This window comes from Amblyomma mixtum, chromosome 6 (assembly GCF_055824585.1).
Source record: "Amblyomma mixtum isolate Tamu chromosome 6, ASM5582458v1, whole genome shotgun sequence".
Lineage (NCBI taxonomy): Eukaryota > Metazoa > Arthropoda > Arachnida > Ixodida > Ixodidae > Amblyomma > Amblyomma mixtum.
This window is the reverse complement of record NC_143017.1, coordinates 71,032,909-71,154,804: the sequence shown is the minus strand read 5'-3', so window position 1 is coordinate 71,154,804 and position 121,896 is coordinate 71,032,909. Positions and strand designations below refer to the sequence as shown.

The 121,896-nt window shown below is 49.5% G+C and overlaps 2 protein-coding genes, 1 non-coding gene and 1 pseudogene across 6 annotated transcripts; all 4 read right to left on the bottom strand.

Moving 5' to 3' along the window:
• Nucleotides 1-5,475: 5,475 nt before the first annotated feature.
• LOC149339341 (uncharacterized) lies at nt 5,476-16,407 on the bottom strand. 2 transcript variants are annotated; one of them, XM_089548093.1, is made up of 4 exons: nt 15,971-16,406; nt 10,686-11,006; nt 7,517-7,697; nt 6,397-6,612 (listed from the first exon to the last, which is right to left on the bottom strand). In XM_089548093.1, the coding sequence occupies exons 1-4, from the start codon at nt 16,243-16,245 to the stop codon at nt 6,535-6,537; spliced, it is 855 nt and encodes a 284-aa protein (XP_089404219.1). In that variant the 5' UTR covers nt 16,246-16,406; the 3' UTR covers nt 6,397-6,534. The 2 variants fall into 2 exon arrangements, with proteins under 2 accessions (XP_089404220.1, XP_089404219.1); XM_089548094.1 differs by lacking the exon at nt 7,517-7,697 and having other exon boundaries at nt 5,476-6,612; nt 15,971-16,407.
• A 326-nt stretch (nt 16,408-16,733) lies between these two features.
• Nucleotides 16,734-17,924, bottom strand: LOC149339340 (uncharacterized; annotated as a pseudogene).
• Nucleotides 17,925-24,135: 6,211 nt separating this feature from the next.
• LOC149339339 (uncharacterized) lies at nt 24,136-75,915 on the bottom strand. Of its 3 annotated transcripts, XM_089548079.1 has the most exons (8): nt 75,464-75,915; nt 65,067-65,429; nt 63,360-63,711; nt 41,154-41,443; nt 34,834-35,202; nt 33,149-33,500; nt 24,753-24,996; nt 24,136-24,484 (listed from the first exon to the last, which is right to left on the bottom strand). In XM_089548079.1, exons 1-8 carry the CDS (start codon nt 75,799-75,801, stop codon nt 24,381-24,383), a joined length of 2,412 nt encoding a protein of 803 aa, XP_089404205.1. In that variant the 5' UTR covers nt 75,802-75,915; the 3' UTR covers nt 24,136-24,380. The 3 variants fall into 3 exon arrangements, with proteins under 3 accessions (XP_089404205.1, XP_089404206.1, XP_089404207.1); XM_089548080.1 differs by lacking the exon at nt 33,149-33,500; XM_089548081.1 differs by lacking the exon at nt 34,834-35,202.
• Nucleotides 75,916-93,179: 17,264 nt separating this feature from the next.
• On the bottom strand, nt 93,180-93,251 carry TRNAA-CGC (transfer RNA alanine (anticodon CGC)). Its single transcript has one exon. It is a non-coding gene; the product is annotated as a tRNA-Ala (tRNA).
• Between the last annotated feature and the right edge of the window lie 28,645 nt (nt 93,252-121,896).

The following is a 121,896-nucleotide window of genomic DNA, read 5'->3' as shown; positions in this document are numbered from 1 at the left end:
CTCATTTCGGCCTGCGCTGCAAAGCGCCCACCTTAACTCCATACATTAGGTGTCTTAATCATCTACACCCGCACAGCCAGACACCTGCAAATAGTTCAAAGCTAAATGCTTTCTCAGAAATTGCAGAACACTTGGTACCTGACCGGGCCTCGAACGCTGAAATATTGTCTTTGGGAAACAGGTGCACAAACTGCTTTGGTTGGTTTGGTTTATGGGGTTTAACCTCCCAAAGCGACTAAGGCTATGAAAGACGCCGTAGTGGAGGGCTCCGGAAATTTCGACCACCTGGGGTTCTTTAACATGCACTGACATCGCACAGTACACGGACCTCTATAATTTCTCCTCCAAAGAAATTCAACCGCTGCGGCAGGGATCGAACCCGCGTCTTTCGGGTCAGCAGCCGAGCACCATAACCACTGAGCCACCGCGGCGGCAACAGCTGCACAAACTAAATGGAAATACGCTACTTCAACTGAATAATGAGGTACAATGCTTGACTGTTATCCGTCGTTTCATTTGAGAGTTACCTTTTATTCTCATCTACTTAAAAGTGCGAAGCGCTGTATTTGCAGAGAACTTGTTGAAATATGCTTTTTCCACACCGGTTCCAGCCATACTACAAAAGATATGTTTTGAGAGGCACAAGTGGTATTAGCCTCGAGTGAAGCTGCCTGCTGGGGTTTATCATCCAACTGGTCCACCGAGTGCTAATTCATTCCGGCATGGACCTATCATCTGATATGTACGTTTAGTTTGTACAGCTGCACAAACTAAATGGAAATTTGAGATGATAGGTCCATGACGGAATGAATTAGCACTCGGAGGACCAGTTGGATGATAAACGCAGCAGGCAGCTTCACGCGATCTGTAACCGAAAACAAATATTTTGGCACCAGGCACTCGGTGCATCGCAAGTTACAATTCCGTTTGTAGACGCCAAAAGCAGCGCCATCGCAACGCGTTCAAGAGCTTTAGACAGTCAAAGTGCCCCTGAATTTTTCGCTGCCCTTTTCGCCAAAGGCAGCTTCATATTCGCTACTGAGAGCATAACTAGAATTCGACTCGAAGAATTGTTTCTACTGCTAATAGCAACGAAAAATTTAGCGGCAACAAGCACGGCGCATAAGACAGCGCGAAGGCCGAAAGAACATCTGGCGAGCGCGGCGCCTTAGCTTTCATGCTCATTTATGGCAAAATCACTGAGGTACTTATCTGTGGGAAAGAATGAACACCGTGCTGACGTACTTCCATCTCTTGGGGACACAGCTGGAGCACCCTTGTTACTCTACTGTTGACTCCGTAAATGCATCCTTCAGTCAGACCGCTATCTCATATGCGCATCTGTCACGCAAATAATGTCAACTTCGGCTTGAGTGCCCATGGGGATTCTAGAGCACGTCAGAATTAAGTGCTCACCGTCAAAAACGTGACCGCTTTCCACAAACCAGCGCGAATTTCACCGCAAGCCAGGGACAGCAATACATTTTCAAAGCTGCCAGTTATATGCATGGACACATCCACAGACCACATACGGACCTTCGCAAATACGTCATCTTGGCCAGTGTAGTAATATATTTATGATGATGATGATCACGTCCACGTTCACACCCCTTTTCAACGGGCTGTCACGTTGTTGTGAGCCGCCAGACATCACAGTGCCCCATGACGCTGAGTTTGTTCGCGAATAGAGGGCAGCGCGAGAGGAGCGAAGAGGACAGCAGTTCCTAGAGTTTTCCTGCCCTCGGTGTGGTCGCGCTCGGCACATCACTCACGTGACCTCTTCGTCCGTGCTCCGGTCCGTCGTGTGGACAGTGACGTTCTAGAAAACCGTGTTTACCGCTCCAAACAGTACACACCTCGGAGATACGGTCACGTGATGGGTAGACCAATAATGGCAAGGTTGCACCGCTCTTAGGCGTTTTTCAATCCCAAATTAAAATTATACGAGGGTCATCCCAAAACTAAGGTCTCCAGTTCGTTTATAAATCGAAAGAAATGTTTATTTTAAGCAATTTACAAATCACTTAAAAGGCAGACCATTCTTCTACTTTTCCACATCATCGCCGTTGCGGTATATGCATTTTTGCAGACGCTGGGGCAGTTTTTTTGTGCCCATGTCGGGCTCTGCAAGGGTTCCAAGGTACGACGGCGCAACTTGCGGACACTCTGTGCGACAGATATCTCTGTCGTATGGAGGACCCGCCTGGGCCAGAGTACATGTACTCTGGCAGGCCTAATGAAACACTCGATGCCCCTTTTGAGTTGCACGACCTTAAGGCGGCCTTAGCAAAAATGCGCCGGGGTACGGCTCCGGGACGGGACCACATAACAGTGAACCTGTTGGCGAACCTACCGGACTCAGCCTACCTTCATTTATTAGAATACATCAACCAGATCTGGGACGGGCGTCCACTCCCTCCCGAGTGGAAAACGTCACTTGTGACGTTTATCCCTAAAACAGGTAAGGCCGTGAATACGGACAACCTGAGGCCCATATCACTGACCTCATGTGCGGGCAAGCTTATGGAGACGATGGTACGGGATCGCCTCTCTCCATACCTGGAGAGTAAGGGCTTCTTTGCAGTCACCATGTTCGGGTTTCGCCCTCACATGTCTGCACAGGATGTCCTTCTCCAGCTGCACAGGGATGTAATACGACCCACAACTATGCAACACAATGACAAAGCCATCCTCGCCCTTGATCTGAAAGGGGCTTACGACAATGTGAAACACGGAAGCATCCCGGCCAACTTGAGTTCTACCGATTGTGGGGCTAGGACCTACGCGTATGTAAGAGATTTCTTGTCTAATCGCCAGGCCTTTCTTCGGATTGAGGGCGAGGAATACGGCCCTTACATGATGGGAGCACGGGGTACCCCTCAGGGAGCAGTGTTATCACCGCTCCTGTTCAACATTGCTATGATGCGCCTCCCAAGCCAATTGGCCCGGGTGGAAGGCATTCAACCCGCGTTATATGCAGATGAGATTACAATTTGGACCACTCAGGGGAGCCTTGGGGACATGGAGGACCGCCTTCAGCAGGCTGCTTCCATAGTCGATGCGTATGCTAATGACTGTGGGCTCCAATGTGCTCCAGCGAAATCAGAGCTTCTGCATGTCAGAGCGAACCCAAAGGATAGGACAGCAATACACATCTCTCTGTCAGGAGGTCCTATTAGAGAGGTGGAGGAGCTCCGTATTCTGGGCCTTTTCATTCACCAGAGACTCAGACCGGACTCCACTATTGCGAAACTCAAGAGAGTAGGCGAACAGGTAGGGCGCATGATCCGCCGCGTTTCCAACAAGCGGGGTGGTCTGCGGGGCAGGGACGCGCTTCGGCTCGTCTATGCCTTCGTGACTAGCCGGATCCTCTACGCCGTGCCATATCTCCGCACTACTAAGCAAGACGAGGCGCGAATAGACGCCATCATCCGCAAGGCAACTAAGCGAGCCCTGGATCTCCCGGTGGCTACCTCTAATGCCAAACTCAAGGCATTGGGGGTGCTAAACTCCTACCAGGAGCTGCGGGAGGCCCACCTCGTGAACCAATACACGCGGCTCACGCAGACTACCGCCCACGCCAATTCGAGAATAATCATCACGGACTCCCGAAAAGCATGTGAACATTACTTGGCAGGGGAGATCTCCCCCTTAGCTGCTTGTATTCTACGACGGACTGCCACTGATCCAACACCCAAACGAATCATTTGGGCTCCTGGCCACCAGGGCTTACGAGGTAATGAGGCCGCTGACGCGGCTGCCCGAGCGCTTACTCACCGGGCTCCTCATCCCAGCTCTTCTGGCTCGGAGACTAACCAGCCGCTGCTGCGATTCAGGGAAATATTAACACATTATAGCGACAACCACCGCCTTTTCCCGGCCCCTGCAAAAGGGCTGAGTAAGACGGAGGAGCGAACTTTAAGGCGCCTGCAGACAGGTACTCTACTCTGTCCTGCAATAATAAAACATTACGATCCTAACACGGATGGGCGATGCCCACACTGTGGGGAGACCTGTGATATCTTCCACATGGTGTGGGCATGTACTCAAAATCCCCACCTTCCCCCTTCCCCTACCCCTTCCAGAGAGGCATGGGAGACTGCCCTCCTCAACTGCTCCTCGCTTGAGTCCCAAAGGGCTCTGGTGAAACGGGCGAGAGACGGGGCCTCGTCGTGCGGTGTCCCGGACTAGGGACGCCGACCATGTAGCGGGGCCACTCTGTGGCTCACAAACTCTTTTTCCCAAAATAAAAGTTTTCACCACCACCATACCAGCTCGCCGCCTTGCCATTGAGGAAGCGTTTGACCGCCAGACTGTGTTCGCTTGAATTTTCGCGGCTTGGGCGAAGAAGAGTGCCGCTACTGACGTGATTCTTGTTTGGTCTCAGCTGTGAAGTAGAATGCCCTGGTTTCGTCACCCGCAACAATGGAGTCCAAAAAGGCTTCCTTTTCATCTCCATAACGCCGAAGAAATTCGCCGGAGGAGTCAACGCGTTGCTGTTGATGGTCGTCTGTGAGCATTCGCGGAACGCATCTTGCACACGCCTTCCGATATTTCAAATTTGTTGTCAGAATCCTATGAATAGTGCTTCTGGAAACAGCAGGAACCAAAATGCAGTGTTCGTCGAGTGTGATTCTCCGATCTTGCCACATCATTTTTTTGATTTCCGCGACTGTCTCTTCAGAAATTGACGTTCTCCCGCTTCTTTCATCCTCGCGAATTTCAGTACGACCAGCTGCGAACTCCCTACACCACGTGTGGACGTTTTTAACATGCATGCACGACTCTCCATACACTTCCATCAGCTGGCGATTAATTTCGATTGGTGTAACGCCTTTTGTGTTCAAAAATCTAATAACTGCGTGAACTTCGCACCTGGCGGTAGCGACCAACGGGAGCTCCATTTCAAATAGCTGCCGTGTCAAGACTGGCAATGCCTTTCGCGCTGAGTCATAGCCTGTTTGGAAGACGGGGAACAATGAAGACAGCAGTATGGCGAGCAGCCACGCAGATAGTTTCCCTGCGGCCGCAGCCCATTGGAGACCTTACTTTTGGGATGACCCTCGTATTTTGTTTCCTCCGATATCGCACATTCTTACATTATGGTACTTTCTTTTTGAATATAATCTCATGAAACGTGTTTCAGTCAGTAATTAATATACTGTCCCTTTAATGAACACAGACCTCGATTTTTCATAAAAGCTGCCCTTACTTCCCAGTATCCAGCGTTCTAGTACCACGCACCCATTGCCAGTAACCCTGCGTTCATCCCAACACTGCTTCGTTATCGGGTGGTGACTCAGTTCCAGTTGCTCTGAGAATGGGTATACTAGCTAATATCGACGAGCAGTGCCAGGAAGAAGGCAAATGCAAAACAAACCTGTTCATTTTGGCGAAAATGAAGGAGCAAGTCTTGACACGCTGCAAGAGGCACATTCAGTCAAGGCGCAACAATGACACAGTGCAAATGGTGAGGAGGAGGAGGAAGAACATTTATTTCTGCCGAATATGGCGCGGCAGCCACCTCCGAGTCCGCACGCAGGCATCCGGGGAGGCAGTCTGTCGCACCGCGGCCCGAGGACATCCGATCCCGTCTAGGAGAAGAGGTATTCAGCCTCAGCCGCCAGGCGGACAGCGAAGCTCGAGTTTTTTCGTCGGAGCTTCTCAACGTGGTCTCCCATTCATCGCTAGTTTTAATCGCGTTGTGCCCTGGGGCACGAACGCATCTCCAAATTATGTGATCTAATGTTGCCACGTGGCCGCAAAATTTGCAAATTTCAGTTTCTGCACCGTCCCAAATCCGCCCTCTGGCACCCGTCCAACTCCTCCACAGGGGCGAGAAGAAATTTCGAGCTTGGAGTCTTCTCCAAGTCGTACGACTGGACTCCTACGAGTCCTTTTTACTCGTCGTACGACTCCTTTTTACTCAGGGATCTGGCCGGTGGCGGATATATCCGCCGGTCTTTCTTCAGATTTTCGGTTACATCCCTAAACGTACCAATACTTTGCTTTTAGATGATGTTGTGGAGGCGTCCGCAGCACCCCTAGGTAGCGAGGAGCGGGCGAGCATGTGGGCAGCCTCGTTGCCGGCGAGACCGGCGTGTGCTGGGGTCCAGATTATAGTCAAGCTTTCGACGAGAGACGACTCGTTCAGAATTTTGTGGTGCTCACACATGAAGTATTGCTGATGTCCTGCTCCATATGGTAGGTGGTCTTGTGTTGATACAGATGATGTTAAACTAGTCGCGAAACCTATGCCGGGTTTTCTATCAGTGATCTCACCACGTTGCATAACTTGAGAGCCATTCCTAAGCTCATGCCCATGACATTTATCAGGTAGCCCTCAGTAAGCATAAATAAACCTTCCCTGTCAGTTAGTTGTGCAGTGAATTCTTCGACACATCCTGTGCAGATTGGAATTTCCGAGATGTAGGCAATAGCCTCCGGAACCGTCCAGTCACGAGGGCTCTCAGCAGCCAGCAAAGCCAGATGCTCCAGGAGGTTCTGCACTTTCTCGTCATCAACCATGTTCCACTAAGGATCATAGTCAACTCTCGTGTTGTCCGGGATCCAGGCAGCAGGCGGGGTAGGGGTCCTGAAGCCAGTGTACTCCTGCGTAGAGTAAATATGCCGACTCTAGATCGAGAGCTCCACACTCTTGGAACAGGTGTGGCAGCCTTTATGGCAACACATCTTAGTAGCCAATTTATAGTGGCAATGTATTCTAGACACAATGGCCAAATATTACTATGAAGACCAAATACAGGGCGTACTCAATATTTTTCTCCGAATTATAGTACCAGTATAATGTAAGCACTATGAATAAATTTTACTGCACACAAAATGCTGAGCGTACTCAGCAGCGTCCTGCCCCGCCGCGATGGCTCAGTGGTTATGGCGCTCGGCTGCTGGCCCGAAGGAAGCGGGTTCGATCCCGGGCGCGGCGGCTGAATTTCGATGGAGGAGGAGTTCTAGAGGACCGTGTACTGTGTGATGTCAGTGGACGTTAAACAACCCCAGGTGGTCGAAATTTCCGAAGCCCTTCCCTACGGAATCCCTCATAGCCTGAGTCGCTTAGGGACGTTAAACCCCCATAAACCAAATCATAAACCAATCAGCAGCGTTCTGCTCTGTTGACGTAATCACGTTATCTAACTATTTCCGTGATAGCAGGTCTGCGACGCTTTTAAGTCCTCAGATGGGTCAAAAATATTCTCTTTTAATAATACTTAACTGGGAACGAGGCAGAAAATTTTTTACTGGGGAGGCGCGGAGAATTGCCTGCGTGACTATTTTTGCCCCTGCCCGTCGCGTACCCTTGACGCCGTCACTGATTTTCAAAGCGTGTTGAGCCTCGTTTTGAGCAAGCATCGCTGGAGTTAACACAACTTCCCCTCAGTGCTTTGCCACCCTTCTTCCTGAAGCTCACTGGAAGCGACCGTAACACTCTCCCCCTCCCCTCCCCCCCACCCCTCCCACCGCCGCTCAAATGTGCCGACTCCAGTGTAGAGCTCACCGGCCCGGTCTGCACCCATGGAGCAGTGGCTTCAGAATTTGGAGGATGGGAAACATAGTCATGGTCTTGAACCGCATAAGAAGTGTCCGAAAATTCCACGGTATCCAGGCTCTCCACTCCTAGGCGAGGATCCCCTAGGAAGCTTGAGGAATGCGCTTCTGAGCCTTCTGGGGTTGTGTGCCTGTCGAGAAGAGACACCGCAACTCGAGATGTGACCAGCTGATCGGATAGTTCAACAAACAATGCGTACAAATCATTCATCTATTGTTGCTGCTGATCATCCTGCGCAGTGTACTCGATAGTTCGATCAGCGTCCATGACAGGGTGATCTACCGTTCTGTCGCTAGTCGCCAGCGCTGCCCTAGAAAACGACGTTTTTTATCATTGGTAGGATAGCGTGATGTATGACTCGCAACCGCTCACGATCGGCCCTTAAAGCAGAATGAATTAAACCGTGACCAGGGTACGTGTCTACTGCATGGCACGCGCATTGCGTGCAGTTTTCGTCTTCCTCTTTGTAGCCAGGGCCAAAGGTTCTGTTAACATACAATGACACACATATGACCTCTCAGCGCAATAAATCCGATGATGAGCCTGTCATCGTTTTCTCAGTAGGTACGGCGAATCGAAGCAATCGGACCAAATCACAACTGGGTCAGAAGTGTCCTTTTAGCTTCTATGATTGTCAAGCGATTGGTTCAGGTGCTTAGCGGTAGTCTTTCCACGCTACTGGTGAACGAAGCGGCGTTAAAAACAGATGTTCTTGCCCACTCTTCAACGTGTTGCCGAGTTCGTCTGCAGTTAGAATTGCGTTAGCGTCGTGTAGCTGGTGCATCAAAAGACAAAAATTTATACTTTTTTTTTGTTTGCACAACAAGTGGTGACTGTGTTGAGAAAATGCGTCTGCTTGCGAAACGGTAATCAAAACGCCGTGGTGGTATTGCCGGCGATGCGATCGAATACGCTAGAGAGCGGGTCGTTACTGGTTACGCCGCTAGGGGCACATCATTAGGCGAACGAAGCGCCGACGCTCCTGTCGTCTGCTCTTGAACGCGTTGCGATGGCGCTGCTTTTGGCGTCTACAAACGGAATTGGTAACTTGCGATGCACCGAGTGCCTGGTGCCAAAATATTTGTTTTCGGTTACAGATCGCGTGAAGCTGCCTGCTGCGTTTATCATCCAACTGGTCCTCCGAGTGCTAATTCATTCCGTCATGGACCTATCATCTCAAATTTCCATTTAGTTTGTGCAGCTGTACAAACTAAACGTACATATCAGATGATAGGTCCATGCCGGAATGAATTAGCACTCGGAGGACCAGTTGGATGATAAACCCCAGCAGGCAGCTTCACTCGAGGCTAATATCACTTGTGCCTCTCAAAACATATCTTTTGTAGTATGGCTGGAACCGGTGTGGAAAAAGCATATTTCAACAAGTTCTCTACAAATACAGCGCTTCGCACTTTTAAGTAGATGAGAATAAAAGGTAACTCTCAAATAAAACGACGGATAACAGTCAAGCATTGTACCTCATTATTCAGTTGAAGTAGCGTATTTCCATTTAGTTTGTGCAGCTGTTGCCGCCGCGGTGGCTCAGTGGTTATGGTGCTCGGCTGCTGACCCGAAAGACGCGGGTTCGATCCCTGCCGCGGCGGTTGAATTTCTTTGGAGGAGAAATTATAGAGGTCCGTGTACAGTGCGATGTCAGTGCATGTTAAAGAACCCCAGGTGGTCGAAATTTCCGGAGCCCTCCACTACGGCGTCTCTAATAGCCTTAGTCGCTTTGGGAGGTTAAACCCCATAAACCAAACCAACCAAAGCAGTTTGTGCACCTGTTTCCAAAGACAATATTTCATGAAAGAATGTCGTACGCCAAAAAAAGGACGAAACAGGAAGGAAAAACACACAACAGGAAAGAGGCGCAACTTCCAACTTTCTTTCAAGACAATGTACCAACTAACCCGTCAAAAAGTTCTACTACAATATTTCAGCGTTCGAGGCCCGGTCAGGTACCAAGTGTTCTGCAATTTCTGAGAAAGCATTTAGCTTTGAACTATTTGCAGGTGTCTGGCTGTGCGGGTGTAGACGATTAAGACACCTAATGTATGGAGTTAAGGTGGGCGCTTTGCAGCGCAGGCCGAAATGAGGTACATAATGTACGTACATTTTCGTTCAAAAGTATACTGCTAAAGGGGTTTGCTTGCGAGGAGTTCTGCATGCCTTCTTATGCATCCTCAGAGGCTAATTACTTGAAAGAGGAATGGCTTCGCCTATTCAATCCTCCCAAGCTTTGTTGTGCTAGATGTGCTGAACAGCTGAGAAGAAAACTCCTTCGGCACTATAGTTTTGACGGGGGTTGTACCTGATGCAGATTTTTTTAGATATATTTGATGCATATAAGACATTTCTAGCAGTGATGATAGCCAGGAGACATTACTGCGCGGTGTGACGAATACCCTTTGAGACACGGCTCCGCCCTGCTGCTGTTACGGAAACCTAGTCTTTATGCATTTTCTTTCTTCAGCGCAACCCTGAACCATTGTCGTCTCTTGTGAATGGGGGCTCCCACGCGAAGCAGCAGTATGCCCAAGTAAGAAACTCAATAAGAAACTCAGAAGCTCAGTAAGAACTGAGTAAGAAACTCAGTCGAGGCTGAGCACTCGCTCTCTTACTCAGCAGCGATAAAAACCGGCAAGCGGAGACGCTTCTAAATGATTAAGAATACAGTTTTCAAGATGGCAGAAGGGTCTCTTTCTGGCCGCTGTTTGGGTGATGATGGAGGTGAAAAAAACACCTGAACCAGGCTAATTAATGACCTCATGTCAATACGATATACTTACACTCTTTGGCTGTTAGAGCGACTTTTTGGCGTCTAACAGCCAATGTTCACCTGGCCGTTGGCGATAACCATGCCAGTTTTTAGACACTCAGATGTCCTATTCTCCTCAAATCATCATTAGCTAGAGAGGTTTTCTGCAGGAAATAAGCATGTACCAGAGATGTACAATTAGCCCTGGCCTGCATTGACCTTCGTGGGTTCTACACAGTAAATGCCTTCGTGTTCGATGAGGTATACTGGGTACAGTAATACTTATCTTTTGCGTACCCGTAAACATTTGTTTGCATGGCATCGTTTATGAGTATTCGTAATCGATTAAACAGTGCCTACCTCTTGGCTCCGTGCACGAGGCCGACGTAGACGCTGGTCCTCATGGCCACGAAGAAGAGGGCGAACAAAGCGAGGACCCGAATGAGTGTGGTGAGCGCGCATTCGGGCCCGTCATCGTCGAGAGGCGACTTGTCGCTGTCGATGGAGTGGAGCGCTAAGGTGGCCGCAGTATCGCAGATGGCACCTGCACCTGAACCGTCGTCGTCGTCGTGGTTGTCCCGGTCACTGACGAAGTGGCTTGACCCCTCGGGCATCCAGGACGACGCCGGGGTGGTCTTTTCCCGGTGCAGTAACGACGGTGGACGCAACCGTTTACGGCCCCTGGAAATCCAGGGTACACGAGGGTCATGCGTACCGATCGTTCCCAGTCAACCGTTACACTAGCGCAACACCCTATAAAACCGGGTGATACGAATACATGTCCCTGGCTGCATGGCTTAACCGTAGAGCTTAGGCTTTCTAGAAAGGTGATATACGAAACCATGTTTGCTCAAGGCAGAAGCCCGAATCATTTCGTGAAAAAGCAAACCCTGGAGGAGCTTGTCGCATAATCTTGCATGATTTGGGACACTCCCTCTGTACAACTAAGAAACCACAAAGTCTTTTCCCGTCCTGTTTCCAAAGCTAGCCCTGGTAATGTGCCGTGCTTTGAGTTGCACGGAAATTTTTATTTATATTCTTTGAGAGGAGAGAATAGAATGTTTCTGTAACATTCATCGCAAAATATATTGGAAGAAAAAGCTTTTCCTGTCGCCTTACATTCCGAATGTTTAATGCTTGGCTGAAAGTCTATAGCACTCGCAGACTTGACCGCAGCTCAGAGTAACTTATAAACTTATTAAGGCGGAAACTTGGACTAGTTGGAAAGCGTTTGGAATCATATTTGCTAGCGCTTAGTGAACACACGGGACAAGAACACAAAGACACAGGACAGACGCTAGCGTCTGTCCTGTGCATTTGTGTTTTTGTCCCGTGTGTTCACTAAGCGCTAGCAAATATGATTCCAAACTTATAAACATTCCAGCGGCATTTCAGGTGTCAAAGTAATCAGGCGGAATCGCCAAAATTAGAAGAACTGCTATAGTTGTTTTGGCTGGAACTATGAAACTGCTTCAATATGTGGTCAACGAATATAGAATTTATTCTTTTCGTTACTCAGCCGTTACTCAGCCATCGCGGTGGCTGAGTGGTTATGGTGCTCGGCTGCTGACCCGAAAGACGCGCTTTCGAAACCGGCCGCAGCGGCCGAATTTCGATGGAGGCGAAATGCCAGAGACGCGTGTGCTGTGCGATTTCAGTGCACGTTAAAGAACCCCAGGTGGTGGAAATTTCTGCAGCCCTTCACTACGGCGTCCCTCATAGTCTGAGTCACTTTGGGATGTTAAACCCCCCTAAAAGAAAACTTTTCGTCACTCAAGTGGACTACATTTTTTTTTGACATTGTAGTTTTTAAGACAATTTCATGCGGCATGCCCGCATTGGCTGCGCAATGCACCGATAGGAGTAGTAGAGACAGCATATTTAAATAGCGACTTTCTTTTATTCACGCCAACAGTTATCCTCTTATTCGCACCAACTGTTATTCATAATATCATATTAGCGTAAAAGTACTACCAAGAAGTTTTCACTTTGTTTAACGGCTTGCTCATATTTCACATCCCGAGTTATTTTTCATGTACGTCGGGAAGTATCGAATTGCAGAGAACAAATGTATTTTATTCTGACTGCAACAGACACGTATGATATTTTCAAGTTTCCTTTTCGCTTCATTAGACGTTAGATGTACGTTGGCTTTTTTTTGGCTATGTTTACTGTTCTTGTAATATTATTGTGCAAAATTTACACATTCAGTTAGAGGTTGTCTCGTTAGAGCATTGAGCTCTGGGACCACCTCCTGTATTGTTGATGTAATACCTGCCTTTGATGAATTAACCATTTATTCATTCTCCCATTACGACGATAGTGGGAAGCTATAAAATGATTGTAGAGGGAAGTGGGAATTCCTATTAGTGTTTGTCGGCAGCGTCTGTGAATCTCAGGTGAGCTCACTTTCATAACTGCTATAGAAGCCCTTCGGACCGGATTTAGTATTTTCGGAAAACTCCGTTAGGAGCACATGTAAATACCTGGTGCGATATCTTCCTCGTAAGCGCATCAGAATTTCCGCAGAGAGTTCTTTAGGGCGGATGAATGAATGAATGAATGAATGAATGAATGAATGAATGAATGAATGAATGAATGAATGAATGAATGAATGAATGAATGAATGAATGAATGAATGGGGGCGACTTTGATGCCTGCCGTCGAAATCTCCATCCTAACTGCATTGGTATCTTCGTGGGACTGATGTCCCTTAAAAAATTAGTACTTCCTTTTTGCTTAGAATTGCGTATAGTAAGGCTAAAAATTTCTGAATTCTTGAAGGTTAACTGCTTGTCGATTTCAATACCAGTTTTGTTGATCGCGCTTAAAAGTAAAAAATTAATCTACGCTTGGCTATTAACCAGGAAGGTACATTGCTCATGCAATTTGGGGGTACATTAAGCTTAGACATCTGGAAGTGTAGTCAACAAGCGTTCACACTTCACTGTTGCAACCTGGCGTTAACTTGGCGCTGACAGGAACTATACTGATATACAGGGCGTCCTAGCTAATTTTTGCCAGAGTTGAAAAATATGCCGAGGCACTCGAAAAAGGCGCGAGAAAACGCTCCTGGCATTCACACCATTTTTTGTATTGTGCTTAATTGGAAGATTAGTCGATATTAATTAATTATCCAACTTCGCCAGCAACGAAGTTAGGCAAAAAATACCGATCACAAATTTGAACAGCCCAGACAACATCCGATTAAGTTTTTGAACTTTACATCTATTACGTATTAGTTTCTTCCGCTCATACAAATTGAACGCCAGATACAAAAAAAAAATTGCCAACGATTACATTACTTCCTAATGCAAAATTTGACCGCAGATCATCAGCTTTCAGCTTTTTAATAAATTGAGGCAAAGAATTCGAGCACGACATGTATGTACAATTACAGACAACCTATTTCTCACATATATTCCTTCTTCAAGAAGCTCCTCTAACAGTTCTTGATTGTCATGAAGGAAGCTTTGTCGTCGGAGAAATAGATGGACTTATGCTCGACTACCTGCACCAATGCCTGGCTCTCAAAGACGAGCCCTGTGCAAGTATTTCGGAGGTTGTCATAGCCGTGGGTGGCAATTAATGGTTGATCCTGAGAGTTCGCTCACCGTTGTCAGCGCAAACCCATACAGCCCGCATCTCTCTCTCTCTCTCTCTCATCACCCCCCGTATCTTTAAGCGTTATTAAGGCGTCCACTGACCCAGGGAGCCAGTTATGCGCTCTTCCTTTCCTTAAAATGATCGGAGTGTAAAACGTCAACGAAAATGCCAATGAACACGAACGCCGACGGCCTATGGCTTCAGCGCCACGCTTCTGGCACAACGTTGTCAATGCCTGCAGCCCACATCTCTCTCTCTCTCTCATCACCCCACGAACCTATAAGCGCGATTCAGGCGTCCACTAACCCAGGGATCCAGTTATGCGCCCATCCTTTCCTGAAAATAATCGGAGTGTAAAATATTGTCAACGCCGAAGGCCTATGGCTTCAGCGCCGGGTTTCTGGCACAACGTTTTTAATGCCTGTAGCCCACATCTCTCTCTCTCTCATCACCCCAGCCTCGACCCAGCCTCGACGCAGTTTCTTTTCGTGTAGTGATGCTGAAAGGCGGACAATTTTGCCGACGCTGCTGCCGACACGGCTGGTAAAGGCAGAATGAAGCATTCAAATCTGTCGCCTTAATAGCACAGCGTTGTCGCTGGCGACGCATGCAGCGTACATCTCCCTCAACCGCCTCGTAACTTACAGCACGATTGAGGTGTTCACTATTCCAAGAAGGCAGTTCTACGCTTTTCCTTTTCTTTCCAAGCGCCGGCACCATTGGCTTCGCAGCTTAAAGCGCGACTAAGGATGACACTGCTGGTTACAACGGACAACGGCGACGACGACGCCGCGAAACGGAGATACGGGCGCCAGGGCGCCAAAGAGCTGCGCTCTAAAAGCTTTCGGCGTCGTAGTAGTACTGGTTTTAGTCGGCGCCGCTCGTCGGAAAAAATCGTTTCATGCCAATCGTTTGCCGTAGAACGTTCCAGATGGTGTCATACGATTCAGCGTTTCGTTCAGAATAAAAATAGGTCGTAAGTTAGAGCCTGGCTTCCGGGGAAAATTCGAACCGATGACCTATAATCTTCGGCTGCAGGTGCCCCCAGAGATATGCGAGATAGTATTTCCTTTCCTGAAATCCAATTTTCTCTTGTGGCACATTTTTTCTCTATTGTTTCACTCCCAATCTTCCTCCCTTCCCTTACGGTGCGGTTCGGATATCCACCGAGATATGAGAATTACTGCGCCATTTTCTATCCTACAGAATGCGTTCAGTTCAGAGCTGTGTCCAACGGGCAAGGTGTCGCGCCGAACGCATGCCGAACGGGCGATGGCGTTCATTGGACTCCCTGGCAGCGCTGCAACACGCTGTCGCGTTCCACTCCCGAAGGCGAAGCTTAAGCGTCCTGCAATTATTTTTTGGTATTTCGGCGACATTTCCAGTGAATTTCGCCTCCATGGAAATTCGATGAAGGCGAAACTCTAGAGGCCCCTGTTCTGTGCGACGTTAGTGCACGTTAAAGAACCCCAGGTGGTCGAAATTTCCGGAGCTCTTCACTACGGCGTCCCTCGTAGCCTGAGTTGCTGCGGGACACAAACCCCAATAAACCAAACCAACTTTCGAGTTGCAGCGCTTTTTCTCAACGCGACAAACAGCGTTGGGTAGCGTTCCCGAATCATCTCGGTTTCACGGTAGGCGTATTTTGCTGCTACAGCTTTCTCTCTCTCACCCATAAACCACAAGGCGCTTCACTTGGGTCACTCCACGAAACACGGAGAGAAGGGCAGCCAGAGGTTGAACTAGCGCAAGAAAAGCAGCGCGTCCCAAGGGCGTTGGCCAAAAGCTATCATGGGATCAATTAATATCTATAGGATACCAGGCTTAAAATTAAATTTCACCAGTTCGTCACTGCAGTTTAGCGTCTATGAGAGAAACAACGAAACAACGCCGCTCGCACAATGTTCAGTCCCTTGTTCGCTCCCCGTGAATCGAGAGCATGAAAAAATTCTGCGTTCTGTCAACCCGACATTTTTACAATATGCATTGCTGATTACAAGGCGTTAAAAATAGGATTTTTCCTGCGTGCTTATGCGTACCTTGTCAAAGACTTGTCGCTGGAGTTCTCCTCGTTCGATGTTGGCGACGAAGAGCAGCCTCCTTCTGCGTTGGGTCCATCCGGGGCCTCGGCAGTGAGAAATCCAGCGGCCATCACCGGGTCCTGCCTCGTCTCTTCCTGCGCGCACTCCTCGGCCATGATTTCCGGAGGCGGCGATGGTGGCTTGTCCATCTGGAACTGCAGTACCTCCGAGAAAGGCCAGTTAGGCAGGCCTACGAGAACCGATGGAGCCTTGAGGATGTCAGGTGGAACCATCCGTCACGGTCGCTGCTGTGCGAAGAATGGTTTCACCGATGTCTAGGAAAGCTGCGTCCGGTATGCTAGCCGCTGCGAAAAGAACGCCGTTAGGAACTGAAGCGCTGCGTTTGAGGAATCGTGCCTCGTGCTTCACGCGCACTGCCGCGAGCATTTATTGGCCGGTTGTTTGCTTACGCCACCGCATTCTGTGGCTCCACCTTGCGGCGATTTCATTTTCATTACTCATGACTGCGATAAATATTTGCCAAATATTCCAGCAGCAATAATTCTTAAACTTTTTTTTAAATGCATTGACGGTTCGTAGATTCCTGCTGTACATCGAGGCAACAGTTTTACACGGCAAGGTATAGTAGGCACTGCCTGAAGCCATAGTGGTCGCCATTTTGGCTTCCATGCAGCACGGCACAAAAATTCTAGTTCACTGTAGCGAAAATGTACGGTACGCGTGGAATCAAGCCCCCCCCCCCCCCCCGTTTTTCCGGAGTACGCCGCTGAAACTGGGCGTTGAACACCAAAATGGCGCCCGCGACATCATGTGGATACCTCCTACACATCGCTCGGTCGAAAAGCCGTCGGTGTTGTAGTTGGCGCCGCCGATCGGAAAAAACCATGCCAGCCACTTACCGCAGAATGTTCCGGATGGTGTCATACGATCCAGCGTTTCGTGCAGCATAAACTTACTAGTTAAAGCCTAGCTCGCGGCAGGGACTAAGACTGGCGAGTTATAGGATAGCATAGGAAAACTTAATGTCCAACAGAGAGAGGGTAGCCACAGGGCTATCCGCCTAAACGACGGCCGAAAGGTCTTGACTCTGGGCGGCGGCGTCGGCCGGTCGGACGAGGTGTAGCTGAGTCACCGGGTCGGAGCTTAGCAGTAAGGTCTCCCATTCGTCTTTCGTGTTCATACCTCGTCCCTCCCGGGGGGCATGAGGACATTCCCATAGTATGTGGTCCAAGGTGGCCCTAAGTTCGCAGTTTCCGCATTTGTCTGAGAATTGCCCTGGGTACAGAAGACTCCAGATGGACGGGTTTGAAAAGGTGTAAGTTTGTAACCGGCGCCAGTTGATGGCTTGGTATCTGGAGAAGGATCTATCCGCTGGAGGAAGTCTAGCTCGTTGCAAACGATAGTCCTGTGTAATTTCTCTGTATGTCACCATGCGATCCCTGCCTGTAAAGACCACCTCGCTCGGGTCCGCCCGGAAGGAAAAGCCTCGGGCGAACTCGTGGGCCGTCTCATTACCAGGCAGGGATGCATGTGCTGGCGTCCAGACTAGTGTAATTTTCCGGTCTATGACATGACGGCTTAGAATTGTATTCGTTAGAGAGGAGACCCGGCCCCTGCTGAAATTTAGTATGGCAACATTAGAGTCACTGATGATGTACCTCGCTTTTGGGCCTACACAAGCCAGTGCTATGGCAGTTTCCTCTGCAGCCTCTGGGTTACGCGAGACTATGGAGGCACATATTTTGAGGAGTTATTATTGACGACCGCGAGGGCCATCGTGTTCTTACCATACTCAGCGGCATCCACGTAAACCACGTCCTCGTCTTTGTAGGAGCGGTGGCGCTTCTCTAGCGCCTCTGCCCGTTTGGCCCAGCGCAGTTGAGTGATGAATAGGATACATATTCCTGGACAATGGGGGTACAATTATATTGTCCTGAATTTCTCCGAGCATGTCAACTTTGGTGGTTGTTTTGTTATCTCGACTCAGATGTAGTTTTTCTAGAATGGCCCTGCCGATTGTGGTCCCGGCTAAGCATTCGATTTGGAACGTTCTTATTGCTTCCGTAATTTCTTCCAGGGTATGCATGCCTAGCTCTAGGAGAAGGTGAGTGGATGTACGGATGGACAATCCTAGAGCTTGTTTCGTGCACCGCCTGATAATTCCATCTATCTTTTCCTTTTCTGAAACTTTAAGATCAAGGAAGGGGGCAGCATACGAGATACGGCTAACTACGAACGCCTGGGCCAGCCGCAGAAGATACTGCTCTTTCATGCCCTGTCTCTTGCTCGCAATCCAGTGTATGAGTCGCATCGTTTGTTGCGCATAGTTCTCCGTCTTAGTTATTGCATCTATAATCGGGGGCCGAGTATCATGCGCGTATCGGGTGTCCACCAAGACAAGTGAGACTGTTGCTGCGTCAATTCGTTTCCTCAAAAAAAAAAAAAAAAATGCAGAGGAATAATTTAGTTCTTAATGCAGAATTTGAGCGCAGCTCATCAGCTGTTCCAGCTTTTCGATTGATTGAGGCAAAGAATTCGAGCAAGACATGCATGCACAATTAAAGACAACTTGTTATTTTTCTCACATTTTCATGAAGGAAGCTTTGTGGTCGGAGAAATGGGTATATTCTTGACTTGTTGCACCAATGCCTGGTTCCTAATGACGAAGTCAATGCAAGTATTTCGCGAGGTTGTCAAAGCCGTGGAGGGCGTTACGAACGAATGTTATCCTGCATAAGTGGTAAGAAATTCCTGTTTGTCTTTATATTGTCACGTAGTGGTGACTGCAGTCCTACGAACAGGAACACAGCGAGAATGTCTTCGAAACGAAACTCTTTATTCGGGCTGACTTGCACCCGCAAAGAACTGAATCACTCGGCGGCGGCGTAGCAACAAGCGTGCTCGGCGGTCGTCGAACAGAATGTCCGTCGCTGTAGGTCGTACTCTTTTTAAAGGTGATAGTGAACCTTTGAGATAAAGCGTGGAAGGTTCTAGAACTTTCTGGCACAAAGTAGAATCGGCTCCGCCTGGATGCGATCAATCGAGATAATTCTAGGCGCGTCTTGCGTCACAAACAAAGCGATAAAGCGGCGTGCCGGCAGTCTTGAAGCATGAACAAATAAACACAACAAACAAACGCCACAAAGATTCGCGGCAATATGTACATTAAAGTCGCCATCCACCCAGGCAGGTGGCCGTTAATGGTCGATCGCAAGAGTTCGCTCACTGTCTTCAGTGCTAACGCATGCAGCCCACATCTCTCTCTCATAACCCCACGTTCTTCTAAGCCAGATTCAGGCGTCCACTGATTCAGAGAGCCAGTTGTGCGCACTTTCCTTTGGATTGGAAAACGTTTATTGTCAGCACTGAGCCCTAGTGGGCATTATACTAGGTGGCTTCTAGCCCATGGCTCTTGGCGACCTTGTGAGCCCACTCAGTGGCCCGGACTTGCGTCAACGGGTCTGAGCTGGCCAGTATATTCCTTAAAACGATCGGAGTGTGAAAAACGTTGTCAATGCCAGTGCCAATGAACACAATGAACGCCGACGACCTATGGCTGCAGCGCCGTGTTTCTGGCACCACGTTGTCAATGCCTGCAGCCAGCATCTCAATCTCTCTCTTCATCTCACGTACCTATAAGCGCGATCCAGGCGTCCACTGACCCAGGGAGCACGTTATGCGCTCTTCCTTTCCTTAAAATGGCGAAACTTTGTCAACGCCATCGCGTGCTGCAGCACACATCTGTCACTACCGCCACGTAGCTTAAAGCACGATTGAGGTGTCCACTGTTCTAAGAGGGCAGTTATGCGCATTTTCTTTGCTTTCCAAGCTCCCGCTCCATTGGTTTCGCAGCTTGATGATGAAAACGTTTATTAAAGCCACAATGCCTTATTAGTTGAAGGGAAGGCTGATCGGGTCCCTAGTCCGGGACGCCGTTGGTGAAAGCCGCTGCCCGTGCTCTGGCGACGAGGGCTCGTTGTTCCTCGAGGTCCGAGCTGGACAGGGCCGCCTCCCAGCCCTCCCGCGTTGGCTGATTTATGATCTGAATGCTGTCATTTTTCTGACAAGCCCATACTATGTGGTACAAGTTTGCCTTCTGGCCACAAAATTTGCACTGTGCCGAAAAGGACTCGGGCTCAATGGCGTGAAGCGTAGCTGGGTTATTTAAAGACAAAGTTTGTAGCCTGCGAAGGTGACATTCCTCTGATTTACTGAGACCCTTAGCGGGCCTCGGGAGTGTCTGCCTTTCAAGGCGCAAATGTTGCAATATTTCTGAATATGTCGTTAGCGGAGAGGGGGAGCCAGAATCAGGAACGGAGGACGTAGAAGGATGCCGGGGAAGAAAAGCTCGGGCCGAAGCGTGTGCGCGCTCGTTTCCTTCAACTCCCTGGTGACCTGGTACCCATATTAATTCCTTCCGTTCAGATGAAGTCCTACATTGACTAAGAATTTTGCAGGCTAGCGGCGTGATTCTGCCACGCATATAGTTTCTATAAGCCGCCTGGGAATCTGTAACTATGTATTTAGATTCGGAGTGCGTTGCAGCTAGGGCTATCGCTACTTCCTCCATAGCCTGTGTATCCCCGTTACGAACTGAAAGCTCGTCCATGACTTGCATTTGGTGCACCACTGAGATTGTTGATATTCCTTGTACAGGACCCGCAGAGTCCACGAAGAAGGCTCCTTCTTTTGTTGAATAGCACTCGTTCATCTTCTTGCTCCTCGCCACTCGTCTAGCATGATGATGCTCCGGGTGCATGTTTTTGGGAAGCGGAAGCGTAAGGAATTTGCTCTTCCACTCTTTAGGTATATCTTGTCTCCCAGCCACTTGCTGCGGAAAGCTAGTGTTTAAATCTTCTAAGACCCTGCGGCCGGTCGTAGTTGTGGCCAGTCGCACTACCTGGCTTGTAAGATGGGCGCTAATCAATTCATCAGCCGTGTTGTGTACTCCTAGTTTTAGTAGACGCTCCGTAGATGCTTTCATGGGTAGGCCGAGTGCCTTCTTATAAGCCGTTCGAATGATAACGTCCAGGTGGTTTAGATCGGTCTTCCTCAAACGAAGGTACAGGGCCACGTACACTATTAAAGTGCGACTAAGGTGTCCAGTGCTGGTTATAACGTACAACGGCGACGGCGACGCCGCGAAACGCAGAAACAGGCGCATAAGAGCTGCGCTCTAAAACAAAAAAGAAGCTGTAGTTTTACTGCTCAACCTGGTTAGAGACCGAAAGCAATGGTGTATCGGGCAACTATGCGCGGCTTTGCGTCTGTTACGTTGAGTGCGTTCCGTACACTGCCTAGGCAGCGCGCATACCTTGCCACTTTTGCAGGTGGCAGTAAATGGTAGATCACGAGAGTTTGCTCACCCAATGAACGTTGCAGCCTATTGGTGCATTGTCGCCAGTCTGCCCAAACGTTGTCAGCGGTAACGCATGCAGCTGAACTTATCCCCAATACATTGCTGTGCCCGGCAGCAGTAAAACATTTTGACCCTTAATTTAACGGCAGCTTCTAGCACTGTAGTGCGGTGTCTTCGGACACCTATGATACGTTGTGGGCCTGTCTCTCAAACCCGGCTATTTCCCCCATGCCCAACCCAACTCCGGAGAACTGGGGGTGATCCTGCTCGGCTGCCACGACTTACAGGCCCATCAAGCCTCATTCGGACGCGCCCACGAGGCGGCCACCGCCACTGGGGTCCCAAACTAGGGGCCTCCACCTAGTGCTTGTAAGGATCGGTCCCTTACGGGCTGATCCAAACATACCGCCTGTCTCTTCCAAATAACTGTTTTCACCACCACCACCTCTCACACCAGGCATGTACCTCAAAGCGCTTTTAAGGAGTTCACTGAAGAGGGAGCCCTTTATGAGCACAATGAACGCCGACGGCTTACGGCTTCAGTGTTACGTTTCCGCCACAACGTTTCCAATGTCATTGCATGAAGCGCCACCTGTCACTACTGCCACGTAGCTTAAAGCTCGACTGTGGTGTCCACTGTCCGAGTAAAAAGGGAGGAAACTTGTCCTCTAGTGACACCCTTTAAAAAGGGGGGTGCGCTAGAGGACAGCTTTCTTCATTTTTACTCTCGGGGCCAGTTATGCGCCTTTCATCTCCTTTGCTTTATCTGAAGGTAAAATAAGGGTGATTTTCCAGACACGGTGACCTTTCTTTATCTAGCGTAGTGAGGTTTTCGCTTCAAAAACCAATTTCCGATTTGTCCGACGGGCAAGGCGTCGCGCTTAACGGGCGATGGCGTTCCGTGGCCTACCTGGTAGCGCTGCAAGCTTGAGGCTATCGCGTTCCACCGAAAGGCGAAGAGTAAGCATCCTCCAATTTTTTTGACGCTTCAGTGACTCAGCGGAAGGCTTTGTTTATGGTTTATAGGGGTTTGACGTCCCAGACTCAGGCTATGAGGGACGCCGTAGTGGAGAGCTCCAGAAATTTCAACCACCTGGCCATCTTTAACGTGCACTGACTTCGCACAGAACACAGGCCTCTAATATTGAGCCTCCATAGAAATTCGCCAGTAACGCATACGTGACGCCAGGCGGTAGTGCAGGAGCAGTCAAGTACGAATACCATTGCAGCTTCAGTGCAGATGGTACATAGCGGTTTTTACCCTTGTTGCTATTGTAAATAAATATTTCTGCGTTAATGCGCATCGGTCCGAAGCACCACATCAACTCCTTTTTGCCGGTGATTTGACAGGCCGTCATTGGCATAACTAGGAAACGTATCAGCAGCGCGGCGCTGCAGTCGCTGGAACGCGGTGCGCCTGCACACGGTTTTCTTCTCTGTTAGGCTGGAACTCATTGGTGCCGATGCCTCTGAGTTTGTTTCGTGCTTTGCGACACATGCGTCCGCATTCATCAAAGTAGAATCTATCTCCGTCAAGGATGCCTCTAAACAGGTCTAGTCGAATGAGTAATGCGTGATGTAAACAGAAAAAGGGCCATTTTTAATGCGAATGTGGTACTTCACTTGGCAAAAACCTGTAGTAACCCGCATTGGAGTAATGCGAAAGCAACGACCCCCTACTCATTTCAGGTTGCTTTTCGCTTTTATAACTAAACCACCTTTCTTCAGAATTAATGCATCTTAATTCACTCTTTACACTCTATATATAGAGTCAGCAATAATTGATTGCATTTCGATTAACAGCGCATTTGCGCACATATCAGTATTCATTACGGACTTTCAAATTTGGCGCCACGCGTTGGGTCCCCACACACTTCCAGTGACGTGGTCCCACACTTGCGGCATTTCCAAATTTTGCGTCACTTTTGCTCTGGCTCCGCCCAAATTTTTTTGCGCAGCATCCTCACATCCTCTTTCGCTTACAACCAGTCGTTTGACGCTACCTCGTCCGAGTTGCCCCCAACTGCTGCCTTCACACTTTTCGGACAAGACCCTGGGCACAGAGCCTAGTAATGCTTTGAGATTAAATTGTTTCCGGACAATATTCCGTACCCGGTGGCGTGTTCGCCAAATGCAGCCGGTACAGCCAGCGATGACAGCGCCGCCCACCGGCAGGTAGCAGCCACATTAAGGCTGGTTATAAATATTCATTCAGAACGAGGGGTTGATGTCGCCGCTATGGCGCAGTGGATTAGAGGCACGTGTTGCGTATGAAAGGTCCGACGTTCGACTCCGCTCTCTCTGCACTGTAATTTTATTGTTTTTTTCATTTCATTTTTTTCCATTTCTTCCCTTTTAGGTCGCAAATCGTGATGCTTAGTGGCATATAACGCCGTTTATGAGGATTTATTATCCCTTTTAGGTAAGCATTTGTGAGAATCTTCAGTCACCGTGATCAATTCACCGTGGTTTCAAGCCATGTGGCTGTACAGGCTGCAGTTGGCGAATACGCTACCCGGTGTACAATGTCAGGTGGTCCTCTAGGTAAGGATCCCAAGTGGTCGAAATTATATTGGAACGTCCACTACGGCACCTCCTCCTTCCTTTCTTCCACTGCCTCCTTTATTCTTCCCTTGCGGCGTGCACGTTGACATCGCACCGCACACGCTGTTTCTGCTTAACCGAAACGCGGCCACCGCGATGGGGTTCGAACCCAGGTTCTCCAGCTCAATAGGCGAGCGTGTCAACCACTGAGCCACCGCGGCAGGTGGACAAAGTAATAAAGTGGACAGACACGGAAGAGTTGAAAGAAAACTCGTAAGTATATTTATTCAAAGTTCCTTATATTAAATCTTCCTAGAATGCGCCATCGTGTGCACACCAGGAAGGAAGCAGCGCTTAGAATGCGATATTCAGACATACACCGACGCCCACGCCAAACGACTGCGCACTCAAGTGGTTTGTGCGCGCAGAGCCCCGACAGCCGATCTGGTTGGCCACCAAAGCCGAACAGCAGCGTGGTCCTCCGTTGTCGACGAAGGAAGCGAATCATATCCTGGATGGGCCGCGCAGGCGTAGGACCTGACAGGCAGCAGAGGCCAAAGGCGACCTATATGGCCAGGACGCGTGCCCACCGCCGGCGAACGACGACGATGCATGGAAAAGCGCGTCTGAATTGGGGTGAATTGCTGCAGTGCAGAGTCGTAGTCCTAGAGGAATGCGCATTGCTAATGACTCTACTGCATCAATTGAAGCTGTGTACAATGTCATCTGGCGACAAACGTTCCCACTGATAACGAAGCGAACTATGGGTGATAATTTAGGTGCTACAGTTTATACTTACCTCGTTTCACTTTAGCGCAAGGCAAATAAAAAATGAAGAGGGTATCAGAGGGGAGAGAGTTGCGTGCTTTCTCGCACCTGGTGCATTCTTCCAAGATGACTTCCTTTTTGAAAGGGTTGCTCTGGTCCGCCGTCCCAATGTAGACAAGCCGGCAGGATTATATAGACGAGAACCTGATGTGGCTGAGTGTGCTGAAACGCCGCTACGTCCGATGGTGTCGAGACACATGCAGGTATTGGTCGCACGATTGTAGTAGTGCTGCAGCCAGGGACTGCAGCAGTAGCCGAGCACTGCAGTACCACAGGAGGCCGGCATCTGTGCCTGCGGAAGATCAATCTGAGTATCTTCATTCTGGAATAAGCTACACAGAGGCAATACGAGGGGATACCCAAAAGAAACCGGACTTATTTTTGTTTGAACTTATTTGTTCCCATTTTAGGCACAGACCTTCAATATCCTTCAAAGTATTCCCCACTTGCAATAATACGCTTGTCGAATCTTTCATTCCATTTTTCAAAACATTGTTTAAATTCACCTTTTGTGATGCTTGACAGAGCCTCCGTCGTTTTTTTCTTCACCACAGCAACATCAGCGAAACGCTTTCCCTTCACCTATTTTTTCATTCTAGGAAACAAAGACAGTAGCACGGGGCAAGGTCGGGAGAGTATGAGGGTTGAGGAATACGGGACATGCCATTTTTGGTCCAAACTTGTCGTAGAGACAGGGCTGTGTGAGCAGGGGCATTGCCATGATGGAAAAACCAGTCACCCGACCGCCACAACTCTGGCCGCTTCCACCGCACGCTGTTGCCCAATCTTTTCAAAACATCCAAGTAGAAAGCCTGGCTAACTGTCTGACCCTTCGGAGCAAATTCACAATGGACGACTCCTCTCACGTCGAAAAAACAAATCAGCATTGTTTTGAGGTTTGGTTTCACCTGACGAGCTTTCTGAGGCGAGGTGAATTTGAAGTTTTCCATTGGCATGATTGTTGCTTTGATTCAGGGTTCGATTCAGGAACACTTGAGTTGTCCCCATTGCATCGTCCTTGTACGTCTTTCTTAATATTGCAAGAGTTTCCATTCAACTTTTTCCGACCAAAAATCAGAATTTCACCGGCGCACGCTGTTCACGAAAATCAGCCATTGCAAAAACGACATTCACACAAAACAGTCGTCACTCTAAAACTCTGCCTAAACTAGTCTGACCTCCTTCAACGACGGCACTCGGCTTACTGACTCTGGAATGTTCGTTGTATGCGCTCCTAGTGGCAAAACGCGGTACCAAAGAAGCTTTGCCGACCAAAAAATTTAGTCCGGTTTCTTTTGGGTACCCCCTCGTATATTAATGAAAGATGTGCATGCCGAAGAGCACTGCGAACATTGCACCCCTTCTCTCGGTTTGGTGATGGCTCGATGAGAAAGAAAGCAAGCCCACCAGCGCAAATTATTAAGATCCTGTGGCGTGCTACAACCTTAGCGCACAATCGGAGGAACTGAGTAGTCTTTCTCTAAGTAATTCACTACACTACAGAGAGTGAAACGGGCATTGCCTAACGCTATGCGTAGCCTTTGTGGGCTACCGATACTACTCCGCACAGCGTGCATTTTCCGTGATTATACACCCACACATTGTCCATGCTGACATTTGGCCATTGTATGAGTGGTCGGAAAAAAACGGGATTCGATGCCACGAAGGCTACAGCCTATCGGTCTCGGCGCCACTCTCCACATCTTGCTTTCCATGCTCAGTTCGTCCAGCTCAGTTGTCACTGGCGAAACCACAATGACACGATATAGTTTCCCCGTGGACGGGAAGAAAAATGGAATGCTCAACATCAAGAAATTGAAAAGTAAGCGAAAGTAGACAGAATTTAAAAACCAGAATAACGTAACACACGATGAATTGAACAAAAGGAGGCCAATAGTGAGTAGTATTTAATTTTTCTGTCGTATTCAAAGATTGGACGCTCTTTTTAGGCAGATGTACTGTAAGCAGTAAAAGTTTGCGGGATCTCCAGCGCGTGGCGGAGCGACGCAAAACTGCATTCCTGTGCCATCTCCCGCCTCCAAGCATGTTGTTGAGGGTCATGGAAATTGCGTTTGAAGCTCGCTCTGCGCATGCCTATCCTTTCTTCGCTATCAAGCTTGCCCTGACGCTTGGTTCCCCGTGACGCGCTTATCAGACTCACGGAAGCCGCTGAGGCGCTGTGTGGCGTTCGCAGCGAGTCCAACTTAGGCTATTCATCATCGCAGCAGCCGAAACAGGTGCGCAACGATGGTGACACTGCGATTCATTGCCTGCAACTAGTGGCAAACGCGGATCCCCGCGAAGGACGCGATAACACGTGCCTAACTAAGGACAGTCATGCAAAAGTAATGGTTGGTTGGTTGATGGGGTTTAACGTCCCAAAGCGACTAAGGCTATCAGAGACGCCGTAGTGGAGGGCTCCGGAAATTTCGACCACCTGGGGTTCTTTAACGTGCACTGACATCATACAGAACACGGGCCTCTGGAATTTCTCCTCCAAAGAAATTCAACCGCCGCGGCCGGGATCGAACCCGCGTCTTTCGGGACAGCAGCCGAGCACCATAACCATTGAGCCACCGCGGCGGCGCAAAGATAATGGTTAACGCGGAAGTGCTCTGAGCCCCAACATCGGCCGTGATCACGGCAGGTGGCGCTGGAATGCAGTTTTGCGTTGCTCCCCCACGAGCTGGAGATCCCGCAAACTTTTGCTGCTGACAGTACCTGTCGATGTAAGCAAGGATGCCCATTCGCCAAGGAAATCCCATCTTCGACTACAGGTCAAAAGCAGATATAAAAAGTGGTAAGGAGTTACGTACTTATGGAACAAAAGAAATCTTAACCGGCATCGGGCCGCTGGTTAAGTCCGGTTAGGGCCATGCGTTTGACACTTTTGATTAACTGGTTTCGTTTGGTTTATGGGGTTTAACGTCCCAAAGCGACTAAGGCTATCAGAGACGCCGTAGTGGAGGGCTCCGGAAATTTCGACCACCTGCGGTTCTTTAACGTGCACTGACATCATACAGAACACGGGCCTCTGGAATTTCTCCTCCAAAGAAATTCAACCGCCGCGGCCGGGATCGAACCCGCGTCTTTCGGGACAGCAGCCGAGCACCATAACCATTGAGCCACCGCGGCGGCGCAAAGATAATGGTTAACGCGGAAGTGCTCTGAGCCCCAACATCGGCCGTGATCACGGCAGGTGGCGCTGGAATGCAGTTTTGCGTTGCTCCCCCACGAGCTGGAGATCCCGCAAACTTTTGCTGCTGACAGTACCTGTCGATGTAAGCAAGGATGCCCATTCGCCAAGGAAATCCCATCTTCGACTACAGGTCAAAAGCAGATATAAAAAGTGGTAAGGAGTTACGTACTTATGGAACAAAAGAAATCTTAACCGGCATCGGGCCGCTGGTTAAGTCCGGTTAGGGCCATGCGTTTGACACTTTTGATTAACTGGTTTCGTTTGGTTTATGGGGTTTAACGTCCCAAAGCGACTAAGGCTATCAGAGACGCCGTAGTGGAGGGCTCCGGAAATTTCGACCACCTGCGGTTCTTTAACGTGCACTGACATCATACAGAACACGGGCCTCTGGAATTTCTCCTCCAAAGAAATTCAACCGCCGCGGCCGGGATCGAACCCGCGTCTTTCGGGACAGCAGCCGAGCACCATAACCATTGAGCCACCACGGCGGCGCAAAGATAATGGTTAACGCGGAAGTGCTCTGAGCCCCAACATCGGCCGTGATCACGGCAGGTGGCGCTGGAATGCAGTTTTGCGTTGCTCCCCCACGAGCTGGAGATCCCGCAAACTTTTGCTGCTGACAGTACCTGTCGATGTAAGCAAGGATGCCCATTCGCCAAGGAAATCCCATCTTCGACTACAGGTCAAAAGCAGATATAAAAAGTGGTAAGGAGTTACGTACTTATGGAACAAAAGAAATCTTAACCGGCATCGGGCCGCTGGTTAAGTCCGGTTTGGGCCATGTGTTTGACACTTTTGATTAACTGGTTTCGTTTGGTTTATGGGGTTTAACGTCCCAAAGCGACTAAGGCTATGAACTGATGCTTCGTCTGATGCATTTTCAAGTAGTATGAGATTGCTCTGAACAAATTGGCCGCCTCACGGACTTACTGCGAACAGAAGAAATTCACTTAAATATGCTCATATTCTGTTTATTTAATCCGACAACACTGTGGAGTCATTCAACGAATAATGTCGCTAAATAATTGACGTATCGTGTAGCACAACTGGCTGCGATTTCAACTCTCGCTGCTTTTCAGGGAGGATGCAGCAAGCGTTGGAGGATGGCTAATGCGTGATGGGGTCCTGGTTCTTTCAAAAAAACACTTATGCAACAGTCGACTGTGGGCAAGGAACTACAAAAATGTTTAGGCGGAAGCCTTTAATGCCTCATCCTTGTAAGCAGGAGTTACCGACAGAAATGTCACGCTTTTCAATTGGTCGAAGCTGTCGTTACGTCACAGTGCAGGAATTTCAAACGGGGCCAATTGTACTTTGTCTAGTAACCATGCAACCAATTAAAGGGATCGTATAGTGATGCTCCAAGTAAGTGAGAGTGAGTTTAGTTAACTGCTTAATTACCCAATTAGCCTAATTAACCGTTCTACTCTGGCCAGATAAATAAATAAATCCGAGTACGAAATTCGTCCATTTCGGGAATCGAACCCCGGTCTTCGGAGTGCCAAACGAGCACGCTAACCACTCCGCCATGATAGCTCGATGGTTTGGAATGAACAAAGGCGCGTCTAGTGAATACGGCGTCTTCGTTCACTCCCATCTACCCCCCTTCCCGTTACGGTGGTGGTGGAAAACATTTATGTACAGGTATACTACAGGAGGTTATGCATGAGCTGACCCAGGGGGGGCCAGCCCTTACAAATACTAGGTGGAGGTCCCTAGTTCGGGACCCCAGTGGCATCGGCCGCCGCCCGGGCTCGTGCGACCAAGGCCCGTTGGGCCCGCAGGTCACAGCAGCCGAGCTGGGTCGCCTCCCAGTCCTCCCGGGTTGGGTTGGGGTGAGGGGGGATAGCAGGGTTGGAGGGGCAGGCCCACACCATGTGGTAGATGTCCGAAGACTTCTCCGCACAGTGCGGACAGCTGCCCGAGAAAGAATGGTCGAAGTGTTTGAGAGCTGCCGGGCACAGCAAAGTATTAGTATAGAGGCGAAGCAGAAGCCGCTCCTCCGCCTTTGAGAAACCTTTACACGGGCGGGGATCAAGACCATGGCCAGATTGATATAGTAAAACAATGTCTTTCAAGGTGTAAGCTGGAATAAATTCCAGTTCCTGATCGTCAGGGTCGGAGGGGAATGTCCGGTGAGAGAGCGCGCGGGCGGCGGCGTCGGCTGCCTCATTTCCCTCAAGGCCCATGTGAGCGGGAGCCCAAACGATACGCCGGTGCGCGCGATCACCGGTGTAGACGCTGTTTTGTAGAATGCGGTAGGCTATATACGGTACCCATTCCTGCTCGACGTTCCGACATGCCCCTCGCGAGTCGGAAATAATTGTTTTTGAATTTGAATCAGATGCTGCCAACGCAATGGCGACCTCCTCTGCGTGTGTTATGTCACGGGCTCGGAAAGTAAGGCCGTTCACTGTTTTGGATTGGTGGACGACAGCAGATGTGTACCATCCCCCATGGTGGTGGTGGTGAAAACTTTTATATTGTAAAAAAGAGTTTGGGAGCCACAGAGTGGCCCCGCTACATGGTCGGCGTCCCTAGTCCGGGACACCGCACGACGAGGCCCCGTCTCTCGCCCGTTTCACCAGAGCCCTTTGGGACTCAAGCGAGGAGCAGTTGAGGAGGGCAGTCTCCCATGCCTCTCTGGAAGGGGTAGGGGAAGGGGGGAGGTGGGGATTTTGAGTACATGCCCACACCATGTGGAAGATATCACAGGTCTCCCCACAGTGTGGGCATCGCCCATCCGTGTTAGGATCGTAATGTTTTATTATTGCAGGACAGAGTAGAGTACCTGTCTGCAGGCGCCTTAAAGTTCGCTCCTCCGTCTTACTCAGCCCTTTTGCAGGGGCCGGGAAAAGGCGGTGGTTGTCGCTATAATGTGTTAATATTTCCCTGAATCGCAGCAGCGGCTGGTTAGTCTCCGAGCCAGAAGAGCTGGGATGAGGAGCCCGGTGAGTAAGCGCTCGGGCAGCCGCGTCAGCGGCCTCATTACCTCGTAAGCCCTGGTGGCCAGGAGCCCAAATGATTCGTTTGGGTGTTGGATCAGTGGCAGTCCGTCGTAGAATACAAGCAGCTAAGGGGGAGATCTCCCCTGCCAAGTAATGTTCACATGCTTTTCGGGAGTCCGTGATGATTATTCTCGAATTGGCGTGGGCGGCAGCAAGCGCTATCGCTACTTCCTCGGCCCGCATTGAATTCGGGGCTCGAAAGGAGAGTCCATCAACGTGCATTTCCTGGTGAACGACAGCGGCCGAGTAAAATCCCGTGGGCGATGGCCCTGCTACGTCTACATAATATACACCGGGTCGGGAGCCGTGTTGTCTCTGAAGAGCCCGAGCCCGCGCTTGTCGTCTGTTTTCATGCATGTCGGTGTCCATGTTACGGGGGAGCGGGGAGACCCAGAGCATATAGCGCCATAGTACTGAGATACGCTCCGCCTCCTCTGGAGTGCAGTCGTGTTGGATGTGTAAGCGGTTTAGCAGGCGGCGCCCAGGAGCCGTCTGCGTGAGCCGCGTGTATTGGTTCACGAGGTGGGCCTCCCGCAGCTCCTGGTAGGAGTTTAGCACCCCCAATGCCTTGAGTTTGGCATTAGAGGTAGCCACCGGGAGATCCAGGGCTCGCTTAGTTGCCTTGCGGATGATGGCATCTATTCGCGCCTCGTCTTGCTTAGTAGTGCGGAGATATGGCACGGCGTAGAGGATCCGGCTAGTCACGAAGGCATAGACGAGCCGAAGCGCGTCCCTGCCCCGCAGACCACCCCGCTTGTTGGAAACGCGGCGGTGAGGGCCGGAGGCATCCACGTAGAATATGCCGGGTTTCGATCCATAGTAACGGGCCCGGGCTGCCACCCGCGCCAGGCGCCGGCCATTATGGTCATCACGGTTCATGTTCGCGGGAAGAGGGCGCACGTGGAGGGCGCATCTCCACTGGGATGGAATACGTACGCGCTCTTCCGTGAGAGTGGTGTGTTGGATGTGTAGTCGGGCAAGGAGGCGGCGACCTGACGATGTCTTCGAGAGACGTGTTTATTGGTTAGTCAAGTGGGCTTCTCGGAGCACCCGAAATGTGTTCACCATGACTAGCCCCAGGAGGCGCATGTTGGAGGTGCTCACGGGGAGGCCTAGAGCCCGCTTAATAATTTTGCGGAGGATGACTTCGAGTGAATCCTCGTCTTGCTTCCGCAGGTGGAGTTACGCAGTCGAATATAGAATTCGACTGGTTACAAATGCATGCGCCAGCCGCAAGGCGTCCTTACATCGTAAACCTCCGCGCTTGTTAGAAACCCGGCAGACCAAGCGGCCCACCTGGTCCCCCACCTGACGGTGTTTGGCCAATGTTGTTTCTGACCGCCCATTACGGCGAGGTTCAGGTGTCCACCGAGGTATGCGAAACAGATACATTTCCTTTCCTCAAAAACCAATTTACCGACGTGCAAGGCGTGGAACCGAACGGGCGATGGCGTTCTATGGACTCCCTGGCAACGTTGCAAGACGCTGTCGCGTTTCGCTCTTAGAGGCGAGGCTTAACATCTGAACAATATATCAGTGACAAAAGGAGCAACACCGCGCTTAAGGCTGCTTAAGGCTTTCGCCTCACCGCACTTTAGGTCAGCAAAGTGCCCACCCTGAATTTTTCTGCTTGTGTTCACAGTGTGTGCCTTGTATGCCTTGTATGCCTTCCTCTCAGGCATACAACATATTGCATGTCAAAATAACTAAGCTTCTGAACTGACAACTCCTTCTGAAGGTTCGTGCGGCCGCTCTTTGTATATCTCGGCACTAAATGATGTCTTTAATAGCTGCGTGAAAAATTTGACCACAGATACACGTGTTTTCTGAGCGGAATATGTCTCTTCAAATGTTATTGCTGTAGAGTTTTATGAGGAGCGCCTGTTACACCACCTTCATGTTGCTTTGGTATGGAGCTTACCTGAACAGGTTTAAAAACTTGCTGCATTTTCTTCGAGACATTAAGTTGCGGTTGGGCTGTCTGAATACATGCACCAACAGCGAGATACGTGGCAGTAATGTTTCCCTTCCAGACTGAATCGCACGATTCGGACTTGCTAGTAAAGCGGCTTGTCCCATTTGATGTGGGAACGGGGATGAGGTGTTACTAACATGCTATTTCTTCGCTTCAAACTCTCCCTTGAGATAACAGAGTGCGCAAGTTGTCAGTTTCTACATTGAGGGTAAAAACACTCAAATCCAATAGAAAAATAAGGATAAGAAGTGGGGAACCTCACAGATCGTTTCCAGGAGACATCTTCGATGCTTGTAAATGCGTGCACGACCTCTTCGATGTCCCACGCACTCCTCGCGTAGTCGACGATCACCGGCCGGTGGGCGTCATCGTCAACGCCTGTTCTGATTTTGTGGCGCCCTATTTCGTCCTGCACGCCAGCGTAGTCTCCCGGCTTCTCGCCACGCACATTTTTCCCACTGAAAAAATCGTCCATGTGCCGGCTTCTGTCCTGGTTGCCTGCCGGGTCGCACATCGACCGCGGCGCAGCCTCGTATTCCGCCTGCTCGCTTCGCGCTCCGGCACTCTTGCAATCGCCGGAACCTGCTCTGGACGCCGCTGGCGTTCGGTCATTCCTGCGCGATTTCAGAGGATTTGAGCAGAGGACCATGAAGTGCCCTTCGTACGTTTGAATAGTGCTAGCATTTTCGGTAATCAGCACAAGCTGTCGCTCCATAACTATTAGGTAAGATACTTGACGTTGCAATGGTATGCGCCGCGTGACCAAACACGTCCGCTTATTTACAAAATTGGAAACATGGCTCGCTGGCTACATTGCCCAGGTTTAGTCTAGTCCAAGTAGAGTTAGAATTCATCCAGAGGGGGGGGGGGGGGGTAAATAGGGGGGGAAAAACAGTAGAGAACTGCTTGTTGACGGAGCCAATTTTGGCTGGAGCTGACCAAAAGTAAAACCTTTTATCGAAGCTATATGGGCACTCAGAGAGCCTGAAGTGTCAGTTTCGAACTGAAATGCTTCCATCGGTATCGAAAATGCCCGTAAGCAAAGTGCCATGTTCGCAGAACGGTACGGTGGTATGACTCTTGCCCCTAAATGCACAGATAAATTTTTTTTTAGCGTCTACAGGGCACTTTTCGCACAAACCGGAGGATAGAGAAGAAAAATTTCTTGATTAGATTGAATTAGAGGCCTCAATAAAGTTATCTATGCGATGAGTAGCAAGCGATGACGAACGGTGCTTTAGTAAGAAATTCAGTCGTTGTTGACGGATTGCACGCTCAAAAGACAGCTACAGGAAGCTAGCAGTTAGGGGACATAATACACCTCGAGTCTCACCAAAATCAGTCAATAATGTTTAAGAACAAATTCGTTAGGACGAAAATTATGTTCTCTCAGTGTTATAATGTCAATGCTGTCTACCGTCCCTAACACAGGTGAGCAATGCTTAAACAGCAGTAAAGAAATTAAACTTGAAAACTGTTAATGATAAGCGTTTACTAAAATTTCAGACAAGAAGCTGTCTGCTACGGGCAGCCGCCTCAATTGTTAGGCTCCCGAAGACTCGATTCCTCACTCATTTATCATCCAGTATCAAGGTCAATCAGATTATGTCCACTAAAAAAACGCCTCTCCAGTGATATGCACTTAGCCAAGTTCTGCATGAGCCTTTATGAGCAGTTCACAGGCAGTTGCCTTTACGTCTTTGTTTGTTTGTTTTTATGTTTTATGTTGTTTAACATCCCAAAGCGACTAAGGCTATGAGAGACGCCGTAGTGGAAGGCTCCGGAAATTTCGACCACCTGGGGTTCTTTTACGTGCACTACGTCCAATGATTAAGTTTCGAGGGTACAGTAGCAGTAACTATACTTCGTGTACGAGTGGAACTACATTTGCGAGACCCTATGTGTGACAAAGTAACATGCCGTGTCTAAAGATGAAGCGGTGCATACCCCCTTGCTCCGTGCACCATGCCGACGTAGACATTTTTCGCCATGGCCAGGAAGACAGGTGTCAGTGCAGCGACCAGGAAGCAGAGCACGTCGGGTGCGCAGTGCGGCTGCCTTGCCAACCTCCTCCAGTCGGCCACGTCATTGTCCCGTGGCGGCTGCTCGCTGCCTGTACTCATCAGCGCCGAGGAGGTCGCCTCCTCGGAGCGCGGACCGGTGCCGCCAACGTCGTCGTCGTCGTCGTTCTCCCCGTCACTGATGAAGATGCGGATATCCTCGAGCATCCAGTGAGGCAGCATGCTGTCCTCTGCACCGGTGGTGCCGCTACTCGCCAAGGGCCTTAGGGATCCTAAATCGGTCAGTTCCCGGCTCCTGTAAACGCGATCAACATGCGATGATGTGCAACGAGCGTTTGCAGAGCAGCGACCGATGAAAACGAGTTTTAATGTTATGGTATATGTGTTAAAGTTAAAATTAGCTGAATTACTCTCGGGTCCGGGCCTGTGAGCGGTGCCTTACAGAAATACCATTTATTCAGAGTTTGCCGAGCTATAATCCCCAGATAAGCTTTGATGCATGTCTCGGAATGCTGATAGTCCCGTATTTCCATTAAAAGTTGCTGAAGTACGAAACGATACCGGCGCTTCCTGCTATCACACTCAGATTCAGCGGGCGCCGCTCAGCCATCTCAGTGTCAGAGATATTCATGCTGAAAGACAGGCGACTGAGCATAATTCTTCGATGCATGCCACCTTAATGATAATGTGGTAAGCACGGATCAACGTGTTTTACACGCGAAACACGCGCCTTTAACGTTGGGAAATAGCTGTACTAGTAACCAGCGCACCTGTCCGCGTCAAGCGTGTGTATAGGATAGCTATAAGCATCTGCCAAGATATCACAAGGTTGGGATCGCCGTAAGCCACCTTCATGTCCTTGCGAAAAGGTGCGGTTCACACAAACTCGTTGGTTACCAATGGTGAAATAGAGGCCGCAGTACAATGCGGTACGTAGTGCTAGTGCTACTGAGCAGGTACTCTTCGAAAGTACTCTCATGGTCCCGTACTATTGGCAGCACTAATTAAGATCCCTCGCATCTCTTCCTACGATCTTGGTATGCTTTTGCATTCGCAAACGAAAAATCTCTGCCTCTCCCGTAAACGAGAGTACCGTAAGCATGAAATGTTTACGGGCCTAATGTCATCTCGGTGGACACCCGAACCGCACCGTACAGGAAGGGAGGAACGCCACCACCCGTTCAGCGCGATGCCTTGCCGTTTGAACGCAAGGTTTTTTGAGGAAATGAAATGGCGCAGTAATTCTCTGCCATCTCGGTGGACACCCGAACCGCACCGTAAAGGAAGGGAGGAAGGCCACCACCCGTTCGGCGCGATGCCTTGCCCTTTGAACGCAGCGCTTCTCCCCCGGATCACGTATGACAACGAAGTGTAACGTGGCATTTATGTGCTTTTTGCACGCCTTATTAGAAATCGGAAATTATAATTCCGTGCATTATCAAACCCACAGCTCCACTGATATCCTGATAAACATTGAGAAGGCACTGGCAGCAGTTATTTTTTGTCTCGTTTGGAGACCAAGCGGTGCTTGCATGCCGGTCGCGTAGGAGCGCTTAGAGAGTCTCAAATCTCGTTGAGTCTCGTACGGTGCCCGGATGTTCTCGTTTCAGAGCCCGGATGACTGGAATTCAGTGCCCGGATGAGTGGATTTCAGTGCCCGGATGACTGGATTTCAGTGCCCGGATGAGTGGATTTCAGTGCACGGATGACGGGAATTCAGTGCCCGGATGACGGGAATTCAGTGCCCGGATGAGTGGATTTCAGTGCCCGGATGATGGCTCTAGGTCTCGGCGTGACGTCACCACAATGCCGACAACGGGGGCTAAAAGCATTTCATGCTTAAAATCTCTGCCTCTCCTGTAACCGAGAGTAGAGTAAGCATGAAATGTTTACGGGCCTAATGTCATCTCGGTGGACACCCGAACCGCACCGTACAGGAAGGGAGGAACGCCACAACCCGTTCAGCGCGATGCCTTGCCATTTGAACGCAAGGTTTTAAGCATGAAATGCTTTTAGCTCCCGTTGTCGGCAGTGTGGTGACGTCACGCCGAGACCGAGAGCCATCATCCGGGCACTGAAATCCACTCATCCGGGCACTGAAATCCACTCATCCGGGCACTGAATTCCAGTCATCCGGGCACTGAAATCCACTCATCCGGGCACTGAATTCCAGTCATCCGGGCACTGAAATCCACTCATCCGGGCACTGAATTCCAATCATCCGGGCTCTGAAACGAGAACATCCGGGCACCGTACGAGACTAAACGAGATTTAACGAGACTCTCTAAGCCCTCCTACGCGACCGGCATGCAAGCGCCGGTTGGTCTCCAAACGAGACAAAAAATAACTGCTGCCAGTGCCTTCTCAATGTTTACCAAGATATCAGTGGAGCTGTGGGTTTGATAATGCACGGAATTATAATTTCCGATTTCTAATAAGGCGTGCAAAAAGCACATAAATGCCACGTTACACTTCGTTGTCATACGTGATCCGGGGGAGAAGCGCTGCGTTCAAAGGGCAAAAGGCATCGCGCCCAACGGGTGGTGGCGTTCCTCCCTTCCTTTACGGTGCGGTTCGGGTGTCCACCGAGATGGCAGAGAATTACTGCGGCATTTCCTTTCCTCAAAAAACCTTGCGTTCAAATGGCAAGGCATCGCGCTGAACGGGTGGTGGCGTTCCTCCCTTCCTGTACGGTGCGGTTCGGGTGTCCACCGAGATGACATTAGGCCGGTAAACATTTCATGCTTACTCTACTCTCGGTTACGGGAGAGGCAGAGATTTTTTTGAGGAAAGGAAATGGGGCAGTAATTCTCTGTCATCTAGGTGGACACCCGAACCGCACCGTAATGGAAGGGAGGAACGCCACCACCCGTTCGGCGCGATGCCTTGCCCTTTGAACGCAGCGCTTCTCCCCCGGGCCCCTGTGCGCCTGCGCGGCTTTGCTTCGATGCGCGAAGCCCCTAAGAGATCACGTATGACAACGAAGTGTATCGTGGCATTTATGTGCTTTTTGCGCGCGTTATTAGAAATCGGAAATTATAATTCCGTGCATTATCAAACGCACAGCGACTGATATCATGATAAACATTGAGAAGGCACTGGCAGCAGTTATTTTTTTGTGACTCCTTTGGAGACCAACCGGCGCTTGCATGCCGGTCGCGTAGGAGGGCTTAGAGAGTCTCGTTAAATCTCGTTAAGTCTCGTACGGTGCCCGGATGTTCTCGTTTCAGAGCCCGGATGAGTGGATTTCAGTGATCGGATGAGTGGATTTCAGTGCCCGGATGAGTGGATTTCAGTGCCCGGATGATGGCTCTCGGTCTCGGCGTGACGTCACCACACTGCCGACAACGGGGGCTAAAAGCATTTCATGCTTAATACGCCGAAATCTTCAGAATAGCTGCGTCGGGCCATTCACTCTATCCCTTAGTACGCCTCTTCGTCCCCCGTACCTCTTGGTATCGAGAAATGACCGTTAGATTGACGATTAGACACGCTGCAGTTTTGCGGCTAGAAGCAGAACTACACGGCCTACGCAAAACCTTTAGTGTGTATAGACCATACTGCTTTAGCTGTCTAAACTTTTGTTTGATAAAACATTACAATGACAGTTATTTTCCCGCTACGGTGGCTAAGTGGTTAGAGCGCTTGTCTACTGAGTAGAAGGTCCCGGGCTCGAACCCGGCCGCGTGCAGCTGCTCTTCGATGGAGGCGAAACGCAAAGGCGCCCCTGTGCTATGCGATATCAGTACACGTTAAAAATCCTAAGGTGGTCGAAATTATTCCAGATCCCTTCACAACGGCACCTCCATTACGCGACAGCGTATACAGATCGTTCGGTCGAAAAGGCGTCGAGGTCGTAGTTGTGAGCATCGTGCGTCGGAAAATATGGTATCATGCTAACCGTTGCCGTAAAGTGTGGCAGATGGTGTCACACATTTTACTGTTTCGTGAAGAACCAACGCACTAGTTTAGAACCTAGCTGCCGGCAGGGATTCGAACTGGCGGGCTTGATAGGGGGTATCGGCTACCTATATTCGGGGGCTGCGTGTTATGAGCGGTTCGAATGTCCATCCAAACGAGTGAGACTGTTACCTCATCATTTCCTTCCCTAAAAGAAATTGCCGGCGATTACGTTACTTCCTAATACGAAATTTGAGCGGAGCAACATCAGCTGTTCCAGCTTTTAGATAGAACGAGGCGAAGAATTGGAGCAAGACATGCGCACAATTACAGAGAGCTTTTCACACATATTCCTTCCCCAAGAAACACTCCGCTAGCCGTTCTTGATTTTCATGAAGAAAGCTTTGTGGTTGGAGAAATAGATAAATATATGCTCGACACTCAGCACTAATGCATGGTTCTCAAAGACGAGGTCTACACGTAGTATGCAAGTACTTCGCGAAGTTGTCTAAGCAGTGGGAGGCGTTAGGAGAGAGAGGTACAGGATGTTCTCTCGCAGAAGTGGTAAGAAATTCCTTTTAGTCTTTATATTTAGTAATATGTAAATAGATTGATTCCCAGTGTACCTCTCCGCCTGTCCTTTCTACTATTCCCTCACGTTTTTCATTTTCTTCTACACACTGCCTTCTACCCTTTATTTCCACTCCCCCAGCTCAGGCGCTTCTAGCAGCGATGGAGATGCCGGGGATAGGAACATTTTTTTTCCTTCCATTTATCATGTATATTGAAACCGCATACTGCTATTGTTTTATATCCACATTAAAGCACCCACCCACCACGCCACCCTGGCAGGCGGCAGTTCATGACTGATCGCGATCTCGCTCACGGCGTCAGTGCTAACGCATGCAGCCCGCCTCTCTCTCTCATCACCCCACGTATCTGTAAGCGCGATTAAGGCGTCGACTGAGCCAGGGAGCCAGTTATGCGCACTTCCTTTCCTTTAAAATGATGGCAGTGTAGAACGTTGTCAACGACAACGAACGCCGAAGGCTTATGGCTTCATCGCCGCGTTTCTGGCACAATGTTGTCAATGCCAACGCATGCAGCGCACATAGGTCACTACCGCCACGTAGCTTAATAGGTTGATTGAGGTGCCCACTGTTCCAAGAGGGCAGTTATGCGCCTTCCCTCTGGTTCAGATGTCCAACGAGATGTTTGAGACAGTTGCTGCGCATTTCCTTTCCTCAAAAACCAATTTACAAATTTTACCGCCCCGCCGCGTTGGCTCAGTGGTTACGGCGCTTGGCTGCTGACCCAAAAGACGCGGGTTCGATCCCGGCCGCGGCGGCCGAATTTCGATGAAGGCGAAATTTTAGACACCCGTGTGGTGTGCGATGTCAGTGCACGTTAAAGAATCCCAGGTGGTCGAAATTTCCGGAGCTCCTCACTACGGCGTCCCTCATAGCCTGAGTTGCATTGGGACGTCAAACCCCAATAAACCAAACCAAACAAATTTTATCCTCTGCTTTCCAAGCTGCCTGCCCATTGGTTTCGGAGCTTAAAGCGCGGCTAAGGTGTCCACTGTTTGTTACAACGGACAACGGCGACGGCGACGCCGTGAAACGCCGAAATGGGCGCCAAAGAGCTCCGCTCTAAAAAATTCAGGGGGCACTTTGACTGTCTAAAGAGCGTAGAGGCGGAAGCGTTTTCCACTCCACTTTGACTGCTTCTGTGGCACTGGTGGCGTGAAATATAATTGAGTACTAATTACTAATGAAAAAATCATTTAATTAATGGTTAATTACTGATTAATGCCTGAATCCCGGCCGCGGCGGTTGAATTTCTTTGGAGGAGAAATTCCTGAGGCCCGTGTACTGTGCGATGTCAGTGCACGTTAAAGAACCCCAGGTGGTCGAAATTTCCGGAGCCCTCCACTACGGCGTCTCTCATAGCCTCAGTCGCTCTGGGACGTTAAACCCCATAAACCAACCATTAATGCCTGAATACTAATTAACTGCTAATTAATGACGCTTAAGGTTCGCCATTAGGAGTAGAACGCGACGGCGTGTTGGCGGGTTGTAGTGTTGCCAGGGAGTCCACGGAACGCCACCACCCGTTCGGCGTGATGCCTTGCCCTTTGAATTCAATTTCGCCAGTTCGTCACTGCAGTTTTGCGTCTACGATTGAAACGACGCAGCTCGCACAATATTGTCCCTTGTTCGTTCCCCGTTAATCGAGAGCATGGAAAAATTCTGTACTTTGTCACTCCCACATTGCCTACAATTCGGATGGCTGACTACTAGCCCCTAAATATAGGATTCTTTCTGCTGCGCTTATGCGTAGTACCTTGTCAAAGACTTGTCGCTGGAGTCCTCCTCGTTCGATGTTGGTGAAGAAGAGCAGGCTTTTTTTGCGTTGGGTCCATCCGGGGCCTCTGCAGTGAGAAATCCAGTGGCCAACACCGGGTCCTGTCTCGCCTGTTGCTGCGCGCACTGCCCGGCCAGGACTTCCGGGGGTGGTGATGGTGGCTGGTCCATCTGGAACTGCAGGACCTCCGAGGAGGACCAGTTAGGCAGGCCTACGATAACCGATGGAGCCTTGAAGATTTCAGGTAGGACCATCCGCAACGGTGGTTGCTGCGCGAAGAATGGTTTCAGCGATGCCGAAGAAAGCCACGTCGGATGTACCGGCCGCAGCGAAAAGAACGCCGTTAGGAGCAGGAGCGTTGCGTTTGACTAATCGTGCCTCGTGCTTCTCGCGGACGGAATCGAGCAGGTATTGGCCGGTCGTTTGTTGACGTCACCGACGTCTGTGGCTCCACCATGCGGCGATTTCATTTTCATCACTCAAGACTGCGATAAATATTTTCGGAATATTCCAGGAGCGTCGATTTGAGGAATAATTCTTAAAAACATTGACGGTTCGTAGATTAGTGCTCTACATCGTGGTAACAATGTTACGCGGCAGAGCATAGGAGGAACTCCCTCAGCAGGCGCTGCTCAAGGCAAAGCGGTCACCATTTTGGCGTCCATGCAGCATTCTAGTAAATGGCCCCCGCGACATCACGTGGATACCTCCTATACAAGTCGTTCGGTCGAAAAGCCGTCAGAGTCGTAGATGGCGCCACGCATCGGAAAAATCATGCCAACCGTTTGCCGCATAATGTTCATGATGGTGTCATACGATTCAACGTTTAGTGCAGCATAAGCTTACTAGTTAGAGCCTAGCTCGCGGTGGGGATTAAATAAAAAATTAGGCAGTGTATTAGCCCTGGTTAAGCCTGGATATACAAGCGAAAAGCTTCAGTTATGCTTGGTTTGACGTCATGGCTGTCGCTGCTCGCACACAATGCACTGGGAGCACCACGATAACAGTGGAGGCGTTCGGCCGTCCACACACTGCCTGTATGGAGGCGGAGGAGCAGATGGAAATCGGCGCGGTTAAATCTGCCCGCAGGAATGTGGAGAGGAGGGTTGCCGGCTGCGACGCGGGCAACACGGAGCTGCAACGAAAGGTGAAACGGCAGGGAAGAGAGGAGTGCGCGCTGTAGTAGCGGCGGTGAGAAGGTGGCGCACATGCGCAATAGCCCGCGACTGCGTCGCCACCTGCGCTGCGCGTGACGTCACTCGCTCGTGGCATATGGCATACGCGATGTTCGTCCCCGACCCTCGTAGTGAAGCTTTTCGCTTCAAAATTGACAACTTACAGAATAACGAGTGCCCTCTACAATTTTCTATCCAAAAACCCCCGTTCGCAGACGGCAATCTCGCATTCTTCTCGCATTCTCCAGAGATGTCCCTTTATCTGTATGAGAGGTAAATTGTTGAAAGGACAAAATAGAGCCGGGACGCGAACGCGAGGAGCGGGTCGAGACATGTCCGGAGGGGATTCAGGGTCACGCAGATTTGGGGGGTAGACCCGCACACCTTTTCGAAGAAGGATACTGTGGAGGACAGTTCACTCATATCGTCCCCTCGTGCTAAGCCCTTCAGTCAGCAGCGCAGGAAGAGAAAACGTGTCTGTGAACGAGGGTTTTTGCTTGGAAACCGTCTTCCTGTAAGTCAGCTCTCCTGCAGTTTGGTAAGTTGTCAACTGGCAGTGGCTTAGCTCTGCCATTGCATGATATACGTGGCGTGAGGTGAGGGCGAGGTGTCGACATCTCGGTGGACACCTGAACCAGAGGGAAGTGGTGGTGGAAAACATTTATGTACAGGTAATACAGGAGGTTATGCATGAGCTGAACCAGAGGGGGCCAGCCCTTACAAATACTAGGTGGAGGTCCCTAGTTCGGGACCCCAGTGGCATCGGCCGCCGCCCAGGCTCGCCCGACCAAGGCCCGTTGGGCCTGCAGGTCAGAGCAGCCGAGCAGGGTCGCCTCCCAGTCCTCCCGGGTTGGGTTGGGGTGAGAGGGGATAGCAGGGTTGGAGGGGCAGGCCCACACCATGTGGTAGATGTCCGAAGACTTCTCCGCACAGTGCGGACAGCTGCCCGAGAAAGAAGGGTCGAAGTGTTTCAGAGCTGCCGGGCACAGCAAAGTATTAGTATACAGGCGGAGCAGAAGCCGCTCCTCCGCCTTTGACAGACCTTTACACGGGCGGGGATAAAGACCATGGCCAGATTGATAGAGTAAAATGATGTCATTGAAGGTGTAAGCTGGAATAAATTCGAGTTCCTGATCGTCAGGGTCGGAGGGGAATGTCCGGTGAGAGAGCGCGCGGGCGGCGGCGTCAGCTGCCTCATTTCCCTCAAGGCCCATGCGAGCGGGAGCCCAAACGATACGCCGGTGCGCGGGGTCACCGGTGTAGACGCTGTTTTGAAGAATGCGGTAGGCTAGATACGGTTCCCAGCCCTGCTGGACGTTCCGACATGCCCCTCGCGAGTCAGAAATAATTGTTTTTGAATTGGAATCAGATGCAGCCAACGCAATGGCGACCTCCTCCGCGTGTGTTATGTCACGGGCTCGGAAAGTAAGGCCGTTCACTGTTTTGGATTGGTGGATGACGGCGGCTGTGTACCATCCCCAATGGTGGGGGCCTGAGTCATCCACGTAGAATACGCCGGGTTTCGATCCATAGTGGCGGGCCAGGGCTTCCGCCCGCGCCAGGCGCCGGCCATTATGGTCCTCACGGTCCATGTTCGCGGGAAGAGGGCGCACGTGTAGGGCGCATCTCCACTGGGATGGAAAACGTACGCGCTCTTCCATGAGAGTGGTATGTTGGATGTGTAGTCGGGCAAGGAGGCGGCGACCCGACGATGTCTTCGAGAGACGTGTGTATTGGTTAGTCAAGTGGGCTTCCCGGAGCTCCCGAAATGTGTTCACCATGCCTAGCCCCAGGAGGCGCTTGTTGGAGGTGCTCACGGGGAGGCCTAGAGCCCACTTAATAATTTTGCGGAGGATGACTTCGAGTGAATCCTCGTCTTGCTTCAGCAGGTGGAGTTACGGAGTCGAATATAGAATTCGACTGGTTACAAATGCATGCGCCAGCCGCAAGGCGTCCTTACATCGTAAACCTCCGCGCTTGTTAGAAACCCGGCAGACCAAGCGGCCCACCTGGTCCCCCACCTGACGGAGTTTGGCCAATGTTGTTTCTGACCGTCTGTCTTGATGTATAAAGTGCCCCACTACCCGGACTTCGATATTTTCAGGGATTGGACCTGTCTCGAGAGACAATGAAATTTTGGCTGTGCACTTTGGTGAGGGGCGTATGTGCACAAATTCAGACTTTTGGGTGGAGCATTAGAGGCCGCAGCGGCGAGCATAACGGTCCACTATGGTCGCCGCCTCCTGCAGGTTAGCCTCAATGTCAGCAAGGGAACCCTGCGTGGCCCACAGGGTGATGTCATCAGCATACAGCGCATGCTGCACACCGGCGACAGCGTCCAGCTGGGCCGGTAGGCGCATCATAGCCAAATTGAATAAGAGGGGAGAGAGCACCGCGCCCTGGGGTGTACCCCTGGTTCCTAAATGAAAAGGGCCATGTTCTTTATCCTGGATCCGAATGTAAGATTGTCTGTCGGTTAAAAATTGCCGAATGTATTGAAAGGCATTTCTGCCGCAGTTAGTTTGAGAGAGGTGGGTGAGAATGATCTCGTGGGTAACGTTGTCGAATGCACGCTTCAAATCCAAGGCGAGTACGACCTTGTCATTGTGAGGGTATTCCACGGGGTCGAGGACAGCCCGATTGAGTTGTAGCAGGACATCTTGGGAAGGCGCATAACTGCGCTCTCGGAACAGTGGACACCTCAACCGTGCTTTAAGTTAAGTGCCGGTAGTGACAGGTGTGCGCTGTATGTGTTCGCATTGACAACGTTGTTCCAGAAACGCGGCGCTGAAGCCACAGGCCGTCGGCGTTGCTTGTGCGCATTGGCGTTGCAACGTTTTACACTCCGGTCATTACGGAAAGGAAGTGCGCTTAATGGCTCCCTGGGTCAGTGGACGCCTGAATCGTGCTTTTATTGCGAAAACAATGGTTGGTTGGTTTATGGGGTTTAACGTCCCAAAGCGACTAAGGCTATGAGAGACGCCGTAGTGGAGGGCTCCGGAAATTTCGACCACCTGGGGTTCTTTAACGTGCGCTGACATCGCACAGTACAACTCCCAAGAACGGCCTTTCTCGTAGTGGCGGCCTCTTGGCACGCTTGACCTTTAGAATGACCCCTGACGTCATACCATGCCTAGTGACGTCACAGCGTGACGTCATACTAGGAGTGAGAGACGGGCTTCCAACTCGGCTCGTCGGGTAACGGCGGCCGCTTGGCACGGCGCGTCGTGCTCCTACACCTCTGAATATATATGTGCAAGGACTTCCGGTCAAGGAGGTCCAAACCATACGCATACTCGGCATGTACATACAGAACAATCGCAAAAACACCGAAACAATCAACAGACTCACTGCCACGGTCAATCAGACTGTGCGGCTAGTCAGACGGATCTCCAGCAAAAAACGAGGCATGAAAGAGAAAGATCTATGTCGACTTGTGCAGGCTTTCGTGCTGAGGAGGATCGTGTACTCCCTCCCCTACCTGCAACTGCAGCTGGCGGAAAGAAACAAGGTCGAAGCTACCATCCGGCAGGCCTACAATGCGGCCCTTGGGCTCCCTCACAGTACGTCCACGGAGAGGTTGCTGGCCCTTGGGGTTCACAACACTCTCTTGGAGCTGTGCGAGGCGCACCTCCTTTCACAGCTCGGACGACTCACTCGTACGAGCGCGGGAAGGGCCCTCCTATACAGACTAAAGATGTGCGAACAGCTCCCAGAGAGAGACTCGAAAACGCAGTTACCCACGCACATCAAGAAAGATCTTTTGATCAAACCCCTACCCAAGAACATGCACCCCACGCACTACGAAGGCCGACGCACAGCGAGGGCTCGCGCACTACACACCAAATACAGCCGACACGACAACGTGGCGTACGTGGAAGCAGCGGAATACCGACAAACCCCGAGAAAAGCGTTTGCAGTGGTCGCGGTGAACGGGAACGGCGCCCCGTTGGCGGCCGCGTCTATAAAAACCACTTCCTCCCAGACCGCGGAGGACGCGGCAATAGCCTTAGCTATAGCGAACACGCCTGCTGATATTATATTCAGCGACTCCAAAACAACCATTCGCAATTTCGCGAGGGGCCGTATCACATCTACCTCACTCCGCATCCTTCAAAACACCCGCCTTCCGATTAGAGAAGTTGAATTGATCTGGGTCACGGCCCACTCGTCTAATCCGGGGAACGAGGCGGCTCACGCGCAAGCCCGAGGTTTCGTCGACCGGGCAGTGAGCGCGCCCTCCGACCCGAATTTCACGAGGGACGGTGTCACAAAATTCGGCGCATTTTAGAAACAAAGAAAAACCGCCGCGCGCACAGCGTCTCGCCGGCGCGAGCCCAACGGGAGAGAGGGAAAGCCCCCGCCGAGCGCGTGCCTCTCTCTCCACCGTCACGGCATGCGCCGAAGGAATGAGTCATCCACGCCGAAGATTCCCGAACATGCGAGTCGGTTCTACTGCTGACCGGAGGAAAAGGGCGTAGCCTTGCGTGCGCTAAGTCACGTCCCCCTCCTCTGCACTCGGACGTCGGCTACGCCACCACGACGGCGCCACGCTAGAACACGCTGGAACCTTCGCGAAACGACTCCTGACTTTAACCAATGAGGACGAGCGGCCGGCGAGAGAAAGGAAGGGAAACTACACGGGAGATACTGCGTGTATGTGCGCGCCTACTTTGGCGCATACAACAAACAGACGTGAGAGCGAGCCTATAAAAGAAGCACGCTGACAGCTATCAGTCAGTCCGGACCGCCGTTTAAGCTTCATCGAAGCGCGCCCGTTCGACTCCCGGGGATACACCACTCGGCCAGCATCGGACCAACGAGGCAACGGTCGCCAGTCTGCGGGACGGCATCGTCGTGGAACTCTGTTCGTCGGACTGCCGCAGTGCCCGGTGAACAAATTGTGTTTTGTTTGTTTACCTCTCTCTCGTGTGTTAGTGCACTTTAGGTGCAATGTTGCCTGTGTATTGCATTCTCTCTCGAGTTCAACATTGCACGAGTTGCATTGTGTTCCTAATCACTTTGTCTTTGTACTAGTGTTTGTGAAACCCTCTGTATCGTCTCAATTGCTGTATAAACTTTGTTTTGTTTTGAGAACCTTTGGCTCCGACCCATTCTCTGGCTTGCGACCAGCGAAAGCTGGGCACCGAACGCCCAAAAACCTCTTGTCACTTGGTGGCTGGTCTCCGCTGAGCTTGCCACGCTGAGTCGAGGGCATCTCCTTCGAGTCCGAGACCGCTACCCCCACACGCTCTAAGGGTGTCTGGTGTAGTGCCGGAGCTCCCATTTCGCTGGCTGGCCCCCCTGGAAACAAGCGCTGCGCGCTCGCCGACGCTCAAAGCAGGCCCAGACTTTCTCGGACAAGTCGCGACATGCAGCGTGACTCATCCCGACGCCGCGGCGCCGACACGGACCCTTCCTCCTCTCCTCCTCTCCGTCGGTGCGAACTCCTCCGCCGCTCGCTGGCTCTCGACCATTGGTCTAATTTGAAAGGTGGCCAGTGATTGGAGGATTTGAACGGCTGGCTGCCGTAACCGTTTCCAGCGGCTTTAAAAGCGGAGCCGCGCTGAACCCGAGGAGCAGACGGGCAGCAGAAGAGCCATCACGCCGGAGCTACGCTCGTCGCCGGGGCCGCCCTTCTTCTGTGTGCCTGCCCGTGGTGCTCTTGACCCTTGTATCATGTAAAAGCCCTTGTACATACTGTACATAAAGTTCATTTGACTCACCGTCCCCTCGACCGTTTCCTGGCTCGGACTCCCAGTCCCAACAGTGGATGGCAGCTGCGGGATCGACCGGCGTCAGCTACCTCGGCGCGGTGAGTGCCTGATGTTTTCCCCTCAATTCGCCAGACTGCTCTAGCACACGTGATTGTAGTCTAGAGTAGGGCTGTGTGTGTAGCACTGTAGGAGAGCTTTGCTCTTTCGAGCCAAGTCGGAGCGCTTTGAAACGAAAGCTTGTGCAGAGGGAGTAAACGAGGCGTTTTGGAAAGAATTACTTGCGCATGTCATACTAGTAGCGCTATAGTAGTGAACGGCAAGGGAATTCTAAGAAAAGGGCAAACTACTAGAGGCTATTGTGAGCGATGGAGAACTTCAAAGTGAAGGAACTCATCGAAATTTGTGAAGAGTTGGGCATTGATTTGGGCCCCGCAAAACGAAAGCATGCGATTCTTGAGATCATGCGGAAGGAGAATGTAACGGCTGAGGAAGCCAATGAGGCCTGGGAAGAGATCACAGAACGCCGTGAGCGCGAGGAGGCCGAAAGACGCCGTGAGCGCGAGGAGGCCGAAAGACTCCGTGAGCGCGAGGAGGCCGAAAAACGCCGTGAGCGCGAGGAGACCGAAAGACTCCGTGAGCGCGAGGAAGCCGAAAAACGCCGTGAGCGCGAGGAGGCCGAAAAACGCCGTGAGCGCGAGGAGGCCGAAAAACGCCGTGAGCGCGAGGAGGCCGAAAAACGCCGTGAGCGCGAGGAGGCAGAAAAACGCCGTGAGCGCGAGGAGGCAGAAAAACGGAGGCAGCTTGAGATAAAACGGCATGCCCGCGCTAAGAAACTGATGGACCTGGAGCTTGAAGCGCATGAGCTCGATTTCGAGAGATATAAAACATTGTCCGCTCTGCATGAGACTAACGGTCAGAAGCTGAGAGACAGGCCGCAGCCCTTCGTGATCGCCGAAGATATGGCGAAATATTTGGCGGAGTTCGAGCGCGTCTGCGAGAGAAAGCGCGTTGAGCGGAATGGTTGGGCACAGAAGTTGGTAGCCCTGCTTTCCAGCGAAGCGTATGACGTTGTCAAACGCCTGTTGGACGACGGCTTGGCGGATTACGATGAGCTGAAAAGCTTCTTACTGGCGAGATATAACGTGTCACCGCTGGACCTTCGCCAAAGGTACCTGCGAGAGAATAGCACCCCATCGTTTAACGATTTTCCGTACCAGTTTAAAGCCGACATTTTAGAGTGGCTCGAAAATGCTGAAGGGTCGGAAGATCGTGACGCAGAGGTAGAGTGCGTAGCTGTAGAGCAGAGCTGCCAGTGCGGCACAGAGGAACGTAGTCCGTGCTTGGCAGATGTAACTGCTGCAGTAACATTGGGAATTGTCCCGCATTCGCCAACCGAGAAAACCTCTATGCCATCGGATAAGGTAGTCACAGCATCGGACGATGCATTTACAGAGGTCTCGCCCATTGAAATTGTGGTGGAGTTACCGGAAAGCGAATCTCCTAGCGTGTCGAAAGCAGGAGAAGTTGCCGAACAGGGCAGAGAGGACGTCCGTCTGGACATGAATGAAAACGCCTGCGCCGACGCAAGCGAAGTAGATGAGGTCGGCACACCGTGTTGTGCAGCGCGTTCGGCAGAAATGCAGAAACCCGACACTTCCGATCAACGGATGCGGACGCATATAGAGTTTGCGGACGCGGAGTTGTGCGCTAGTGTTTGCAGCGAGCGATTCGAAACGAGTCCCGTGCTTTCGCACTGCTCTGAGCTTTGCGACATTCCAGAAAGCAGCTGCAGTAGCGGGAACACCGCGACTGAGTGCACAGCCGACCCTCAACCGAAATTGGCTGAAACGCGTCAGGAGCATGACGAGAGCTGCGTGTCAGCAGTAATGTCAGTAGAAAACACTGGTTCGTCTGCGCCTGAAGAAACTAAGGTGCTGGGCGACAGTGGAGAACAGAACGTTCCAGACGACATAGGGGCGGTAGACGTCAACCCGTCCGGAAAAGATGAGGACGAATGCGCACTCAGTGACGCTGACAAGGAAGAACGCAGTTTAGAGGAGGCTAGTAAAGGCGCCAGAGACAGGCCTGATCTAGGTAGCACATATGAATCAGCTGACAATCAAAGCGACGTTGTCAGAGAGCAGAAACTTAGGCGACGGAAGCAGAATGTGCTTTCACAGGCGAAAGTGAAAGGAAAGCTCACGATAAAAAGCTGCAACCGGAAGGAAAGGCACCGCCAGTTCAGGAATGTGAGCTATCGCCACAAGGTGATAGCGAAACAAGAGAAACAGTGCTGCCGTCGAAAGGAGAGGAAAGGCAAGCTCAAGAGAGAGAGCTGTCACCGAAAGACGATGGAAGGCAGGCAAAAGAAAGAGTGGTGCCGCCGAAAGATGAAAGGCAGGCATAAGAAAGACAGGCGCCGCCGAAAAGAGAGAAAGGGCAAACGCGCGAAAACGGGTTTCCACCATCGGAAGCGCCAGCGTCGCCGGCAAAATGACTTCAGTAAAGTCAGTCACGTTGTCAGCCCTGAAACTAGCGTCAGAACCAGAGCTAAAGAAATGTGCGAGGCATCACTATCGCGCAGAGCGAAGCGCATAAGTGGGCCGAGGCTCATGGATCTGGGCAGTAGAATAAACTGCAAAAAGAAAGCATACAAGCATTCACGCGAGAAAGAGTATCTTGGGGGGAAACCGAGATACAAGAGAGCGCTGCCCGTGAGGCTAAAAATTAAGGAGCGGGACAAGTGTGAATTTTGCCGCCAGCACGGCGAGAGCAAGACGCGCAAAGCGCGTGCTCTCTAGACGGCTCTCGCTTTCCGCTGCAGTCACGAGACAAACCGCGCTCCCACAGAAAGCGGCACGCGCGCACAGGGAAAACGCGAGGACGGCTCAAAAAGCGAAAGACTGTACGAGGCCGCAGTGACAGGGGCAAGAAAATTTGCAAGAAACCGTCTAAGCGCCCGGCCAAGCACAGTTATCGCGATAGAAAGCCGCGATTCGAGATGACGCCACTTAGTAGGCGCAAAATCAAAAGGCTAGGTAGAGGCGAACTTCACATTCATTGGAGAGGCAAAAAGTTGCGCGAGAAATGGACGACTCGTGGGAGGTCTGACTTGCCCCCACGAACAGAGAGAAAGAAAGAACGGTCCCATCGGAAGCGTTGCGCACTCGCTATGGGACGTCGCGACTGGCGCGCGAAGCGCAAAGAAAGGGACAAGTTGCCAGTCTATGAAAGCGAATCACTCTCGTACTGTAGCTCCCGTAGAAACTGGGAAGACAAGTACAGAGAAAAAGAAAAGCGCGTCTACCGCGAAAGAGGCAGAGACATTAGCTACCACGGTAGTAGAGAGAGAGAGAGAGAAAAGCGCAGCCACAGCGAAAGAGGCAGAGTCATTAGTTTCCGCTGTAGCGGGTGTCGTTTACCGTCCGTTAGAAGCGAGGAAAACGCGAACGTAGACGCACTAAGCCGTGTGTTCTAAGCAAGGCTGGCTTCTCCTCCTCGTGACCTACGTTTTGTCTCTTCGCGAACAGCTGTTAAGTTCGCTCGTAGATCGGGGAAAAATTGATATCCTCATTTGTGGCCTCAGCTGAGTGTCTTCTGGCCGAGTGATCTCAAGAGAGCGAATTTATTTTGCATTCATTTCATCCCGAGTGTTTCATGTGTTTGACACTTTGTTTGAGTTAATTACTTTCAAGTTCTCGTATCCCACATGCGTCTCTTGTTGGAGAGGGAACAAAAAGGGGACAGAAATGTAGCCAACAGAGTTTTGTGACTTTCAAGTCTGGTGTATTGACGGGTGACAGAGGGCACTTGCTCGTGTTGGGTGTTGCCTGTTGTCGGTCGGTTCTTCGCAACATGCAGAACGATCAACGACCGATGCTGTGAAGCAAGCACTTTCGAAGGACCGAGCGAAGCTGATCCAGTCACCTGGGCGACAAAGCTGCGGAGCAGTGATCCTGTCCTGACGAGCCGGACCTGTTCATGGAAAGGAGCCTGGAGCTACCTGCGGCTGAACACCGGACGAGAACTTGGAGGAGCCTGACGTACGAGCGCGCCCCGCATCCGAGCCACGCGGAAGTAGCTCGTCTTCGTGGCGCATTGTCTGGCGGCGGTGGTGCTGTAGTGCCGGAGCTCCCATTTCGCTGGCTGGCCCCCCTGGAAACAAGCGCTGCGCGCTCGCCGACGCTCAAAGCAGGCCCAGACTTTCTCGGACAAGTCGCGACATGCAGCGTGACTCATCCCGACGCCGCGGCGCCGACACGGACCCTTCCTCCTCTCCTCCTCTCCGTCGGTGCGAACTCCTCCGCCGCTCGCTGGCTCTCGACCATTGGTCTAATTTGAAAGGTGGCCAGTGATTGGAGGATTTGAACGGCTGGCTGCCGTAACCGTTTCCAGCGGCTTTAAAAGCGGAGCCGCGCTGAACCCGAGGAGCAGACGGGCAGCAGAAGAGCCATCACGCCGGAGCTACGCTCGTCGCCGGGGCCGCCCTTCTTCTGTGTGCCTGCCCGTGGTGCTCTTGACCCTTGTATCATGTAAAAGCCCTTGTACATACTGTACATAAAGTTCATTTGACTCACCGTCGCCTCGACCGTTTCCTGGCTCGGACTCCCAGTCCCAACACTGGCAGCTTCCCACGTAAAAGTGCGCGAAGTCTGGGTGACAATATATTCTGGCGTCCGCGACAGGACGTTCGGTGTTTGTAAGCGCAGAGAACGGAGAAAGAGTCGGAAGGAGTTTACGAATCGTAAACGAGTGTTAGCAGCAGAGCGATATTGTGAGGTGCCGCGCCGAAGCGGTTAGTGAGGTTCACCGTGGAGAGGTATTCATTGCCTTGAATGTAGAGTTCGGTCTCCAAACATGAGCTTCAAGGAGCTAAAGGAGCTAGTAGAGGTCGGTCTCCAGATGGGGATGACCGGAGCCGAACTGCGTAAATGGGTGGACCAGGAGAGAGACAGAGCTGAGAAAGAAAGAGAGAGAGCTCGAGAAGAGAGAGAAAGAGAATGGAAGAGACAACAAGAAGAAAGAGAGAAAGAAAGACAGCGCGCGAGAGAAGCCGCTGAGAAAGAGAGGCAAAAGAAACGTGAAGAAGAAAAGAGAGAACGGAAAAGGCGCGAAGAAGCGGCCGAAAGAGCTTTTGAAATAGAAATGGCAATCATTCAGAGGAAGCTTGCCGAAATTCGGCGTTCGAGGAACGTCAGAGATCCAGTGGAGCTTAACCCCGGAGAGGCCGGGTGGAAGACTAACGAGTCTAATTTGTTGACAACCACGGAAGAGGTTGCAACTAGCTCCACTAGTGAGAGTGAGGTTGTGGAACAGCCTGTTCCTGCAACTGAAACCACAGAAAGTGAAGAACAGACCGGAGTGTCGCTTCCTCAGGAAATTGAAAGTGTAGCTACTGCTGAGGTAGTAGGCACTAAAGTAAAGGCCGACCTGACGCTGCAGTCAGAGGGGACCCTAGAGCAGCCGCCTGAGGACGAAGAAGCAGTTGAGATCTCTATGGAGGAGTCCGAGTGCTACACCTCTGAGTCCGGCAGTGAAGACCACGAGAAAGAGTGGTTAAATGGCACTGTGAAAGCTCAGACGTAGAAATACCTGAGGAAAGCGCACTCAGTGAAGACCCGGAAGCCGTTCCGAGTGAACCCTCGAGCAGCGAGGATGGCTTTCCTGATGATAAGGGCGAGGAAATTGATGCCTATAACGATGGCGAGGAAATTTTCGCCTATGAGGAAGGAGTGGGTGCAGCAGAAGGAAAGCCTTTTTACGGCTGCACACTAAGTGACCAACTGACGGAAAGAATTAAGGAAGGAGAACTGAGCAGTGAGGAGAATAATTCTCCAATGACTCCTGAGCCGAGCTCTGAGCATTGCGCTCGAAGAGTAGGCAGAAAGAAGGAAAGGAAAAAGGACTTGGAAGAAGAAAGCTCAGTGCTCGAAGGACAAGAGAAAGCTGAACGAGTGGCTTCATCACGAGAGAACAGCTCGGATGACGCAACTGGCAGTGAACCGGCCTTGACCCGAAGAAGAATTTGGAAGAAAGAAAAAAGAAAGAGAAATGAGTCGGACACCACCGAAGGAGGTGAAACCGAAAAGCAGAAGCCCTGGAGAAAATTCAGGAAGAAAAAGAACAGAGACAGAACCAAGCTGAAGACAGCCGAGCCGAATGCAAGCGAGCTGCACGAGCATCGCAGCAAAGTGAAAAAGAAGCTGAAAGAAAGTGAACCCATCACTTTAGGCTGGAGAGGCGCGCATATCCCCCTCCCCACAAAACGTTATCAAAAGCGCAGGAAGTCACCTGGCGCCGTCTTCAAACACGCTCCCTTCTCAATCCGGCTCTGCTTGCCCTCATGTACCCTGGACAGTACGATCCAAACTGCCATAAATGTGGTGAAAGGGCCACCTACGACCACATTCTGTGGAATTGCGCAGATGATCCGCCTCCGGCGGAGTTGATACAGCTCCCTTCTCCCGAGTGGTGGGAGGCCGTGCTGGTCAGCTCGGACCCCAAGATCCAAGTGCGGGCAATCGAGCGGGCCAACGAGGTCGCGCTAGCCACGGGCTAGCGGCCATCTAGTACGTGCCTCCGCAACTTGCTCTCGACGCAATAAATGTTTTACAATCCAATCCAATCCTGCTAAAGGCGCTAGTGATGTTATTGCGTGAGGTCATACCAGGAGCGAGAGACTGGCTACCAACTCGGCTCGTCGGGTAACGGCGGCCGCTTGCCACGGTGCGCCGCGCTCTTCCCACTAGAGGCGCTGCATATGCAGTATAAAACACCTGCTTTCGCAACCTACCAAAAAAAGGTCGGCAGCCTCCGGGCTAGGGCCTGTATCTGTTTGTTCAGCCAGCGTCCGCTCCGGCGGACGCGGTTGTTGCGACGCGCGTCTTTGCTCTCTCTTTTTCTCTTCCTCTTATCTGTCAACACTCTTCTATCTGCACATGGCAGTGGTGATGGCTCGGCTTGAGACAGTTGGCAGGCCCGTGCACTTTCCTTTTCATTCTTCCCTCAGTCGCAACCGCAACCAACCTACAAGGCTTAACCAAAGCTGAGCCCCCGCCAATTTTTAGGTACGTGGGGCGATGAGAGAGAGATGTTGGCTGCAGACATTGACAAGGTTGTGCCAGAAACGTGGCGCTGAAGCCATAGGCCGTCGGCGTTCATTGTGTTCATTGGCGTTGGCGTTGTCAATGTTTTACACGCCGATCATTTTAAGGAAAGGAAGGCGAGCGCGCGCGGTGAGGCACGTCAGCTGTGTGAAGTGACGTCACTTGCTCCTCGCACATGCGCAGCATGGCTCTCCAGGAGCCACGCGAAACTGCTCAACCTTAGCCAGTGTAGCTCACGCAACAAAACATGCGGCCTATAAACAAGGGCTGTGTATCATGCGCATCTCGGGTGTCCACCAAGACAAGTGAAACTGTTGCTGCGTCATTTCGTTCCCTCAAAAACAAAAAGAACTGTGGTTTAACTACAACTGAACGTGGTGAGGGAGCGAAGGCTATGGCGTATCAGACAACTATACGTAGCTTGTCGTCTGACGTTGAGTGCGTTCCGGACCCTGGTTAGGCAGCGCGCCCGCCGTTCGCTCACCCAATTAAGTTGCGGCCTATTGCTGTAGTGCCACACGCGTTGCGAGCTGATGTCTCTCCGCGCATGTGCACAGCTGGCGAAGCGTTGTGCCACTGCTCAGCGCGCCGCCACGCTGACCTCTGGAAACAGCTGGCATAGCGTATGTAGCTCTTGCTACAAAAAATTGGAGTTAAGCTTCGCCTTTGAGTGGAACGCGACAGCGTCTTGAAGTACTGCCAGGTAGGCCACGGAATGCCATCGCCTGTTCAGCGCGACGCCTTGCCAATTGGTTTCGGAAGAGAAAGCCTCATTACACTCGCTGAAGCCGAGGTCACCGTGTCTGGAGAGTCACCTTCATTTGATCTTCAGATAAAGCAAAGGAGAGGAAAGGCGCATAACTGGCCCTCTGAGACAGTGGACACCACGGTCGAGCTTTAAGCTACGTGGCGGTATTGCCAGATGTGCGCTTCATGCATTGGCGTTGCCAACGTTGTGGCGGAAACGCGAGGTTCCTTCTCCACAGCAGCAAGCGATCCGCCTGGCGGAAGAAGCCGCGAGGAGTCGACTTCTTTGCGTGCTTCTAATCGCGGAGGTCCCGGCCCCCGTCACCCAGGCCTTCGTGCCGGTGACGGGGAATAAGAGGCCTCCTTATCTGGTGGAGTATAAAGTTGGTATCTTCATCATCATCTGGTGTGCGCGCCGCGTGGCTCAACGCTGCGCCGACGGCGGAGCAGACGCCGCCCGCCTCGTCAGTTTTGCGCATGGGCGGAGTGACGTCAGAGCACGCAGCTGGTGTGCGTGCCGCGAGTCTCGCCGCGTTGATATGGGTTGGTTTGTTTAATCGGTTTAACGTCCCAAAGCGACTCAGGCTATGAGAGACGCCGTAGTGAAGGGCTTCGGAAATTTCGACCACCTGGGTTTCTTTAACGTGCAATGACATTGCACAGTACACGGGCCTCCAGAATTTCGCCTCCATAGAAATTCAACCGCCGTGGCCGGGATTGAACCCGCGTCTTTCGGGTCAGCAGCCAAGCACGATAACCACTGAGCCACCACGGCGTTTTGATTGATTGATTGAAAACTTTCTTTAAACAATGGCAATTACTGGAGCCTTGGGTGGCCCGCCTATTCCGGTAGCCCACTGGCCTGCGCTGCCGCGTGGGCCCTGCGAACCAGTCCTCGTTGCAGGTCGGGGTTCTCGCTGTGCAGAATGGCATCCCACTGCTCCAAATTGGGATTCGGAAGTCTGTCTATGGCAGGATTGAATTGGCATGCCCACCCAATGTGAAAAGCTGTCGCTATTTCTCCACAGTGTGGGCACTCTGGTTTGTAGAGTGGGGGGTACCATTGGTGGAGTTTAAGAGGAGTTACGAGAGTGTCTGTTTGTAGTCGGCGAAGGTTGTGTTCTTTTGCTTGTCTAGAGTTTTTTTGAGGTGGGGGTATGTCTGTCTGGCCTGTCTGTAGGCCTGTAGGTGTTCGGCGAAGCTGATTATGGGCGGTGTAATGTGTTCCTCTGCCTCATCAGCTAGGGGGGAATCCCGGTATGAGAGAGCTCGGGCGTGCCGGTGGGAGGCATCATACACAATACACTGACAAATGCCCTTGGTGCCAAGAAGCACCCACGCTGTACCGCATAGCGTGGGCATGCCAGAGGATAAGCGTGGTACCAGTTATAACCAACCCGAGTGCGGAGCAATGGAAGGGAGTGCTCTCCAGCGATCGCCGAGTCGACCAAGGTGGTCTGATTCGGCGAGCACATCTGGCAGCAGCTTCCAGCGGAGCCCTGGACTAAGGGCAGCCGACCTTTGTACAAGCAGATGGACAAAGCCATCTGACAGCCGCAGAAGAAAAGCAAATCTAGAGCTTAATAAAGTTGTTCATTCACTCACTACCCTCCCGTGTTTTCCGTGGGGCCTGGAAAGGATATGATTGAGGCTTGATTAGGGGGACGTTTGGCTAAGGGTGGGAGACCTGATTGATGGATTAGCCTTTGTATATATTTCTGCAGGAACTTTGTGAATCTGTCAGTACATTAGCGTGTGGGTTGGGGGTGGTGTTGGTGAAAAACTTTATTTGAAGGCATAGAAAAAACGAAAATTATGCAGCAGCACTGCGGGCGGCCTTCCGGCTGCCGGTTGTGTTGTCCACGCCGTGGCTAGTCGCGACGTCTTCCACCCAGGTCATCAGCCGAAGTTGGTGAGTCAGCTCGGTGCTGGACAAAGCAGCCTCCCACTGTTGCGGACTGTTTAGGTGCCAAGAGGCAGGTGGCAAGAGTGATGGGCAGGTGGGGGTGGTGGTGTGACACTTTTTATTAACAGCCTTTATGTTAGGCGTTCAATAGGTCCTGGGCCAAGGTGACGAGGGTGCGTTGCAGGTTCAAGTCCCAAGAAGCAAGCCAGATGGGCCACGGGGGGGGGGGGGGGGGAAAGGAGGGCGGGGGACTGGAAGGCTACGTGGCATTGTGTAAGGCAGTGTTTTATGTCTGCATATCTGTGTGGACAGTTTGGGCACTGAGGTGTGGAAGTGTGCCGGTATAGGTAAAGTTTGGCTGGTGTACGTAGGAGATTAAACTGTATTCGGCGAAGAATGCGAGCTTCACGGATCGACAAGGATGGGTGTGGTGGCGCTAAATAAGCTAAGTCTAATTTTTGCTGCGTGTAGTATTCGTGGACAGTGTTTCTGTAAGCCCTGACCGCCTGCTCCGTCGGTGGGCTCGTCCATGGGATCCCCGGCGCCCGGTGTACAGTTTCGCAGGCAAGCTGGTGAGCCAGCTCATTGCCGGGAATGCCCATGCGACCAGGGATCCACCGAAGGGTCACCGGTCGTGGGCTTAATGCTATGAGGCGGCATCTAAGGCCGATCGGGTAGGGAAATGGAGGGCTCTTTCATGAAAGGCACGCAGAGCTGCCTGCGAGTCTGTATAGACAGCATATTGGGGGGCGGGGGTAGGGTGGCAAAGTATGTGATGGCATCGGCGATCCTGTGTATTTCTAGGGCGAGCGTGGAGGGTGGGGAGGTGTATGGACCGGTTGTGTGAGTGCTGGTTGTAGAGAGCACTCACACAACCGGTCCATACACCTCCCCACCCTCCACGCTCGCCCTAGAAATACACGGGATCGCCGATGCCATCACATACTTTGCCACCCTACCCCCCGTCCCCCCAATACGTTGTGAAAGAGATATGAGCGTAGTCGGCTCTTGGGATGTCACATAAGCGGCAGGTCGGCGAGTATGCTCCGGGTGGAGGAGGGCAAGACGTGCGGAGGTGAGAAAGATGTGAGCCTGAAGATGGCGCCACAAGCGTTGGTGCGGCTGGGAAAGAGATTTGTGCGGAAGGAGTAAAGTGAGACGAGAAAGGCGGTAGTGTAATGTTATATCGTGGTACGTGAGGAGCGCGTCGTGCGTATTCATTCCAGGCGGGGGCGGGCTGTCTCGGTCGGTCGAATCGCGAACGATATAATTAGCTGCCTCATTGCCAGGATGGGCCGCGTGAGCGGACACTCAGATTATTTGGATGGGGCGAGAGGGGACGGTGTGTGAACGTAAGATGCTGAAGGCCGGGGGTGCCACCAGTCCAACTGCGTAGTTGTAGACCGCAGGCTTGGAGTCACTCAAAATGTATTCCGCGGAGGTCTGCGTGGTGGCAAGAGCAATAGCTGCATCCTTGGCGTCTACAGAGGTCGAAGTATAGACTGAAGCATTAAGAGTGCGTCGGAGGGAGTTGTCAGTGACTGCAAGGGCGTGGGCTGGGTAGCGGCAGTACGGTGCGGCGTCCACATGAACAGCGGCAGGTTTAGCAAGACCGTACTCACGCCAGAGCGCGGAGGTTCGCGCTGCTCTGCGGGAGGAGTGATGTTCAGGATGCATATTCTTAGGGAGAGGATGAACGGTTAGGAGGGAGGAGACTTGGGGAGGGATGGGGATTGAGGTGGGAAGGGGATAAGAGGGGAGAGCTTGCTTTTTTTAATTGGCTCCTTTTAATTGGCTCCGCCCACTTTTTGAACATATTTGGCTCTGACTTTTAATCCGAATTCATTTTTTTTCTTTGCGCAGCATCCTCACATCCCCTTTCGATTACAACCACTCGTTTGACGCCACCTCATCCGAGTTGCCGACAACTGCTGCCGACACACTTTGCGGACAAGCCCCTTGCCACAGAGCCTAGTAATGCTTTCGCATTAAAATCAGTTTTCGGGCAATACTCCGTAACCGTCGCGGTGGCTGAGTGTTGATGGCTTTCGGCTCTCGGTGTACGATGTGAGGTGGTTTTATAGGTAAGAACCACAGGTGGTCGAAATTATACCGGATACCTTCACTGCGGCACCTCCTCCTCCCTTTCTTCCACTGCCTCCTTTATCCTTCCCTTGCGGCGTGCACGTTGACATCGCACCGCACACGGTGCGTTTCTCCTCCACTGAAACGCGGCCGCCGCGATGGGGTTCGAACCCAGGTTGTCCGGCTCAGCAGGCGAGCGTCTTAACCACTGAGCCACCGCGGCGGGTGGACAAAGCGAAAAAGTGGACAGACACGGTAGAGTTGAACGAGAATTCGTAAGTATATCTATTCGAAGTTGCGTATTTCAAATCTTCCAACAATGCGCCATCATGTGCACGCCAGGAAAGCAGCAGCGCTTAGAATGCGATATTCAGACATACACCGACGCCCACGCGAAACGACTGCGCACTCTAAGTTGCCTCTGCACACATAGCACCGACAGCCGTTAAGGTTGGTCGCCAAAGCCGAACAGCAGCGTGGTCCTCCGCTGTCGGCGAAGCAGGCGAATCATATCCTGGATAGGTCGCGCAGGCGCAGGATTTGACAGGCGGCAGGGACCAAAGGTGACCTCCGGGTGATTCGCCAGGACGCGTGCCCACCGCCGGCGAACGAGCACGCTGCATCGAAAAGTGCGTACGAATTGGGGTGAATTGCAGCAATGCAGAGTCGTACTCGTAGAGGAATGCGCATTGATACTGACTCTACTGCATCATTTGAACCTGTTTACAATGTCATCCGGCGACAACCGTTCCCAATGATAATAAAGCGGACTATGGGTGATAAATTAAGTGTTACAGTTTATACTTAACTCGTTTCAGTTTAGTGCAAGGCAAATAGAAAATTAAGAGGGCATCAGAGGGGAGAGAGTTGCGCGATTTCTCGCACCTGGTGCATTGTTCGAAGATGACTCCCTTGTTGAACTGCTTCGTCTGACCCACCGTCCCAATGTAGACAAGCCAGCAGGATTATGCAGACGAGAACCTGATGTGGCTGAGTGTGCTGAAACGCCGCTACGTCCGATGGTGTCGAGACACATGCAAGTATTGGTCGCACGATTGTAGTAGTGCTGCAGCCAGGGACTGCAGCAGTAGCCGAGCACTGCAGTACCACAGGAGGCCGTCATCTGTGCCTGCGGAAGATCAATCTTCATTGTGGAATAAGCTACACAGAGGCAAGATATTAATGAATGATGGGTACGCCGAAGAGCACTGTGAATATTTTATCCCTTCTCTCGGTTTGGGGACGGCTCGATGAGAAAGAAAGCAAGCCCACCAGCGTAATTTGTTAAGATCCTATGGCGCGCTACAACCATAGCGCACGATCGGAGGAACTGAGTAGTCTTTACGTAATTCACTGCACTACAGAAAGTGAAACGGGTATTCCCGAATGCTATGGCGTTGTGGGCTACCTACCATTGTCCAAGCTGACATTTGGCCATTGTATGAGGGGTCCACGCTGGAAGAGCTGTTCATATGCAATTCCAAAAAGAAAAAAAAAACACGAGATCCGATGCTACGAAGGCTACAGCCTATCGGTCTCGGCGCCACTCTCCACATTTTGCTTTGCAGGCTTAGTTCGTCTAACTCAGTTGTCACTGCGCAAACCGCATTGACACGATATTGTTTGCCCATGGATGGGAAGAAAAATGGAGTGCTCAACAGCAAGCAAAGTGAAAAGTAAGCGAAAGTAGGTGGAATTTAACCAGAATAACGTAATACACGATGAATTGAACAAAGGGAGGCCAATAGTGAGTGGTATGTAGTTTTTCTGTCGTATTAAAAGATTGTAGGCCCTTTTAAGGCAAATGTACTGTAAGCAGTAAAAGTTTGCGGGATCTCCAGCGCGTGGCGGAGCGACGCAAAACTGCACTCCTGTGCCATCTGCCGCCTCCAAGCATGTTGTCGAGGCTCATGAAATTGCGTTTGAAGCTCGCTTTGCGCATGCCTGTCCTTTCTTCGCTATCAAGCATGCCTCGACGTTTGGCTCCCCGTGACGTGCTTATCACACGCACGGATGCCCCTGAAGCGCTGTGTGGTGTTCGCAGCCAGTCCTACTTAGGCTATCCACCATCGCAGCAGCCGAAACAGGTGCGCGACGATGGTGACACAGCGATTCATTGCTAGCAGCGAGTGGCAAAAGCGGATCCCCACGAAGAACGCGATGAGACATGCCTGATAACTAAGAAAGGACAGGCATGCAACAATAATGGTTAACGCGGAAGTGCTCAGAGCCTCAAGATCGGCCGTGATCAGTGTACATGGCACTGGAATGCAGTTTTGCGTTGCTCCCCCACTAGCTGGAGATCCCGCAAACTTTTGCTGCTGACAGTACCTGTCGATATAAGCAAGGATGCCCATTCGCCGCGGAACTCCTATCTTCGACTACAGGTTAGAAGCGGATATAAAAAGGGGGAAGGAGTCACGTATTTCAGGAACAAAAAATGAAATCTTGACCGGCATCGGGCCGTTGGTTAAGTCCTGTTCGGGCCTGGTGTTTGATACTTTTGATTAACACGGGCTTCGTCTGATGCATTTTCAAGTAACTAGTATGAGATTGCGTTGAACAAATGTCAGTCTCACAGACTTACTGCGAAGAGAAGAAATTCACTTAAGTATGCTCGTATTCTGTTTGCTTAATCCGACAACACCGTGGAGTCACATTCAACGAATAAAGTCGCAAAATATTTGACGTATCCTCTAGCACAACTGGCTGTGAAAAACTTTCGCTGCTTTTCATGGGGCATGCAGCAAGCGTTGGAAGATGGTTAACGCGTGATGTGATTCTGGTTCTTTTAAAAAAACACTGATGCAACTGTCGACTTTGGGCAAGGAACTAGAAACATTTTCTACTTGTTTTCACGGTGTACGAACGCGTCTCCTTTCCTCTCAGGCATACAACACATTGCATGTAAAATAACCTAGCTTCTGAACTGACAACTGCGTCTGAAGTTACGTGCGGACGCTCTTTGTAAATCTCGGCCCTGAATGAGGTCTTTAATATCTGCCTGAAAAATTTGACCACAGGTACACGTGTTTTCTGAGCGGAATATGTGTCTTCAAATGTTATTGCTGTAGATTTTTGTGAGGAGCACCTGTTACATCTCCTTCATGTTGTCTTGGTATGGAGCTTACCTGAACAGATTTAAAAAAACTTGCTGCATTTTCTTCGAGACATTCAGTTGCGGTTGGGCTGTCTGAATACGTGCATGACAGCGAAACACGTGGCAGTAATGTTGCCTTTCCAGATTGAATCGCGCAGTTCGGACTTACTAGTAAAGCGGCCTTTCTCATTTAATATGTGAACGGGGATCAGGTGTTACTAACATGTTATTTCTTCGCTTCAAACTCTCTCTTGAGATAACTGAATGCGCAAGTTGTCAGTTTCTACATTGAGGGCTAAAACACTCAAATCCAATAGAAAAATAAGGATAGTGATGTGGGGAACCTCACAGATCGTTTCCAGGAGACATCTCTGAAGCTTGTAAATGCGTGCACGATCTCTTCGATGTCCCACGCACTCCTCGCGTAGTCGACGATCACCGGCCGGTGGGCGTCATCGTCAACGCCTGTTCTCATTTTGTGGCGCTCTATTTCGTCCTGCACGCCAGCGTAGTCTCCCGGATTCTCGCCACGCACTCCCTTCCAACTGGAAAAATCGTCCATGTGCCGGCTTCTGTCCTGGTCGCCTGCCGGGTCGCTCATCGACCGCGGCGCACCCTCGGATTCCGCCTGCTCGCTTCGCGCTCCGGCACCCTCGCAACCGCCGGAACATGCCCTGGACGCCGCTGGTGTTCGTTCATTCCTGCGCAATTCCAGAGAACTTGAGCAGAGGACCATGAAGTGCCCTTCGTACGTTTGAACAGTGCTAGCATTTTCGGGCATTAGGAGAAGCTGTCGCTCCGTAACTATTAGGTTAAATACTCGATGTTGCCATGGTATGCGCCGCATGACCAACTACGTCGGCTTATTTTGAGCATTGCAAACATGGCTCGCTGGCTAGATCCCCCAAGTTTAGTCTAGTTGAAGTAGAGTTCGAATTCATTAAGTTCGGTGTTAATAGGCGAGAAAATAGCAGTGAACTGCGTGTTTACGGTCTTTTACAGCGCTGCTAGTTTTAACTTCCTTTCGATGAGGGGTTTGGCAGAAAATTACTTTGTGTATCAATAGAATATGCGTCTCCGTTGCGTTCTTTTTAAAATACTTCCATTATTTTTACTCGCAACAGTATGCTTTTAAACGCAAGCAAATTTTCGCTGAAGCTGACCAAAACCAAGACCTTTTATTGAAGCAATGTGGGCACTCACAGAGTCTGAAGGGTCAGCTTAGAACTGAAATTCTTTCATCGCTATCCAAAATGTCCGTAAGCAAAGTGCCATGTTCGCAGAACGGTACGGTGGTATGACTCTTGCCCCTAAATGCACAGATAAATGTGTTTTTTAGCGTCTACAGGGCACTTTTCACGCAAACCGGAGGATAGAGAACAAAAATTTCTTGATTAGATTAATTCATATTGAATTAGAGGCCTCAATAAAGTTATCTATGCGATGAGTAGCAAGCGATGATGAACGATGCTTTAGTAAGAAATTCAGTCGTTGTTGACGGATTGTACGCTCAAAAGGCAGCTACAGGAAGCCAGTAGTTAGGGGATATAATACACCTCGCGTCTCGCCAAAATCAGTCAATAATGTTTAAGAACAAATTCGTTAGGATGAAAATTATGTTCTCTTCGGAGTTATAATGTCAATGCTGCCGACCGTCACTAACACAGGTGAGCAATGCTTAAACATCAGTAAAGACATGAAACTTCAAAGCTGTTATTGTTAAGAGTTTAAAATATCAGACATGAAGCTGTCTGCTGCGAGCAACCACCTCAATTGCTAGACTCCCAAAGACTTGATTCCTCACTCATTTATCATCCAGTATCACGGTCAATCAGATTATGTCCACTAAAAAAATGCCTCTCTTAGTTATCTGCACTTAGCCAAGTTCTGCACGAGCTATTATCAGCAGTTCACAGGAAGCTGACTTTAGGTCCAATGATTAAGTTTCGGGGGTACAGCAGCATTAAGTATACTTCGTGCACGAGTGGAACTACACTTGAAAGAGCCTATGTGTGACAAAGTAACATGCCGCGTGTAAAGATGAAACTTTGCATACCCCCTTGCACCGTGCCCCATGCCGACGTAGAGATTCGTCGCCATGACCAGGAAGACAGGTGTCAGCACGGCGACCAGGAAGCCGAGCACGTCGGGTGCGCAATGCGGCTGCCTTGCCAACCTCCTCCAGTCGGCCACGTCATCGTCCCGTGGCGGCTGCTCGCTGCCTATGCACTTCAGCGCCGAGGAGACCGCCTCCTCGGAGCGGGGACCGGTGCCGCCGTCGTTGTCGTCGTTGTCCCCGTCACTGATTAAGATGCGTATATCCTCGAGGATCCAGTACGGCAGCAGGCTGTTCTCTTCACCGGTGGTGCCGCTACTCGCCAAGGGCCCTAGGGATCCTATATTGGGCCGTTCCCGGCTCCTGTAAACGTGACGAACATGTTATGATGTGCATGGAGCGTGTCAACAGACCGCGCTGAATCAAAATTAATACAGAGAAGAGACCTATGTGCTTTGAGGTAAAAATGAGCTGAATAACTGTCAGGGCCGGGCCGCACAGCTGTGCCTTACAGAAATATCGTTTATTGGCAGAGCTTGCCGAGCTCTAAAAACCAGGAAAGCTTTGCTGCAGATCTCGGAATGCTGACAGTCCCCTGCTTCCTTTGAAAGATGTTGATGACCGGCGCTTGCAATTGCAGTCAGATTGAGCGGCCGCCGCCCAGCCACCTCAGGGCCTGATTTGAGTTTCGGCAAATAGCTGACAGAGCGTAATTATTATTCCACGCGTATCACCTACATGTCATTCTCGTATGCATGGATGAACGAATTTGAAAGCCGCAGCGTGCAGCTTTCACAATGCCAAATAGTCCTACTAATCACCAGCTGACCTGTCTGTCGTCAAGCGTGTATAGGCCAGCTAGTAACAGCCGGCGCCGCCACTTCAGCGAACGCAGTTTTTGGGACCCGCGTCTAAGCTACAGTTACAGCCGGCGCCGCCTTTTAGCGGACGCGGTTTTTCAGACGCGCGTCAGTTCTTTCAATCTTTCCTCTCACATCTCTCATCTCATCTCTGTCTGCACGTGGCAGCGATTGTGGCTCAGCTCGGGCCAGTGGAAAGGTCCGCGTAGTTTCCTTTTCATCCGTAACAGACACTGCGGGGGGGGGGGGGGTTATTAAGGCGGAAGCCTTTAATGTCTCATCGTTGTAAGCAGCAGTTGTCGACAGAAAATGTCACGTTTTTCAGTTGGTGGAAACGGTCGTGACGTCACAGTGCGCGAATTTCAAACAGGGCCAATTGTACTTTGACTTGTAACCATGCAACCAATTGAAGCGATCGTATAGTGATGCTCCAATTAAGTGGGACTGAGCTGAGTTAAGTGCTTAATTACCCAATTAGCCCAATTTGCTTTACATGTCAGGCCATATAAATAAATAAAACCGATTAAGAAATTAGTCGAACTCAGGAATCGAACCCCGGTCTTCGGCGTGAGAGACGAGCATGCTATCCACTGCGCCATGCCAGCTCGACGGTTTGGAATGAACAAAGGCGCGTCTAGTGAATACGATGTCTTCACTCACTCTCATCCTCCTCCATTCCCTTCCCGCGAGGTTTAGGTGTCCACCGACAAATGAGAGACAGATACATTTCCTTTCCTCAAAAACCAATTTACTGACGAGCGAGGCGTAGAACCGAATGGGCAATGGCGTTCTATGGACTCCTTGGCAGCGTTGCAAGATGCTGTCGCGTTCCACTCTTAGGGGCATCAGTGACCACACTTTAGGTCAAAAAAGTGCCCCCCTGAATTTTGTGAGACAGTTACTGCGTAATTTCCTTTCCTCAAATACAATTTTCATTTTCTTCATTACGGCTCCTCTTTATCTATCTTCTTTCACTCCCACTTCCTCCCTTCCTCTACGGTGCGGTTCAGGTGTCCACCGAGATGAGAGAGAATTACTGCGCCATTTCCTTTCCTCAAAAAGCGTTGCGTTCAAAGGGCAAGGCATCGCGCTGAACGGGTGGTGTTCCGTGGACTCCCTGGCAGCGCTACAACGCGCTGTCGCGTTCCACTCCTAAAGGCGAAGCTTAAGCGTCATTAATTAGCAGTTAATTAGTATTCAGACATTAATCAGTAATTAACCATTAATTAGTGATTTTTCATCACTTAGTAATTAGTACTCAATTATATGTGACGCCACCGGTGCCACAGAAACAGCGAAGGTGGTGCGGAAAACGCTTCCGCCTCTACCCACTTTAGACTGTCAAAGTGCCTCCTGTTTGTTACAGCCGGCGTCGTCGCTTCGGCGGACGCGGTTGCTGCGACGCGCGTCAGTTGTATCGCTCTTTCCTATCTGCACGCGGCAGTGTTTGTGGCTCAGCTCTATCCAGTAGGCAGGCCCGTGCAATTTCCTTTTCATCCTTCTGTCCGTCACAACAGCAACATCGACATCGCAGCCATATACAGCAAAAATCGGTCACCGGGACGAGTTGTTCGACTCACCATTGGAGGCAGCGGACTGCAGAGAGCGTCACGAAGCCGCGTTGGCTGAGAAGTCGTGAAAGCAGGCTAGTGTAGATGATGAAGCCGACGAAGAATGGTACGTGTACGTTTGGAGAAGCAGCGGCGCAGGAAACAAGAGTAACTCAAGCGGAAAATGGCAACGGATGCTGGCAGTCTCCGCGTCGTCACCGGCCACTGGTTCGATTGCCTTTCGCTTCGTATTGCCACGTGCCTAACGCGCCGCGCGGCCTCCGCGCTGAGTCGAAAAAGAAGACGAAGCGGCAGTGGCTCTCGTGGCGCGCTGTTCTGTTCTGTGTCGTGGAAGCTGGCTCCATAATTAAAAGAAGGCTCCCACTCTTGGGTTCTTCTCGACGTCTACCTTCACGGCTCCTCTGGTCGTGACACTGGTGGAGGTGCGGCCGATGCTCCCTACTCCTGAGGACGACTCGACACGCCCGCCTCTTGTGACCACCCCTGTCCATCGTGCCAGCCGGAGGATCCGAGGCTTGTCCCCCGAGGCCCTCCCTTTTGTCGGTGAGCCCTCGACTACCCCTACGCTCATGGCGGCGCCAATACCCGCCCTGCCTCCGACTGTTCCTGCAGCCAGCCCTACCTATCTCACTCTTCAGACCCCACGAACGCCTAAGCCCTTTCACGGTGACCTGTTTGAAGATGCAGAAGATTGGTTGGCGCACTACGAACGGGTTGCGACCTTCAACTGCTGGGACGCCGCTACAAAACTGCGTAACGTGTACTTTAGCCTTGAGGACTCTGCACGTACCTGGTTCGAAAACCGTGAGGCTACTTTCTCGACGTGGCAGGACTTTCGACGTCAGCTCCTGAGTACGTACGCCAACAGCGACCGCCGGGAGAGCGCGGAGCGTACCCTGTCCTCTAGAATTCAGCTTCCCAATGAGGGTGTTGCCATGTACGTCGAGGATGTGACGCGTCTTTGCCATCGCGCCGATCCGGCCATGCCTGAAGAAAAAAAGCTGCGGCACCTCATGCGCGGCGTGAAAGACCAGCTCTTTTCCGGCCTCGTGCGGAACCCGCCCAACACCGTCGCGGAGTTTCTGGCCGAGGCCGTCCACATGGAGAAATTGCTGCAGCAGAGATCGCAACAGTACGCCCGGCAACTGCGTCCGTCGTCGACACTGTCAACGTTGGACCGATTCGACCATGATCCCAGGACGAATCCGGACTCCCTTCGCGAACTCATCCGTTCAGTGGTCCGCGAGGAGCTGCAGCACCTTCAAGGAACCTTTGCCCCTCGCGTCGATTCCGTCACCAGCGTCATCCGCGAGGAAGTCCGACAGGCACTCAGGGCACAAGACGCTGCAGCTGTGCCGGCGCCGCAACCGACCCCATACGATCCCGCGCCGTACCCGACTCCTGTCCAGCCAGTCACGTACGCGGACGTCGTGCGCCGCGCGGCCCCATCTCCTGGGCCTTCGCCTTACACCGCACCATTGGTCGCGGTGCACTCTGCCCAGCCGACTCCTTACTGGGCGGATAGGCGCCAGGCACCGCGGAAGACTGACCTCTGGCGCACTCCGGATCAACGCCCACTGTGGTCAGGCCGGCCATCTCTACCGGCGGTGCCCCTATCGCGAAATGGGACTACGCGGTTTTCCTGTCGACAGCCCCCGTCCACGCCCTGGAGAGCGCCCTCAAGACATCGCCGAGTATGTCACCCGCCAGCGTAGTTCACCATCTCCTCAGCGCCGCGAGTCGCGATCGCCCTCTCCACGCCGGTCTTCACCCTCTGGGTCCCGTTTCGCCTCGGGACAACGTGGTTCCTCGAGCCCTCGTCGGGAAAACTAGCTCCGGCGGCCTTTGGAGGCGAGGCCGCCGAACGCCGTTCCGACGCAAAGCTTCCACCGCCGCAGCAACTGAATCGCCCCGACGTCGCACGCCGCATCGCTGCACAGTTTTCCCCGACGCGCCTTTCGTATCGCCGCGATGCCGCAACCCCAATCGCCGACCCGCTTCCGCCGCCGCACCGACCCAATCGCCCCGACGCCGAACGCCGCATCGCCGAAGAGTTTCCCCCAACGCGCCGCTTGAATCGCTCCGACAGCGCAACCCCAGTCGCCGACCAGGTTCCGCCGCCGCACCGACTGAATCCTCCACAACAGCCATCGACGGGCCGTGCTGAAGGCAGGGTCTCTTTGGATATCCCTGTTCTCGTCGACACAAAGGAGGTCAGCGCGTTGGTTGATACGGGCGCAGATTACTCTATCCTTAGCGGACGGCTTGCGACGGCTCAAGACATCGCCGAGTATGTCACCCGCCAGCGTAGTTCACCATCTCCTCAGCGCCGCGAGTCGCGATCGCCCTCTCCACGCCGGTCTTCACCCTCTGGGTCCCGTTTCGCCTCGGGACAACGTGGTTCCTCGAGCCCTCGTCGGGAAAACTAGCTCCGGCGGCCTTTGGAGGCGAGGCCGCCGAACGCCGTTCCGACGCAAAGCTTCCACCGCCGCAGCAACTGAATCGCCCCGACGTCGCACGCCGCATCGCTGCACAGTTTTCCCCGACGCGCCTTTCGTATCGCCGCGATGCCGCAACCCCAATCGCCGACCCGCTTCCGCCGCCGCACCGACCCAATCGCCCCGACGCCGAACGCCGCATCGCCGAAGAGTTTCCCCCAACGCGCCGCTTGAATCGCTCCGACAGCGCAACCCCAGTCGCCGACCAGGTTCCGCCGCCGCACCGACTGAATCCTCCACAACAGCCATCGACGGGCCGTGCTGAAGGCAGGGTCTCTTTGGATATCCCTGTTCTCGTCGACACAAAGGAGGTCAGCGCGTTGGTTGATACGGGCGCAGATTACTCTATCCTTAGCGGACGGCTTGCGACGGCCCTGAAAAAAGTGACGACACCCTGGGACGGTCCCGACATACGCACGGCAGGCGGACATCTTGTCGCACCACTCGGCATGTGTGCGGCCCGGGTTACGGTTCGAGGCTGCACATTCGTTGCCACTTTTCTCGTTCTCCGCGAATGTTCTCGCGATGTCATCCTTGGCATCGACTTTCTTCGCGAGCACGGTGCGATCATAGACCTCCCGAACCGCTTGGTGACGTTTTCTACCGCAACGGCCACAGAAGAGCCTGCGCATCAGGGTTCTCGGTCCGCCCTGCGAGTCGCCGACGATAACGTTACGGTGCCACCACGTGCCAGCATTCTCACGAGAGTTACCTGCGACGAGCCACACAGGGGACTCCGGGTTGTCGAGCCTAATGTCTCCCTCGTACTCACTAAGGGGGTTGCGGTGGCACGGGGCCTTGGATCCTTTCATGACGGTTGTACAGAGGTCCTTGTCACCAACTTCTGCAACGAACATCGACATCTGTTCCGTGGCACAGCCATCGCTTACGTCGACCATGTTCAGGAAGTGGCCGAATGCTTTGCTTGTGCGGAGGACACACCTGGAGCTGACGCCGAAGCGGTCACCAGCGTAGACATAAATCCTGGCCTTCCACCCACTGAAAAGAGGCAACTCCAGGACCTCTTGCGGGAGTTTGGTGCGTGTTTCATGTCGTCGTCCAAAGTGTGCCAAACGTCGATAGTTAAACACCGCATTATCACGCATGAAGGAGCCCGACCAATCCATCAGCAGCCCTATCGTGTGTCCCCTCGTGAGCGAGATGCTATTCAAACACAGGTCGAAGAGATGCTCACAGACGGCGTCATCCAACCGTCAAGCAGTCCGTGGTCGTCTCCTGTCGTCCTCGTGAAAAAGAAAGACGGGACACTACGGTTCTGCGTCGACTACAGGAAGCTGAACAGTGTGACCAAGAAAGACGTGTACCCGCTCCCGCGTATCGACGACTCCCTCGACCGACTTCGTCAAGCCAAGTACTTCTCTTCGGTCGACCTCAGAAGTGGTTATTGGCAGATAGAAGTTGATGAAAGGGACCGTGAGAAAACCGCCTTCATTACACCAGACGGGCTGTATGAATTTCGCGTCCTCCCATTCGGGCTCTGCTGTGCTCCTGCCACGTTCCAAAGAATGATGGACACCGTTCTCACCGGTTTGAAGTGGCAGACCTGTCTTGTTTATCTTGACGATGTCATCATTTTTTCCGCAACGTTCACGGAACATCTGCACCGCCTCAGGACTGTCCTCAAAGCCGTTCGATCCGCCAACCTCTCCCTCAAACCAGAAAAATGCCACTTTGGGTTCACCGAATTGAAGTTCCTCGGGCACGTCATTAGTGCTGACGGAATCCGCGCTGACCCAGAGAAGCTTGCTGCCGTTGCTGCCTTTCCGGTCCCCTCCCACAAAAAAGCAGTCCGACGTTTTCTGGGCCTGTGCTCCTATTATCGCCGCTTCATTAGAAACTTCGCCCAGCTCGCCAGCCCTCTGACGCTCCTAACCCGTGATGACACGTCATTTTCCTGGGGCAACGAACAACAGAGTGCCTTCGACGAGTTACGACGCCTACTCCAATCACCGCCCATCCTGGCACATTTCGACGAAGATGCCGATACGGAGGTGCACACGGATGCGAGCAACGTCGGTCTTGGCGCCGTTCTAGTTCAGCGGCAAAACGGTGTCGACAAAGTAATTGCCTACGCCAGCCGCGCACTGTCGCGTGCTGAGTTGAACTACTCTACCACGGAAAAAGAATGTTTAGCGGTAGTCTGGGCCGCCGCCAAGTTCCGCCCATACCTCTATGGCAGACCGTTTCGTATCGTCACCGACCACCACTCGCTGTGCTGGCTGAAAAATTTAAAGGACCCTTGCGGCCGCCTAGCACGTTGGGCATTACGCCTGCAGGAATTCGATTTCACCGTCACCTACAAGTCAGGCCGGAAACACACCGACGCTGATACCTTGTCACGCGCTCCCGTCGAACCTCCTCCGCAAGACACCACCGACGATGATAGCTTCCTTGGAGCGGTCAGCACATCTGAGCTCGTTTCCAGACAGCGTGCCGACGCCGAGCTCCGTCTGCTCATCGAACATCTCGAAGGTGGGTGCCCTGAAATACCACGAAACCTAGCTCGTGGACTATCGTCGTTCTGCCTGCGGAGAGGGGTGCTTTATAAAAAGAACTTTACTTCAAGTCCGACAACTTACCTACTCGTCATACCGTCTGATCTGCGGGATGAAGTCCTCCTTGCCTGCCATGATGAACCGACTGCCGGCCACCTTGGAGTTACCCGCACCTTATCCCGAATCCGGCAGAACTATTACTGGCCCAACCTAACTTCAAGTGTCAGGCATTATGTCCGGACATGCCGGCAATGCCAGCGGCGGAAAAAACCCGCGCTCAAGCCTCCTGGACTGCTTCAGTGCATCGAGCCGCCACAAATACCATTCGACAAAGTCGGCATGGACCTTCTGGGGCCATTTCCTCTCTCGTCGTCCGGCCACAAGTGGATCGTAGTCGCCACAGACTACTTGACCCGCTACGCTGAAACGAAGGCCCTTGCGCGAGGTACTGCCGCCGAAGTTGCCCACTTCTTTATGCACGACATCGTGCTTAGACACGGCGCCCCATCGGCCATCATTACTGACCGAGGCAAGGCGTTTACAGCCCGACTCCTACGTGACATCTTAGAGCTTAGCCATACTGCTCTTCGACCAACAACAGCGTATCATCCCCAAACCAATGGTCTAACGGAACGGCTCAACAAAACATTGGCGGACATGATCTCGATGTACGTCGACGTTGAACACAAAACCTGGGATGAGGTCTTGCCGTACGTCACCTTCGCCTATAATACCGCGACGCAGGAAACCACCCAGTTCACCCCGTTCCGTCTCGTGTATGGCAGAGAGGTATAACCTGGCTCAGCCGAGATGAGCCACACAATTTTGCGTTCCGCCTGGATAGAACGCGGCCGCCGCGTCTAATGAAAATTGGTTTTAAGGAAAGAAAATGACACAGTGAGTGTCCCACATCTCGGCAGACAGCCGCACCGCACCGCAAGGGAAGGAAGGGGGTAAAAGAAGAAATGAAGAAAGAGGTGCCGTACCCAAGATCTCCGGAAGTATTTCGACCACCTAGGAATCTAATGGTCACTGACCGCACGCAGGGCATAAAAGTGGGTTCTTCGTAGAACGCCGGTGCATTTTCATGCGTTGAACAGAACGGTTTGGTTTGGTTTATGGGGTTTAACGTCCCGAAGCAGCTCAGGCTATGAGGGACGCCGTAGTGAAGGACTCCGGGAATTTCGGCCTCCTGTGGTTTTAAGGCGGAAGCCTTTAATGTCTCATAGTTGTAAGCAACAGTTGTCGACAGAAATGTCACGCTTTTCAATTGGTCGAAACGGTCGTGACGTCACAGTGCGCGAATTTCAAACGGGGCCAATTGCACTTCGCTAGTAACCATGCAGACAATTGAAAGATCGTATAGTGATGCTCCAAGTTAGTGGAACTGAGCTTAGTTAATTGCTTAAAAACCCCTTTACCCTAATTTTCTAATCAGGCCATATGAATAAATAAAACCGAGTACGAAATTGGTCGAGCACGGGAATCGAACCCCGGTCTTCGGCGTGTGAGACGAGCATGCTATCCACTCCGCCATGCCAGCTCAATGGTTTGGAATGAATAAAGGCGCGTCTAGTGAATACAGTGTCTTCGCTCACTCTCATCCTCCTTCCTTCCCTTCCGGCGAGGTTTAGGTGTCCACCGAGTGAGACACAGATACATTTCCTTGCCTCAAAAACCAATTTACCGACAAAGGAGGCGAGGCGTAGAACCGAATGGGCGATGGCGTTCTATGGACTCTCTCCCTCTCTCTCCCTCTCTCTCTCTCTCACTGGCAGCGTTGCAAGACGCTGTCGCGTTCTACTCTTAGAGGCGAAGCTTAACATCTTAACCACATATCAGTGACCAGCCGCCGCGGTGGCTCAGTGGTTATGGTGCTCGGCTGCTGACCCGAAAGACGCGGGTTCGATCCCGGCCGCGGCGGTCGAATTTCTTTGGAGGAGAAATTCTAGAGGCCCGTGTACTGTGCGGTCAGTGCACGTTAAAGAACCCCAGGTGGTCGAAATATCCGGAGCTCTCCACTACGGCGTCTCTCATAGCCTTAGTCGCTTTGGGACGTTAAACCCCATAAAACCAAACATATCAGTGACCACACTATAGGTAAAAAAAGTGCCCCCCCCTGAATTTTTACGGGTGTCCACCGATATAAGTGAGAGTTACTGCTCAATTTCGTATACAAATACAATTTTCATTTTCTTCATTACGGGCCCTCTTTGTATTCTTTCACTCCCACTTCCTCCATACCTGTACGGTGCGGTTCAGGTGTCGACCGAGATGACAGAGAATTACTGCGCCATTTCCTTTCCTCAAAAAGCGTTGCGTCCGAACGGCGTGGTGGCGTTCCGTGGACTCCCTGGCAGCGCTACAGCACGCTGTCGCATTTCACTCCTAAAGGCGAAACTTAAGCGTCAATAATTAGCAGTTAATTAGTATTCAGGCATTAATCAGTAAATAACCATTAATTAGTGATTTTTTATCAGTTCGTAATTAGTACTCAATTATATGTGACGCCACCAGTGCTACAGAAGCAGCGAAAGTGGTGCGGAAAACGCTTTCGCCTCTACGCACTTTAGGCAGTCAAAGTGCCCCTGAATTTTTTAACGTCCGCTGACATCGTACAGTACACAGGCCTCTGGAATTTCGCCTCCATAGAAATTCCACCGCCATGGCCGGGATAGAACCCGCGTCTTTCGGATCAGCATTCGAGGGTGTTGAACAGAACGCTGGTTGTGTTCAATGCAACGCCCGGTGGCAGCCAAAACTCCCGGCCGCCCATCGTAATAAAACATTAATACTAGAACGCCCTGTCGCACAGAGCCAAAGCTCCCGGCCGGGCATGGTAATATAACACTGAAACCAGCGTTGTGGTCCTATATCACAAGGATTATCGCTCTACAATGGGTTCAACAGCGTTGAACCCCTGTGCTTTTTTGTCCCTTGGACTCAACGTACCTTGACGGGGACTTGTCGCTGGAGCTCTCCCTCTCTGATGGTGTTGACGAGATGCTCTTCTCTGCCTTCCGCCTATCGGCGGTCTCTCTGGTGGCAGGTCCAGTGGCCAACACCAGGTCCTGCCACACCTGTTCCTGCCGGTACGGTGGGGACAGGTCCGCTGGAGGTGGCAATTGTGGCTGGTCCATCTGGAACCCCAGGAACTTCATGGAGAGCCTGATAGGCAGGCCACAGAAGTCCGGCATCTTCCAGATGACTGGTGGGGCCTTCCACCATGGCGGCTGCTGTGTGGGGAGGTCTCGTTGAGGCGAGTTTCGCGATGAGCTAGGGAGCAACATCGGCAGAACTGGCTGGGTCGAGAAGGACGCCAGTAGGAATGAACGAACGAAGCTCTTCAGCGTTCAGAGACTAGTGCCTATTGGCCGGTGCAGCGCGTGCCCACAAACGCGACTGTGCCGATCCTTTGTTTCCGCCGTTGATGATGATAGTGCTGCTCCGCAGTCCGCGCTTCCATCTAGCGGTGGTTCTATTTTCAATATTCAATAGCGTGTAAAATATTTATGAATCTCAGCAGTAATCTAACCGTAGCGGCGATTTAGAATTTGTGATGCAAACGAAATGATGATTCGTAGATCTGCGAGAAATGAATAATAATAGTAACAATTGGTTATTGAGGAATGGAGATGGCGCAGTATCAGTTTCACATTTCGGTGCACACCTGAAACGCGTCATAAGGGAAGGGAGGACCAGGTAACAGCAGATTTGTTGAAGTACGGAGGAGAGATTCTGCAAGAAAAACTAACTGCCCTGTATATGCAATGCCTTGTGAGCTCTAGCGTACCGAGTGCTTGGAAGGACGCTAACATTATCTTTATTCATAAGAAAGGAGTCTTCAAGGACTTGAAGAATTACAGACCGATCTGATTACTGTTCGTTGCCTAGAAGATATTTACTAAGGTAATCGCTAATGTGGTCAGGACAACCATAGACTTCAATCAACCAAATGATCAAGAATGCTTTCGTAAAAGATACTCGACAATAGTCCATACTGACGCTATCAATCAGGTCACAAAGAAATGCGCAGAATATAAGCAACCGTTATATATAGCTCATTGATTACGGGAGAGCATTTGACTGAGTGGAAACCTCAGCGGTTATGCAAGCATTGCGGAATGAGGGTGTAGAAGAGTGTTAGGAGAAAATATTGCAAGATATTTATAATGATTGCACCGCTACCATAGTCCTCCATAAAGTCAGCAATCAAATTTCAATAAGGAAAGGTATCGTGCAGGGTGACACGATCTCGCCAATGCTATTCACCACCTGTTTACGGGAGATATTCCGAGGCCTGATATGGCAACAGTGGGGGGTAAGAGTTAATGGAGAGTACCTACGTAATCTGCGATTCGCTCATTACATTGCCTTGCTATGTCACTCAGGACATGAACTGCAAGACAAGAATGTATATGCAGCGCGTTCGAAACTGTCTAAAGTGCGTAGAGGCGAGTGTTTTCCGCACCACTTTGCCTATGTAACACTGGTGACGTCACCACTGGAATACGTCGCACATAATTGATGGCGAAGTAATGGCAAATTACTAATTATTGACTAATTACTGATTAATGACTAAAAAATTCAGGGGGCACTTTGGCTCTCTAAAGTGCTGCAAGGCGAAAGCGTTTCCTGGCCACTGTTTGTTTTTGTTTACTTTTTTATTTTTCATATTTTGTTCTTTATTTATTTTTTGCTCCTTTTCTTAATTTATGGTTTTTTATTTTTATTTTCACATCTTATTTTGATTTTGTTTTTATTTTTGTTTTTTTCTGTTTCCTTTTCTTGACGTTACTGCTTTTATTTTATTTATGAAGCCCATGCATTCACTAGATGCGCCTTTATTCATGCTGGAACCTTGAGCCTATTAAGCAGTGAGCGAACAAATCTGCCGACGCTTCTGTCGACACTCCTGCCGACGCGTCTGCTAACGACAGTATGAGGCTATAAAGGCTTTCGCCTCAATACTAATTAACTGCTAATTAATGACGCTTAAGCTTCGCCTTTAGGAGTGGAACGTGACAGCGTATTGTAGCACTGCCTGGCAGTCCATGGAACCCCACCACCCGTTCGGCGAGTAGCCTTGCCCTTTGAACGCGGCGCTTTTTTATAATTCTCTGTCATCTCGGCGGACACCCGAACCGCACCGTACAGGAAGGGAGGAACCCCACCACCCGTTCGGCGCAATGCCTGTACCTTTGAACGCAACGCTTTTTGAGGAAAGTGAATGGGGTAGTAATTCTCTGTCATCTCGGTGGACACCCGAACCGCACCGTACAGGAAGGGAGGAACGCCACCACCCGTTCGGCGTGAAGCTACCGGCGCTTGTATGCCGGTCCTGTTGGAGGGCTTAGAGAGTCTCGTTAAATCTCGTATGGTGCCCGGATGTTCTCGTTTCAGTGCCAAAATGAATGGAATTCAGTGCCCAAATGTTGGCTCTCGGTCTCGGCGTGACGTCACCACACTGCCGACAATGAGAGCTAAAAGCATTTCATGCTTAAAATAACATGCAGAAAAGCAAAGTAATCTTCAACAGCCCTAGCAAAGGAACAGCAGTTCGCAACTGATGGAGCGGTGCTGGAAGTAGTAAGAGAATATGTCTATTTAGGGCAGGTAGTGACCGCTGATGCGGATCATGAGAAGGAAATAGCTAGAAGAATAAGAATGGGGTGGAGCGCATATGGCAGGTTATCTCAGATCATGAACGGCAGATTACCAAAAATTGGCTGTGGTTTAGCTCTGGTTAAACCCTGAGGATTGCGAAATCAACATCTGCGCGTAGCCATGCATTGTTGCGTGAGCTACATTGCCCACAGTCTCGCCGTTTAGTGTGCTCTTTCACGACCCTAGTGCGCATGCGCGAGGAGCAAGTGACGTCACTACGAGCAGCTGGCGTGCCTCGCCGCACACGCTCGCGTTCCTTTCCTGAAAATGATCAGAGTGTAAAACGTTGACAGCGCCAACGACATTGAAGACAATGAACGCCGTTGGCCTATGGCTTCAGCGCCGCGTTTCTGGCACAACCTTAACAATGCCTGCAGCTCACATCTCTCTCTCTCATCACCACACGTACTTATAAGCACGATTCCGGCGTCCAGTGACCCAGGGAGCCATTATGCGCACTTCCTTTCCTTAAAATGATCGGAGTGCAAAACGTGGTCAACGTCAACGCCAGTGAACAGACGTCGGGGTATCTGTTGTTTCAACTAGCGTCTTCGCTTCGGCGGACGCGGTTGTTGCGACGCGCGTCTCTTCTTTTACTCTACTCTTTCCTCTTATCTTTTAACTCTCTTCTATCTGCACGTGGCAGCAGTGGTGGCTCGGTTCGAGCCAGTCGGCAGGCCCGTGCATTTTCCTTTTCATCCTTCTCTCAGTCGCAACAGCTCAACAACAACAGCCAATGAACACAACGAACGCCGACGGCCTATGGCTTCAGCGCCGCGTTCCTGGCACAACGTTGTGAATGCCAACGCATGCAGCGCACACCTGTCATTACCGCCACTTAAAGCATGATCGAGGTGTCCACTGTTCCAAAAGGGTAGTTACGCGCCTTCCCTCTGGTTCAGGTGTTCATCGAGGGGTGGACGCCTCGCCCTCAACTTACGCTACGTATATCGTGGCATAGCAGAGCTAAGCCACTGCCAATTTTATGTACGTACACCACAAAAACATGCAGATGGCGATGCGCAATCGCTATTGCGCGTTACAGAGGGAGAGAGAGAGAGAGAGACTGTCAGCGAGGCGATGGAGAGCACGCGGCGACGGCTCCGGCGCGCCAGCTGTGCACCGTGTGACGTCACCTGCTCCTCGCGCATGAGCAGCTTGGCTTTCCAGAGCTCCGCGAAATGGCTCGGCGACTAGTGTAGTGTTGCTTTCGCAACAATAGAGCGTTTTAGTATAGCGTTAGCGTGATAGCGGACCTAAGGGAAAGTACGTTAGCGTGCCGCAAGCAACTTATTCCCACAGAGAGTTTTAGTATAGCGTTTTGAAAACGTTAAACGCCATCTGCTTGACGTGCATGTGAACGGTCCTTCTAAAATGGTCGACACTGCCGCTAACTTGCGAAAGTATAATATTTTCGAATTTTTTCAACGAATTATTAGTGCAGCGTTCATTTTCGTCTGCAAAATTACCCAGAAATTGAAATAAATTGAAATAAAAACGTAAAACAGTGGCGCCATCTAGTAAAGGCAGTGTTAACTACAAGCCGTTGGAGCAAGAATATTTGCCATCACATGACGTCTAATGTTCAAAAAACTTTCGTAAATTTAATATAAACTCGCTTTACTTCATTTAAGTCTATAAAAACCGCGAAAAACCTCCAAATCTATTATTGTCTCGTTCCAGACGGTTGTGCTAGGTTTCGGCTGCGTTTCGGGCAGTTGCAGACGGTAGCAGTGTAGCTGGAGGTTCCATTAGGCTTGAAAGCTCCAGAATCGATAGCGTACCTCAATAACTGGGCTTAATTTCAGCTTAAACTTTATGGTCGCAGCAAGGTAAGTCATAGCGAAAAGCAAAAACACCAGTAGTTGCCGATAAACGTGCCGACCGGAATCGCAAGGACTGCCGAATCGGCTGAAGCGGGCTGCTCTCGCTTGGGAGGACGCCGCCATGTTTACACGCTAAGCGCGCAAAGGCCGCAACGCTATCTTCTGAAAATTGCGTGCGTCCGCTAACGCTATTTTACCGTTAGCGTTCTGCGCATGCGCACTCTGGACCCGCTATTCCGCTATGCACGCAATTACGCAAAGCCCGCAATACTAAAACTCTCTAATATCTGTCTAGAGAAAAGTATACAACAGCTCTATCTTACCGGTACTCACCTATGGGGCAGAAACATGGAGGCTAACAAAGAGGGTTCAGCTTAAGGACAAACGCAGCGAGCTAGAGAAACAAAAATGATAGGCGTAACGTTAAGAGCTCGGAGGCGGGCGGAGCGGGTGAGGGAATAAACACTGGTTAATCACAACCTAATCGAAATCAAGACGAAGAAATGGGCTTGGGCAGGGCATGTAATGCGAAGGCACGATAACCGCTGGCCCTTAAGGGCAACGGAATGGATTCCGAGGGCAGGCGAGTGTAGCATGGGGCGGCAGAAAGTTAGGTGGGCGGATGAGGTTAAGTTTGCTGAGATAAGGTGGCCGCTTTGGGCTCACTCCCGTTTGTTCTTCTATCCCTTCCCGTTATTCGCGAAGTTATACCCCTGCTACACGGGCGTTTCGAATGCCTTCCAACCGAACGTCATTCGACTCGAATGCCAAACGTGCGCTGCTACACGACGTTTTTGAACGGCATTCGGTTGGAATGACTTTCCAGTCGAAGGAGCTCCGCGGAGACATTCCAGATTTTGGAATGCCTTCGAAACGCGAACACAGCCCGAACCAACCAATAGCCGTCGCCGCCGCCGTCTCTTCGCCCCGCCCACCGCCGCGCGACTGCTTTCGGCTCTGTGGCTGTTCATTTCGATACCCGCTACTCGCTTTTTTCTGCTGTTTGTTTAGCAAATAGTTCGTGTTCCGTCTAGGTGAGTGCTTGCAGATAATAGTACACCAATGAACATTTACCGCGTGAGCATGAAATTTCCCCAGGAGTGCGCCGATGAGGACGACTGCAGTCATACTGCTGTTTACATTGGTTTACATCGCTTCGTATGAACAGCTTGTGCTCGTTTGCAAGACACAAAACGAAATATGCGCTTTAGTTCTATTAAATAATCTCTTCTCTTCTGTACCGGTTGTACGCGTGCTTGTTTACGCAGTGCGACAATCTGTGGGAAGCGCCGACACGATCGCTCGCCTGAGAAACACTTGACAGCCGGGTTGTTGACATCGGATGATCGGCGCTTCTCGCTAATTTTCCCGGCTTCCTCCAACATGCCCAGTACTTTATTTTAAGCTACTTTATCCAGAAGTATGTTTGGTGACCGTTCGCGTTAACTGAAATGGCCTAACTTGTTAGTTACAAGCTAGCGACGGCGACGACTGCTGCTGGCCGTAAAGCACTGCTCGGCAGCTCGTGTCACACCGCCGCTTCCCGTTCATCGTATGCGCGTCCTGCGATGTAAGCAATAGTTGATTTCATGTCCCTGTTGTCAAAACTACACTCGTTGACCATTTGCATTCGCTAAAACTTGTGAATTCATTCTTCACAACCACCGCAATCACCGATCCAACCCTGCGGATTCGCTAGGCCTAGTCGTCGCTGAAGGGAACGGAGTCGTCGTCGACTGAAATTAATTTGGCAAGGGGTTATCGCTATCGAGTGTCCAAGTGTGCACATGTGAAATATAGCCGTTCGTTTCGCTTATTTCCAATACGGATAATGTATAAGCGCGCATGTATTCGCACTGTCCCCTCATCAGCGTGTTTTCGCTCAGCCGCCGAACTCCCGAGGGCATATGAAGGCTGACCGTCCGCCGATCGGATTCGTCGGTGTCGTTTAGCCAAAAAACTTGTCCCACTACAATATTAAAGTGAACTGGATAGTTCACTATAATCACATGATGCTGTTCACCGTGATAGTGCCGCTGTCGGACTAGTGTGACCGTCGTCGTCGTTGTACACTGAAAACGAGCCGAGAATTTCGAATGCGTTTGGAAAGTGCCGTGTAGCACCGCGGGAGTCTGTCGAGTTCGAATGCCATTCCAAGTCTCGAATGCCATTCGACTCAGATGTCATTCGAAAGTACCCGTGTAGCACAGGTATTAGCTTTGCGAATCCCGCGTTAGTTTAAATTGTCACTTGTAATCTCGACGTTACCAAAACGAATACGCGGAGAACAACTTATGCTTGCAGTGTTCCAGAACGTGGCAGAGTCAGCCATCGATACAGGATTAAGTGAAACGTCTTCATCTTTCCTTTTCTCTCTGTCTTCTAGCCATCCCAGCTGTTGTTGCGGCTGAGTCCACGGAGATATGAGATCTTTACTGCGTACATCCCTTTCCGCGCACATTACTTGCTTTACTACACACTATCCTTCATTCAAATAAAGTTTTAGTGCGAAAGCAATAGTTCAAGAGGTCAAACCGGTTCACCAGTCTGTGTGATGCTGGACCTTGAGGGCGACCTTCGGCAAATCATATATGAGTAAAATATTGCGGTGACTGTTTTTCGATCCCGCTGTGGCGCGAACAGACCAGCTTCGCTGGCCATTGCCCGAGAGCACTAGGTTATCACCTCAGCAGAACACGCCTCCTGTTGTTGCCTCAACAACAGTGACTATAAACTGCAACACCCTCTCGCACTGTGCATTGCACATCGTATTAAGGCGAAAGCCTTTAATGCCTCATACTGTCGTTAGCACACGCTGTCGGCAGCCGTGTCGACAGACGCGTCGGCAGATTTGTCCGCCTTTCGGCGTCACTGCTTAAAAAGAAACTGCGCCGAGGGTGAGAATTAACCAGAGCCTTTGGCATTTGAAGCGGAGACCATACCACTCCGCCACGAAGGCTCAAGGCTCGAGTATGAATAAAGGCGCATCTAGTGAATGCATGGGTCTCGTACATAAAATAAAAGGAATAACGTGAAAGAAACGAAAATAAAAAATAAGAATAAAAAATAAACAAATGAAACAAAATAAACATAAGATTTGAAAATAAAAATAAAAAACAATAAAAATGAGAAAAAGAACAAAAATAAAAATATGATAAATAAAAAATAAATAAAATCAAACAGTGCGCCAGGAAGCGCTTTCACCTTGCAGCACTTTAGAGAGCCAAAGTGCCCCCTGAATTTTTTCGTCCTCAACTATTAATACTAACTAATATTCGCGATCTCAGCTATGTGGCGACAGTGACTGAGTGAACTGCGGTGCATGCGCTGGCATGGAAAACGTTGTGGCAGAAACACGGCATAAGAGCAATACGGGCTGGCGTTGAGAAGATTGCTGCAGAAACGCGGCATTGAAGCATAGGCCGCCGGGGTACATTGGGTAAATTGACATTGACGATGAAAAAGTTGAAGACGCGCATAACTGGCTCCCTGAGTAAGTGGCGCTTTCAGGTATGTGGCGCTGGTGTCCATCTGAAAAAAACTGCTTTTGCACACTATTTCGTGCTTATCAATGCTAAACCGCCAGCCCCTTTTTAATCTTTCATTTTCACGACAATGAAATCATAGCACTCCTTAACTGAATAACAATAAACGGCTCTGCGCGGGCTTTACACTTCTGCCAGTTCAGTCTAGAAGGAGGCAAAAGCCAGTTTGTCACTGTATCCCTCCGCTCACGTCGTCTCGTCATCCGCGAAGACGTTGCATTGTCCATTCCCTTCTACTTCCTTTTCTCAGATTTTAACGACAGTGCAGATTTCCTTGCGGATTTCGTCAAAGCTAAGGGGTGAAAGAAGGCCATAATCTTTGTTTTTATTTATAATGATTATAGCCTGTGATTTGGCTTAGGTTTATGAGGCTCAGGGTCCCAAAAAGACTCAGGCTATGTGAGACGCCGTAGTGGTGGGCTCCGGATAATTTCGGCACCCGAAGGTCTTTAACGGGCACTGACATCCCACAGCACACGAGCTTCTCGCATTTCGAGACTGCCGCGGCCGGGGTTGAACCGGTGTCTTTCGGGTCAGCAGGTGAGCACCATAAGCAATGAGCCATCGCGGCGGCTACTACAGTATATGTAGACACTGACTCGTACGCCGTGAGTTCTCTAGAGTGTGCAGGGCTAAAGAAAATAGGAAAATAGCCACGGTAATTCCAAGACATTAATAAGGAGACCCTGCCAATGCTTCTAACTATCGTCTTATTTCACTTACTTGCACGCCCTTTAATTTAAATTTAATTTAATTTAAATTTAAAGGATATTACAACTTTTGTTAAAGTCCACAAATTTACTATTCCAAATCAACATGGCTTCAGAAAAGCTTTTGGTAGAGAGCCATTAACCAACTGGTTGCAAGCTCACCTACGTGGTTGACGTCCGAATATCTACATTTTGCAAACAGCCAGTCCGATTTGACAAGCGTTATCCGAGGCGCCGCAGCGCACGATGCTTTGCAGATTCTTTTCCTTCTCTTCATTAATGATCTTGTGCAGAAGATCGACACAAATCGGCGGCGGTTATGCGTGTCTGCTTGGGCGTGCGGAAGAAATGGCGCCTGGAGCGCGCGCAACTAGAGCAGCGCGCTGCCCCGGCTGCGGAGCTGGTTACGAGGGACAGCGGTGACGCCACGAAACGCAGGAACGGGTGCCAAAGAGCCGCGCTCTAAAAAAGCCACACTACCGCACTCCCTTGGGACCGCCGCGGTGGCTGAGTGGTTGTGGCGCTCGGCTGCTGACCCGGAAGATGCGGTTTCGATCCCTGCCGCGGCGGTCGAATTCCAATGACGGCGAAATTCTAGAGGCCCGTGTACTGTGCGATGTCAGTGCACGTTAAAGAACGCCAGGTGGTCGAAATTTCCGGAGCCCTTCACTACGGCGTGCCTCCCAGCCTCCGTCGCTTTCGCGCCATAAAACCTCATAAAACCCCATAGACTGTAAACACTCCCTTTTGGCTTGCTCATAGAAGGTTCATAGGGTTTGAGGGGTTTCTTCACAGAAAAAGGGGATACGGTGGCCGCAGCTGGGAAAGGACAGGGTTAATTATAGTGACATGGGAGAGGCATTTGCCCTGCAGTGGGCGTAGTAAGGCTGATGATGATGACTCTCTTTGGGAGAGTCAACGCCCACCCTTCACACACTCAACAATCACCACAACCGAACAGTGGGCGGCACTGTTGCGGAGCTCGAAGCCGCCGCTCAGGAAAAGACGGCCACCCAGGCTGCGGAGGCCACCGCGGAGCGAGGGCTTGCGGCCGTCCGATCTCTAGCCCCTCCCTAGAAAAGCTCAGAAATAAAACTTGTTAGCTACCTGCCTACCTTGAAATAGAAAAGCGCTCGCCAATATCGCTACAGTGCTGTGTTAACCAGGCGACCAACGAATTTCACTAAAATTACTGTGCAAGCCTGAAATAGAATTTCGCGATCCCAAGATGTACGATTTCGTTCATCGCGACTTTACAATGAATCTAAACGTACCTGCTATTGACAATTAGGATAACAGTAGCGCACACAGAATTTGAGACAACTGAAAGAGAATTTCGAATCGGGGGGATTTATTCCAAGTTATACTACCGATGGTCAGCGCCGCGCTTGTCTAAAATCAGGGCAGCAAGACCGATGGCTGTCCTGCTGCGCCGACGCTCGTCCTTGTAGCCGCTCGCGAACACCGGCGCCGCTGCTGTCCATTTGCTCATTACTGGCGGAGCGACGTCAGCACTGCCGAAGGTGGTGTAGACGTCGCCGTCCTCGTAGGACAGGGCCCAGTCGGTAATGCCCACGGGTGGCAACGCTGGCTGTCGAAGTGCCACATGTGCCCCATTTGTCTTGCCTGTTCGTACAATGAGGCGTAAAAAAAAAGAGTATAAAATTCCCGTTCCCATAGCAAATCGGAGCGACAGCTCTCCAAAATTCAGTGCTGCCATGAAGTGTGCAAGGCTTTCCACAAGTGAGCATGCATGGAAAGAGTGTGGCACTGTAATCGATTTGCTCCTGGTCGGGTCTTGGCAATGCCGAATCAAAAAGGCGAATTCAGCTGTAAACATCGGCCCACCAAGCGTGCCATCCAACAGGGTTTCTGAAGGCCGATAATTATGTTCCGCTGATTTGCTGCGTAGGATGCGGTTTGAAAGTGGCGCGTATTTGGTTTTACTGATTATTGGTTCGTGAGTCGCAGTTCAGCTTATTTAGGTTGATCCGATACCAGTGCGTTAAGGTCCTTAAGGGTAAAGAAGTGGATTCCAAGAGAACGCAAGCGTAGCAGGGGGCGGCAGGAAGTTGAGTGGGCATGAGATTAAGAATTTTGTGAAGATGCGCAAACTTCATTCTCTCGCAAAAGGTTGCATTCTAGCTGCGAGCGCTCACACTTATCGCACTACAAAGAAGCATCCTAGAGCAATAAATTTATTTCTCCTCCTTGCTGACTCTTCTGGCTGTGCCTCTCTTTACCATTTGTGTATGCGTGAAAGTCCATTCGCATGGCGCCATGCAAAACGAACTAGTGTGCCGGATGTGTGAATAACAGTGTGCGTACCTCCTCGCTCCATGCATCATGCCGACGTAGACGTTCGTCTTCATGACCGCGTAAAGGAGGGCGAGCACAGAGATGGCGAACACGGCGACCATGAAGCAAAGCGCGGAGTACACGCAGTACGGCAGCCTCGCCAACCGCCCCCAGCCGGCCCCTTGGTCGCCCTCTAACAGATGCTCGCTGCCACTGTATGGGAGCGCCGAGGGGACGACTTTTGTGAAGGGGCGACCGGCACTGCCACCGTTGTCGTGGTTGTCCGGGCGCCACGCTGCTTTTTCTGCCTGAGCTGTTGCATCTCGTCCGGCACCTTAGGGACGGTGGGCGTCTCCGTTTTCGGACCCTGGAAACACGAGCAACACAGGATGCTGCTTGAAGCCCATGCAAACTGATCGTTTCGACTACCCTGGTAGCTTAGCAGTGGTAAGCCCTAAGTTGCAGTGCACTACTGGTGAGTCCACAAGCAATCAACAGAACACAATAGCATACATGATACAAGGTGAATGCTGGTGAGAGCGGTGATGCGCGTTTGCTTCAGTGCTTTTGGCACCCCTATTAGCAGTGCAGCGATGGTGTAGAGGTAGAGCATCCGCCTCGCGGGCAAGAGGACCGGGGTTCGAATCCCGGTGCCACGCAATTCTCCACCGGATTAAAAAAAAAAAAACTCCGCGTGTCGATGGAATTGCATACCCAGGCTTGGAGTGCGGCCTGATTTCGGTGAACAGAACCGACAACGCACTTCCTCATCAGAACAGGATTTGGCTACCCTGGTGTAGTACTTGGCCACAACCTTCTATGAACAAACCAATTAACCCTCGGCCCTCAGTCCCCAGCAGCTGCGGAGCAACTGACCAAGGCGGCGGTCAGATCTGTGACGCAGCGGAGGGTGCTAAGAATCTCTGGCTCCGGACAGGCCGCCATTGGAAACTGAACCTGGCAACGTTTAACGCAAGAACCTTATCAAGTGAGGCTAGCTTAGCAGTGCTATTGGAGGAATTAGCCGGTATTAAATGGGATGTCATAGGGCTTAGTGAGGTTAGGAGGACAGATGAGGCGTATACAGTACCAAAGGGCGGGCATGTACTGGGCTATCGTGGATTAGCAGATAGGCGAGAACTAGGTGTGGGATTCCTCATTAATCAGGATACAGCTGGCAACATCGAGGAGTTTTACAGTATTAACGAGAGAGTGGCAGCTATCGTAATTAGGCTTAATAAGAGGTACAAGCTGAAGGTGGTGCAGGCCTACGCGCCTACATTAAGCCATGATGACCAGATAGTTGAAAGCTTCTATGAGGATGTGGAATCGGCAATGACCAAAGTAAAATCACAGTACAATGTACTGATGGGCGACTTTAATGCAAAAGTAGGTAAAAAGCAGGCTGGAGACAAGGCGGTAGGTGACTATGGCATAGGTTCTAGGAACCGTAGGGGAGAGTTATTAGTAGAGTTCGCAGATAGAAATAATTTACGGATTATGAATACCTTCTTCCGCAAACGAGCAAACAGGAAGTGGGCGTGGAAGAGCCCCAATGGTGAGACTAAAAATGAAATAGACTTCATACTGTGTGCACACCCTGGCATCGTAGAGGATGTGGAGGTCCTCGGTAAGGTCCGTTGTAGCGACCACAGAATGGTAAGGTCTCGTGTTAGCTTAGATTTGAAGAGGGAACGGAGGAAACTGGTGAAGAGAAAGGCTATTAACGAGTTAGCATTAAGAGGGAGGGTAGAGGAATTGAGAATGTCGCTGCAAAACAGATTTTCCGCTTTAACTGAAGAAGACGACCGTAGTGTTGAAAGAATGAATGATAATCTTACAGCTATCGTTACAGAGTGCGCCGCAGAAGTAGGTGGTAGGATTGTTCGACAGGATACCAGCAAGCTATCTCAGGAGACTAAAGATCTGATTAAGAAACGTCAAAGCATGAGGACGTCTAACTCCACAGACAGGATAGAACTAGGTAGAGCTATCGAAGCTAATAAATAAGCGCAAGGTAGCCGACATAAGAAAGTTTAACATGGAGAAAATCGAGCATGCTCTAAGGAACGGAGGTAGCCTAAAATCAGTGAGGAGAAAACTGGGCATTGGTAAAAACCAGATGTATGCGCTGAAAGACAAACAGGGCAATGTCATCAGCAATATGGATAAGATAGTTGAATTAGCCGAAGATTTCTACAAAAATCTATACAGTAGCGAATCTAATCAAGTTACTGAGGGAGGCAGTCGTGCACAGAAATGTGACATCCTGCCAGTAACGAAGGAGGAAGTAAAGAAAGCCTTAGGAGCAATGCAAAGAGGGAAAGCAGCTGGTGAGGATCAGGTAACAGCAGATTTGTTGAAGGACGGAGGAGAGATTGTGCTACAAAAACTAGCCACCCTGTATACGCAATGCCTTGTGACCTCGAGAGTACCAGAAGCTTGGAAGAACGCTAACATTATCTTAATTCATAAGAAAGGAGACGTCAAGGACTTGAAGAATTACAGACCAATCAGCTTATTGTCCAATGCCTACAAGGTATTTACTAAGGTAATCGCTAATAGAGTCAGGACAACCTTGGACTTTAGTCAACCAAATGATCAGGCAGGCTTTCGTAAAGGATACTCGACAATAGATCACATTCACACTATCAATCAGGTGATAGAGAAATGTGCAGAATATAACCAACCCCTATATATAGCCTTCATTGATTACGAGAAAGCATTTGACTCAGTGGAAACCTCAGCTGTCATGCAGGCATTGCGGAATCAGGGTGTAGAAGAGTGCTATGTGAAAATATTGGAAGATATTTATAACGATTGCACAGCTACTATAGTTCTCCATAAAGTCAGCAATAAAATTCCAATACGAAAAGGTGTCAGGCAGGGAGACACGATCTCGCCAATGCTCTTCACTGCCTGCTTACAGGATGTATTCCGGGGTCTGGAATGGGAACAGTTGGGGATAAGAGTTAATGGAGAATACCTGAGTAATTTGCGATTCGCTGATGACATTGCCTTGCTAAGCCACTCAGGACAAGAACTGCAAAGCATGATCAATCAGTTAGACAGGCAGAGCAGAACGGTGGGGCTAAGAATTAACATGCAGAAAACCAAAGTAATGTTCAACAGCCTAGCAAGGGAACAGCAGTTCGCCATTGGTAGCGAGGTGCTGGAAGTAGTAAGAGAATATGTTGACTTAGGGCAGGTAGTGACCGCAGATCCGGATCATGAGAGGGAAATAACTAGAAGAATAAGAATGGGGTGGAGCGCATATGGCAGGTTCTCTCAGATCATGAATGGTAGCTTACCAATATCCCTGAAGAGAAAAGTATACAACAGCTGTGTCCTACCGGTACACACCTATGGGGCAGAAACGTGGAGGCTAACAAAGAGGGTTCAGCTTAAGTTAAGAACAACGCAGCGAGCTATGGAAAGGAAAATGATGGGTCTAACGTTAAGAGATCGAAAGCGGGCGGAGTGGGTGAGGGAACAAACGCGGGTTAATGACATCTTAGTTGAAATCAAGAGGAAGAAATGGGCTTGGGCAGGGCATGTAATGCGAAGGCAAGATAACCGCTGGTCCTTAAGGGTAACGGAGTGGATTCCAAGAGAAAGCAAACGTAGCAGGGGACGGCAAAAAGTTAGGTGGGCGGATGAGATTAAGAAGTTTGCGGGGATACAGTGGCCGCAACTGGCGAAGGACAGGGTTAATTGGAGAGACATGGGAGAGGCCTTTGCCCTGCAGTGGGTGTAGTCAGGCTGATGATGATGATGATGATGATTAGACATTACCTTGGAGCGGGCTTGCCACTGGAGCTCGCCCTGTCTGATGGTGTTGACGAGGAGATGCTCTTCTCTGCCTTCCGCCTATCAGCAGTCTCTCCGGTACCAGGTCCAGGGGCCAACACCTGGTCCTGCCCTGACTCCTGATGTGCGCACATCTGGGCCAGGTTCTGAGGTGGAGCCGGTGGTGGCTGGTCCATTTGGAACTGCGAGGTCTTCGGGCAGGGCCCCTTAAGCAGGCTTAAAAATCCCCGTGGAACCTTGAAGACGTGAGCCAGAACCTTCCGCCATGGCGGCTGCAGCGCTAGGAACTGTTGTTGCAGTGAATGTTTCCATTCGAAGGAAAGCAGGATAGACTGGGTTGGCAGCTGCGAGAAGCACCTCATTAGGAACAGACTGTGAAGCTTTTCCTTCTTCGCCTTCGGACACGCTTCTCGTGGCCTGAGTGGCGCGTGCCCGAGAGCAGGAGCTGGCTGATTATTCGTTGTCGTCACCGCATCCGGTGCCTCTATCTCGTGGTGATTTATTTTAATTCTTACAGAGTATTATAGTTATTTAGTTAGTTTATGGGGTTTAACGTCCCAAAGCGACTAAGGCTATGAGAGACGCCGTAGTGGAGGGCTCCGGAAATTTCGACCACCTGGGGTTCTTTAACGTGCACTGACATCGCACTGTACACGGGCCTCTAGAATTTCTCCTCCAATGAAATTCAACCGCCGCGGCCGGGATCGAATCCGCGTCTTACAGAGTATTATTAATACTTAAAGGTTCTGCTGGAACTGAATACACAGAGGTGATAAAAAAATAAAAATGCGAAAATCTGGCTTCCAGTAGGTCTCTTCTAAGAATGGTACCACAATTTTTCAATAAAGTCAATTCTAGTTCCAGTAATTGGAAATCCAGCAGCGAAAAGTGCGATGCCCAGTTTGCTTAGTGCACTAAATTACCGAGCAGGCGCCCACGTATAATTTCACGATAATTATAAAATACTGCGGGATGGGCGCCCTGCGGGATGGGCGCTAGAGCTGGCACATGTTGTTCCAATGGGCTGTGGCTTGGTCCGACGATCGATCATTAAATTCAAGATGGTGACAACCGGCAGGGGGGGGGGGGGAGGAGGGTTTTGAGGAGGGAAGGTCTTGGTATTGTGTAAATACAGAAAATTCCAGAGAATTCAAGCAGTTTAGGAGAAGATATGATGAAATGTTAACGAAGTCGGTATAGAGCTGTCGAACGGCTCTTCCGAGTCCGAACAGAACATGAGGTCGGAGCAATCGTCAGAAAGGGCACCGCGATCCTGGGCGAAGTCCGGCGGCTGCTTCTGGTTTTCGTTGGGGCACACCCGCATGGAAACACCAAAGCGATTCACAGAACGCCTGACGTAGTGTGGCGAGGCCTTGAAGCCGGGCGGTCCCATCACTCCTGCTGTGCAGAATACTTTGGGGGGGAGGGGGGTCGAGGAGCTCAGCATGAAGTGTTAGGATCAATGACACTATGGCAAGGAACGTTAGAAACCCCAGGACCGCGGTAGACCTGCTGTGGGGTCCCTTTGAGGATAAGTTCATGGCTCTACGATCCACTCTCGCAGTCTTCAGAAGACATAATGATACTGTGAGTGCCTTTAGAAGCGAAGATTTCGAGATGGTGATGTCTTTTCAAAGAAAATGTGCTCAGAATAGTGCAATTGTGCGAAAAGTGAACGCTTTATTCACATAATTGAGGTCTGGTGGTCGTTAGACGCTCTGCCCAGCTTGAAGAAAGTTTTGGTTTTGCGCAAAACTGGGGAAGATCGAGCCCGAGTGCCCAGCTTGCTCCTCTGCCTCAACCACGTAATCACAAAATGAACAAGGGAGGGGAAAACCTCAGTTTGCTAGAGCCAACGTTTCGACAAGGGGACTTGTCTACAAGTCCCCTTGTCGAAACGTTGGCTCTAGCAAACTGAGGTTTTCCCCTCCCTTGTTCATTTTGTGATCGCCAAGGACCATCTACCGCACCCTCTCTCTACCATCAACCACGTAATGTTATTTACCGGATGTGAAACCAAGAAAGGTGGTAAGAGCGTGCTCATGGGCCACTTCCAAAAAGGTGAAGCCAGATTTGGCGACTGTTAGTGAAGCGCTGGCTTTAATAATTGATCCAGGGTTATCTGAGTTCATTTTTGCATAAAAATAATGGGGAGCAGGCCAAGTTAGATGAGATTACTTCGGCACTTAGGCTTGTAGGGTAACAGCGTGACAGCGGTGGGGCAGAGACAAGACAAGCGCAATTTCCCACAGCTGTTGCGCTGCTCCCCTACAATGAACGCGTATCAACTTGCCCAAATGTCGGCTTCACTCAGCAGCTTCACAACATCTTTTGTGTATCGCGGGCTCATTCAGACGTCGTGAAGAAATGAAATAATCCGCTGTTTTCACTGGAACTAATCTTCTTCAGTCGTTTGTTAGCAGTGTTTACATGTTTAGAAGGTTATAAACGCTTTTATGAACGAAGAAAGAGCATGTGGTTGCTACAAAACGTATGTATATATATCGAAAAATTTATTAGGTTCACGTTTCGACCAGAAGCTGGCCTTCCAGTTTCTGGCCGAAACGTGGACCTAATAAACGTTTCGATATGAAGCTATGTTCCTCCTTGTACTTATAAACTGCAGTCGTGAATGTTTTTCCTCGCAATATATATATATGACAGAAGCCAAAAGCCACAGAAAGCAAGGGGCACAGGGGATTTTTTTTAAATGCATTTATTTATTTTGTGGTGTTGATAAATTTAGAATATTACTGAGCATGTTATCGCTTAAAGCTAATTGATTTGAAAAGCAGAAGAAAAAACAACCACATGCCGCCGTTGGGATCCGAACCCACGACCTCCGAATTGCGCGTCCGGTGCTCTACCTCTGAGCTACGGCGACTTTTTTTTTTCTTTATTATCTGAGCTACGGCGACGGCTGTCAAATCTTCCGTTTCGGGAGTATTTATGTTTACAAGTAACCTAACCTTCAGAGTGTTCATCAGCGCCACCCACGTTCATAAGCGGCGGATGTAGAACGTCCTGAGTTACCGCAGGTGTGACGTAGAACGTCCTCGAACGGAGAGGGTGGAAGCTGCGTGAGAACCCTCTTATGCTTCCTATGGCGTCAAGGCTGCCACAACCGAGGCCCTCGCTAAGCAATTAAAACAAGGGAAGGGGAATGAGGGGCTCGTTATAAATATGACAGAAGCCAACAGCCACAGAAAGCAGGGGGCACAGGGGATTTTTTTTTAATTTATTTATTTTGTGGTGTTGATCAATTTAGAATATTACTGAGCATGTTATCGGTTAAAGCGAATTGTTTAGAAAAGCAGAAGAAAAAACAACCACATACCGCCTGTGGGATCCGAACCCACGACCTCCGAATTATGCGTCCGGTGCTCTACCTCTGAGCTACGGCGACGGCTGTCAAATCTGCTTTCGGGGGTATTGATGTTTAGAAGTAACCTAACCTTGAGAGTGTTCATCAGCGCCACCCACGTGCATAAGCGGCGGACGTAGAACGTCCTGAGTTACGGCAGGTGTGACGTAGAACGTCATCGAACGGAGAGGGTGGAAGCTGCGTGAGAACCCTCTTATGCTTCCTATGGCGTCAAGGCTGCCAGAACCGAGGCCCTCGCTAAGCAATTAAGCAAACAAGGGAAGGGGAATGAGGGGTTCGTTATAAATATGACAGAAGCCAACAGCCACACAAAGCAAGGGGCACAGGGGATTTTTTTTTAATTTATTTATTTTGTGGTGTTGATCAATTTAAAATATTACTGAGCATGTTATCGGTTAAAGCGAATTGATTAGAAAAGCAGAAGAAAAAACAACCACATACCGCCGGTGGGATCCGAACCCACGACCTCCGAATTACGCGTCCGGTGCTCTACCTCTGAGCTACGGCGACGGCTGTCAAATCTTCTGCTTTCGGGGCTATTTATGTTTACAAGTAACCTAACCTTCAGAGTGTTCATCAGCGCCACCCACGTTCATAAGCGGCGGACGTAGAACGTCCTGAGTTACCACAGGTGTGACGTAGAACGTCATCGAACGGAGAGGGTGGAAGCTGCGTGAGAACCCTCTTATGCTTCCTATGGCGTCAAGGCTGCCAGAACCGAGGCCCTCGCTAAGCAATTAAGCAAAAAAGGAAAGGGGAATGAGGGGCTCGTTATAAATATGACAGAAGCCAACAGCCATAGAAACCAAGGGGCACAGGGGACATTTTTTTAAATTTATTTATTTATTGTGTGGTGTTGATCAATTTAGAATATTACTGAACATGTTATCACTTAAAGCTAATATATATATATATACATGGTCTGTTCTGAAAGTAGTAGGACTCTTTCTTTAAGCAAAATTTATTCAATAGAATAGTACAAACGATTACAATTTTTCAATGTAGCACCCTTCCGCACCTGCACGCTGCTGCCAACGAGTTTTACAGTTTTCGTACGCCTCCAGGAACGCTTGGACCGGAATGCTGTTTAGCTCCCTCGTCACGGCCTGTTGAACCACCTCTACCGATCCGTGATGTTTCCCCTCAAGCGTCGATTTTATTCTCGGGAATAGAAAAAAGTCTGGCGGGGCCAAGTCGAGGCTGTAGGGGGGCTGAGGCAGCGTTGCCGCCTTGTGCTGGGCAAAAAATCGAGGTCCTCATTCACATGATCAAGAAGATCCTACCGCTTGGCCTATTGCTCCTCTGACAACACTCCCGGCACCAACTTCGCGCGCCCTTTCCTCATGGATAAGTTTTCTGTCACGATCTCAAAAACTCGTGTTTGAGGAATGCTCAAGTCATCAGCAATCATTGTGATACTCATTCTACGTTCACTGTTAAGTAATGTTTCACTCGCTACACATTTTCGTTGGTCATGCTGGTCGGAGGGTGTCTGGAGTGGTTGTCTTCCTCCACTCTTTCCTTACCTTCTCGGAAAAGCTTGTGTCACTCAAAAAACACCTGATCTACTCATGGAAGCGTCACCGTAGGCCTCCTTAATCATGTTGTGAGTCTCTTTGCCCGTTTTACCAAGATTTACTCAAAATTTGATCGCGTATCACTGATCCAGTAAACGCTCGACGATTCTGCGTGACGAGACGTTTCGACAGGGGTTCACAGTACAAGCGACCTCCTCTCTTCAACGGCCGAGAGCCGACTGCCGATTTTCCCCAGCATTCCCAATATCCCCCTTCAACGATCGTGCACGCGCAGACCACCTCTCGTACGCCCGTTCGACCAGAAAAAAACCAGTCCTACTACTTTCAGAACAGACCCTGTATATATATATATATATATATATATATATATATATATATATATATATATATATATATATATATATATATATATATATATATATATATATATATATATATATATATATATATATATATATATATACTTTTCGGCAAATGGTTGCATAAAGTAATGTAGTTTTCCTACTTCAAGAACAGTCCTTGCCAGGCTCCAGCGATCTGCACAGGGTGAGAGAGCTACGCAAGATGAGGCCACTAAAATCAGACGTGAGGGTTAACTTTTATGCAAATTTTCACCTGGTAGTACTTCCGAAAGCGGAATACTCGACCTACTTAACGACGTTTCATGCGAGTTTGTTAGTGTGTATGTATGTCCTATATTTTGGTTTCGGCACGTTAGTTACTTTTTCTAATGTGATTCCTATGTAGATTCGCTGCCACCATGTGTGACTGTCGTGCCATCAAGCTAAGCGAAAGCACGGCAGAAGTGGAGCTAGCGCCTGTAATGAAGTTCTGATCTTTATATGATGGCGTTATGACTTTGCTATGCAGAGCTTCGAGAGCCGCTTTTAAAAGTGTGGTCAAATTTGTTCACATCTGAGGATTTTCGTTACTGCCAGGCTGTTCAGCCTGTTAGCTTCACCCAGTGAGCAATTGCCGCATTTTGTGCCAAGCGTGGCATTGTGTCAAGTTTTCATAGCACCTCTCGTCTTATATAAAACTTAAGGAGAAGCGGTCGCCAAGGAAATCTTGACACTGGACACGCAGAGGAGCCACAAAAGGTGGGGGGGGGGGGAGGCGTGCGTTAATTTGAGATATGTACTTCGTTTACGAGCACAAATCAGCTAATCCACCCACAAAATTCCTTAGTTATGCAGTGCTGTCAATAGCCCTAGTATAAATATAAAAGTAAGACCGTGCAGAGCGTTTTGTTTTGCCCTAACAGCAGCCCGTGATAATCGACATTAAACGAAACTGCAGTTCAACACTTCTAAGCCATGAGTTTTCAACGGTGCAAGAACAGCTTCACATAGCGGCATGTATCAAACTAGGATGCCTTTATATTTATGACGAAAGGTGCCCCTCTACTTCTTTCTGTCTTCTGCTTTTCGCCGCGTCATTGTTTCCTCCACGGTGCTATTTAGGAGGTAGCGGAGATGGCGGTAAGGAGCAAGCGATACTAACCTCGCGTTGCTTATGTCTACTATTGCTTCACCGGTCTGAAAGCCTGAACGAAATGGCGTTTCTTTCTGTAGCCGAAGGGGGTCAGTACCGTCTAAAAGCATCTCAACAAGCCTCGCTACCGCGCTGCTCTCAATTCGTGAGATTGAAGGCGCCCATGGTACCGCGCCTTTCCTTCTTTATATTATGTCTTGCTTTTTCTTGTGCCTTATTTAGTAATAAAAGCAGACGAACCTAGTTCATAGAGACTCGTCGACATTCCGCTTTCCAGCGAATGAACGAGTTCCAGAATGCGTTAGTCTTTTTCCGGTCTGTGCAAGTGATCAACGAAGTATGTTCTGCGCTCTAAGAGCACCAAAAAAGCTAATTTTGCTAAGCAACACGTATCGGTATTGGCGAAGCTAAGCTGGCTGAATGAATGGAATGATAACACCTGTACAGAAGCAACCACGCCTGCGAGACTCATTTTCAAAATGCACATTCATTCACACAATGAGCAACGTCGAATAAGTTTCACGAAGAGCAAAGGCAGTATATCCTTGGAGATGCTTCATGTCATTAGAGTCTTCAGGTGCAAATAATGAATCATGAAGCGCTCCGCGAAGCTCCGAAAGACAATTTTGTACGTGCGATTGGTATCAAAGGGCCCTCATGTGCCAGTCTGTCCTTTTTAGTGACTCCCCTGCTCCCGTTCCTGTTTTTGGCTGGTTGCGCTCATGAGTTAGTGCGTATACTTTTCAAAGCGCAGAGTACGCATAAACGTGAATAAAAAACGCGCATCTGCACCTGGTGCCAGTATCCGGGATCTCTTCCGACCACTAAGCAATAAGCTCAGCTGGTAGTCACTACCATACTATTTCCTATCTCTGGCTCGTGACGACATCGATGGCTCTAGAAACTCTGTTTAGCCTTATAAGGACTTTATTCTCATAAAATCGCGGGAAAGACACCCGCCGAAAACTTCGGTTCAGGACGCTTGTACGAGGGGGTACCCAAAAGAAACCGGACTAAATTTTTTGGTCGGCAAAGCTTCTGTGGTACCGCGTTTTGCCACTAGGAGCGCATAGAACGGTTATTCCAGAGTCAGTAAGCCGAGTGCCGTCGTTGAAGGAGGTCAGACTAGTTTAGGCAGAGTTTTAGAGTGACGACTGTTTTGTATGAACGTCGTTTTTGCAATGGCTCATTTTCGTGAACAGCGTGCACCGGTCAAATTCTCATTTTTTTCTCAGAAAAAGTTGAATGCAAACTCTTGAAATATTAAGAAAGACGTACAAGGACGATGCTATGGGGACAACTCAAGTGTTCCTGAATCGAATCCTGAATCAAAGCAACAATCATGCCAATGGAAAACTTCAAATTCACCTCTCCTCAAGAAAGCTCGTCAGGTGAAACCAAACCTCAAAACAATGCTGATTTGTTTTTTCGACCTGAGAGGAGTCGTCCATTGAGAATTTGTTCCGCAGGGTCAGACAGTTAACCAGGCCTTCTTCTTGGATGTTTTGAAAAGATTGGGCAACAGTATGCGGTGGAAGCGACCAGATTTGTGGCGGTCGGGTGACTGGTTTTTCCATCATGGCAATGCCCCTGCTCACACAGCCCTGTCTCTACGACAATTTCGGACCAAAAATGGCATGACCCCTATTCCTCACCCCTCATACTCTCCCGACCTTGCCCCGTGCTACTTTCTTTGTTTCCTAGAATAAAAAAATAGGTGAATGGAAAGCGTTTCGTTGATGTTGCTGAGGTGAAGAAAAAAACGACCGAGGCACTGTCAAGCATCACAAAAGATGAATTTAAACAATGTTTTGAAAAATAGAATGAAAGATTCGATAAGCGTATCATTGCAAGTGGGGAATACTTTGAAGGAGATTGAAGGTCTGTGCTTAAAATGTGAACAAATAAGTTCAAACAAAAATAAGTCCGGTTTCTTTTGGGTACCCCCTCGTACACTACGCAAGGTGAGTAGGTTCAGTTACAGGCATGGTTTTTTTACATGTAAATAGCAGCTATTCGACTCAATTTGAATTTGAATCCTAATAAGAGCCATTTCTTTTTCTCGTGTGCGGGTCGAAAGCTCTCCTCACCGGATTCAACTTCTGCGGGAATGTGTTCAGTGATTCCGGGGCGACTGCAAAAGTTCGCGTGCAGGAGAAACTGGGGATCATACTTATTTTTGGTGTATATGAGAGCAAAAGAAGCGCCAACGGTTAGCTTCCAAGGACGGCGCGTAGGAAGGATCACGAAAGACGGAAGCGCATCAAGAGCCTGTCCGAACCGAAATAAAGCAAGAAAGGCGACCATGGATAACCGAGGTGAGCGCTGTTGCCGACAGAACTGGCGATAAAGGAAAAACCATGGACAAAGAATGGAGAAAAATGCTCTCCGGTCAACAGGAGGTTTGGCTTCAGGGCTGACAGCTCGTTTTTCGTCGAGTTATACAAAGAAATACATATACACAGATACACTTTGCTTCCAGCATGGAGCGTAATGGTGCAACAAGATACGGCTGAGTGAGTGAACATGCCTTTGAGGCGAAGTGCACTTGAGGTGAACACAGAAAAAGGAGACGACAGGATGGCAAGCACAGAGATGACAGAGTGACGTGGCGCAGATTTACCCTTGCCATTTTGTCGGAAAGAAGGGTGAAAGGATGTGTCGGTGTGGCCTGCGTTGAATTGGACTTGAGATGAAATTGGACAGCGAATTAGATCAGAGCGCAGCAGCTGAAAGATACAGAGGAAGCAAATATGTTGAACAGGGTAAAAGATGTGTACAATGGATCTTGAGAAAAGGCGGGAACAATAAGACAGTGAGTAAGAGGTAAGACGTGGTAAAGTTGAGCGAAAAGAACACACACAAGTCACGATACGGCACAAGCGCAACTCTATCCTGTCTTGTGTGTGTTCTTTTCGCGCAACTTAACCACGCCCACAGAATTTCACGAATTAGCCCGACAACTGGTTCTGCTCAAAGGAGAGAGGAATGTTCCTGCCATTCAGAGAAATGCATTAGTTCTCTTGTCGAATTGCACAGCAATGCTGGCATAAAAAAAAAAAAAAGAATTCTTGCATTATCGTTAAACCCAGCGCTTTGAAAGATGGAGAATTCGAGCATGCACAAGGGAGCAGGAGTGGAAAAGGTTTTGAGAACATTTCTCCGTCTTTTTTATTTTTTCCTTGCGCAAACGTATGTCTTAAGATGCGAAAGCCTCCGTCATCGCATATATATGATAGCACAGCGTGAACATTTTGTTAACGCTTCCTGTTGTATATTTACGGTCCCTCCTTTTATACTCTAAAGTGTCCAATTTGTACTTCGTTATTTTGTTGAACTTGAAGCCTGCAGTACTCCTTTACTCCTTATTCCAGTACAAGATACTCAGACTGCCGTGAAAAACAAAACGCAGGATTTCAGATTCCTGTGATGTCAGCGGATTGAGGGTGATCGCCATCAGCCTGTACGCGGATTTCTTCCCATGATTCTGTTATATCATTTAGTCTACGTTGTTTAACATTACAGTAATGTGCCTTTACACTTGGTACATTCGTAACTGCTACAGATACACTGAAAATGCTTAGTTTTGATCATCGCGGATGCTCGCCCTGCCAAGATAGTTATGTCCGTACTACGAGTCGAACATAGGACACTGCAGCGGATTCTTCGAGTCACCGAGAAGACACCGGCTGCAAGGCTCTATTCTTTTAGTGAACAAAACTTTCATTTTCCTATTGCAGACAGCATGTGCTTTACACGCAGGTTATTTGTTGTTCATTCAGTCAGCAGACTCTCCGCGGTGGGTCGTGGCTTTGGCGCATGGCTTCTGAGCCCCAGCACTTCGATGAAGTGCAATGTCATTAGGATTGAACAAAGAACGCAACGACCGTACTGAAGAGTGAACTAACACTACAATATGTGAACAAAACTGCGCTTTTCGGAACTCATGATAACTCACCTATCCGCCCAGCAGTTGCACCAGGCAGCGCTTTTCAAAATGGCCATTATATTACTTCGGCGTGGTGGGGGGGGGGGGGGGGGGGGATCTGCTAGCTAGGGCTATTTATGTTAATGTAAATAACTTGTTTTATTGTGTTCTAAAAGCCTACTTGTTCATATCTGTCTTCTGTGCAAAATATTTACTCTTTCTTCAGATTACCTAATTCATTTTCTTTCATACCAGCGAGACCTACGGTGAAGGTGCAGCTAGGCGCGAAGGTTATTACTTGAAACCAGTTCTGCCCCCTCCCCACTGATCTTACTCAGGCTATTCTGAAGAAAACTTTCCGGACTGTTGATCCTGTACGTAGACAGCTATGAGTTTTTTTTTTTTTTTAATGGAAGCGCTGGACCTTAGCAAGCCTCACCCAGAAGAAACGACGTCAGTTATTCTTTTCGGGCGCATATCTAACTATGCAGAGGAGCACGCGTTCTAAGCAAATGGTGACTATTTTCTTCTTTATTCGTGTTCTCAAGCCAATTTCCAAATCGCTTGGGGAGCAGAGACAGACGCTTCCTCAGTGGCAGCTGCTGTCCTGCTGTTAAATAACGTCCCCTACTGACCTTATAGCAAATTTCAGTTCTTGTACTTGGTTTTAGTAAAAATAAGTATTTCACGCCGTTTGGATATCCACAGAATGTCTTGCTCAGTGGACTAGGTTCGGTTAAGTTATGACAGATGCAACGCCTTTCAAGTGTTGTACGCTCACTTGCAAGGAGGTAATCGTCTGTCGCTCCACCCTATCATCATTAGTACACTATGCTTTGTGGCGCAGTTGTTCAATAATAAAAAAGTCTTAACCTTCTGAACCTTCTAAGAGTCAACAGAAAAGCGAAAAAAAAAATGCCCACTAGCACCCACACTCAACAAAAACGAGGAGAGCGTAACCGAATTGCAGCGCTAACAAGGGATTCACTATCGAGACAGGCCTATACCGGGTGTTTTTTTTTAGAAGGTTCAAAATTAAAAAAATGGTAAATTGCTTTAGATTTATTTTAGCACTGGGGCTATACTGGAGGCTACGGCGAGCGCCAGGCAAGAGGAAAACTGGTTTAATTAGTTCGCTGATTAACTAATTATGTTAATAATCTTTTCTAATTTTTATTTTAAGGGTTATATTGTATTCGCAGAATTGGAGATCGTCCTCCAAACAGTCCAAGCGAGAAAAAAACAATTTTGATTAAAACTTTTTCACGCACGTTACGAGGCACGAAAAAGTCACCCTGGTAGGCATCTTCACACTGTAACTCAGAGGCGGTGAGCGCCTCTGACGTAGTTCGTTCCGCCCTGCGCTTTGCGTCACACGGCTGATATCACCTGAAGCCCGGATGGGCGGCCTGCGCTATCGTTGCTTGTTTCGCTTCGCACCGCGGCATCACGGAATGCCGCGTTGGAACAAAAACGCATTGACACAAAGCGCAGGGTGGAGCGAGCTACGTCACAGGCGCTCACAGACGCTGTGACACAGTGTGAAGCTGCCTACCAGGGTGACTTTTTCGTGCTTCGTAACGTGCGCAAAAATTTTTTTCATTAATTTTTTTTTGGATGGACTGTTTGGAAGACGATCTCCAATTCTGCTAATACAACATATCCCTAAATAAAAACTATAAAAGTTAATTAACGTATTCAGTTAATCAGCGAACTAATTAAAGTAGTTTGCCTCTTACCTGGCGTCCGCCGTAGCCCTCAGTATAGCTCCAGGGTTAAAATAAATCTAAAGGAATTTACCTCTTTTTAAAAATTTTGGACCTTCTAAAAAAAAAAAAAAAAACACCCGGTATAAACATATACGCGCTTCAGCCCGAGCTGTGCGGCTTGAATCCCGTACTCCTTACTGTTTAACTCCGATACTGTCGCCATCGGGTAAGAACAGCAACTGTCACGATGAAAAAAAAAGACAGTCTTCAATGCCCATGCAGGACAGGAAAAGATGAGAAAAAAGAAGAAAAAGAGAAGAACAAGGGTTTGTGAAGATAGAACAAGATAACATGGGCGTTGCATCCGTCCATTTGGGACGGATGCACCGCCCATGAGAACATTTGGGATGCATCCGTCCTGGATCTGAAAAGGCGAAGAGCAAAATATCGCTCACCGAAAAGGAACCTCTCGATCGATTGTAGCCAGAAAGGAAAGCTAGCACTCGTCTTTATTACAGATGTCTCGTTTTCTTATCTAGCGCTCTCCTCCGGCCGCGATTCTTGCTTTGCAGTTCTTTTGCTGACATGGAGCCCGTGTGAAGGCGATGCTACCTTTGGTTTTGGAGCAACCACTGTGGCGTCTCACGCCTACGCATTTTCTGTCCCGCACGCAGTCCGCACCGCGGAGGAATTTTTGAAAAATATGCTGAAATATTCAGCGCCAGTTGCGGGTGCTGCGGTCGGGCGAAGTCACCGCGACTTAGCATGAATGAGCCCTGCAGTCCCCGAGTACAGAAGCACCGCCAGCCGCTGTCCTACTCTCTTGAAAAGAAGGATAGCTGAGTAAGTTGGTTGTTAGAAGTTAAGGAATATGCAGCGGAATCAGCTGAATTTGAAGTAAAAAAAAAGGCCGCCACCGTCTGGAAGACGTTGAAGCAACTAGTGTTAGCTGTTAGTCAGCTACAGAACTTATTTGGTCCACGACGAATTCCGCCCCCCGTCATACCCACATAGTTACACCTCTATCCACCATATTGGATCATGACGTCATCATTGGCATGCGGCAGGTAGTTTTTTCTACAATGCTATTGTAGATGGAGCTACAAGTCTCAATGCGAGATGTGCTGTTTTCTAGTTGTTGCCAGAGATGGCGCTGTGATCTCAGGGAGGTAGCAGACCCCACGAAATCTCGAAACATGGTGAGTGTGGAGCTAACGCTTTTAAAACAGTCAACAGAGATCGGTGCTACTAATATTCGAAGATTCTATTTGAACGAAACGGCTCATGCGCCTGTAGCCCTACACATACTCAAGGTGCACCAAGAAAAAAATACAGCTATGAGCAAGAGTGTTAGAAAAGAGATTTTGCATATTTTGATCTGGTGGCTCTTGATACTCCTCATTGCCCTTCTTGGGCGTGTGCATATCGGTTCCTTCTGTGTGCTCATATTGATTTCCGATACTGAAGGCGAGCTTGCCTCCATTACCGCTTCTTTATCCTGTACACTGTAAAACTCGAAATGAAGAAGAGCGATTGAACGAAAATAAAATGAGATGTCAGTATTGTAGCAGAGGAAAAAGGATAGAGACCTCGGTAGCCATATTATTCCTGACAGAAACTAGAAAGGACGAACTTGCACTTGACGATGAGAGATTTCTTCGCTATCTTGTGTCTGTCAACAAATGATGGGTTTACTCATCACCTTGGCAGTATGGTAGACGTGTTTTATCACGGGCGTCTAACATACAAAAATATTTTTTTTTGTTTTAGAATATTAAGGCAGGTTATTTGGGCTTATGAGTGTCCAACAAACAGTTCTCGTGGTTTCATTCTGACTCACCTACCCAATATTATTTACCTATTTGGCCTGCATGATCAGTACCATTAAATTTAGACCTTAATTTTTGGCACCCATGAGTATTTAGTACTAAGTCGGCAGTAGAGGGACGCTTGGCCACTATTTAATGCGAAGGTAACGTGCATTTTACACAACACAAGTGAAAAGCTATCCTAATGATGAAGCGTAATCGCCGCTTTGCATTATGCTTCCAAAACATCAGTCATTAACTCCCGTTCATAAGTGGTGGCTTGGAGGTGAGTTACTGCTACGAAAGCCTCCTTGAGATTATAATCCAGCTTGAGTCCTTATGAACAGTCGTTTCTAATTCTTTGGATACCATCAGCTATGGTCCACGATAATAACGGTATCCTAGTGGCCAGTGCCGTATGAAAACATCTTTAAAAAACTTCAATCCCATCCACCGAAAGCCAGCAGATCATGGCAGGGCCAGTTTACAGCATGTTACGCTGAGATGATTTTCCCTAAGGTGACGCTAAGTTGAAAGCACCTATGCGCTTGCCCCCATAAACTAGAATCGATGAAAACTGCTCACATAGGGGACGCCGATAACCTGGTCGCACGTATTGACCATTCTGACCCCTTCCGTCAGCGTCCTCAGACAGCCAGGCTTTGTAAACACCGCAGTCTATACGAAGTCCTTACGCCGAATTCAGATCAACTGCTATTAAATGCTTCTTCAGAGTACATGGTACCAACGGAGCACAGGATAGAAATATAAAATTTATCTGAAAATTTACAAATAATGACTGAAGAGGGCCTTAACGTAGATGACGTTAATGTACTCATGGGCAACCGAATCTCTACGGGAAACAATATGTCAGAGGCAAAGTACACTCTGTCTTCCACGCGGAATGTGGTCCCCTAATGGAAAGCAGAATTTTGCACCAATCGACTTGCCGTGATATCTGCGGGTAGTTGCTCACAGCTCCTTGGCAGCTGGATGATGTAATAGCTCTGGTCAGGAACTAGAAAATGACGTACTTTTTTTTCCCTTCTAGGAATAAAGAAATGTGAAAATGAGAAGCAGTGGACTCACAGTCTGATGAACGCTAGAGCTAATTCGGTTGCACTGGCTAACTCAGTTCGCTCTTAATAATTTAGATCACAAATGCTCCAAGTACTTTTCATGGGTCTTGGACTCTCAGCATCTGCAGACATTGTCAGAAAGATTCAGGACATCGAGTTGACTTATGGGCTATGCTCTACGGCTTTTTTTGCATCGTTAGTGTTTTAAACATCTCAACAGTGAGATAAATCTCGTTACTGCCCCTCATAATCTTCTTTCACTTAGCCCTTACGCTTGAATATTTTTTAAAAAGGCTGTATGTTTCGTGACGGAGGTATATAAACAACACCCACAAAGAGTAGTTACAACAGAAAAGGCTCTAGCTTAATTGCGGGCCAGAACTTTTTCGCACATCCCGGAAACTGCGTTTGTAGTGCCCACGTCGAACAATGCGTCTGAAGGCCACATACTTAGGCATGCATCTCGTTTGGCCACTGCCTTTTCCTTCCCAAAAAGCAAACTGACAATTAAGCTGCTGTCCAGCCACAAGGACTGTCATCGTTCTAATAAATGCCGCTGTCATCCTGGCTGATTGTTTTGTAGCCATAGCAGCGACAATGTGTTGGTACAGGGACCGCCATTGCTACAGGAACTGGGTCATTTTGGGGCGGGGTTGCGCTCAGCAGTGTTAGAGTTGGTGGCCTCCGTGATAAAACGACAGAAGAAAAAATGGCAGAAAAAAAAAGCTCACCATGACCAACTTAGGTCTTACTGGCTGAAGTGAGCAGGCGAAAAAAAAACGTACGTAGGTCAACACCGTGACATCATTGAAAAGCTCATTGCAAGAAGTCAATGGGTGCACTGGAATAGTTTATTTGTGGCGAAGTATAGAAGGCTTACGCCGGACAAAGTAGGCTGTAAACGGACACCGGAGACTGTCGGAGAAAGAAAAGGTGAAAGCGTAGAAAACGGAAATAAGCAAATATACAAGGTGCCGCCACTTTGCCATCTCGTTTTTTTGTTTAAAGTTAGCTTTCCAGGAAGGAGTCTATCTTGTTTTCAGTGTAGAGTACTGAAGTCAATGCTCTTCCGCGTTTACAAAAAAAAAACAAAACAAAATCAAGTCTAAGCACGTATACACATACAGCATACAGCACATATTGAGGTACAAAACGACTCTGCATTCATTGACAGTTCGAGATATATTACCACTGACAATAGTATAATCTATCAAAGGAATATGTAAAAACGTTAGCATGTGCGTTGGCGCATGTTTATTTGTTGCACTTGATAGCCTTAGCGCAGGACGACAAATGAAGGATGGAACTGACGCTGACAGCTGAAGGTTTTAGTTCAGAAACATACTAAAGAGAAAGAACCCCCATGCCCAACCACAGATTTCAACAAGTGCGCGGAGATATTTGTGATTTTGAGCCAGAAAATTGGATCCTAATGGTACAAAGCTCCACTTTTCTCTTATCTGTAGTAACTGCGTGAAGATAGCCACAATCTTTGCGCCATACTGAGCCTCGTCTAATTTCGCAACAAGGCTTACTCGATTGATCAGTTCGTTCTTTGTTTCCTCACGGCTGTCAAAGGGCTCGCATCGGCATCCGGCGGTAAGCGCGAACCATGACCCGTGTAGGATGCACCGTCCTTTGTATGGCAGAAAAGAGCGGATGTCACTCTAGTCGAACGTCCTCACGCGCTTGAATCAACAGCTTGGCATGGGGCTGATTTCGGTTGACACGCTGAGCCGACTAACAGGAGGGTGACGTCATCGGGAAACCGAGCGACCTGCGCTCATCCGAGCGGCTACATCTGGCTTTATTCGTCGGAGCATCGTATTCAGCGCCGCCTGGTGCAGCGCCTCTACGAACGCTGGCACCCCGCTTGGCAGCCATCCAGACACACTGAGCAGCCGAGCGGAAACTGGATGAACGGAGTGGCACGCGTCTGAGTGGTAAAGCCGGCGCCGAAGCAGTGACCGGCGCCCCTGCGTCTTTATTATGCGGCCCCGGCGTCTTCACTCAGGCCAACGAGGCAGTATCCCTGCGCACCCAGTGCTTGGCTCCATCGGCCCCCTGATGAGGAAAAAAAAGAAGGATGCCATTCAGCCGGACACGCCGTTTACACTTTATACTCGCTTGCTTTTAGCCTTATTCGGATTCTTTGAGCCTGTTTGTTTTTTTCCTTCATGCTAGCAGTCGCCCTGTGCTGAGGAGGTTTACTCTGCTGATTCTTCCCTCGCTTCACTCCGCGACAAAATTCAGCTGTTAAGTGAACGATGGAGGGAATAATAATGTACTCCCAGGCGTCGAAATAACATGCTCTTTCCAGTAAAAAGACCGATGTTGGGGAAAGCGTGGCTGCAATCTTTGTCGGAGCATTCATCCATCAAAGTAGCTGTCGTCTCTTGGATACAAGTGCTAAGTAATGCTGCTGCGTCGAAGAAAGCTGTGTATACACTTTCCAGTTGGGTGGATCCAAGAAGCAAGAGTGGTTTGAGGGGAACGTTACGATTATGGTCTCTGAATGTAGTTGGACCTTTGTGCCAAGCTTGATCCCGCTTTTATGGACTATGAACTTATTTATCGTAGGCAAAGAAAATCAAAATTCTTGGTTAGCGCTTATAGTTTCACAAAAGAAGAATTTTTAACGTGGTCTATATCATAATTTTATTTACAAGCATTCAAAGACATCCTGGCCTTGACTTTGTTCAATGATGTTTCACCTTCCGTTCATTCACGAACTTTCTGACGTTTGATTTAGAAAGCGTTCATCTTGCACTGTATACAGTGCTTGGGTGAACAGGGGGATGAAGTGGTCACGGTGATTGGAACGGAAATGATGATATAACCAAATTGACAGTGGCTTTTACATTTCTAATTGTTGAGATGAGGCAGTAAAGGATAGAAAAATAAAAGATTCGGATGAGAACTTAGCACACACAGTTTCGACCGCAGACGACTGCTTCCCGTTGGTCAGCGGAAGATTTTCATTTAGATTAACAAGAGCCAAATTGGGGTTTCATGGCACAGATCTGGGGTCTTTATTCTGCCCCATGGAGGTGGACAGAGCGATTCTTCACTCGGCGTGCATCTGCTAGTTATTTCGGGATTTCAGACTCTGTGAAAGCTCGAGGTAGCTGGCCTACTCAGGGCCAAATACCAAACACCTAGAGCCTTCGACATCACGACATTAGGCGCAGCCAGAAGGTATTTCACCTCACCGTCGCCCAATAGGGTGCGACGATCCTTCGTCGTCTCTCAGTGAAAATGGTACAAAACTCATTCGCGAAACAATCACCATGGACGTTTTGGAAAATTTTTCTGCCAAAATTCTTCCGTTTTTTACCGTAAGCAACTTGTTTATTGTAAGAGGACGAAACGAACGCACGAGAAGATGGAGAAACATCGTGAACGTTCCTAGCTATTGCAATGTGGGACGTTACATATACGGTAATACGCACTCGTACACAGCGCGTCTGTATACATCCGAAAATATGCTGTATATAACCATGCAGGAGAGGTGAGGGCCGGTCAGATAACTGGTTCTCAAACGTCGCTCAAATTAAATCGTTTTCAGAGCTTATTTTGCCACCGTTGTCCGCCAGATTAGAGAATAAACGAAGTTATGAGGGATCTCATGCGCTGAGGCTTGGCGCCATTCTTGCTCACATAGCTCCAACTATGTCGCCGCGCTGAGATTATGCGCTTTAATTTGCAAGTGAAAACATATTACAGGTTACTCCCGTGGAGAACAAAACAAATAAAGAAGAAAGAAAGAGGGAAAGATATGAGAATAAATGGGTGAGAGAGCGATATCAAGATGTGGTGTCAACGGTGAAAGGGTGAAAGGGAGTATACAACTTTTGCAGGTAAGCAGAAACTGGTGTCTAAAATAAATTGTCAGCAACGGAATATAAACTTTGATGACTTAAGAGCAATAAATTGCCTTCAGCAGAAAGAAACGGCAAGACGAAATGCTCGCAGCATCTTACAAAAAATGTAAGAATGTAAAACTCCAGGTTAGCACAGAAGTAACCTAGGCGAACGATCAGATACTCGAAATGAGTCTTTGATAACTGGCGCCGAATCTAATGAAGCTTCCAAGGAGGAAAACTAAAGAAAAGGAGCTGCAAAAGAGAAAAGGAACACAGCATGCCGAAATAAGAGTTCATAACAAAAGAATACAAAAAAATGCCGATGTCTTCAGCCGTGCCTAACGGAACGTAAAAGTCCAGTCGGGTGCCTGATCTGGCCGGAACACCTGCGCTGCATTTCTTTCTCCCGCGCACGCACAATGCAGGCCCGACCGCTTTGTACGAAGGCAAGAGATACAGTGGACGTGCGACCGGCAGGAGCCAGCACTAACAAAGATAACAAGGAAGCGTGCTTTCTAGAGCGCAGTGGCCATTGGCGCAGGTGTGCTTCGCTCGGGACGTGAGTGCAACTTCGCCCGATCGATACGTCGCTGGAAGGGAAACAGCACGCCTGGCTGAGCGCGCCGTAACCGCGTGCGTGCAATGCAGCCAAAGGCGCGACGCCTTTTCTGTTGCGAGTGAAAGAAGCAATGCTGGAGTAGCGTGTGAGAAAACATTTAGATGCCTTTGGACAGTCTGTGACTATGGCCCACGGACGATGTACTAATGAAAGGACTTTTACCCTTGTAATGCCTCATCGATATCGTGCGCATATTACAAAGCAGCTGTTACTCTAAATCCTGGGTAGAGCAGCGTTAGGTTGCCATGGTGCAACCGCGAAGTGGCTGCGGGAGGTGGCTGGTTTGGTACCCAAGAGGATAGCTAAGCGGGCGAGTTGGTGGCACATTATGCAATTCATTAGAATCATTCCTTAGAATCTAATCGCTCCACTAATCTAGTTGATCATTGTCAGGAGTGTAAATCCTGTTTTCCGTCCTTGCATTGTACTGACATTTTGTACAAACACCCCGACCAATTGACCAGGAAAATCATCGAGGCGTATAACATGGCAAAGAAAGCAAGATTGTGTGTTAGCAAACCATCCCTGCTCCTGCGTGACTGTGAGGATGCATATCTGGATATCACTTAGTAGCATGTGCGTTCTGGTTTTGGTGTTTTTTGTTTCCTGTTTCCTTTTATCAGCGTGTTTCCTGTGATTAAACTTTAGTTGAGAGTCAGCGCTTGTTCCTGTGTATTCTTTCTTTCGTCCCCGTTTGTTCGCGCTGTTTTTTGCATAATTGGTACCCAACGCCGGACACTAACAGGTAAAAATCGATACAAGCGTCACCCGTCCCGGCGCCTGGCTTCTTGAGGTATGTGCGTTTGGGTGAAGCTCCGTAAACAACGGTGTGGCCCTCGAGAGGCAAACCCGATCTCGAGTGAACTCACAGCCTGCTTAAGACGGTAAGCGGCACCCTTCAGAAACAAGAATACAATTTTTTTTCCCGTTTGTGAAGTGGAAACTTCAAAACGATTTCAACCAACTTCCGTGATAGGCAGGGTAGTGATTTTACTCTTATTTACATAGCTAGCCCCCCCCCCCCCCGCAGGGGCGTCTGATTCATGCAGACGATGGTGAGTTGCGACACCACGGGTACCTGAGCATCCGCAGGGACATCCCCGCAGGGGGATGATGGTGAGCAGTGTGCCACCACGGACCCGAGCACCCGCGCTTAGCCGTGCGTGGCATCGCCGTGTCCGGGGAAAAGGGGATCCTGGTGGTTGAGCCAATGCCGAGCGTTTGGACCCTTAAGGCCCCTCGGCGGAGGCAACACACCACTTTGGCCCCAGCTTCCTGTAGACGGCACCTCCGGCCTGACCCGACCGTGGGAAATCGGCAGTCGCCTTTTCCTGTTCTCCTCTCCATCTTTCACTTTCCTATCTCTTTCTTACCACTCTCCTGTCTCCTCCTCTTTTCTTCGTTTTTCTTTACTTTTCATAGGCGGCTAGGGTTAACCTTGTGGGACCAACTACCCTGAGTTGAGTCATATTTGGTTATAGTTAAGGTGTACAGCTGGCGTGGGCAGGACTTGATTGCAAGTTCCTGTCCCGTCCCCTTGTTGGGCTCCATGCGGGTGGCTGGCACCATGACCGAAAAACCTGAATTTTTTATGGCTCCCCCCCTTTCAAAACCTGATCGCTCTCTAAAAAGAGTGCGGAACGAAGCAGAGAACTTTTTTTCGAAAAAGAAAGCAACATTTGCCAAATTCCATGTCATCCACAGTGAAGTTCAAGATAAACAGGCCAGAATTCTTTCTCCATTCATGGTATCGAAATGCTTAACAGAAGCTTTGGGCCCCGGCTACAAAGTATCAAAAATGACCAGTGGCGATTTATTACTGGAACTCCGAGACAATGTCCAAACCACCAAACTCTGTAACATAGTGTTTATTGGGGACACACCTGTCTCCATCACTGCACACCGATCCCTCAACACTGTCCGTGGCGTCATCTCAGAAAATGATTTTCTACATCTCACGGAGAAAGAAATGCTGGAAGGACTCTCTGATCAAAGTGTCAGATGTGTACCGCATCAAAATCCGCAAGGACAACAAAGAAATAGATACCAAACACCTAGTCCTGACTTTTAACACATGCACATTGCCCGAAACCATCGACGTTGGATACCTCAAAGTAAATGTAAGACACTACATCCCTAACCCCCGAAGGTGCTTTAATTGTCAACGGTTTGGCCACGGATCACAGAGTTGCCGCGGCCGCAAAACTTGCGCGAAATGCGCGTCAAAGGACCACCATTCTGAGGAATGCGACGCAGCTCTACGCTGCGCTAATTGTGAAGGAGACCACGCTGCGTACTCTAGGGCGTGTCCGTCCTGGAAGAAGGAAAAAGAAATAATCACGATAAAGACAAAGGAAAATATATCATTTCGAGAAGCAAGAAAGCGGTTCGCACTCACGAACACTTTCTCTTTCACAGCAAAATCCAACTTCGCTGATGTGGTGCGCAGGGGCGGTGCACCACGCAGCACTCCGGCACCTGCCGCGGCCACTTCCACCGCGCCTGTGGCAGGGCCATCCACGCCCCAGGCAGGGACAGCGAAGGCTGCTCTGCCAACCCCAAAGCAGGGAATGCCGGCCCATGGGCCAGCATCCCGCAGGACTTCCCCCCGTCGGGGGAGGCCTGAAACCCACACGCCCGCGGCTTCACCGCGGTCTTCCAGCGCCTCTGACGAGGTGATGGATTTAACCCCCAGCCCGCCTGCTTTACAGCGGCGGAACAGCTCTCTTGAGCGAAAAAAATACAGGGCCCCTATAACGGGTCCAGAAAATAAGTAAACCCCAAACATAAACATGGCGTTTCTAGTTCAATGGAACTGTAGAGGACTGTTGAAGAATTACAATGATATAACAGATATTTTAGCGTCAATGTTGCCGGTAGCTCTATGTCTACAGGAAACAAATCTTGGTCCACAACACATGAATATCCTGAAACATTATAAAACATTTAGACGAGATCGCGAGCTGGCAAATAGACTCTCAGGAGGCGTCGCGATTGTCGTTCAACGCGGCGTCCCTGCTCAAGAGATCAGACTCAGAACAAAACTGGAGGCAGTTGCGGTCAGCATTGTCAGCTACAAAACTATAACTATCTGTTCTGTATATCTTCCTCCACATATAACATTAACAGTCCGTGACATACAGGAACTCATCAATGAACTGCCAGAACCATATCTTGTAGTCGGGGATTTTAACGCTCACTCCCCTTTTTGGGGCAGCGAACGCTGTGACGCTAGGGGTCAGATGATCGAAGATTTTATTCTCACAAATAATATATGTCTCTTAAATACAGAAAAGGCTACGTACTATTCCCCAACGTCTGGAAGAATGAGCTGTTTAGACTTGTCTTTTAGTTCACCATCTGTTTTTAACGATTTTAAATGGGATGTTTTAGACAACCCGTACGGGAGTGATCACCTACCAGTTTTTATTAGCCTATCATCCTCACCTGCCATCCTCCCATCTAAACCACGACGATGGAAGCTCCATTTAGCTGACTGGGCATTATTCAGCGAAAAAGCCAGTTTACAAAGCATTTTCGCAGAGACACTTAGCGTAGACGAACTGAATGAAATTCTCACGAAGTGTATCATCGATGCTGCACGCCTAGCTATTCCCCAGTCCACAGGAATGGTGCGCCAGAACCACAAGGCTTGGTGGACACAAGAATGTAGGATAGCGAAAAAACATCAAAATAAAGCCTGGGGTGTTTTTCGAAGGTATCCAAGTCACGAGAATCTCGTCAGTTTCAAAAAGGCAAAAGCTAAAGCCCGATACATACGTCGTAACGCTGAAAAAACTTCTTGGCAAAGTTACGTGTCCTCCATAAACAGCACAATAACATTTAAAATAATGTGGGAGCAGGTTAGAAAAATACACGGCACCTACTCCCCATTCACAGTTCCTCTTCTAACAGACCCCTCTGTACAGACGAGCATTAAAGAACAAGCAGACATTATGGGCCAACATTTTTCAACAGTTTCTAGTTCGTCACATTACACACAGTCATTCTTAGCATACAAAAACGCAATCGAAAAACAAGGCTCCCTATGGCAGGCAGCACAAAGGAACCCTACAATAATTTGATTACACTTCAGGAAATTCAGAGAGTACTGTCTATAGGTAAACAAACTGCACCAGGTCCCGATGAAATTCATTATGAAATGCTGTCTCATCTATCTGGACCCTCTGTAGAAGTTCTGCTACAATTTTTTAACAACATATGGGTGGAAGGAAAAATACCAGCAGCTTGGAAAAAAGCAATTGTTGTTCCATTCCTAAAATCAGGAAAACCACCAACCTCCCCTGGCAGCTACAGGCCTATAACTCTTACAAGCTGTCTAGCCAAATCTTTTGAAAGTGTTCTCAATATTAGGTTAATGTTTATTTTAGAATCTCGTGAGCTTCTTGATGTCCACCAGTGCGGTTTTAGAAAAGCTTGCTCCACAGTTGATCATCTCGTCCGCCTTGAAAACACGGTCCGAGAGGCGTTTATACACAGACAACACTGCCTTGCTGTCTTCTTCGATATGGAGAAGGCATATGACACAACATGGAGGTTCGGGATTCTTCGTGACTTGGAAGAGCTTGGCATCCGCGGGAGAATGCTAAAATGTTTAAGCGACTTTGTGTCGAACCGTTCATTCCAAGTTCGTCTCGGTTCTACCCTCTCGAAGAATTTCATCCAGGAGAATGGAGTGCCTCAGGGATGCATTTTAAGTACTACATTGTTCATAGTAAAGATGAATTCTTTATCCAAAATAATTCCACAGTCCATTAGGTACTCAGTCTACGTCGATGACCTCCAGATTTCGTGCACATCATCTAGTTTATCAACTTGTGAAAGACAAATACAGCTTACCATAAACAAATTAGCAATCTGGGCTGACAGAAATGGTTTTAGGTTTTCCCCGCAAAAAACAGTTGCCGTTCTTTTCTCACTCCAAAGAGGACTGCAGATTGATCCCACCCTCCGCTTAAATGGAGCCGTACTTCCAGTAAAACAAGAACACAAATTTTTAGGCCTAACTTTCGACAAAAAGCTCACGTTCCTACCGCACATAAACACCCTAAAAAAGAAAGCAACCCAATCCCTGAATATACTTAAAGTGCTGTCACGAAAACGCTGGGGTTCTGATAGGATGTGCCTATTGCACATCTATCGGTCAGTAGTGCGCTCGTCCTTAGACTATGGATGTATAGTATACGGGTCTGCGAGGCCATCGTACCTTAAAAAGCTAGATCCAGTACAGAACCTTGGTTTGCGCCTCGCAACTGGGGCGTACAGAACATCCCCTGTAAATAGTCTTCATGTAGAAGCAAATGAGCCACCCCTCAACATAAGGAGAAAAATGCTTACCTGTGCTTATGTACTTAAAATAGGGTCGTTGCCAAAGCATCTGTGTTACGACATAGTTACCAAATGCCCATCCAGAATACTCTTTACCAATAAACCTCAAGTTGTCAGACCACTCCTGCTCCGCTTCGAGGAAAAATGTCAAGAAATAAACATACTAGACGCACTTCCCGATCCTGCATGGAGACCTGAGCCGTTGCCACCTTGGTACACGTTTCCTGATGTATGCGATTTCACACTAACACACTTTCAGAAGAGGCATACCCCACAGGAATACATACAGCAAGAGTTTTGTGCAGTACAAGAAAAATACAGGAATTATGCCGATTTCTACACGGACGGTTCTAAAACAGCACTATATGTAGGGAGTTCGATAGTACAAGGTAAATGGGAGAAAGTAGTCAGGCTGCCCCAGTGCGCTTCAATTTTCACAGCAGAATGCTTCGCCATTGCTGTAGCAGTAGATCACATAATCAAGAAAAACATAAAAAACAGTGTTATCTACACTGACTCCCTCAGCGCAATTACAGCAATAAACCCCAAGAATGCAGTCGAACCCATAATAGGAAACATAATACACAATACGATAAAAGCTCACACACAAGAACGTACAATAAAGCTCTGCTGGGTTCCTAGTCACGTCGGAATCAGCGGAAACGAGAGAGCTGATGCATGTGCCGCACTTGCCTGCAATCGTGAAATAAAACAAGTAAACATACCGCATAGGGACTGCATGAGGTTGGTTCAAAATAAACTTAGAGGGAAATGGCAAGCTTCATGGGACAACGAGGTTAACAACAAGCTGCACTTGGTAAAGCCCGTCTTGGGTGAATGGAAGACCTGCAGGCACCAGGAACGGTTTATGGAAATAATTTTATGTCGTCTCCGCATTGGTCACACACACATTACACATAATTTCTTACTAACGAAACAAGACAAACCACTCTGTGAAAGATGTGGAGGCGAGCTCACAATAAATCATATTTTACTCTCATGTTCATACCTCGGAAAACTAAGGAAAAAACACTTTATTAAGTTTTATAAAGAATGCATTCCTTTACACCCTGCGTTCCTCTTAGGTGAAACTGCCATTGTTAACCCGTCTTGTGTTTTTAGCTTTTTAAAAGAAGCAGGTCTTCTTGAGAAACTGTAAATTTTAATCGATTGTTTCGCTTTTTATACAATACACTTCAGCCTTGTTCTCATCCTCGAGAAGAAGTCTGAGGTCTTTATTTGATTGGCTGGGAACCTCAATTTCCTTGCCCAGCCAAGGACCGCTGATGAGGTTACCGGGCCTCCTTAAAAGCTTTTACTTGTAGATCTAAAATTTCTTCTCTCTCTTATTACTCGGTACAAGAAACTTTATACCCTGTACACCATTTTTTCACATAACAGCACAAATCTGCATAAAAGAAATATCCTATACCTTGAGCTTGGCGCATGATAGCCTTAGCTGCTTATGCGCCATTAAACCCAACACAACACAACACAACATGTCAAGAGATGCCATGTTGTGTTGTGTTGTGTTGCCACGCTAGATGCCACGCTAGATGTCAAGAGATGCCAATGGAATTTATTCTAACAAGTTCCCCGCAGTAAAATCTCTCGAAAGCTCTTGCAAAAAGTTACACAATATATTATATAAATGCGTGAGAACTTGCTTTACATAAAATTAAATTGCATATTAGGAATCAGCACGCAAGCTTACATATTGGCAACAAGACGTGAAGGGTCGGAAGAGAAACATACAAAAGGGCCCGAGGAACTAGAAATGTAGCTTGCAAGGGTGGAAGAGCAGGCTAGTTGGTAGTTCATCTTGAGGAAAAACACAGCGCACTACTAAAACACGGACAAAGAAAGGCAAGACGATACAGCGCTGTATCGTCTTGCCTTTCTTTGTCCGTGTCTTAGGAGTGCGCTGTGTTTTTCCTGAAGATGAACTACCAACTAGCCCGCTCTTCCACCCTTGCAAGCATACATATTCCTCGGTGTTTGCATAAATTTAAAGCGGGATGCTTCACTTAATGGGACAGTACACCTTTTTCTGGTTTTTACATCAATAATCGCATCACACGACACGAGCGAACTTCGCTGCTGGCTCATTTTTCATCGCACGGGAATAAGAAGATCCTGGCAGATTTACTGGTTCCGGTGTTCTGGCACCGCATTGCACATGACATGTGATACCGTATTCTGTGTCATTGTTGACGTGCACGTATACACTCGCAGCGTAGCTGAAGCAGAACACTGTGCACATGCAGTGTGTCTTGCAAAGCGAGCCGCCGAATGCACTCAAAAATTCAGGGGGACACTTTGTTGACCTAAAGTGCGGTAAGGCGAAAGCCTTAAGCGCAGTTTTGCTGCTTGTGCAGCAACGCTCCATGTAGTTCTGGCTGCATTCGCTCTGTATGGGTTGCATGCATGTTAATGCAGTCCACAGACATCGAGCAGCGACATCACCTAAATGTGCCACATTTTCGTGCTGCATTCGCACTGTTTCTGGCTAGTCCTTAACTGCACTCTTTGGCGAACTTCAGCTTCATACTTCCATTTGCGGCTCTCAAGCGCTTCATGGAAGGCCTATTCCTCCCTGCTCTGGCCCTCTCTTCGCCCTGATTTGATATTTTCAGAATTTTTGTGTCTTTAAAGGCAAGCACATTTTTGTGTTTGAGAGAGCAGGATTTATATTCTGCCTTTCTTCCTATTTACTATCACGTGCATCCTCTGGTCGTTTGCTGAGTTTACTGCTTCTATTATTTATTTATTTATTTATTCAAAATACCCCCAAAGGCCCTCATTTGAGGGTATTACAGGGGGGGGGGGGGATAAGTACAAAGCATTGTTATAAGGTTAAAAATATTGCACTAAAATAAAATAGAAATCACAAAATATTAATCATAAATAGGCATTCACAGAAAGGGTCGCAACAATGCACATAACAGCAAAATTTCATTTCATTTCATTTCATTTTAATACCTTAAAGACCCACTGGGGGTATTACATAAGGGGTGGGTACATACAGTCACATGAACAAGTGTTATGTTGAAAAATGGTTGGTAACAGCTTCGGCGAATGTGGATGGGCATGAGATGGTAGCGATGTCATTGGAGAGGTCGTTCCAGTCTACAGAAACACGGTGAAAAAAAGAAGCGGCACAGGTAACAGTACGGGCACGGGGGCGAAACACTTGGAAAGGATGACGAATGTGGTGGGATATGCCGGCTGGCGGGGCAATGTAGGGAGCGCAGCGCAGCGAACTATGGAAAAATTTATGGTATAGGCAGAGGCTAGAAATACGACGACGAAGTGAAAGGGGCGCTAAACTGGATTCCGCTTTTAAAGATGTTACACTGATATCGTACGAATAGGAGGAATGAATGAATCTGGCTGCTCTGTTTTGAAGTGACTCGAGTGCATTGATAAGGTAAACTTGATGAGGGTTCCAAACTGGCGATGCGTAATCTAACTTTGACCTGACAAGAGATTTATATGCTAGTAATTTTACCTGTTGTGGGGCGTGGCGAAGATGACGTCGTAAGAATCCGAGAGTTTTATTAGCCGAGGAAATGACGTTAGTAACGTGTGTGGCCCATGATAAGTTGTTACACAGCGTGACGCCTAGGTATTTGTATGATGAAACGGACTGCAGGTGAACGTTAGCGACTACATATGGGAAATCAAGCGGGTTACGGCGGCGGTGGAAGGACAAACGTTTACATTTATGAGGGTTCAGTTCCATTAGCCAACGGTCGCACCATTCCTGTATGCGGTTTAGGTCATCTTGAAGGTATGTTGGGTCGGAGGCGTTAGTAACTGTGCGATAAACAACGCAGTCGTCAGCAAACATGCGAATATTAGAGCACACATTGGTCGGTAAGTCATTAATATAAATTAGGAATAGAAGCGGGCCTAGTACAGAACCTTGAGGGACTCCTGATGTTACTGGTAGCGGATTGGAATTTTGATTGTTAACAACGACAAACTGTGAGCGATTAGTCAGGAATTCTTCTATCCATTTTACTATGTCAGGGGGCAAGTTCAAACGGGAAAGTTTTAGGATTAAGCGTTTATGAGGTACCTTGTCGAATGCTTTTGCAAAATCCAGGAAAATGGCGTCGGTCTGTAGGTTAGAATCGAGATTAGCATGTAAATCATGAATGAATAGGGCTAGCTGCGTTTCACAAGAAAAACCTTTCCGAAAACCGTGTTGAGACGAATGGAAAAAATTGTTCGAGTCGAGGAAGTTTATGATATGAGTATAGATGACGTGTTCCATTAGTTTGCAGGGTACGCTAGTAAGGGAAATGGGTCGGTAATTTAACGGCGAATCTTTGTTACCTGATTTGTAGACTGGAACGACCTTTCCAGTTTTCCAATCGTCCGGTAGTTGTCCTGTTGAGAGTGACTGGGTAAAAAGTAAGCATAAGAACTCGGCACAAATATCACTAGTGTTCTTTAGAAGTTTCGAGTTAATATTGTCTACACCAGATGAAGATGAGATTTTCATGTTTCTAATTAAGGACGCAATACCCAGTGAGGAAAATGCGACTACCGGCATAGCATGCTCAAAGAATAAATTAGATGTATGAAGTTGCGTTTCGGTTTCATTAGTAAAGACGGATGAGAACGCTGCGTTGAATAAAGTAGCATAAATAACAGCACCCCTAGAAAAAGAAAAAGACGACACTGGAAAAGGTGCGCTGAAGTACAAAACAAAAAATATAAAATAAAAAGAAGACAAGGCGGAAGAAAAGAACGCTAAAAAAATACCTTTTTTGTTGTTGAAACAGGAGTGCATAAGATGTTGGAATTTATTTAGATCAGATTCTGTGGCAATTCCTGATGGCAAAGAGTTCCATTCGGTTATTGTGCGTGGTAAAAAAGAATAGGCATAATGGAATGACTGGCAGTTAATGCGTTTAACTTTGTAAGGATGATCGCGACGTGGAAAGATAACTGGCGGTGGCTGAAAGAATTCATCATGAAGGGAAGGATGGTGATAAAGCTTGTGGAAGAGTGATAGACGGGAAATTTTTCGGCGCAGTGCTAAGTTATCTAACTCGGCTTTAGTCTTCAATGAGGTGACGCTGGTGTAACATGAATAATCAGAAAAGATGAATCGCGCAGCACGGTTTTGCAGGGCTTCGATGTTACTGATGATATAATTGTGATGAGGATTCCAAATGGCAGACTCGTATTCGAGTTTCGGACGGATTAATGTAGTGTACGCTAGTTTTTTTACATGTGTCGCGGCCTCTTTTAAATTATGTTTGAGAAGTCCGAAAGTATGGTTAGCGGAGGCAAGAGTGAGATTAATATGATGATTCCATGATAAGTCGGATTGAAGGTTAATGCCAAGATACTTGTAACTTGTGGTGAATTCTACACTATTGTTGTCAAGAAAGTAGGCGGTAGGAATACGTGGCTTGTTGGTGAAAGACATGAGCTTAGTTTTGGAAAGATTTAAAGGCATTAACCAATTAGAACACCATGTGCTTATCGCTTCAAGATCAGACTGCAGTGGCTGGCTGTCAGTGTTACAGGTTATACGTCGATAAAGCACACAATCGTCAGCAAATAGTCTGATTCTGGACGTCACGCAATTGGGTAAGTCATTGGTTAATGCCCATTTTCAGTTTCTCACGAAAAGTAAATACCTTTCGCGAACTATTCATAAAGTGTCCTAGAAAGCGTAATTCTTGAGAATAAAGTGAGAATTCTTGCAGATTTCGGGGACGGGCTGCAGCCGCAATATCGTCGGTTGCTAGCTCATGCAGGAGTATGTTTTACTTCAGGTTTAAGTTAATAATATATTGATTGATTGGTTCATTAACTAACTGAAACAGGTCCTTTATTGAACGCCCTCACGTGCATACTATTATGAACTTTTGAACGCTTTTAGTGATAAAATAAGTAGCAAATAAGCAAGGAGTCGTGAAATTGCAACGGGTTTTAAGACACGCGTGCGAGCTTTATTGTCCATGTAGGGCGCTCCACATAGGTCAGTCGAAAGGAAATCAAAGAACACGCTATAATAACAAAGAAAAAAATTGACGGTTTCAACGAGCTGGAAAGGGGGCCTGCTTAGTTCTTGCTCACAGCCTACTGGCGTGGTCTCGACCGACATGCGTTGTTGTGCTTTGTCGTTTCGAGCGCTCGCTTTGTGTTTTTCCCTTTCGAGAAACTGTGACTTTTTGACCAGTTGCAGAAGAGGCTGGCCGAAAATCCTGTCCAGGGCTAACATGATCAGAATAATGCATTAAACCGGGAAATATGTGAATAAAATTCCTTAGCTCGCAAGGCGCCTTCTTTGTTTTCTGTACCCTTCGCTTTCCTCCCATTCGCGTACCAGGGCCATTCGGTTAATCCGCCGTTTTACTTTGTTCGTATGGCTGGAAGAAGAAAAAAAATACGAAAGGGGGTCTGACACAATGACAAAAAATTTTGGTTCGTCTTTATCTTAGCTCTCTGATGGGCAAACAAGGGTCAGCCGAATAAAAGGTCCCCGAAGGAGGGATTTGTTAGTCCGGGATAAAAACTCAGTTTGACAGGGCTCCGTTCTTAAGTTTCAAATAGGCCGACTCTGGAAGGAACTGTGTATTAGGGTCTTTTGATTTGCCTTTTTGTTTTCGGAATTTCTTCTCTTTAAGGTGTTTCGTAGTTACCAACAACTTGTCTGCACGGTAGCTATTGAATGGATGTCAGACGGGCAGTACTATGTGAGGGGACGCATTTAAGAAGTTATGCC

Excerpts from the sequence above, each read along its gene's own strand:
- LOC149339341 (XM_089548093.1), bottom strand. The coding sequence starts at position 16,245 with ATGGTTCCACCTGACATCCTCAAGGCTCCATCGGTTCTCGTAGGCCTG. Across the intron at positions 7,698-10,685 it reads CTCGTGCACGGAGCCAAGAG|GCACACAACCCCAGAAGGCT; the intron begins GTAGGCACTGTT and ends TCTTCTCGACAG. Across the intron at positions 6,613-7,516 it reads CATGGGTGCAGACCGGGCCG|GAGTACACTGGCTTCAGGAC; the intron begins GTGAGCTCTACA and ends TACTCTACGCAG.
- LOC149339339 (XM_089548079.1), bottom strand. The coding sequence starts at position 75,801 with ATGTTGCTCCCTAGCTCATCGCGAAACTCGCCTCAACGAGACCTCCCC. Across the intron at positions 65,430-75,463 it reads AGCGACAAGTCCCCGTCAAG|GAGCCGGGAACGGCCCAATA; the intron begins GTACGTTGAGTC and ends TCACGTTTACAG. Across the intron at positions 63,712-65,066 it reads ATGGGGCACGGTGCAAGGGG|GAATGAACGAACACCAGCGG; the intron begins GTATGCAAAGTT and ends GGAATTGCGCAG.